The 144179-nt window shown below is 42.0% G+C and overlaps 3 protein-coding genes and 1 pseudogene across 5 annotated transcripts; 2 read left to right on the top strand and 2 right to left on the bottom strand.

The window, feature by feature from the left end:
* Positions 1-7009: 7009 nt before the first annotated feature.
* On the top strand, positions 7010-22995 carry CMBL (carboxymethylenebutenolidase homolog). 2 transcript variants are annotated; one of them, XM_066360789.1, is made up of 6 exons: positions 7010-7314; positions 14646-14879; positions 18526-18633; positions 19363-19505; positions 20922-21013; positions 22293-22995. In XM_066360789.1, the coding sequence occupies exons 2-6, from the start codon at positions 14665-14667 to the stop codon at positions 22470-22472; spliced, it is 738 nt and encodes a 245-aa protein (XP_066216886.1). In that variant the 5' UTR covers positions 7010-7314; positions 14646-14664; the 3' UTR covers positions 22473-22995. The 2 variants fall into 2 exon arrangements, with proteins under 2 accessions (XP_066216886.1, XP_066216885.1); XM_066360788.1 differs by having other exon boundaries at positions 7012-7212.
* Positions 22996-30252: 7257 nt separating this feature from the next.
* Positions 30253-46100, bottom strand: CCT5 (chaperonin containing TCP1 subunit 5). The gene is made up of 11 exons (XM_066374562.1): positions 45912-46100; positions 42854-42914; positions 40582-40746; positions 38998-39196; positions 37926-38118; positions 37665-37814; positions 34161-34280; positions 32972-33157; positions 32262-32399; positions 31212-31392; positions 30253-30530 (listed from the first exon to the last, which is right to left on the bottom strand). Exons 1-11 carry the CDS (start codon positions 46014-46016, stop codon positions 30403-30405), a joined length of 1626 nt encoding a protein of 541 aa, XP_066230659.1. The 5' UTR covers positions 46017-46100; the 3' UTR covers positions 30253-30402.
* Positions 46101-46451: 351 nt separating this feature from the next.
* On the top strand, positions 46452-75569 carry ATPSCKMT (ATP synthase c subunit lysine N-methyltransferase). 2 transcript variants are annotated; one of them, XM_066360790.1, is made up of 5 exons: positions 46452-46474; positions 61471-61760; positions 63254-63391; positions 65481-65531; positions 75033-75563. In XM_066360790.1, exons 1-5 carry the CDS (start codon positions 46459-46461, stop codon positions 75201-75203), a joined length of 666 nt encoding a protein of 221 aa, XP_066216887.1. In that variant the 5' UTR covers positions 46452-46458; the 3' UTR covers positions 75204-75563. The 2 variants fall into 2 exon arrangements, with proteins under 2 accessions (XP_066216887.1, XP_066216888.1); XM_066360791.1 differs by lacking the exon at positions 65481-65531 and having other exon boundaries at positions 75033-75569.
* A 6626-nt stretch (positions 75570-82195) lies between these two features.
* On the bottom strand, positions 82196-82827 carry LOC136388127 (small ribosomal subunit protein eS8 pseudogene; annotated as a pseudogene).
* Positions 82828-144179: the final 61352 nt, after the last annotated feature.

Genomic DNA, 144179 nt, shown 5'->3' on the forward strand with positions numbered 1-144179 from the left:
GTATTTTATACAGTTTTTGAGAGTCAGGATTCTGGGAGTGGCTTAGTCAGGCGGTTCAGGCTCAGTGTCTCTGAGGAGACAGGTCTGGCCAGAAGTGCAGTCATCTGGACCTTGACTGGGGCTGCAGGATCTGCGTCCAAGAAGGCCTGGGCACATAGCTGTTAATAAGAAGCTTCCATTCTCTGCTGACTTCGGCCAGCAGCCTCGGTTCTTCACCACATGGGCCTCTTCACCACGCTGCTGGCTTCAGCCAAAGCAAGTAATCTGAGAAAGAGAGAGGTAAGCACACTTACAGAAATAAGTTCATATCAGAAGTGACACACCATCACTTTCTCTGTGTGCTACTTGTCACGCAGACTTACTATGGTGCAATTGTGGGGGAGGGCTACACAGAGCGTGAGTACCAGGAGGTGAGCATGAATGTGAGCCACCTTACAGACTGCCACTGTCCGTCAAAGACTCAGGTCCTTCACACGTGCAAAATAAAGTCACCCTCTTCTAGGGTCCCCGAAGACTCATCCTATTATATTATAGCATCTGCTCAATGTCCAGAATCTCAACATCTAAATCAAGTCCAGGTGTAATTATATTTCCTAAAATACAGTTCTTCCAGTATGGTCTTCTTGACAAGTTATCTGCACCCATCAGTCCCTCTACGTTAGTCTGCTTGAGTTGCTATAATAAAATACCATAGACTTGAGGGCTGAAACAACAGACATTTATTTCTCACAGTGCTGGGAGGCTGAAAGTCCAAGATCAGGGTACCAGTGTGGTCAAGGTCTGGTGACGACTCTTGTACATTGACTCTGTTATTAACATTTTATTCAAGTCACTTCAGGTTTTCACTCATATTCTCAATGGAGCCCCTACCCAGTTTCAAAACCATTCCCACATTTTAGGGTTTTTGTCCAGAGCACCCCACTTGCAGGTATCTAAATGTGGATTAACTAGCCATTGCAGTGTAACAATGTAGTCCAGTGGTAGTCCCTACCGCCCACTAGTGGGTGCTCCAGCTTCCATGGTGGGTGGTAGCAGAGCAACCAAAGTATAAATAAAAAGATAAATTTAACTATAGTAAGTTGTTTTATAAAGATTTATTCTGCCAGGCTCTGGCCGGTTGGCTCAGTGGTAGAGCGTCGGCCTGGCGTGCAGAAGTCCCGGGTTTGATTCCCGACCAGGGCACACAGGAGAAGCACCCATCTGCTTCTCCACCCCTCCCCCCCTCCCCCTCTCCTTCCTCTCTGTCTCTCTCTTCCCCTCCCACAGCCAAGGCTCCATTGGAGCAAAGATGGCCCCGGGCGCTGGGGATGGCTCCAAGGCCTCTGCCTCAGGCACTACACTGGCTCTGGTCGCAACAGAGCAATGCCCCCGATGGGCAGAGCATCGCCCCCTGGTGGGCGTGCCAGGTGGATCCCGGTTGGGCGCATGCGGGAGTCTGTCTGACTGCCTCCCCATTTCCAGCTTCAGAAAAATACAAAAAAGAAGAAAAAAAAAAGATTTATTCTGCCAAACTTAGCAAAAATCCGACATAAAGTACTTGGTAAGTAATTATTATTATATGCTTTAACTTGCTGTAACACTGCTTTATAAATTTTATAAAGTAAAGTTTATAAATCACCATTATAAAGTAGTACTTCCCTACTTTATAAATCACCATTACTGTGGAACCGGTGGGCGGTTAGAAAATTTTACTACTAACAGAGATACAGAAGTGAGCGGTAGGTATAAAAAGGTTGACTACCCCTGATGTAGTCCAAAACTTAGCAGCTTAACCCAGTAGAAATTATTATCTTGCATAGTTTCTGAGGGTCGGGGATCTGAGAGTGACTCAGCCAGGTGGCTCTGGCCTGGAGTCTCTTGGGAGGTTACCACCATGGTGACAGTTCAGATGGCTGAGGTTGCAGTCATGTGAAATGTGACTGAGGCTGGAGGATCCGTGTCCATGTGGCTCAGGCACATGGCTGTGGGTCAGAGGTTCTCTTTGCCACATGTGCTTCTTTGGTGGTGCTCATAACATGGCAGCTCACTTCCCCAGAGGAAGTGATGAGAGAGAGAATGAGAAAAGAATGGAAGATGCCAGTAGCCCTTGTACGATGTGGGAAGGGTGCGGATTCCCAGAGGCAGAGAGTGTTGTGAGTCATCTTGAAGGTTGACTACCACAAAATTATTTAAGGGCAAAATGTCATGTTCTCTATAATTTACATACTTCAGCAAAAAAAAAAAAGAACTTGATGAAGCAAGACTAGCAAGCTATTAATAATAATTCTACCTAGCTCTAGGGAATAAAGGAGTCTTCTTTCTACTTCTCTATATTTTTGTAAATTTTCATAATAAAAAGAAAAAAATAAAAAAAATAAAAAAAATAAGCTAATTTGGGCTTTCTGTCTGTCTGGAGGCGATGGTTCATTGTCTCAGGAATTTTCTAGAGACCAGCTACTTTCTTTACCATCTAGCCCCTGATATACCTTCACCAGCAATACCTGCCCTGCACTCAAGACTCTGTCTTCCCTGCTGGCTGCCTGCAGCTGCATTCATGGGGTGAAGGGTTGCGTCAGCACCATCCTTCCCTGCATGGTAACAGATAAACTGGCATTCATTCTCCCTCAGGTGTTTTTGAGATGTTCTGAAACACATCAGCACTTTTTCTGATTTTGATCCAAAATTTCTTTAGAGGAGCAGCTCCATGAAATGCTTTGCCTGACCTTGTCTTCAAGATCAGTGTTAATCACAAGGTTTTAGCAGAGTCAGCAGTCTTGTTCAACTTTGCTTTTGTTCTGTTTGTTAATACAGCTTGGGCTCATTCAGTCCCTGGAATCTAGTTCCTTATTTCGTAATGAAAAATAAAACAAACTTTGGAGGAAGACCAGCTGTGACTGCTGAGTCATAGCTCATTAATTTATTAAGGAACTCCACGAAATCCTAGTGTTCACCTACATTGAGTTCTATAAGAATGTAACTTTTACTTCTTTTTTTTTCTTTTGAGCCTGGTTTAAATATTAACTCGTGTGATGACTTTTCCAGAGGAGTTTATAACTACAATTTGTGAAGCTGAAAAATGCCAGTTTGGGTGTTGCAAGCAGTTTGTGCATTTTAGGATAGAAACAAGGATTTGTTCCTGGTCCTCAGTTTGCTCTGAGTGATAAGACTTGGGTGACTTCTTTTAATTATTCAAAATTTAAAAAAAAAAAGCCTACCTGTTAAAATAACTTGGGGAAAAGTTGGAAGGCAATAAAATACTTGTTTGCAAATGTTTCGGAATGGGGTGTGAAAGGATCTGTTTGATAGTAAATCTGTGTCTCTAACAAGATAACACTCTTGCAGTGGGAAGGACTGGAGTGTACCCACCATGGTGCAATGGCTTCGTAATGCAGCCACTTGGCTTTGTTGAGCTATTCCCCAGATTTTCCTCTTTCTTGTGTATTTCCATTTTGAGCAAGCTACAAGGACTATTCCATCCTGAGAGTTACACCTACCCTCCTTCAGCTGAACCTGTAACTTAAAGTTATGGAAGGTTGGCACTGACATGACCCTTACAGATTTTCTACTTCAATTGAATGGGTCCTAAACGTGGTCTACCATGAAAGTTGTCTGGGAACCTTTTTTTTTTTTTTTTTTTTTTTTTTTCATTTTTCCGAAGTTGGAAACAGGGAGGCAGTCAGACAGACTCCCACATGTGTCCGACCGGGATCCACCTGGCATGCCCACCAGGGGGCGATGCTCTGTCCCTCTGGGGCGTAGCTCTGTTGCATCCAGAGCCACTCTAGCGCCTGAGGCAGAGGCCACAGAGCCATCCTCAGTGCCAGGGCCATCTTTGCTCCAATGAAGCCTCGGCTGCGAGAGGGGAAGAGAGAGACAGAGAGGAAGGAGAGGGGGAGGGGTGGAGAAGCAGATGGGCGCTTCTCCTGTGTGCCCTGGCCGGGAATTGAACCCGAGACTCCTGCACGCCAGGCCGATGCTCTACCGCTGAGCCAACCAGCCAGGGCCACCTTTATTTTTATTTTTTTAATATTTTATTTATTTATTTTAGAGAGAGGAGAGAGAGAAGGGGGGGGGGATGAGCAGAAAGCATCAATTCATAGTAGTTTCTTCTCATACGTGCTTTGACCAGGCAAGCCTGGGGTTTTAACCAGCACTCTCAGCGTTCCAGGTTGACAGTTTACCCACTGTGCCACCCTAGGTCAGGCTGGGAAGATTTCTGAAATACAGATTCCCCAGTGCCCCTGAGGATTCTGGTTCACTAGGTCTAAGGCCAAAACATGTGAATTTTACAAGTGCCCTAGGGGTTTTTTTGTTCTGTTTTTTTCCAAATTATAAAAGAAAGTTTATTTAGAAAGTTACAGAGGTAGTGGAAGTGAGCCAGCTGGGCTGACCAGGTTCAGGAAACAAGTTAGAGAGGGAGAAGAAGGGCTCTTGGAGCTTAAGGAGAGAAGAGTAGAGGTAACTAGCCTGGGAGGGGACTAGGAGGGGAAAAGACACGGCAGTGTGTTCCTGAGAGGAAGAGCGCCTGCCCTAAGTGGTTTTGATGCTCAACTAAGTGAATATGCTAGTCACTGTGATTCTGGTCTAGTGGCTCTGTCAGTGTAGGCCTTGGACCAGGGGCATCAGCGTCATCACCTGAAATCTTATTGGACATGTAAATTCTTGGGGTCCACCCTGGATGTCCTGAACCAGAGGCTCTGTGGTTGGGTTTAATAAGACTTCCAAGGAACTCGGATGCATGCTCAAGTTTGAGAACCAAATCTTGTCTAATCCCTCATTTTATAGTTAAGGAAACTGAATCCAAAGAGAAGGGGTTAACAAAAAATTGACAGGGCTAGGAGACATCTACCCATTGAGCTTTGGTGTTGCAAGGGGAGAATACTTATAGCTTCTGTCTTGTGAAACCTGAGACCACTATATATGTGAAAACAAGGTTCATCAACTAGAAGATGATACATGATCCTGTCGACTAAGAATGTCCAAACCCATAGATAATTATTTTCCTTTTAATTGAATTTATTGTGGTGACACTGGTTAACAAAACTATACATGTTTCAGGTACACAGTTCTATAACACATCATCCATACACTGTATTGTATGTTCATCACCCCAAGTCAAGTCCCCAACCATCACTATCTATGCCCCTTATACCCTCCTCCACTTCTCCCCACCGATTTTTTTTTTTTTTTTTTTTTTTTTTTTTTTTTTTAGAGAGAGCGATAGACAGGGACAGACAGACAGGAACGGAGAGAGATGAGAAGCATCAATCATTAGTTTTTCATTGCGCGTTGCAACACCTTAGTTGTTCATTGATTGCTTTCTCATATGTGACTTGACCACGGGCCTTCAGCAGACCAAGTAACCCCTTGCTGGAGCCAATGACCTTGGGTTCAAACTAGTGGGCTTTTTGCTCAAACCAGATGAGCCTGCACCAAGCTGGCGACCTCGGGGTCTCGAACCTGGGTCCTCTGCATCCCAGTCCGATGCTCTATCCACTGTGCCACCGCCTGGTCAGGCCCCACTGATAATTTTTATTCGTTTGTTTTTAGGCCCTGCCTGGTTAGCTCAGTTAGTTAGAGCATCGTGCCGATATACCAAAGTTATGAGTTCAGTCAGTTTTAGCCAAACTGATGATATACTCTGGGGAGCAAAATCTCAAATGCTCTGGAGAAGAACAGTTTTGCAGCTTCTTTTATGCATTTAAAATCAATGATGGGACGTGAGGACAATTACCAGGAAGTAGGAAAAAAATAGGCAGGGGCTGGATTTCTGGAGGGTTAATACCCCTTTGAGGGGTATAACTTCTGGTATTTCAAGGTGTGTTAACCTAGACACACAAGAACAATGGGCACAGCTGACTTAAAATCTTCCACTAAAGTTACAGACCTGGGGCATGACTACCAACCATAACCTACCCAGTTAAGAATTTATTATCAGATCACTCTGTGAGGTTACTTTCCAGAGAATCTCTTTTTTTTGAGAAGCTTTTTTTTTTTCATCCACAGTCCAGTGACCCAATTTACAGTACAAAATGTCAAAGGGATCTTTTTTCAGGAATGTAGATGAGGGAATACCAAAAGAGTTGTGGCACTTGTGGACAGAAAAAGGGCCACACACTAAACCTGACAAACTCAGGGGAGGCCTGTACTGCAGGCCTTAAAAACTCAGAGACCCAAAGGAACCATAGAGCATGGTCTGATCATTGATTCCTAACTAAAAGTGGGTCGTGGCAGGTAGTCCTGTTCTAGGCTTATATATAGCTTCCTTGAAAAACAGCAATCTTTACCTTAAATGAGTCTACTGTTTTCATGCGTCTAAGATAACATACCTTTGAATCCTCAGTCATTTTCTTTTCTAGACCCCCTGCAGACACAACTTCTGGCACCAGAGGAGAGGACAGAACACCACATTGTTATTTTGTTGTGGGGATACCATCTCTATGCGCTGCAAATGTTAACCAATGCTGTACCCACCAAAGTAAAGAAAAGTACGTGTCTCTCCACTTTGTTTTTTTATCCAGTCCCAGACATTTGCCGCTTTGCTTTTCTCCTGCCCCCTTAATCGACCACCAGTGGATTTTATGTAACCCTCCTTCCCTTTTCTCTTTTCACGCTAATGTATAAAATGAGCTGCAAAACGGTTATTCTCTGGAGCGTTTCCTCAATCCACTGAGATTTTGTTTTGCAACATTTTGCAGTTTGGCTCAAATAAACTCATTAAAATTCTCTACAGGTTTGGTCATTTCTTACAAGGCAGTTATCACAACCTTAGTCAGATGACCGAAGTATGGAGTAGGGCTGGGGTGGGGTAGGGCAAGTATGAATAACTTATTTTTAAGACTAGCTTAGTTTTGATTTACAACGAAGTTACAAGTTTTAGGAGCCAGCCACACTAGTAAATTTCACCGGCTGGCTGTCTTCCTTTTCCAAGCCTCCCTCCCTCCCTAGTTCCCTCCCAATCTCCCTCTTCCCTCACTCCTCCCAACTCGCCTCTCCTCCTCCTCCACCTCCCCCACCCCCTCCCGTCGCCGGCCTTCCCGGGAGGCTGAGAATCCGGGGCTGCCACTGGCTCGCGAGGATCCCGCCGCCCTCCCTCGCTGCGTCCACTTCCGCCCGGGAGGGAGGCGCCTCCTCCCTCTGGCTCGCCCCTGACTTGTGGCTCCGAGTTCGGTAGGGCTGTCGCGAGGGTCTCATCTCCTCCGCGCGGTAGACGGTCTCCAGGCGGCGGACGAGGTACGTGCGCTTCCCCGGCACACAAACGCGCCCTGAGCTGCGCTCCACTCTAACTCGATCGGGTATTGCATGTGGCAAAGAAGGTCTTTGCCATGTGCACAGGTAAAGAATGTCGAAGTCCATTTTCAAAAACCTGAATTTTATCAAAGCAGTACATTGTCATTGCAGAAAAGCAACCCCCGCCATTCCACCTTGGCATATTTCCCTGTATTGTTTAGACATACACCCCCTACCCCCATACATTTAAAAAAACATTGCAATCATACTGTATATAAACTTGTGTTTGTTTTTCCAAAGGCTCATGAGAGCCTTTCCTACGTGTCATTAAATACTCTTTGCAACTTTTTTTCCTAGAGTTAAACATTTAGGTTGTATAGCTTTTACTACTAATATAAAGCAATGGGGGAAATGAGCATATTTGCATCAAGATCATTATCCACATTTGGCAGTATTTTTTAAGGACGGATATTAAGATAAGGTGCTGGGTCTAGGAGTGTGCCGTCCTGGCTGCTGGGTGCGTGCTGCCCAGAAAGACTGCACATTACACATCCACAGTCAAGGGTTGTGAGAAGAAGTGTCACCTTGCCCAGGCCTTGTTAACATTGGGTACTGCCATTTTTGTTTCTTGCTGATGGAAAATGCCACCTGTTGCCGTCAAAGCCCATTTAAGATAAGGTGATCAGAAGTGAGCCCTACGAGTGTCTGGGGAAATCCTTGGAACGGCCCAAGGAAAGGTCAAATGCAGCTGTGTTCTCTGGCCCGCGAGTGCAGGATGTCTAACTTTCTATTTAATGCGGTCTGGACCATGTACCCTATAGAAAATACAAGCATGCTTGCTGAAAAATAAATAAGTGGAGGAGCTGACATTCACAGAATCATCTATTAAAGAGAAGTAGGGCCCTGTCTTTCCCTGCAAGGTAGAAAATGCACCCCCAGGCATGTTCCTGCACTGTTGATCCAGTCAAGGAGCCGCGCCCAGTCTTCCCGGGAGCCGCCGCCCTTCCGGTATTATCTTTCAGTGTTGCTTCTGTGGTGCTTGCAGGTGGTTTCCATTTCTAGATCTCTGAAGCTTCCAGAAAGTTATTCCTAGACTTATTCGCTTGTTCCAACCTCATGTCTGCCAGGCCCTTTTTCTCGTCAGAATCTGTTTCCTACATTTCTGGTGGACATCTTGATTGCGTTGGGAAGTATGACTTCGAGTTATTTAAATCCTTGGGGGTGTGAAAGCAGGAAAACTACACTTACTTTACCCCCTTTTTTGCCTTTCTGACTTCCGGCGAGAAAAAGAGAATGCTGTTCAATTATACTGTCAGAACATAATTTTCAGAGAAAGGTAAAGTCATGACTCTCACACAGATGCAAAAAGGAGCATATGTTAAAGCAGGGGTCCCCAAAGTACGGCCCCCTGAGGCCATTTTTCCGCCCCCCGCCGCACTTCCGGAAGGGGCACCTCTTTCACTGGTGGTCAGTGAGAGGCCCATAGTTCCCATTGAAATACTGTTCAGTTTGTTGATTTAAATTTACTTGTTCTTTATTTTAAATACTGTATTTGTCCCCGTTTTGGTTTTTTACTTTAAAATAAGATATGTGCAGTGTGCATAGGGATTTGTTCATAGTTTTTTTATAGTCTGGCCCTCCAACGGTCTGAGGGACAGTGAACTGGCCCCCTGTGTAAAAAGTTTGGGGACCCCTGTGTTAAAGGTTCTGTTTTATTTATCAAAGGAGAGAGCCAGGAAGATACTGCAACTGGTTCAAAAAAGAAGTCAAGAAGCACACATTTATACGGAGTTGAAGACTGCTTGGGGAAAGAACACCTAAGGAGAGGAATGGGGACTGGCAGTTTCTTGGGATTTGCACTTGAAACATGCACCAGTGATCTCCAGGGGCTTTGACTTGTAATTCTGTGGAGGCACTTGCTGTGTGAAACAGGGCTGGAGGCTGCTCAGGAAAACATTATTCATTCATGACACTTGTTAAAGAAGGGCAGGGCAGACTTATTCAGGACCACTGCAATGGATTTGCAGTAGGAAAGAGATAGGGCTCAACTCTGCATGTGATCTTAGCCAAAAGACCAAGAAGCAATTAAACTGAACTTGGAATGCAGCAAGGAAAAGTGGAGATTTATAGCCAGGGAACAGAGTAGGGGTCAGTGGATGGAAAATTACTAAGAGGAAGCTTCAGGGGTAGAGGAATCCAACTAAACTGACTTGACAGGATTTTGGCAGAAGAAGGTGATTAGACATCAGCTCCAGGATGCTGGAGGGTGAGGATCCAGATCAGATATGGAGGATAGGGGATTCTATGAAACTGACTTAGCAGGATTCCTACTGAAACTGGACAATGCAGAGATGAACTTGGAAGCCCAAAAGTCATGACCTAGTTAAGAAGAGGGTTCAGAGGAGTTTGGTTAAGGAGAGACTCTTTGTCAAGTGACCAGTCTATTTTTTCTTTTTGAGGGAGGGGGGACTATCAGTCTGTAGGGGTGTGGGCTTTGCAATCATACACACATAGGAGGCATCTTGTGGGAATGTTGCGGGAGAATCACGGGTATTAGTGGTGAACTTAGTCTGGCATTGCTAAAGAATGTGCCCATCAGGGTGTCCTCTGCAGGCACATGTCTTGGCCAACCCTGATACTATGAAGAGGTCTCCGACTTCCAGAGGCTTTGCCAGTGGGACTAAAGATCTGATCTTAGCGTAGCCAGGATGTGTTGCCAAGCCTACTTGGCATGATACAGAAAAGCCGTTCTGGATACACTTTTTATCAGGACCCCGCCATACATGTCAGACCCACAATCCCATCTCCTTCTAGGATGAGACCAAAACCTTACCACTGACAGTGAATGATGATTCTGTATAGGGTCGTGCCCAAAAACTGCTTCAGTGGGAAAGTATTCGTTGTTTGCAGTATACCCTTCTGGGCTGTCTTAGTCTAGCGCTGTTTATTGTATTTGAACAATTTCTGCAATTATTTGAAAGTTGTGGGTAACAAATAGATTTGTAAATTCTGTTCAGTGTGGTAGAGAAATAATTGGCTTCTGCCCATTTAGTGGAAAAATCAGTTTGTCTCAACTTGCAATTCATCTCAGTATTCCTTTATTCCATATAAGCTTGTGCTCTTTTTTTTTTTTGCCTTTGAACAAGTTATAACATCTTTCTTATTCGCTCCTGTCATATGTTCAAATAAAATCTGTAATGTGCTCACTTTTATATCTATATGAGGGTCATGGTTTTACTTTTTTTAAACAAATGTGTCATTTGGGGAAAAAGAGGCAAACTCCTGAAAGGTTTATGCATCTAGAAAGTTACCATATAGTACAGTTAATAGAGCATCAAGGGTGTGTTCCCTGAAGCATTCACCCCACTGGGGGGTATAGTCTATAGAAACTGCTCTACCCACCATGACCTTGGTCCTGGTCACACAGGCTGCTGTTCCACAGGGCCTGGCAGGAGCCCAGCCTTCCACACACAGCACACCCAGGCCTCTCCTGACCACCAGCCCTTTCTGCAGGAGAATAACTTTGCAGGATCAGTCCTGAGAGTGGGTCTCCTGGCTGTACATTCCTTTTGGAAAGTGGATATCAACTGAGGATAAAGTTAAAAGATTCAGATACAAGGTTAATTTGGAACAACCCGTATTCTCTGTGGTCTCTCTGTCCTCAGGACAGCCCAGATTAAAAAAAATTCAGCCGGAGAAATCAGTTGTCAACAACAGTGAGTGGACATAAAATTCACTGCTACAGATATGGGACTCTTCTGACTTTTCTTACTAATCATAGTTCTATGATGTAGCTAATGAACATAAAACTGTGAAGAATAAAGTTTCCTTTGATCAAATGGCTAGCTCTTAATTTCTTTCTCCTTAACATTTAGTTATGTTATTTCTAGTTATGAATATTTAGAATGTTCTGGAAAGTACACACTATACTATAGCTGCTACCCATATTCACATGACTCAGATTTTTTCATTTTTTCCTATGTACTTCAAATCAAAACCTTTTAAGGAAGTAAAATATAACAAATACAATTAAAGTCAGCAGTCTCCTTCCCACTGTCTAAATGGTGATGTTTTATTCTCTTGAGTGATATACTTTTAAAACCCGATATTTATTATTATTATTATTTTTTTTTACAGGTACAGAGAGAGAGAGAGTCAGATAGGGACAGACAGGCAGGAATGAAGAGAGATGAGAAGCATCAATCATCAGTTTTTTGTTGCGACACCTTAGTTGTTCATTGATTGCTTTCTCATATGTGCCTTGACCGTGGGCCTTCAGCAGACCGAGTAACCCCTCGCTCAAGCCAGTGACCTTGGGTCCAAGCTGGTGAGCTTTGCTCAAACCAGATGAGCCCGCACTCAAGCTGGTGACCTCGGGGTCTTGAACTTGGGTCCTCCGCATCCCAGTCCGACGCTCTATCCACTGAGCTACTGCCTGGTCAGGCTTAATAAGATGTTTTCTTTTCGGTTTTAGTATTTACTTAGAATCAAAAAAACTATTGTTGGCTCTGGCTGGGTAGCTCAGTTGATTAGAAAGTCATCCTGGCACGCCAAGGTTGCAGGTTCAATCCCCAGTCAGGGCACACACAAGAATCAACCAATGATGGCATGAATAAATGGAACAATAAATTGATGCTTCTCTCTAAAAATCAATAAATAGAGTTTTAGAAATCTATTGTCTTTTCTTAATTTTTTATATTTATTTATTGATTTTGAAGAGAGAGGAAAGGAGAGAGTGTATGTGCATTCATTGGCTGATCCTTGTATGTGCCCTGACTGGAGATAGAACCGCAACTTCGGTGTAGCAGGACGACGCTCTAACCACTTGGCACCTGGCCAGGGCTGCCGTTGTCTTTTTTATAGCATCATGTTTTTGAGATGTATCATATTGATATATATAGTTTGTCCACTGAATTGCTATGCAATATTCTTTTCATGATTTTTTTTTGTGTCCTAGGGTTGCCATACCAATTATCACAAACTGAGACTTAGGACAACAGAAATTTATTCTCTCAAAAATTTATTCAGTTTTAGAGTCCAGAAGTCCTAAATGCAGGTGTTGATAGAGCCAGGCTCTTCCTCAAACCTTTAAAGGAGAATTCTTCCCTGCCTTGTTCCTAGCTTCTGGTGATTACTGGTCATCCTTAGTGTTCCTTGATTTGTAGATGCATCGTACCAACCCCCACTCCCCCCCCTTCTGTTCTCTCTCCTGTGTGTCTGTCTCTATATCCAGATTTCCCTCTTCTGATAACGACACGTCATTAATTAGATTAGCACCCACTTGCATCCAGGATGACTTCATCTTAACTTGATTACCCTCTGAGAAGAACCCATTGCTGAATAAGGTCCCATTCACAGGTTCCACAGTTAGGACTTGACCTTATCTTTTTGGGGGAACAGAATTCAACCCACAACAATGAATGAATCACAGTTTATCCCATTCTCTACCTGATAGTCAATTAGATTGCTTCCAAATTTTGCCATCATGTCTATGCTACACTTCCATAGCCACCCACCACACGCGTGCATGGGTTCACACACATGCACTTGCACACACACATGAACTTCTAGGGAATACAAGTGGTGGGATTTCTGGGTTGCAGGGTGTATTCATCATGATAGACCTTGCCAGACATATTTCCAGAGTTTGTATCAGTTTACATTCCATGGGCGCCATCTCTTGGTGTTAACAGACTTATTTACAGCCTGCAAGATCTAAGATGGTACATCACTCATGTTCACTGATGTTCTTTGTATAATTTCCTTAAATACTAGTGACCTTGAGTATTGTTTTATATCATTCAGGTGTTCCCCTTTGTGAATTGCCCGTTCATATCTTTGGAGCCTTTTTCTACTGAGGTTGTCTTTTTCTTCTTGATTTATTTATAAGAATTCTTCATATAGAGGAAGCAACGAATAACTAGGGTGCCACAACCATGAGCTGATGCTTCTCATCTCTCTACTTTCCTGTCTGTCTGTCCGTGTCCATGTCTGTCCCCCACCCCTCGATAAAAAAAAAAAAAGAATTCTTCACATATTTTATATAGATAGGAAACCTTCTGCTTTGAGAAAAATATCTGATCCTACTCTGTATCTTGTCTTCTTGATTTGTTTATGGAGGCTTCTATCTTATCGTTTTTTAAATTTCAATAAAAATAAATTTTGTTGTTGTTGAGGAAAATCTTAAGCATATATAAAAGTAGAGAAACTAGTTCAGAGGAGGCTCCTGAACTCACTACCCAGTTCCAACACTGTGACACAGGGACACTCTCCCTCCCACCTCCATCACCCTTGAGTCTTTCTGAAGCGAAGCCAGCCATCTGGTCACTTTGTCCGTGTGGACGTCTTTGGGTTCAGCAGCTCCAGGTTTCCCTTTCTGACAGTGCCTCGCTATTTAAAAAATCAGTTTGAGAATCTCAAGTAACGAATTTAATCTACTAATATTGATTTGGATCTATTTCAGCCACATGATTTCTCCCTTTGTAGTTGATAGGTTTTACTTTCTTTTTCTTCTTCTTTCCAGCTTTCTGTTTGTTTGGTCAGTCTTGTCCTGTCCCTTCCCCATTTCTCCCCACACTGTCACTGTACTTCCTCCACATCATTGTTTATTTGTAGTGATTTATAGTGAGTTCCTTTTCAGTGGGTAGTGTTTCTGTCCTGGATTGTGCAAGTCTCTCTATAAAGTAGGTTTGCATTTGCTTCTGCTGGGTCAGCAGGGGCAATTGTTATGTTAATTTCTCAGCCCAAGTTTTTCTACTTGGAAAAAACCTTGTAAATTGGGGGGGGGGGTAGTTTTTTTTCTCTCTTCTGGCCTTCCTTATCATATTCCTAGTTCTGGTTGGCAGTTTTTCTTTCTTTGTTTTTGTTTGTTTTTTATTTCCCCCACTAACTCTGAACCTTGGATGGTTCTGACATGTCGTGGGGATGTCCCAGGGCTTCGCTGGACACCGAATCCAGGCTGCATTAGGGCTGCTTCTGGGTCAGCCCTGTCTCCAGCCTCCCTGGGCCGACCAGCACCGGCTCCAACCTGGTTTCAGTTTCCTCTCCAGTCCTGGTTGGGATGCTGTTCCCCTTTAGTTATAAGCCCACCATTTTTGTTTTTCTTTGATGGTAACATTCACTCTGGTATTTCTAGTGTTTACAGTGGGAATGGAGTCTCCCTTAGCTCCAGTCTGCGGTGTTGCCAGATCAGCAGTCATCATTGACTTATTTTTTTCTTCTTCAGAAAATAGATGTTAAAACTGTGCCTAATATAAAATTGTTTCCTATAATGTCTTCAGATGGACCAAATATCACCATTCATTTCTTGCATGAGTATACCAGGAGTAGAGTTGAAATTAATATTTTTTTGTATTTTTGATTTTATAGTTTATTTACTGTTCATAATCTGCAGATTTGCACCATTCAGAATATAAAGCGTGTTTCTCTTTCTGTAGCCTGACTTCAGTATCTCCAATGGCAAACGAAGCTCATCCTTGTCCTTGTGACATTGGCCATAAAATAGAGTATGGAGGGATGGGGCGTGAAGTGCAAGTTGAGCACATCAAGGCTTATGTCACCAGATGCCCCGTTGATGCCGGCAAAGCTGTGATTGTCATTCAAGATATATTTGGCTGGCAGTTGCCCAATACCAGATATATGGCTGACATGATTGCAGGAAACGGATACACGTGCGTATGAAGTTCTGCTCCTTTGCTTCAATCCATGTGAATGTTTGTGATCTATATATACTTTGTTCCCTGTAGGGAAAACAAAAACAAAAACAATAAACCCAACTATTTTTTAAAATTGATTTCAGAGAGGAGAGAGAGAGAGGGGTAGAGAAAGGAACATGGATTTGTTGGCCCACTTATTTATACATTCATTGTTTGATTCTTGTATGTGCTCTGACTGGGGATTGAACCCTTAACCTTGGCGTATAGGGGTGGTGCTCTAATCAATTGAGCTACTTGCTCAGGTCCTGACTATTAATTTACATTATTGACTTCCTTATCTCTTTGGGGTGCAGGTAAATGGGAAATGTCACATGAAATTTGACACCCACCTGCTGTCCAGAGGAAGCCAGCAGCTCCCAACCCAAACTCTGAGCATCAGGTCTTCCTAGGAGGGCCCTCGATGTGGGGCCCTGCTGGGCACCAGTACAGGACAGCTTGGGCAGAACCTTGCTAGCTTTGAGATGGACCCATTCCTTGGCCCTTGAAGCATGTCAGCCTCACAGGCAGGGTGCCTGTGGTCATCCTACTCTCCGCATGAACTAGCATGGCTCTGTCTGAGATAGATTGTGTTGGGCAAATAAGTTTGTGAAATCTGTATTTTGGGGGTTTTCTCACTCTTATTGTTAAAAGTGGCCACTGCTCATGTGATGATGTTCCCACGTGATACAGCTAATTACCTTCCTGCTTGGGAAGGGGCTTGGTTATGCTAATGTGTGCTGAGGGCGGGATTTTTGTGCCAAAAAGTTTTAAAAGGAGGAGTTAGGAGGCCATTATGGGAGGAGACCACGTTGTTGCAGGAGAGAGAGGCCATGTAGTGGCAGAGAGGAGGCAGCCAAGATGGAGGCATGCAGATGGGGAAGAAGAGGTGGCTGAGGCTAGTGGGGCCTTTGGTTCTAGGAAAAACCGGGAAGATTCTCCTGGTTGTGGAACAGGAGAACATGTGAGAGGGTTTTGGTGCCCGTGTGTTTGTTTTTACTTGTTGGCTGGTACGAGTCTAGAATAAAGGATGGCCCCCCAGTTTTTGGCTCTGCAGTTTCATTATGATCTATCTGAATCGAATGTGAACTTACAGGGGTCAAGCGGCTGTGATGGTGGCCGCCGCCCCTGGCCTTACAGACTGGGTTCCAGAACTGACACTTTGTCCGGACCTGTGGTGAATGCTGTCACCTGTTTGCTTTTCACCTGCCCTGGTGTTGGCCACAGCCTCGGGAAAGCACAGAGAATAGGAACCGTTCCTTCCTCTCCAGCTTCAGAAAGCACAAAACCCAGCAACGAGATTTCCTTTGTTTTCTCCAAAAGAGAAGCTGGAAAGCAAAGGGTGCATCTTCCTTGTTTTCCTGCAAAGAGAACCCTATTTTAAGGAAGTGGCCCCTGCTGTGCGATGCAAATTTCATGTTGACTAAAAAGAGGACTTTCTCTTGATTTTTCTCTTTTTCATTTTAAAGATGAGGCAACTTAACTTCCCAGGGGTAAAACCAGTATTAAGAGAAAACAAACAAACAAACAAAAACAATCGCCAGACCTACTAGGCTGTTGTTACAGTGTGGTTTCCTCAATCCTCCCACCAGCCCCTCGGGCATGAGCTGTCATTGTTCTCACTTGTGGGTTAGGAAACCGGGTGTGAAGACAGAAGCGCTGTTGCCTCAGGTCACTCCATTGCAATTTGTAGAATGAATGGGGTTGTGGCTTCTGTTGTTTTGCTTGGTTCCTTTAGCAGGAGACAGGCTGTAAAGAGTGAAGATGCCTGTGATTTAAAAGCTCCTTCACACTTTGGCATGTGGATTATTTTGAGTTGAAGGCAATCAAGACTCAGCAGACTAAATAAAAACTTTTACCTCCCTCTTAACCAACTCAAAGTTCGAGGGCCTGACCCAGAAAGAGAGCTATTACCAGAGACACCATATTTCCCCATGTAGAAGATGCACCCTTTTTCGAAAAATTTGGGGTCTGAAAACTGGGTGCATCTTCTACAGTGGTTGTAAATTTTTTTACTAGCATTTCCCGCTTCAGGAGTTGTATGAATATTATGATGAATAAAACTTTAGTTCAATAACTTTATGTAATACATTTTTTTCCCCAAATTTCGGGCCCCTAAATTAAATTCTGTCTTATACATGGGAGCGTCTTATACGTGGGGAAATACAGTAACTTTTACCTGAATGATTTAGCTGTATGGCAGGACAAACTCCTAATTACCAAACATCTGCTCTTCTTATTGTCCTGTGACTTAACCTTCCCTTTAAAAGCCCCATACCCCCATATCAGTTCTAACCTTAGGCTGACGGCTGAGCCTCAATTGCCTGACTGCCTTTGGTCTCCTTTTTTTATGGGGCTCCCGTATGTATGAAATTGTCGATGTAAGAAACAGTTCAAACCTGTCCTGACCGTATAACTTGCTTGGTTAGAGTGTTGTCCTGATACACAAAGGTTGCCGGTTCAATCTCTGGTCAGGGTACAGACACAGATGGATGTTTCTGTCTGTCCTTTCCTCTCTCTAAAAATCATTAAAATAAAAAGAAACATTCAAACTGCAGAGAATTTTTATGAGTTTATTTGAGTCAAACTGAAGACATATGCCAGGGAACAAAATCTCAGATGCTCCCTAGAATTAAAGAGTTCTGCGCTTCTTTCCTGCATTCAGAATTATGGAGGGAAGGTAAGGAAGAGTTCCTGGAGGCAGGAGAAGCAAGGTCAGGCCTGGATTACAGGAGAGTCAATGAGATGATGTGCTCTCTTGAGGGTGGTTATGCTTATTTCAAAGATGTGTTAACCTAGATGCATAGAAACAATGGACAGGGCTTGCTTAAGGCAAAGAAAACCCTTTTTTTTTAAAAAAAAAAATTACTTGCCTGAGATGTGACTACCCACCACAACTGCCTAGTTAGGAATTTATGATCGCTGAGGTTACTTTCCATAGAACCCCGTTTTTTTGTCCACAAAATTGAATTTGTTTTTCATCTGTTCGTCGACGGTCTTATGTTAATTTAATTACTAGACCAGCCAAAGAACCTAGAAGGGGAGGAGGGAAATTTTTCCCACCCCTACAATTGGCACGGCCTCAGGCGAGCTGGCTGTTCTCCCTCCGAGTCCCCCTTTAAAGCCCTCATTAGACCACACCAACCAGGCAGGAAGTTGTGCCCTGTTGGCATGCTGGGCGGAGGCAGGGAAAATTGCTTGGTCATAGTGACTGGACATGCTAACCAGGTGTGCCCTTCTGACCTGAGGGTAACGTGAAAGGCCATCTGAGAGGTTTGGGGACAGGAGGGCCCCTCGTAGCCACCTTGCTCCTGGCCCTCGCTGGCGGGGCCCCTTCTGTAATATCTCGTGGAGAGCGTGTCCGGCTGAGTCTCCTCGTCATTTTAGATGGGCTGGGCTATAAGCAGGCTGCCAGAGGCCATGCACCTTCAGTTGTGAAATCCAATATGCCCTGGCCTAGTGCCAGTTGGCCTCTTTGTTGTGATCAAAGCTGTCCCTTGTGACCATGACTTCTCTTTTTCTGTGAGCAAGAATCACCAATATGGCAAGTTTCTTAATGAATTTAAGCAAATCCCAAATCCCAACAGCAACAAAACTAAAATCAATAAATGTCCCTAATTTACAGAACCATCGTTCCAGACTTCTTTGTAGGGCAAGAGCCATGGCACCCTTCCGGGGACTGGTCCACCTTTCCGGAGTGGTTGAAAACAAGAAATGCCAGAAAGATTGATAGGTAAAGTATCAGCAGGGAGGCTGTGTTTGTGGTGCCCTCCAGGGCACAGGGAGAGCAGAGCCCGGGCCGAGAGGTGGGTCTGGCTTTACTGTTCAGACACCTACCCGTCCTCCAAGTAGCATTTGGACGGCTATGACCCTCGAATTAAGTACATTGCTTCTAGTTGAAAATGTCTTCTTGGTTGTTCCAAATAACCAATTTGCAGATGAACCGCTGGCGAAACAAGGACCACTGTTGTTGGTCTCCTCATGGTTTAAATAGTGCTGGTGGCTGAAGCTCACTCTGCTCTTTGGGTACAAGAGGAGGAGACAGATGGTGCAGAGTGGGGAGTTAGGCAGGGGTGTGCTAAGTCAGAGGGTTTGGGGAGCTGCCCAGTTGCAGCTATGCCTGTTGAAAGGAGAGAAGAGACTGGGGTGTTGGGCTGGGGGAGATCTTGAGGCCCCGTCTTAGCGCCATACTGTGGCCTGGCCTTCATGCAGAGGCTGGGGAGGCTTTCACTCAGCTTTCTGCTGGGAAGTGAGCTGGTCAGACTTGCTGGTCTTTTGGGAGGAGCCCACCTAGCAGGTGGCTGGAGGAGATAGGCTTGGCAGGGAGACTTGCCAGGAGAAGGGTCACTTCTCATTGAGGCAGGAGGCGGTGAGGGCGGAGCTCAAAAGTAAGGCTCTCAGAACCTCAAGGAACAGCTGCTTTCCAGGGCCTCACAAAGTAGCTCTTTTCTTTCTGTTCTAGAGAGGTTGATGCTATCCTGAGGTACCTGAAACAACAGTGTCATGCCCAGAAAATTGGCGTCGTGGGATTCTGCTGGGGAGGTGTGGCTGTCCATCATGTGATGATGAAATACCCAGAATTCAGGGCCGGGGTGTCCGTCTACGGTAAATCTGCCTTGTGCTGACTTCTATAGTGAAAACGGGGATTTGTGGCTGACCATAACTACGAGCCTTTTCCCAAGCTGAGGGTCCCAGGTTGTCACAAAATTGGCTTTAAAAATTTGATAGTCTAGGTGGAGGTTTGTAATGCAGTAACCAGAGGATGTCACTTGGAGTGGAGAGACCTGGGTCCCAACAGTGTTACTTTCAGAAAGTCACCTAGCTTGATGTCTCAGTTTCTTCACTTAGGATGGAGGGGATAACATCTATTTCTGTGATAATACTAATGCTAAGCGATATTTCTATAAGTACTATCTATGGAAAGATTTTCCCAAGATGCAGATAATTCTCAACAGCACGCATGTGCGCATGTGCACATGTACTCACACACACTCTATAAAAAAGGGAAGAAAAGGAAAACCTACTGTAAAATGTAAACAGCAACATAAACCTGTCAGCTCAAACAAACCAAAAGTATCAGAGCATTGATAAGAACATTGTATCTGTGAGTAAAAATGTCGTACTAAATTCACGATATAGAAGTATTCAAACCATAAAAAAATGTTTAAAGAATAAGAAAAATTGGCCTTCTTTCATAATATATATGTTATACAGTTATATGAATGATTCTTATTTAGCTTAATGGTTCCCCATTATGGTATTTTTGCTTACTTTTAGCATTAAAAAAATCCTTTTTAAGTATTTACTAACACGAAAGGAATAAATTTTCCATTTGTCACCGGGGTTGCTAGAGCATACCGTCCCTTCGTGCGAATTAGCAAAAGGTGCTCCTGAGTGGATGGCTCTCTGGCGCCACCTTCTGGCCGCCATTGCGCAGTGCATGAGCTGAGGAGCGTGGCAAGACTGCTGGTGGCAATCAAATCGCGCATCAGCCAGGTAGCGGGGCAGGGAGCCTGGCCATCTTTCCTGTGACTCCCTGCTTCCTAGAGAGGATTTATAGGTGAGGGGAGGCCTCGCTGTGCTGCCAACAGGAAATGGAAAAAAAAAGCCAGCCGTTATTTTCTCCAGCTTACTGACTAGGACTATACTTGACCAAACTTGAGTCAGGCTAGGCTCCAACCTTCACCTCTCTCCTTGGCCTACTCACTGGGTCAGTTTGGCGAGAATCCCTCACCTTCTATATCTGCGAATCCCCATTAACTTGATGTTGCTTCTTAGTTTTCCATCCACCGACCCACACCCTGCTCCTTGGCGGTAAATCCCACTAGAACAGTTTTTCTTTGAGACTAATTTCATAAGGCAGCCCACTTGTATGGAGTTGTTTTTAAAAAGAAAATAAAACCCCCAAAGCACATATTTTACTCTGAATAATCAAAGCAAACTCGTGTAGTTTTCTGCGGCATGTGTGCAGGCGTGGGTGGAAATCACACCCCTCACCCGTGCCTCTGTCCCATCCTATAGGCATCGTCAAGGATTCCGAGGACGTGTACAGTTTGAAGAACCCCACGTTGTTCATTTTTGCTGAAAATGATGCTGTGATTCCTCTTGAGCAAGTAGGTTGGCCTCTTTCCTCTTCATATTTCTATATTTAATAATAATAGGATTTGACATTTTGGGGGAACATACTAAAGGGTTCATTTATTGCTTGCTCCAAATATTTTTAGCATTAAGGTTATTTTTAATTTTTAACATTGTTTTAAAGTTGGGTTTTATTGGGGACTTAGGATGCGATTGTAACCATCCCCCTTGACAAAGTGCTCTTGGAGTGACCTGGTTACTGGGCATAGATGAGGCCTTGCCTCCTGTCCGCGCATATGGAATCCTCAAGTTGATAAGGAAAATGCAGAAGAAAATGGTGGTTCAAAAACAGTCATTTAGAAATTATTACAAATATACGGTGATGGAAAATGATTTGACTTTGGGTAATGGGCACACAACACAATCAACAGTTCACATGCTATGGAAATATTTACCTGAAACCTATGTACTCTTATTGATCAATGTCACACCATTAAATTTAATTTTCTCAATAAAATTAAAAAAAATTTTTTTTTTTCCTGTCTTTTTCTGAAGCTGGAAATGGGGAGAGACAGCCAGACAGACTCCCGCATGCCCCCGACCGGGATCCACCCAGCACGCCCACCAGGGGCTACGCTCCGCCCCTCTGGGGCCTCGCTCCGCCGCAACCAGAGCCACTCCAGCGCCTGGGGCAGAGGCTAAGGAGCCATCCCCAGCGCCCGGGCCATCTTTGCTCCAATGGAGCCTTGGCTGCGGGAGGGGAAGAGAGAGACAGAGAGGAAGGAGGGGGTGGGGGTGAAGAAGCAAATGGGCGCTTCTCCTATGTGCCCTGGCTGGGAATTGAACCCAGGTCCCCCGCATGCCAGGCCGACGCTCTACCGCTGAGCCAACTGGCCAGGGCCAATAAAATTTTAAAATTAAAAAAAAAAAATTATTATTTATAACCAATATTTGTTAGTATAAATTTTAAACATTTTATACTTGAATATATTAAATTTTATGTTAAATATATTAAATATATATATATACTTGAACAAATTAAATTATATATTGAATATTATGTTATATAGAAGATATTAATACAATTTCAAATAGTGGACATTGTATCATTTTTATATTGCCCTGAATTCTCTCCTTTGCCAGAGGTAAGGACTATGTTGGTTATAGCATTAAAAGTAAAAAATTTATTATGGTTACGGTACACAATTTAAAACATTGATGTTGAATCTCTTTTATGAGCATTCACAGAAGATTAAGAGATTGGGATATATTACTAGAGAGAATCAATTCATCATGAATATCTTTGCATACCAGGTGTCTTCGCTGACCCAGAAGTTGAAAGAACATTGCAAAGTGGAATATCAAATTAAAACATTTTCTGGGCAAACTCATGGGTTCGTGCATCGAAAGAGAGAAGACTGTTCTCCTGAAGACAAGCCCTATATTGACGAGGCAAGAAGGAATTTACTAGAATGGCTGAACAAGTATGTTTAGCAGTGGCCAGTGCAAAATTTTCTCAGGATAGCTTTGGTGCAGAAACTAGCTTTGAAGTACTTAGATTATTTAATTTCTACTTTGGATAAAATAAATCAAGGAATCCTGAAATTCATCACTTCATCTGAAACACAAATTCAGTAGGAAATGTTACTGTATGAAATAATTTAACTTTTAACATGTACCTAAATAAAATAAAAAAAATAGGTTGGTACCTGAAGAACTGGGTTGATAGAGTAATACCCTAACTATTAGTAGAAACCCGGGACTGTGCTGGACAGCGGACAGCGCAGGTGTGGCCTCCAGGTCTTTAATGGAAGACATCCTTTAAAATGACTAATGTTGCAAAGCCTTGAAAACATGGCCTGTAAACTCAGATTAAAAGCCCAATTTAATTAGATGTATTTGTTTTAATGCAAATGAATTTCATGTTTAAATATTGTGTTATGAGAAATAGAGATTAAATAGGGTTCCATTGGCTTAATTTTATCAAGCTAATAAACTTGCTTCTTGAGTTTTTGAATTTGTGGCTTTTTCTAGAAGCTGATTGAAAAATAATGGATTGGATTTACCATCCAGCTGTCCCCTAGGCATTTTTGGGTCCCAGGGACTGGGGCTGAAATAAAAAATCACTGATGCGCCTGACCTGTGGTGGCGCAGTGGATAAAGTGTCGAGCTGGAACGCTGAGGTCGCTGTTCAAAACTGCACTTGTCTGGTCAAGGCACATATGGGAGTCGATGCTTCTTGCTCCTCCCCCCTTTCTCTCTCTGTATATCTGTCTCTCTTCTCTGAAAAATGAATAAAAAAAAAATCACTGATGCATTCAATCAGAATTAATTAAAGTCAAATAAAATATCAGCTCCTCAGTAGCCTTGCCACATGCTGGGTGCTCAGTAGCCATGTGTGGCCAGTGGGAATGTGTTGGGCAGTGCTCACCTCCACTAGCAAAGGTGCTTGCATCCTCTATAGCTGCTCCTGTTGACTTTTTTTTCAATTTATTCATCTTTTTAGAGAGAGGAGACACAGAGAGAGAAAGAGACACAGAGAGGAAAGAATAGAACAGAGGGAGGAGCAGGAAGCATCAACTCCCATATGTGTCTTGACCAGGCAAGCCTGGGGTTTTGAACCGGCAACCTCAGCATTCCAGGTCGATGCTTTTACCCACTGTGCCACCACAGGCCAGGCACTTTTTGTTAATCCTGTTTATCCCCCCATGTGACAGCCCTGCAGTTGGTCTTCCCAGTTGCTGCTGAGAACTTGACTTGGCAAACTAACCTAGACCAGTGAGCTGTCCCTGCCATTGGCCCCTCTCATGTCTGCAGTCAGCAGAAGGGCTGCTTAGATCCCGGCCCACCCAGGCCTGGGCCCTCAGGAGGCTCTCTCCACTGGGTGCGGGAATGGGAAGGGCGTTTGGGCCCTGGGTGGAGGGGGGGGCTTTCATCTCCATGTGCCATTCCAACTTGGGGCCATTCCGTGTCAGCCCTGGGGTTGCCAAGTCCTTCTCTTCCATTGCTGGGTGGGTTGCCAAGTCCCAGAGGTGTGATGTTTTCCCTTCTGTCTGTGAGAGCAGCAGGAAGCAGTGACTCCAGGAATGGAAAGGAGGGATTCCAGAGCCATCGGACATGGTGAATTAAATATCTGAGGTCGGTTTAGAAATAACCTAAGACAGGGAATATAGGAAGAGGGGCACAACTGTGGAGAAAAGTTTGGTTTTGGCCCATCCTGGAATATTAGGTCGGTTTTCTTGGGTTGTAAATAATGGAAAGCCTGACTCACAATGGCTTGACTAACAGTGAAGAGAATAACATTGCAGTCTCCCACAACGCCCCTAAATGGACTGGAGTGGTTCAGGGCTTTACTGATGTCAGAACGTGGAGAGGTGCCTGCCATTCCAGACCCTCCTCATGGGCATGGCTCTAGGCCTCAGCCTGCCCGAACACCAGCCTGCAGGAAGGGTGGGAAGATATAGATCTTCCTGTAACTCTTCATTAGGGAGGGAATTCTTTCCCAGAAACCCTCTGGCTGGTTTCCCACATGTGCCTTGAAAGAGTGGGAGCAAGCACACATGTAAGTGGGGGATTCCATGGCCAGGACTGTTTGGGTCCCCAGGCAAGGAGCAGTGAAGAGTGGGGGTGTGGAGATCTGGCAGCGGCCGGCCCGTGTGGACCTTTAGCCGGGGGAGCCGTCCACCAGGTGTGGGCAGAGGGAGAAGGTGGAGGCAGCATTGGCCTAGAGGAGCTCCAAGTACCCCAGGCCTACCATGATGATTTTGGGTGTGTACCTAAATTCTATGACTTTTCTCAGTGTAAAATATCTAATGAGGAAAATGACATTACTATGCAGGTTGTTGGGGGAAGACAGTCTCATATGGGAAGTATCATCAGCGTATCTTGTATGACTTGGGTCATGGTGGGGATTTCAGAGAAGAGTGAGATGGAGGAGCCAGGGATGCATAGGGACAGCTAGAACTTCCATGAAAATCATGGAAGGAGTTTCAGAAAATATTTAAAATAAGGAAGGGGAGTGACCTATCACTGTAGAGCTCTCTGGGCCATGCAAGGATACAGGAGCAGGTGGATGTCTACGAGCCGGCTAGCGGGCCATCACCAGACACTGGATCTGCCAGTTCCTTGATCTCGGACATCCAGCCTCCAGAACTGTGAGAAATGTCTGTTGTTTAAGCCACTCAGTCTGTACCATTTTTGTTATGGGAGCCTGAACTAACAGACAGTTGTTTCATTGAAGTGACAGGCCTATTATAGTCATTTTTGAGAAAATCTGTTATATATCCAAGTCTGAGTAACCAGTTCATCAGTCACTTTTTTTTTTTATACATTTTTATTTTAATGGGGTGACATCAATAAATCAGGGTACATATATTCAAAGAAAACATTTCCAGGTTATCTTGTCATTTAGTTCTGTTGCATACCCATCACCCAAAGAGAAATCGTCCTCCGTCACCCTCTATTCCGTCCCCCCACCCCCAGTAACCACCACACTCCTGTCCATGTCTCTTAGTCTCGCCTTTATGTCCCACCAACGTATGGAATCCTTCAGTTCTTGTTTTTTTCTGATTTGCTTATTTCACTCCGCATAATGTTATCAAGGTTCCACCATTCTGCTGTAAGTGATCCTATGTCATCATTTCTTCTAGCTGAATATACCATGGTGTATATGTGCCCCATCTTCTTTATCCAGTCCTCTATTTTTTTTTACAGTGATTAAAAGCCTTTAAGCAAACTCTTGGCCAATACAGCAAGAATCCATAAAAGAGTAGTGTCCTTAACAAGTTCACCAAGTCCAAATTGGCCCCATCACCATGCCAAATCCCTGAAAAATGCAACCCAACCACAGTTCAGTCTGTTAGGAGCTGTCACAGGGAGCAGGAGTCTAGGAAAAGTCCACATCCAGGAAAAGTCCACATGGCACTGGAATTGTTGTCACCATTCTATACTTTGTGGCTCATGTCCAAGTCCCAATGACCGCTGCTTCTAGCTGGTAATGATTCAGGTAGACTGGAAAAGCCATTTGCAGCATGCGTGGATATGGAGCTTCTGTTCTCCTCTGCCTGGAGAGTTGAGACCAGGTTGCTTTTCCCTGGAGCTCTGCGACTGTGGCATGGTAAGGAGAACCTTGGGATACACTAAGCTGGGTGGCAAAGGTAAATTCATAATACAAGTTGGCAAAGGGGGGAGAGAGAGCTCTAAATTAGGAGTAGGTCCCAGCCTGAAATATGAGTGGGACATTGAGGTAGGAGGGATAAAGGAAACACTATATATTAAGCAAAGCAGCAGAAAATAGGACTATCAACACCCACAACAGAGATCTTTGAGGGAAGAATAAAAAACCTGACTATTCAGGCAAAACATAGTTAAGTGGCCCTTGTGCAAATGAGATCAGTTTACCTGCTTCTTGGAAGAAACACCCCAGGCTCATCCACAGTGTTGTAGATGGGGCCAACGGCCCTGGGCACCTTCAGCCCCCAGTGGCAAACCCCAGCTTTCTGGGCAAGGTTAGGTCATAGGTGGCTGGAACAGGGCTGGAAGAGACTGAACCCTCAGCGAAGCGAGGGGGAAGCCTACCTTCCAGTGTCCCTGTTTCCTCACAGCAGAGGCATGTAAGCCTGGCAGGCTTTAGCTCAATGACCTTCCTTTCCACTATTGAAGCAGGACCCAGATGGCATCCTATGAGACCCCTTTGGGGCATTGGAGCCTTTAAGGGCGTATCCTAAAAGCTGATCTCTACTGGGCTTTTTCTGCCTCTAGATATCTTAAAAGCCATGCTCAGAAGATCTCTTTGAGGGGTTTGAGGATCCCCATCTGCCTATATAAACCTTTTCCATATATCTGGAGCTATTTGGAAAAAGACAAAAGTGTTATTAGCTGGATCTAATAAAGAAGGTAGTAGTAGTTTGCAGGGGAAAAAGATTTGGTGTCTCCTGTTCATCAGCCTTCAAAAGAAATGTAAAAATTATTTTTTTTTAAGTAAAAAGCATGATATGGTAGACCCGTAGGAGTCATTGGCCTGGTGTGCAGGATTCCCAGGTTCGATTCCTGGCCAGAGCACACAGGAGAAGCACCCATCTACTTCTCCACCCCTCCCCCTCTCCCTCCTCTCCGTCTCTCACTTACCCTCCCACAGCCAAGGCCCCACCGGAGCAAAAGCCACCCCAGGCACTAAGGATGGCCCCATGGCCTCCGCCCCAGTCGCTAGAATGGCTCTGGTTGTAACAGAGCAACACCCCAGATGGGCAGAGCATTCCCCCCTGGTAGGCATGCCAGGTGGATCCCGGTCAGGCGCATGCGGGAGTCTGTCTGCCTCCCCATTTCCATCCTCAGAAAAATATAAAAAATAAATAAATAAAAGAAAAAATACAACCAAAAAAAAAAGGGCATTCCCTTGTGTTAAAGCTCCAGGGAGCATGGAGTGAGCTTGAGTATGTCCTATGAAACATGGAGCTCTATGTTGACATATAAGTCTTTGAAGAAGGAGGATCATCAGTCACTTTGAAGTAAAAATGGTGTTCCATAAGGGGCTAGTTCAGCTGACAACCATCGTACCTGTTACACAGAATCTGTGCACACTTATGTCAAGGGCCGAGATCTAGTGATTTAGTAATCTGTTGCTTGATCAAGGCCATCCATCAGTGAAAACTGGCATTTCTAGTGTGGTGATGAAGAATATATGACTGCTAGTATGATTTGGGGCCACTGCCCTGACACACTAACATGAAAGCAATTTTACCCACCACTGTTTTTGCACCATCAGTGTAAATGTCTACACGGTGAAAAAGGCAAGTTAGTATGTGAATACTTTTGCCCTCACTGCCTCTTGAAATGGTCCCAGGCACCAACAGCCTATGGACCACCATTTCAAAACCAGTTAGTATCTATAGAAAAATGTTTACAACAGCAATTTGGAGACATAAAATGTCTAACACACTACTGCTTTAAGGTCCTCCCCATTTCTGCTTAACCCTGCACATTTTCTAAGCAGTAGTTGTCTTCCATACCCTCTTTTCTGAGGATTTAGATGACTCTCATCTTGCAAAGCTGCTTGCAAGCTCACCTAGAATGGAAACACTTCTCCATGCTTACAAATAATTTGTTAACACTATCCCCGCCCCAATCATTTCGTGGAGCTATTTCACAGAAACAGAGAAAGGCAAAAGGATTAAAGAAATTCAGTCACATATAAGACTAGCCTCTCGGCCCTTCCAGAGGCATTAGTACTTGAGTGCTCTGTAAGGACCAGGCTATTTAACAAACAGTAAGTCCAGCCTGTGTAGGAACTGGGAGCCAACAGGAATATGGTGGGCCTGTGGAAATCTGATCTTAGGGCATGTGCTTTTAGTTGCTCTTGCCACACATCAGATGAGATGCAGGCCATTTAAAGTACAGGGCATATGGGACTTGACAACTGATTTGGAATCTGAAGATAAAATAACGCTACCTTGAAGAGGTGCTTTTAATGAAATAAAATCAACAGCCGTGAAACATCTCTACATGGCTTCCTGCTCACAGGCTATGTAGTTTCTTCTCTGGACAAAAAGCACCAGGAACATGAGGTTCCGTTTTGGAAGGAAAGACTGGAGTAGTGGCTCTTGCACACCTCAAATCCCTTCAGGCAAGAGACTCATCTCTTGCAAGCTGCTCTACGCTCTGCAGACTAGAGTCAGTCCTTGTACATATTCTCGAATAGATGCATCTTGATGCAGCACCAACAACGTAGTCACACAAATTATAATAATGTGACTTCACAATCCACTGTATGAAATATGCACTAGTTTGATGTTCAAGTGAAGTTTAAGGTTTAGTACGTTTTAGGCTTTCAACACTCGATTGTCTAGTTCCATAAACATTTTAAAACTAGTTAGACTGATATCAGCGCTTATTCCAAAATCCACAGTATACTTGTTTAGGAAAACAACCAATACATTAATGTAGAGAACATGATGACTCAATAGTTAGCATCCAGGTTCACACAAGGCAACCCTGACACTTTAATCAGGAATTACCATTTCCTAATTTTAGGAAACCTGACAAGTCCTATCAGCAAATCATCTACCCTGGGTGGCATGTTAGTGAACTTTACCATCAGGATTCTTCAACAGCCTATGGACCACCATTTCAAAACCAGTTAGTAAGAAATTCTTTTTAGAAAATGTAGACAATCATACACAAGCAAAAGAGCAGGGGAGAGGGGACCTCTGGAAATTAGACGCCGAGTTTGACCTGGCTCTACAACTTACCCGTCACGAGATGTCTGGCAAGAGATCAAATCTCACCTATAGGATTTGAATACCAAAGGTATCTCCTTCATAGGAACGACAGCTGGCTCGTGGTAACAGCAGCCAATTGTTGGTCACTATTATTTGAGTACAGAATTAATGCAGGTCAACAGCAGTCTACCTGTAAATGGCAACTGCAAGACATTCCTTCCAATTGATCCATTTATTTTCTAGAATTCCCTCTCTCCTCCCCTTGGTCTGTCCCTGGTAAGAAAAACCTCAGCTGGGTTCCAACTTGCCCTTTTAAGAATCTGCGGGTGCTGCAGGAGTCTGCCCACTCTAGCCTTCTCTGTGCTCAAGCTGGCTTGCATTCAGGGTGGGGCCAAGACCAGAGTCAAGCAGTAGGGACTATGTGAAGGTTAATCTTTCAGTGCTGGTCTCATTAGCATTGTAATAATATCCTTCTCTGGTCGGCAAACTGTGACTCGCAAGCCACATGCGAAAAGCGGCTCTTTCACAAAATACCATGTGCAGGCGCTACCTTGATAAGGAATGTACCTACCTATATAGTTTAAGTTTAAAAAATTTGGCTCTCAAAAAAAAAAAAAATGCAATTGTTGTGTACTGTTGATATTTGGCTCTGTTGACTGAGTTTGCCGACCATGATCCTAGGTTATGTCGGTGTAACCTATTGCATTTAAGATAGCCCATGATTTTGTGGAAGGAGCACTCACCTATGACACGTCTCTATAACCAAAAGATCCACCCATTTAGATAAGCGCAGCATTAACTACATTTAAAAGGATCAAGCCAATACACCTCAATTTTAAAATAAATCTCAAGAACAAAACTCAATGTTTAAGTTATTAAAATAGTTACTAGAGCTTTTTAAAAACAATGAATTTCTTAAATGAAGGCAGCATTTGATTACAGTGAATTCCTATTAAAGAGCAAAGATAAAGATGATTTTTAAAGAGATCCCTTTAATATAACGAATACAAAAGCTTGTGAGACAGTATCCCTATAATTATGTCTCTGAACAAGTGAAACCAGGGTTACCAAACAACTATTTTTATTACAGCATCTACAGTGTCTGAAAAACAACGTAATAATAAATAACTGTAGATGTACCATAAGACACGCTTTTATTTAATCACAGTAGTGGATCGTACTACTACATTTTAATCTAAATTGTTCCTTTATTCTTCAGATTCTCCAGGCTTACGGATATCATCAATCTTCAGAATCATTCTAACCATCTGTGTTGCAAGAGAGATCTGTTGCTTTTTGCCAATCAAGGTTTCTATGACATGTTGTTGCTTCATATCTGAAAAATACAAATATATCGGTTATCCTAAAACCGTGATGGCGAACCTTTTTATAAAAAAGGTCCCGCCTAGTGGGAGGGACCAGGTTGACCAGCACAGCAAAAGTGGGCGGTTTTTATAAAAAGGTTCACCATCACAGTCCTAAAACATCATATATAATATTTAATATTAAAAACCTGTTTTGATTAATGGTATCATATTAAAATTGGAACACAGTTAAATTTCCAGAGGAATAAATTTTATTCCTTCTAAGAACATTCTGGAATTTGCACCTGGTTATTACAAGCTAGGGTGTGTGTGGTGGGTGGGGGTAGGGGGTACCTCTCTTAAATCACAAGCTAAAATGCTAGATGACTCGCTAAAAGGTGAAATTTTTCAGTGACATCTCATCCTACCAAGTATCCAAAACCATATAATCTAGTAAACCTGAAATATGTAAAATCTGACTATAAGATAATTCCAAGAAAGATCTAAAAATAACCAATTTAAGTACAATCAGGCATTCAAGTTTAAAAAAACTTAAATATCTGACAAAGAATTGTTGCTGTTATAACATCCCTGGGGTTAGACACGAAGAGCAGAACACAACTACACGGTAGGCATTACATACTACATAGCCATGCAGGATGTAATTACTCAATTTAAATCAAACCACAGCCCACAGATGCACAGCTCCTCACCGTTTGTACCCTTGTGCAAACAGTCAACCCCAAGAGCAGGGTTCATCTCCTTCACTTGTCTGGCTCGGATTTCGGTCATCGTCTGGATGGGATTCATGCCACTGTTCTCAGAAAGAGCCATGGGGATGACCTCCAGGGCGTCGGCGAAGGCGCGCATGGCGTACTGCTCCAAGGTTGGGCACTAGAGGGTACAGGACCATGGTGAGGGTTGTTGGCAATTCAGAAATATAAATAAATTATATACTTTAGCAAAAAACAAAATCATAAAAATTTCTAAGCACAGGCTGTCTTTATTATTATTTTTTAAAGCCATTTTCTAGACTCATTGCTGACTAAAGACCATTCTTACTTTTATTTTATTATCATATTTTATTTATAAGTGAGAGGAGGGGAGATAGACTTCCACCTGCATCCTGTTAGGGAGCCACCGGGCAACCCCCCCGTTGGGGGCCAATGCTCAAATCAACTGATCTATCCTCAGAGCCTGAGGCTGAAGCTTGGACCAATCAAGCACTGTCTGCAGGAGGGAAGAGAGAAGGGGGAGAGGGAGTGAAGAGAAGCAAACTGCCAACTCTCCTGTGTGCCCTGACTGGGAATTGACCCTGGGACTTCCACACACCGGGCCAACACTCTTATCCACTGGGCCAGCTGGCCAGCGCCTATCTTGATTATTTTTAATCTATCAGAATATTAAACATGTTGCTGTGGAATAAGGATGGAGAAGATGTAAATGTGAGAAGTCTGAGAACTGGCTCTTACTGATTTGCTTACACTATAATGTAATTAGTTCTGAATTTCAAAAAACATTAGGTGTAGAGATCTACACAAAATAACTGTCAAGACTGGAATAACTGAAGGAGGTTGAGAAATGCTAGTTTATGGTAACCTGAATTTGACTAAAGGGACAAGAAAACTGACTGAGACTGAACACCTGGTGAACTTCTGATGTTCCAGTTCACTGTGAGCCTCGCACCCACCGTCTGCAGCACCGCACCCTGTTCACAGCCCAGAACAGCCTTAGTCCTTCGCAAGTCCTGACGTGCATTTTACCTTATCGGCTGCTTCGCTCACTGCCAAAGCACAAGAGATTTCAGCTGCGCCTCCGCCATACACCACGCGATTATCACGAATGAGGTTCCGGATGACGCACAGAGCGTCGTGAAGGGATCGCTTTGCTTCCTCGATGATCTAGGGAAAACAGTTCGGCCTAAATTAATGTGATCCCAATTGATTCATTTTAGAGTTAAATACCTGGCACCTCCTGTTTAATCTAAGTGCTTGCTGAAATTAGTCCTAACTCCCCCATTAAAACCAGCTTTGTTAAAACATGAAGAGAGCCTGACAGAATATTTGTTATCAGATGGTTTGTTAACCTCTTCTTCCTATAATGTAGAAAAAAACATGAAACAGGCGGCCAGTAACTCAGCCCAGGACATACAACCAAGGGAAGGGGTCAAACAAAACAAAACTGACAAAGAAAAACCTCACAACAAATCACTTATTACAACGTAGTAAAAATCCGTTCTAGGGAAACAGATATCTAGTCAATGGTTCTTTACATAGGTTCCCTATTTCTACCGAATCTGCCTGCAGAACCGACAAACAGAACACATTCTTCAGTGATTTTCATACCCTTATACGTCATTGTTCTTTGAGAAAAACGATCTTGTGTTACTTATAGGAACTGTCTGTTAAACACGTTATGGGCAAAGCCAAACCACAACCAAAACCAGGGGGAAAAAAAGCCACTGAATTCTCACCATCTTATTTCCTCCCCTGATGAAAATGGTTACAGCTCTGGAGTTCTTACACTGCTCGATGACCAGCATCTTGTCTTTAGTTGTCCCAAATGAGATCTCTTTTACAAGCCCAGCAAAGCCCAGCTTCTCAGCTGTGAGCTCTGAGAAGCGTGGGACGATCCGTCCTCCCGTCGCAATGGCGATCAACTGAGTGGGGTGGGGTGGGGTGGGTTAGGTAGAGAAGAAGACAATGTTGGTCAACAATGAACTTTCACAACAGGATCACAAACAAGCACAACTCTATGACCTTGTTGCCCTACTCTGGCCAACAAATTTCAAGTTTAACCCAAAAAGCCTTGATTAGTGAACAAGGTTCTGAAGAAAAGAGTGTCTTGGTTTGGCTCTGGTGCTGCCTGTCACCCTGCGCATGTCCCCATAGTTCTCAACTTCATCTCCCGACTGTGCATCTGAATCAGAGCCCTGCACAGCTGGCCATCTGCACACCGGGCTGCAGTGAGGACTGACGAGGCTGTGCGTGTCCAGGTACAGACAATGTCCACGATGCTGTTAGCATTCAGCTGACACAGAAGTGGGGAAGACCACTTTGAGAGCCAAGAAGAAGCCAAATGAGATGACACACAAAAGGATAGGTCACAGAAAACTGAAAACAGATGGCACTATTAGTAAAACAATAAAGATTCTAGCACTTTCCTCTCCCCTATCTCATTGTCCTCTACCCTCTAAAGCAGGGGTCCCCAAACTTTTTACACAGGGGGCCAGTTCACTGTCCCTCAGACCGTTGGAGGGCCCAACTATAAAAAAACTATGAACAAATCCTTATGCACACTGCACATATCTTATTTTAAAGTAAAAAAAAAAAAAAAAAAAAAAAACGGGAACAAATACAATATTTAAAATAAAGAACAAGTAAATTTAAATCAACAAACTGACCAGTATTTCAATGGGAACTATGCTCCTCTCACTGACCACGAATGAAAGAGGTGCCCCTTCCAGAAGTGCGGCGGGGGCCGGAAAAATGGCCTCAGGGGGCCGCATGCGGCCCACGGGCTGTAGTTTGGGGACCCCTGCTCTAAAGCCTTAGCACAACATGGTAGTTTAAGACAAAGGCTATGAAAATAACCCCACATAAATAAATGCCTTGTAAGCTTCACCCCTACACTCAATAGTCTCCTTCCACAAAGGTTCTTACCTCGATTTCTGGTCCTCCGACCCAGCGAACCGCAGGCAGCTTGTTCTGAAGGAGCAAATGGTTTGCTTCATCATCAAAGCCCCACTGGCAAATGGCTAGGTTAGCGCCAGTGTCTTTAATCTGGGGAAAAAAATGCCGCAGTCATGTTAATAAAATATAAGTATTGTCTGTGCTCTAATATTTGAAAAAAGGTTGACAAAAGGTGAGCTGCATATTTGGCTAAGACAGGTGCACTGAGATAAAGCACAGGAAAAGGAACAACTATCTACTTTCTGTCTAGCTCCATGTTCTAAATAATGAACATCTCCGGGAATTAACTTCATTTTCAAACTATGCTTTAAAAATCATTAATTCATGTTGAAATGAATCATCAGAGAAACAAAACAAGAGAGTAAAAAAACCTAAGCACTCTACTAGTTCCGAGAAAATTAAGGTTAACAGCTTCTGTCTTGTCATACATACCTATAAAGCAGTTTCATTCATTTGTGTATAAAAAACCATTTTATGATACACATTACTTTGTAATTTGCTTTTCTCACCTGAGTGGGCTATCTATCTTCTATGGAGCGAAGGATAGACTTAGAGACCAACAAAGACGATCCTACTTTTAACAAGAAGCACCCTTCCTTCCACCCTTTGCAAAAAGCTGATTGTCCCAAGGAGATAATTAGAGCCGACCATCTATTCCCCTCCACTGGTGATCACTGGTGATGGCTGGGCCATGGCCGAGCCACCCTTTCACTTCTGTTCTCACCCAAGACTCCCAGGTCATCCACCACATCTGCACCTCTACCTCTCCTCCTTCCCCCAACTCTCCGGAACACAGTCCATCAACAGAAAATTCCTTCTTGTAGTCTTTCCCTTATATTCTTTTTTAAATTTTTTGTATTTTTCTGAAGCTGGAAACAGGGAGGCAGTCAGACAGACTCCCGCATGCGCCCGACTGGGATCTACCTGGCATGCCCACCAGGGGGTGATGCTCTGCCCATCTGGGGCATCGCTCTGCTAACCAGAGCCATTCTAGCGCCTGAGGCAGAGGCCATGGAGCTGTCCTCAGTGCCCGGGCCAACTTTGCTCCAATGGAGCCTTGGCTGTGGGAGGAGGAGAGACAGAGAGGAAGGAATGGGGGAGGGGTGGAGAAGCAAATGGGCGCTTCTCCTGTGTGCCCTGGCCGGGAATCGAACCCGGAACTCCTGCACGCCAGGCCGACGCTCTACCGCTGAGCCAACCGGCCAGGGCCTCCCTTATATTCTTGCTGTGAACAAACCCTGGTGTCCCCTGCACTCCTACTCAAATGGCTATTTTTTCTTCATGTGCTCAAAATAAAGAGAAGGGTCCTTTTGCTCCTTACATCACCTCCAATTCTCTTGGGCCACTTCCTCTCATTCTTTAGTCCCCTCACTATTCCCATTATCATTCCTGGCAAGTCACACATGTACATGTACCAGTGCAACCCACCCAACCCCCTTGGCCTCAATTCTCATCGCTCTTCCTCTTCTGCATCTTGGCCAGCACCCCCATGGCCACCCAGGTAATGAGTGTTTACTTACACAGTCCTACCAGCATGCTCCAACCACTCAGTCCTGCTGTTCTCTGCACATGTCAACCACATCCTGCCTCAGGACCTCTGTACATGCTGTCCACTCCCATTGCCTCCGCCATGAACGCTTCTCATCACCCAGACCTGCTGCTCTCACTTTACTTAGGCCTCTGTTCACCCGCTGCCTTCTCAGAGGCCTTATGGCCAGTGTCTGTAACAGAGCCTCCTCCCACTTTCCCTTATTCGGAACCTTCAGAGCTTCGTTCACTGCTGTATCTCAGTGCCTACAACAGTGCCTGATATAAAGTAGGCACGGTGAAGTGTACCATATTTCCCATGTATAAGACACACCTATTTCCAAAAAATCTGGGGTCTAAATCTGGGTGCGTCTTATATGGTGTTGCAAATTTTTTTTTTTTTTTTTTTTTTTTACACAGAGTCAGAGAGAGGGATAGACAGGGACAGACAAACAGGAGTGGAAAGATGAGAAGCATCAATCATTAGTTTTTTCGTTGTACGTTGCGACACCTTAGTTGTTCATTGCTTGCTTTCTCATATGTGCCTTGACTGTGGGCCTTCAGCAGACCGAATAACCCCTTACTCGAGCCAGTGACCTTGGGTCCAAGCTGGTGAGCTTTGCTCAAACCAGATGAGCCTGTGCTCAAGCTGGTGATCTCAGGGTCTTGAACCTGGGTCCTCTGCATCCCAGTCCGGTCAGACTGTTGCAGATATTTTTAAACTTACATTTCCCGCTTTTTTGCACTCATTGTTGAAGCCAGAGATTCATCATCAGACACAGAGGAGGCCAAGATAATGGATGGGAGTTTTGACAGTCATGAAGTTATGAATTTTATGATGAATAAAACTTGAGTTCAGTAATTAAGGTAATACTTTTTTTTTAAATTTAGTGCCCTAAAATTAAGGTGTGTCTTATACATGGGGAAACACAGTATTGTGAAGGACTAAGTTCAATACTCTCCTAAAAACAGACATCAAACTAGCCTATAGTTTGCTTGCTATGGTAATGTCCATGTTCATTTATCTTTTGAGTTCTGCTGCTTTAAATCCCCAAGGACAGAGTCCCAGAGAACTGCTATGCCACAGCGCATGCACAGGTCAAACAGTAACAGCCAAGGGGAAGAGAGAAGGTGTTTATAAAATAGTACTGACGTATGAGCAAAGAATTGGAATTTCTATGATTGCATTGAGGTTTAAAGGTATCCAGCAACTCCTTTGACTAAGAGTTACATTTATTTAGACGTCTAAAAATCTGTGGCAAGCCATATTAAAATTGTCCAAACCTTGAACTTACTAGTTTAGATGTGTCCAGGAGAGCAAGTATGTAAAAGGAGAAGCACAGCTCTAGGTACCTGAGCCCGCTCTTTCAGGAACCCTAGCACATTATTATTCTAAGACAGAGTCAGACTTCCAATGCCCTTATGCCGTTTTGTGCCACATAATTTGTTATCATTGTGAACACTTATTATTTTTATTACTTAGAAGTGAAGAAAGCAAACCTATACTGCTAATGCAGTGGTCCCCAGATCTCGGTCCGCAGAGAAAGAATAAATAACATTATTTTCGTTTTATTTATATTCAAGTCTGAATGATGTTTTATTTTTTAAAAATGACCAGATTCCCTGTTACATCGTCAAAGACTCACTCTTGATGCTTGTCTCATAAGTTCGACAATTATATTTAAAAATACCAGTTTTTACGCCAGTTGCATAATTTTATTTTGTGCATTTATCCGTCCCACCCTAAAGGCTGGTCCATGAAAATATTTTCTGACATTAAACCGGTCCATGGCCCAAAAAAGGTTGGGGACCACTGTGCTAACGTATTATCCACAGTACATAATGAAGTACAAGAGAGTACAGGGTAGGGGCGCATATTCCCTACCACAGCTGCCTCGCTGCACCCCAAGGAGCTTACACACCACTACGAGCTATGGGGAGACTCACCTGCTGAATCATCTCTTCGAACTTTTCCTTTTCGTACTTCTGAAGTGCTTTATAGTCCTCTACTGAGGTCACATCCAGCTTATGCTTTGTCTTTGGTTTTGGCGGTTCAAATGGACACGTGAGAATCGCAATCTTAGCATCTTCTACTTGCTATGGGAAAAAATAGAAACATTTGAATTGGTGGCTGTAAGAGTTAAAAAAGCCTGAAACTAAAAAAAAAAAAAAAAAAAAAGCCTGAAACTGTGAAAGGCAATGATTTACTTTTGGCATCTGTGGATGACTGAAATCCTTGTCCACAATCACGCCCTTGATAAGTTTAGTGTCTTCCAACCTCCCGCCCACTTTGCCTTCGACTTTGATGAGCTCAAAGTCAACATCTCTGCGCTGCATATCAGCCACAGTGAGGACAGCATTCACTGCAATCTCCGCCATTTGTCGGTGACAGCTGTTAACCCTGAGAAAATATGCGAAACAAATTGTTCACATTCACTTTATGGTTACTGCAAGCAAAGCAGATTATGTAATGTAGTGTGATAACTCAAATACAGAATATAACTCAAATATATTCTATAAAACTAATGATTTTCAAAGTCGCAGAAAGGAATGCCATCACAACACAGTCTGGGACAGGGATTCTTCACCTGGGATCCAAAGGGAACCAGTAACTTGGGATGGAAGAAATTTATAACTTTATTTTCACTAACTCTAAAATTTAAATATTTCCTTCTATATGAATGTACATGAGACTACTGAAGCATGGCAAGAACAAAGATGTCCCCAAAATTCTGCTATTTTTTTGAGAATACGATTACTATTTTACAAGTCTAAAAGAGAATGGGAAAGATAGGAAACCACCCAGGAACAGCTAATCTCACCAGAGTGAGGTGTAGCACTATGAGAAGAGAACTGATGGGAGGGTCCCATCTCTGCAGAAATTTCTACTGCAACACTGGTTGCAGGTGGGGGAATATTATCTTTTTTTGAAAGCTATGAAACATTTAAATAGACTGCTCAATAAATTTACTTTTGATTCTGGTAATAACACAGGGGAAATCTAGTACTTGAAACAAGGTTTGAAATGTTATATTATTTAGAAAGATAACCATGAAACTAAAAATGATGTTAGTATTCTATGTAGGTGATTTACAATATTTTGCTTTATGTTGAATACGTCTATACCTACATTAAAAAGAAAACAAAACCAAAATAATAGAAACAGAAAGAAACTCATCAAATCAATACAAAGCCACTGAGATAATTTCCTGAGGCCTTTAGAACAAGCAAACAAACCTTGCCACCTCTGCAAATGCGACCCGTAACAATGAAAACGTACACTTTAGAGCCTAGCGTGGTTTTTGCAGTCTGAATCAGGGGCTCAGTGTCCTTTATGTCAACAAGGACACTATCGCTGATCTTGTCCAGGTGCTCAATAGCAATGCGGGCGGCTTGCTCATAGCCATCAGCGATCCTGATCGGGTGAATGCCGCGGTCCAGCAACTGTTCAGCTTCTTCCAACAAGGCGCCAGCCAGGACTGCAGACAAGATAGTGCACAACAGGTTCAGGAAAACGTTACAACGTGTACAGTCAATACAATTAGATGCTGCCCTGGAAATCTGAAGGTTCCAGACTATGCTGGAAGTTATCAGAGGCTGAGACCATCTAATCTATTTTTAAAAAGAGAGCCTCTTGTTTCAGTTCTAGCAAAGGTCTAACAGGTCTCCCATTATAAATGGATGTTCAACTGTCAGTGAGATAAAGAATGTGACTATAGAATATAAAAACATTTTTTTTTTGAGAGAGGGAGGGAGAAGACGAAGGAGAAAAAATTATCTACTCATTATTCCACTTAGTTGTGTAGCCACTGACTGCTTCTCATAGGTGCCGAGTGGGGCTTGAACTGGCACTAAAAACATTTTTATAAGGGGAAAGAGCTCTTATGTTTCCTGGACCAAGAATCTCTATTCTGTGAAATCATGCCCATGATAATCCCCCCCCCTTCAACCACCCCGTAGTGCCACAAAGATGAGTTGTTTTAATACTGCTGTACTCCAAGCACATCTAAAACAGTGTTTGGTACCCAATTAAGATTTTTTGAATAAATAAATTATAATTCCACCTGCAGAAAAAGTAATATTAAAAAATATTCATCTCTTTAACCTTCTCTAATGTTTTAAGGTTCCAGAACTTCAGAAAATATGCGATAACAGTAAAATGAACACTATTTATTAACATTCTGTCACACACATCTGTTCTGTCTATATAAGCACTCTTTTCCTATTTAACTCTTTGAGAACTGTTGCAGAAACCATGGCATGTCAGCCCTAAATATCTGAACACACAGCTCCTAGGAACCAGGGCATTTTCTCCATCAACGTAATGTACCGGTCACTCAGGAAATGTAACACTGAAAACATACTTGTGATGAATGATCACAACCACATCCCACTTAATGCCCCAAACATCCTCCACAGCTTAAATAAAAACTGACATTTGATTTGGTTTCACATATTACAGTTGGTTGTCATTTCTCTTTAGCTCCTTTAATCTAACCACCCTTCTGTTCTTCCATGATACTGAGAGTTTGAAGGGTCTGGGCCACTTGTTTTATAGGGTGACATTCTGCCTGATTTGTCTGTCTCCTCACAATGTGATTCAAAGTAAACATTTTGAGTAGACATGTTAGTTCTGTAATTTTAAATAACACTTCCTGCCCTGGCCAGGTAGCTCTGCTCTTAACAGCATCGTCCAGATTATGTCAAGGTTGTGGGTTTGATCCTGGTCAGGTCTCACACAACAATCAACAATAAATGCATAAACAAGTGGAACAATAAACTGATGCTTCTGTTTAAAAATCAATCGATAAGCAAAGTTCTAAATAATACCTCTTAAATGAGAAAAGATTTTGCCTTTTCTTACCAACCACTCCTGTGGTTCCATCTCCAATTTCATCATCCTGTGATTTGGAGAGTTCAACCATCAGCTTAGCAATCTGATGATCAACATCCATCATGCTCAAAATGGTGGCACCATCATTAGTCACAGTCACATCACCATCCTTATCCACCATCATTTTATCAAGCCCTGAAAAGACGGCAATGCTTAGAATGACTTTGAGGAAACAAACAAAAAAACCTATATGAAAATCTACAAAGAAAGTTAAAAGTGTTGACCCAGGTCCTATCTAGACATTTTTTATAAAAACTCAACATACATGAAGACATTTTAGATTGGCTAATACAAAGCAAGACACTGTAAACAATCAAAAACGGCTAAAACTTGAGAAATGGCAGAAAATGATGGAGCATCACTAAATGTAATATCACAAAGGACGACAGTTCTGATGTGGAATACCACAGGGGTGCTGACATTTTGTGGGCATTTGGAGATCGCAAGACCATGGACTCAATACCTATGGTTTGAACCCACACACTGTGCACCAGAGGCCAATGGCACACTCCCATATTTTTCCCTATTTAAAAAAAAAAATTCTCATTTTACTTTGAAAACCCTAAGAGGAGACATTCCAAAATGAAATGTACGATAGTGCGGAAAGATGAGAATCCCAGGTCGGAAAGTCCTCAGTTAATGGGAAGGGCACAGAACAATTACAGACTGCACTGTCGCAAATGACACAACTGAACCAAAGCTGAAAGGACGCCCAGCGGCTGAAGCGCGCAAATAAAAAGGAAATTACAGCGTTGCACAACACATACAACAGGGACAGGGAATGGAAGGAGCATGAATCAAAGTAAACGGGAAATTGTAAAGCAAGAAATGGAACATCTCACCATTGCAGTGCTTGGTGTCAGTGAACTAAAACGGGCTAGAATGGAGCGTTTCCAGCAGTGCTCTGCTCTGGAAATGACACATTCAGGAAAAATGGAGAGGCTTTAGTAACGAGGCAAGATGTAGCACAGGAAATTAGGGGCTACTTCGCAAGGTCTGATGGAAAAATATCAATCAGACGTCTAGGAGAGCCTACGACCACAACTGTTATTCAAGTCTATGCTCCAACAGAAGCAAAAGAAGATGAAACTGAGAGTATTTATGCAAATATTCAAGAATAAAATGATCACACACTGAAACAAAATACGTATGCTGATAATTAAAGGTGACTAAAACACAAAAGTAGGAAATACAGCAGAAATCAAAAGTCATTGGAAAATTCAGACTAAGGTCAGAAATAAAGGAGACTTGTTCAAGGATTTCTGCAAGCCAACAACTTGTCCATCACAAGCACACGATTCAGACAACTGAACAGGTGACTGTACCCATGGATATCACAGATGGTGAACACAGAAATTAGAGACCATGTAATTAGAAACAGGAGGTGGAGAAGGTGAATCATCTCCGCCAAAACAAGACCAGACCATGTTGTGGTATTGACCATTAACTGTTAATATCAAACGTTAGGGTAAATCTGAAGAACACTAGAAGAATTGTAGTGACAAAATCTAATGTATGTTCACTGATGATGAATTTAAAATTCACATAGAGAACAAGTTTGCTCTGTTACAGTTAACTGAGAGCCAGAAGAACTAGAAACTAGATGCAAAATGACAATGCCGTTAAGTAAAAAGAAAAATCAAGATGGGTGACAAAAAAATCTTAAAAATTGTTAGAGACAGGCTAAGGCAAAAGGTGAGAAAAGCAGAGTTAGAATTCTGAATGCCGTTTTTCAATGACTATTGCGTAGAGATAAAGACCACTCTCTGGCCAGGTAGCTTAGTTAGTCAGTGTCATCTAGATATGTGCCAAGGTTATGGGATCAACCGCTCCCTGATCAGAGCACATTCAACAATCAACCAGTGAATTAATAATGCTGGGAAAGTTATAAGGCAGAAGAAAAAGAAGAAGACTGAAATCCATAAAAGAAACCATAGCCATAAGTCTACAGGAGCTGAACAGGGCAGGTGAGGACAGGACATTGTGGACACAATTCAGTGTTTGCCAGGAGTAAGAGCAGACTCAATGGCATGCAACACACACACTTTTTGGAATGAAATGTTACGTGGAAATGAAAATTGTACACATTACAACTATAACCGTGTTCAGAGTATGGAATACTCCAAAAAATTGCCTGTATTGCAGAAGTAGAATGACCCCTCCAACCCCTTCTCTGTAAAGAGGTTTTATGGACTAATTTCTGATTTAAAACATTAAAAAACTCAGAATGTTAGTCCCTTACCATTTGGTCCAAGTGATGTTCTCATGGTATTTGCTACAGCCTTTGCTGCCATTATATGAGACTAAATGAAACAGGAAAAAAAAAATCAAGTTACACATCACCTTAATAGTTCAAAGCACACAGCTGATGACTGATTATAAGAGCACTCTGCAATGCTAACTTCACGGGAGAGTCTATCTGGAAACGTTTCCACACATAATTAGATCCATTTTACCTCCATGTCTTGTTTCCTTTGTTTCTACTCTTGCCATCACAGCCTAACCCAGATTCATAGCACCTTCCAGAAACCCAGGCTCTCTTATCTCACCTCTTATCCTTCAGATGCAAACTACAGCCATCTAATCCATTTTTCTGTCACTTATCAGTCTTCAAACCTTAACTGTTCCCTTCCCCCATGTGCCTCAAGAGCTTTTCAAAGGGTTCTACAACCTGAGACCTCGTAAGGATGGTCAATGCCTATCCCCCAAACATGTCCTCTTGACTCCCGGACAATAGACACACAAAACTCTCTCACTACCTGTTAAAATCCTGACCAAATTTTGGAACAGTTCAAATATTATAATTCTTAAAATATACGTTGACTGAGATGTCTGTAAATGGAACTTTTTTTGTGTGTGTGACAGAGTCAGACAGAGGGACAGATAGGGGCAGACAGCCAGGATGGAAGAGAGATGAGAAGCATCAATTCTTCGTTGCGGCACCTTAGTTGTTCATTGTTTTCTCATATGTGCCTTGACGAGGAGGGGGCACTATAGCAGACTGAGTGACTCCTTGCTGGAGCCAGCAACCTTGGACTCAGGTTGGCGAGCCTTGTTCAAACCAGATGAGCCTGTGCTCAAGCTGGAGACCTCGAGGTCTCGAACCAGGGTCTTCAGTGTCCCAGTCCGACACTCTATCCACTGCGCCACTGCCTAGTCAGGCTGTAAATGGAACTTTTAAAGGATAATAATAATCATGTGGGGGAGATTTTTCTCCTCTAGGAGACATCTGGCAATGCCTGCAGACATTTTGGGTTGTCAAAACTGGGGAGGGGCCTATTACTGGCAGTGGGTAGAGAGAGGCGAGGGATGCTAAATATCCCACAGAGGACAGCCCCCACCACAAAGAATAATCTGTTCCCACATATTAGCAGTGCCAAGGCTGAGAACCCAGGTCTAGACCACTGGCTAAGGAGTCAGAGAGAGGTGAGCTTCAATCATGGGCCTATTCTTTACTAGCTCTGTGACTGTCAGCAATTACTTAGCGGCTGTGGGCCAAGTTTCCAATTCTGTAAAATAATACCTGTCTCAGTGCGAGAATTACAGAAATAATGTACGTAGGTAACACAGTGGCCAGTACAAAACTACCTGTAGCTTCTATTGTACTGTTTTACTGGGTGTTGTTGAATGTTAATTTATCTGCTGGTCCCTTTTAGTGAAAAATGAAATTGATTATGGAATACCAGTGGCCTGAGTACCTACCTTAAGTCAAACACTGTGTTATCACTTCTCAGGTTACTCCATTTAATTCTCATTCCCAGCCTGACAGAGGTTGTGTAACTTGTACTAACTCAAAGAAAGAAGTCTGTGGAAGAACTGTACTGTTTCTTTTTTTCTTTTTTTTACAGAGACAGAGAGTGAGTCAGAGAGAGGGATAGACAGGGACAGACAGACAGGAACGGAGAGATGAGAAGCATCAATCATTAGTTTTTCATTGCTCGTTGCAACACCTTAGTTGTTCATTGATTGCTTTCTCATACGTGCCTTGACCGTGGGCCTTCAGCAGAGTAACCCCTTGCTCAAGCCAGCAACCTTGGGTCCAAGCTGGTGAGCTCTGCTCAAACCAGATGAGCCCACGCTCAAGCTGGCGACTTCGGGGTCTCGAAACTGGGTCTTCAGCATCCCAGTCCGATGCTCTATCCACTGCGCCACCGCCTGGTCAGGCCTGTATTGTTTCTTAATTTAAGTAAACCCCCAAGACATTAAGTGAACAGGGGAATCTCAGACCTAGTGACAAGATCTGTACATACTAATGTTGTAAATTACTTCACTTTATAACAAACACTAAAGTCAGTACCCTCTCAAAGCTTCCCTTCCTCTGTGCTTTCTCAATGTCTGTGCTGAGACTTTTTTTTTTTAACCTGGACTCCTGCAATTGTGTACTTAACGCCCCTGTTCTTCCTTATTCCCTTCAGTCTATCCCAAACTCTACTTCCTAATGTCCAGTTTTATTTAAGTTGTGACCCTGCTCAAAACCCCTTCCTTCCCACAGATAACATCTTGACTGTGGGGCATTCAAAGGCTTTCATCCATGAAAACTAGTATAACTTAAAGTAGACTGTGCTCTACCAAAACCAGGTTGCACTCTCCTGGTAAAACGTGTCAAGCCTTTTCCTTCCCAGGTCTTTGCCTTCGCTGTTTACCTTTTCAAACATGACCCCATCCTTAACCAAAACCCACCTGTTCCAAATGTCTGAAAGACACCCTCCCAACTTTTGTCTGCACCCCCTCTAATAACTGGTGATTCTGGCCCCAGACAGCCTTGTATTTTAGTTACTGGTGTCCATTTCTTACTGTTACAGTAGGATTTTCTTCCTTAAGGGTCTACACTTAAAACTTTTTTTACGACACTGCATCCAGGAAAACGCTATGCATAAAGAGCGTCAAAAATGAACTCCCATTTCGTTTAGGGCTGATGCAAGTACACTAGCTGAAGATTAAGCAGCAGTCTTAAATGTCTAGGTGACCTGAGAATACTTTCTCTGCATCTTACGGATGAAAACACGGGACTATTAAGGCAGTCAGGATGGAGAAACGAGCGAGACGCAGGCTCAGCGCCTGTGATTTTCAACTGCCCCACCCAGCTCTGAAGGGCGCTTGGGGCTCACCCTAACCCGAAAGGCTGACACGCCGGCCTGTCCCGGGCTCGAGGAGCGGGGTGCGGGCTGCACACGGGGGGAACTCTCTCGGCCTCCCCCCGAAGCACATGGCAGAATAGTTTCCAGGCTCGCGCAAGCGCAGAGCCACTGGGTTCGGCCGCCTCCCTTCAACCCAACGCCAGTGTGCCCTGGTCCCGTTACCTTGAGAGCCTCCAGTCCCATAAGACGAGTCTTGCGGTCCTGATCCTTGATAATGAGGAAAGGGCGCCCATATTCATCGAAGGCGAGAGTCCCCACGGACGCCATAGTGCAGCAGCAAAAGACACTTCCCCGCAACCGGCGGACGCCTCTCCGGACGCGAGAACGCACCTTCCGCTCGCGGGTGGGACTCAACAGCTAGCGCATGCGCAGTGCAACCAGCATGAGACTTATTTTTCATTTGAGACTAGTTTAACGCCAGATAGTACTTTCTGGAATCGGCGGCCTTGGGAAACTTCTATCATCTAAGAAGCTGTAGGGGGGAGTTTGAAGCCACGGACAGGAGCTTTAGAATTCACAAGCCAAGAGTAGACAGAATGTATTCAGTTAGTGAAGTTATACGATTTAGAGTTTCTTGGTAGTGGATCCCAACAAGGAACTAATTTACTTAGAACACTTTTTTTCTCTTTCCTTCTTCCCCCGACTGTAAGAAGATGGTAGAATCCGCTTCCGGTTTTTTTTTTTTTTTTCCATTGCCGGAAATCTCGCGATGGAAGGGAGAGGAGGTGAGGTCGGCAGGGCAAGGCGGGCTCCTTCGTACCGCGCTCAGTTCAGGAGTGCCGTGGGGCTCGCAGTCGGCTGGGTCTCCCCTGACTGTCCTGTCCGTGTTGGGTGCAGGCGGGAGTGGGAGCCGCTGTCACTTTCTTCACTAACTCTGTGTCTGGCGTTGGGTGCACAGTGCTTTTTCCCGCCGCGCCTCAACTCCCTCCGGGGCTTGCCTGGGTCCCTGCCTTGGGTTGTGGGCTGCAGGTGCAATTGCTGGTGCTGGTATTTAGCTGCCAGGAGCTGTTCTAGGAGCTTTACCGTGATTAAATCACGTAGTGCTTGGTGCGATCTTATGTGACGTGGGTACTGGAGTCTCAGTGGTGGATGGGTGGGAAAGAATCAGCGCTGCCATTTTATTCACTGTCTTTGGGGCAGTGACTTTAATGCTCTTTGTGCCTCAGTTTCCTTGTCTGCAAAAACGGCAATAATATTGTAGTACAGGTATCTACCTTGCACAGTGGCTGAACGATACAGGGAGAACAGTGCCTGGCTCTTAGCAAGTTCTGTTTAAGTATTTGTTAAATAAATCCCCATTTGGGACAAATGGTCCAGTAACTTGCCCAACGTTATACAGCCAAGCTAGTAAGAAGCAAAATTGCACAGGTTTGTACTGAGGGTTCCGCTCTGAATGACTTGGAAAGTTCTTTCTCGGCAACTCTAATGGTATCCAGTTCTATAAATCCTTCACACTTACACTCCTCTTTTTCTTTTTCATTTTCATTTCTTTTTTTCTTTTTTGAAAGACAGGAAGGAAGAGAGCTGAGAAGCATCAGTTCGTAGTTGCCGCGCTTTAGATGTTCATTGATTGCTTCTCATACGTGCGGGGGGGAGGGGTGGTGGTGGTGGTGGTGGTGGTGGAAGGGGCGGTGTTCAAGCTGAGCCAGTGACCCCCTTGCTCAAGCCAGCGATCGTGTGATCATGTTTGTGATCCCACACTCAAGCTGGAGAGAGCCTATGCTCAAGTCAGGGACTTTGGGGTTTCCAACCTGGGACCGCATCCCAGGCTGGGGCTCAATCCACTGCCGCCCCACCACCGGTCAGGCTGCTTTTTCTTTAGAGCACTAATCAGGACCAAATATTTTATGGCCTATTTGTTAGGATTTCCAGCCTCTCTGTACCCCACCCAACTGCCTAAGAACATGGACTTACCCCAGTTGTATTATTCCAGGTCTTTATTAGAGACTAAAATGTTGAAATGAATTCATGTATTATAACAGTTAACCTTGGTCTGAAAATCAAGAACTGGCTTTGTCATTGGAGGGTGGTTGATCATTTAATCTCTCCTAATAATGCTTGACCCACCTATTCTTAGATTGGTAATCCAAGGACATTTTAGATTTTGGAGTCAAGTCTCAATTCACTAAAACTTGGCCAGTTCGTTATTTTCTTATTCAAAGTGGTGAATTCTGCAATTTCTTTTCTTTCTTTTTTTTTTTTTTTTTTTTTTTTTTGTATTTTTCTGAAGTTGGGAATGGAGAGGCAGTCAGACAGACTCCCGCATGCGCCTGACCAGGATCCACCTGGCATGCCCACCAGGGGGCGATGCTCTGCCCATCTGGGGCGTTGCTCTGATGCAACCAGAGCCATTCTAACACCTGAGGCAGAGGCCATAGAGCCATCCTCAGTGCCCGGGCCAACCCTGCTCCAGTGGAGCCTTGGCTGTGGGAGGGGAAGAGAGAGACAGAGAGGAAGGGGAGGGGGAGGGGTGGAGAAGCAGATGGGCGCCTCTCCTGTGTGCCCTGGCTGCAAATCAAACCCGGGACTCCTGCACGCCAGGCCGACGCTCTACCACTGAGCCAACCGGCCAGGGCTGCAATTTCTTTGGCTCATTAGATTGTTGTGCAATATAGGATATGTCTAATGATGTTCTCCATGCAGTTTATTTCTTGTCAGAACATTGGGGAGGGGGTTTTCCCAGTGTCATTAGGTGCTGTATAGCGAAAAGGCATAAATGACATTAAGGCAGTACAAGAAAGACTTCTTAAGGAACCAAAAAATACGTTGAAAAGACAAAACATAGGCTGTAGTTTTTCAACTGGTATGTGAATAGAAGAACTCAGTAGGCCTTGAAGATTAAATATATGAACCCTATTAAAATATAAACCCCAATGGGCTTTGGGCTGTGTGCAGCCTATGTGTAGAAAAGAGAGGGATTGCTTGAGAGCTGGATACTGTTGTGCCTTTTCCTGGAGCTAATAAATCCACTATTCTGGGTGGTGGTGGAAGCCTAGAATACTGCTTTCAGTCTCAGCAAGAGGTTACCCAGTTTGCCATCAACATTGCTTTTGAGGCTGTAACTCGAAACTCATGTACTTTTGTTTGTGGCACTTACTCTGTTGGAAAAGAGTCTGCCTAGCCTTTGCTGATATTTTAGGTTCAAAAATGGGCATGTCCTGAGAAAAATTTAAAACATTACAGTGCCTCAATATGCCAGAAATTAATTTCCTCCATCATCACTACAAATAAATGCAATTCATTGGCTCACCTTCCAATGATGCAAATACATTTTAAGGGTTTACAGAGTCATTTGAAGAAGTATGGGAGATATGATCAGATTTGGCTTTTCAACATACAGGAATAACTTTTTTTTTTTTCTAGATGAGGGAAGGAGAGATAGACTCCTATATGTGCCTTGACTGGGATCCACCCGGCAACCCTGTCTGAGGCCGATGCTTTTACCAAATACCAAGTACCAAGTATTTTTAGTACCTGAGGCTGATGTCCTCCAGCAGAGCTATTCTCAGCACCTGGGGCCATGCTTGAAACAATAGGCCACTGGCTGTGGGAGGGGAAGAACGGGAAGGGGGAGATGAAGGAGGGGGAGAAGCTTCTCCTTTGTGCCCTGACCAGAGTCAAACCTGGGATGTCCATATACCAGGCTGATGCTGTATCCACTGAGCTACTGGCCAGGGCCAGGTTGGACACATTCTAGTAAGTTAATGAGTATAATGTGTTGTATGTATCCCACACTAATGGAAACATTTCAATATAATGAATTTCTTACAGTGAACACAGCAGCTGCCTAGAAATGAAACATTTGGTCAGTGGCTTAAGCCCCAGAAATTTGTATCTACCATGAACATTGGCACTTTGAAATCTAGGAGCACAATGGAGAAATATTTTAAAGAATGGAAATTGGAAGCTAGCTATTGATGTTACTTGAAGGACTCAGAAGTAGTAAAATAACTTGTGTAGCTTGTTAGTAATTAAATCTTTAGTAATATGAAATATACTTTCTATGAAAAACCTCACTAAGTTCACTGATATAACTTATTTTCTTAACATATTTTGATAACATGTTCATGGTGCTGAGTGGCTCTCAGCATTATCAATAACAGACTGTTTTCCCTAGTAGCCCTCCCAGTGGTCCCAATGGGAGTTGTTAAATTCTGCATCCAACCTTAACAGGAATAAAGGCAGGTGCAGGGACTAGGATTCATTATAATGAATAAATTGAAAATATATACAAATAATCATCTGTCTTTTTTTTTTTTTTTTTTTTGACAGGGTCAGAGAGAGGAACAGCTAGGGACAGACAGACAGGCAGGAAGGGACAGAGATGAGGAGCATCAATTCCTCGTTGCAGCCCCTTAGTTGTTCAGTGATTGCTTTCTCATATGTGCCTTGACTAGGGGGACTACAGCAGAGTGAGTGATCCCTTGCTCAAGCCAGTGACCTCGGGCTTCAAGCCAGCGACCTTTGGGCTCAAGCCAGTGACCATGGGATCATGTCTAGAATTCTATGCTCAAGCCATCGACCCCACACTCAAGCCGGATGAGCCTGCGCTCAAGCCAGCGACCTCGGAGTTTCAAACCTGGGTCCTCTGTGTCCCAGTACGATGTTCTATCCACTGTTTCACTGTCTGGTCAGGCTCATCTGTCTTTAATATGGGGCATATTTTTACCAGATAAAGTGACAGGTCACAATTCCAAACAGGTCTGTTTTTTTCTTTCTGACCTTTTTTCCTTATGTTTGAACTTGGATGAGAATCCGGCCTACTTTTCTGAGCACTCAGTCACTGCCTCTAGCTTTAGGTGACCCAGGTCTGTCCCTGGAAATTAGGATTTTCAACCATTATCAGAAGTCAGTAATTAGGCAAGCATGGGGACAACAGAAGGTCACCTCTGAGTCCTTTACTTTCAAGGACTGACTCGTAAGTGCTCAACAAAAAACAGTCAATGGCCATCACAGCATTTTGTTTTTTAATTTTTTTTTTTTTTCTGAAGTTGGAAATGGGGAGGCAGTCAGACAGACTCCTGCATGCGCTCGACTGGGATTCACCCGGCATGCCCACCAGGGGGCGATTCTCCGCCCATCTGGGGCGCTGCTCTATTGAAACCAGAGCCATTCTAGCGCCTGAGGCAGAGGCCATAGAGCCATCCTCAGCATGCGAGCCAACTTTGCTCCAGTGGAGCCTTGGCTGCGGGAGGGAAAGAGAGAGACAGAGGAAGGAGAGGGGGAAGGGTGGAGAAGCAGATGGGCGCCTCTCCCGTGTGCCCTGGCCGGGAATTGAACCTGGGACTCCTGCATGCCAGGCCGACGCTCCACCACTGAGCCAACCAGCCAGGGCCTGTTTTTTATTTATTTTTTAGATAATTTAATGGAGTGACATTGATCAAAAAGTACATAGGTTTCAGGTAAACATTTTTATAGCATTTGAGCTGTTGATATTACCTATCACCTAAAGTCAAACCATTTTCCGTCATCATATATTTGCACAGCTTTTATCTAATGGAATGGCTTGGTGTTCCAAAGAGCACATGTGACAGAAGTCTTTTTTATTTATATATTAGTAAACAGTCTTATGATTCTAAACACATTCCATTAAAGGATTAAAAATTTGTAGAAGCAGTCTTGATTTTAGTTTTGAATCTTCAGGGACTGGTTTTCACTGATAAAAATCAAGGCTTTTCTTATTGAATGATGGTAACGGTATAAGTCTTATGTTGGATTTACGTCGTAACTTCAGAAGCTCATACAAATTTTTATGGAGTTAATAGACTTGCAGGTATAAAAAATTCTGACAGAAAATTCAGTGATTTCATTAAGGGATACACTGCTGCGGGTGTTGTCTTTCTTAAAAACAAATATTGTTGTGACTGCTCAAAAAATCCCATCCCAGTGCACAAGAATAAAATGCACACTTAGCTCGGCATCAAAGTCTCGTCCTTGCCTTCTCGTGCTATCTATCACTCTGCTCAGCGAATGGTTTCCCCACCTTCTCTGCCTTAGTTCCAAGGCTTCCTTTTTTTCTTTCTTTTTTTTTTCTTCTTAAGTTGGAAACGGGGAGGCAGTCAGACAGACTCCCGCATGTGCCCGACCTGGATCCAGCCGGCACGCCCACCAGGGGGCGATGCTTTGCCCATCCTGGCGCTCTGTCGCAACCAGAGCCATTCTAGCGCCTGAGGCAGAGGCCACAGAGCCATCCTCAGCGCCTCAGCAAACTTTTGCTCCAATGGAGCCTTGGCTGCGGGAGGGGAAGAGAGAGACAGAGAGGAAGGAGAGGGGGAGGGGTGGAGAAGCAGATGGTCGCTTCTCCTGTGTGCCCTGGCCGGGAATCTAACCCGGGACTCCTGCACGCCAGGCTGACGCTCTGCCACTGAGCTAACCGGCCAGGGCCTTCCTTTTTTTCTAATACCTTTTATTTCCCAGCACCCTCATGCACGGCTCAATTTTTTTCTCTCAACACCTTCCTGGTTCCGATATTGGAATCAATCTCCTCCACCTCCCCATATATTTCCACTGCATTTTGTACACCATATAGCCTTGAGTATGTCTCAACTAGGTCCTGCCATGGACACAGTTAGATGGGAGGCCTGAAGAATTGAGAAGTACAAGTCTACACAGGTGAAATAGAATTTGGGTTGTCTATTTAACTGTCTACTGGCTTATGCTGACTAGAAAAACTGTCCATTAATGGACAGATGGATAAACAAAATGATTATCCATCCAATGGCATATTATTTGGCTATAAAAGGGAATAAAGTGCTGATACACGGTACAGCATAGATGAATCTTAAAAACACTATGCTAAGTGAAAGAGGCCAGTCACCGAAGACCACATACTATGTGATTTCACTCCTGTGAGAGTCTAGAATAGAAACTCCATAATGACAGAAAGTAGATTAATGCTTGCCTAGGACTAGGGAATGAGGGGGAGGATAGAAGGCTGGTAATTAAAGGTTAAGGGGTTTCTTCTTTTTATAAATTTAATGATATATATATATTTTAGATTTTATTTATTCATTTTAGAGAGGAGAGAGAGAGAAAGGGGGGGAGGAGCAGGAAGCATCAACTTCCATATGTGCCTTGACCAGGGAAACCAGTGTTTTGAACTGGCGACCTCAGAATTCCGGGTTGACGCTTTATCCACTGCGCCACCACAGGTCAGGCCTAGGTTAAGGGGTTTCTTGATGTCATGAAAATTTTCTAAAATTGACTATGACATATTTATGACTATAATAAAAACCTTTGATTTGTACACATTAAATTGTATGGTGTATGAATTACATGTCAAGAAAGTTGTTAAAAATGATTGATTCCCAACACCATGACAGTATGGAGAATAATAGCAGCTAACAGTCATCACTTACCCTTTCAGGCCTGTGCTAGGGGCTTTATGTGCATTTTTTATTTAACTGATTCAATAGCCCTGTGAGGATAGTATTTCTTTTTAAAATCACTTATTTTTAAATTTAAACAAAAATTATTTTTTTTCTTTTTATTAAGTTTATTGGACTGACACCGGTTAACAAAATTATAAAGGTTTCAGGTGCACAATTCCACAACACATCATTTGTACATCATATTGTGTGTTCACTGCCCCAAGTTAACTCCCAATATTATTTCTAAATCTTAGAGGTGAGGAAACACAGCCTTAACAACTTACCTAATGTCACACAACTAGTTAAGTTCTGAGACACCAGAATTGTGTGACTCAATCCTTTTAACCACTGTGCTGTGCAATTGGGGTGCCCACCAGATAATTTCATAGAAGGTGTGATGGATGTGCTTTGACTAAAAAATAATCAAATGCATGACTGCAATAGCATGTAAAGTCCTCCATACATTGCTGAAAATTATAACTGGAAACGTCTGTAAAACTATTGCTTTCTATTGAACACCGCCACTTTCCTAAATTTTATTTACCTACATCCCTAGCACCAGCAGTAGACTTTTGTTTTTGTTTCTGAGTTGGTTTCTACTATGAACCAGTTTTAAAATTCAGTTGGGGACTTGAGACATCAGGAGAACAAACCTGTTGTGTGGGAGGTGCCGATGGTTGGCGAGCTGCTCTGGAGCAGGGACTTATTGCTGTGAACCAGCTTTTGGTGTGTTCTGTGTTCAAATCTGTACCTCCCAAAATTGTAACAGATCACCACATTTCATGGGTATGGTAGGTGGGATAATGACACCCCCCACCCCCACACAGCTCCACATCTTCATTCCCAGGACCTGTGGATATATGTTATATGAGAGATTTTGCAGATGGGATCAAGAATTTTGAGATGGGGAGATTATCTTGGATTATCTGTGTGGGACCAATGTAGTTACAGGGGTTCCTGTAAAGGAAAGTGGCAGGAGGGTCAGAAGAGATGTTATGTTGAAAGCAGAACTTGCAGTGATGTGGGCCACTGGCCAAGGAATGTGAGCAGCCTTTAGAAGCAGGAAAAGGCAAGAAAACCTATCTCATACAGTTGATCTCCAGAACTGAATGACAATAAATGTGTATTGTTTTAACTCACTAAATTTGTGGCAACAGGAAACTAATTCAATGGGCCTTTTGAATGGTTTGCTAATTACTGAAACTGAACATTAATGCCTTTGAGAAAAAAGCAGTTGTCTTCCCTCCTTGCTCTCCCTGTTTCCTATGAATTCCTTTGTTTTGGTTTTAGCTCCTCAGCTAGACTTTTAACTGCTTCAGGGCAGGCGGGTCTTGTTCCCTGTGGAGATCAAGTGCCAGGCACTATTCGGAGTACTTTACTGCACTCACTCATTTCATCCTTACATGATCTCCACTTTACAGGTGAGAATAAGGTTCAGAGAGGTGAAAGATCACACCATTAGCAAGCTGTGTGACCAGGGTCCTAACCTGGGCAGGCTCTTGCTCTTACATGTGGTGCTGTGTTCCTCGTTAATCAATTGCAAAATTAATTTAAAATCACTTTCAATCTTAAAAACCTTGAGATCTTAATAAGAATATATTTTAAAGGCTAAAACTCAAGAGGAGGATATGTAAGGTACCCTTTATTTTTCTGTAATCAGTGATGGGAATTTTTTTGCTTTATTCCATCTTTGTGATAGCACTGAAATGATAATTTTTTTAATCTACATAATTATTTTATTTCTATATGAAATTTTTTTGTGTTGACTGGTAGCTGATAGTGTCTAATGACGGGCTAATTTTAGATGGCAAGCCATATATATATTTTTTATTACTAATTTTAATGGGGTGACATTGATAAATCAGGGTACATATGTTCAGAGAAAACATCTCCTGGTTATTTTGACATTTGATTATGTTGCATACCCATCACCCAAAGTCAAATTGTCTTCCGTCACCTTCAATCTGGTTTTCTTTGTGCCCCCCCCCCCCCAACCACCACACTCTTATCAATGTCTCTGAGTCTCATTTTTATGTCCCATCTATGTATGGAATCATATTGTTCTTAGTTTTTTCTGATTTACTTATTTCACTCAGTATAATATTATCAAGGTCCATCTATGTTGTTGTGAATGATCTGATGTCATCATTTCTTATGGCTGAGTAGTATTCCATAGTACAGTGGTCCCCAACCTTTTTTGGGCCACGGACCAGTTTAATGTCAGAAAATATTTTCATGGACTGGCCTTTAGGGTGGGATGGATAAATGCATCACGTGACCGAGACAAGCGTCAAGAGTGAGTCTTAGACGGATGTAATAGAGGGAATCTGGTCATTTTTAAAAAATAAAACATCGTTCAGACTTAAATATAAATAAAACAGAAATAATGTAAGTTTTTAATTCTTTCTCTGCGGACAGGTACCAAATGGCCCACGGACCAGTAGTGGTCTGTGGCCCGGGGGATGGGGACTACTGCCATAGTATATATGTACCAAAGCTTTTTAATCCACTTGTCCACTGACAGACACTTGGGCTATTTCAGATTTTTGCTGTTGTGAACAATGCTGCCATAAACATGGAGGTGCATTTCTCCTTTTGGAACAGTGCTATGGTGTTCTTAGAGTATATTCCTAAAAGTGGGATAGCTGGGTCAAAAGGCAGTTCAAATTTAATTTTCGAACTGTAGGAATCTCCATACTGTTTTCCACAGTGGCTGTACCAGTCAGCATTCCCACCAACAGTGTAGGAGGGTTCCCTTTTCTCCACATCCTCGCCAGCACTTATTCTGTGTTGTTTTGTTGATGAGTGCCATTCTGACTGGTGTGAGGTGATATCTCATTGTGGTTTTAATTTGCATTTCTCTGATGATTAGTGATGTTGAGCATCTGTATGTCCTCTTTGGAGAAGTGTCTCTTCATTTCTTTTTCCCATTTTTGATTGGATTGTTTGTCTTTCTGGTGTTGAGTTTTACTTGCCTGTGGAGATAAATTGGCAAATATATTGCTGCGAGAGCTGTCGGAGAGCTTATTGCCTATGTTTTCTTCTAAGATGCTTATGGTTTCACGACTTACATTTAAGTCTTTTATCCATTTTGAGTTTATTTTTGTGAATGGTGTAAGTTGGTGGTCTAGTTTCATTTTTTTGCAGGTAGATGTCCAATTTCCCAACACCATTTGTTTTTACTCCATTGTATGCTCTTACCTCCTTTGTCAAATATCAGTTGTCCATAAAGGTGTGGGTTTATTTCTGGGTTCTTTGTTCTGTTCCATTGATCTATATGCCTATTCTTATGCCAGTACCAGGCTGTTTTTTTTATTTTTTATTTATTTATTTTTTTACAGAGACAGAGAGTGAGTCAGAGAGAGGGATAGACAGGGACAGACAGACAGGAACGAAGAGAGATGAGAAGCATCAATCATCAGTATTCCATTGCGTGTTGCAACACCTTAGTTGTTCATTGATTGCTTTCCCACATGTGCCTTGACCGCGGGCCTTCAGCAGACCGAGCAACCCCTTGCTGGAGCCAGCGACCTTGGGTTCAAGCTGGTGGGCTTTTCCTCAAACCAGATGAGCCCACACTCAAGCTGGTGATCTCGGGGTCTCGAACCCGGATCCTCCGCATCCCAGTCTGACGCTCTATCCACTGTGCCACCACCTGGTCAGGCCCAGGCTGTTTTGAGTACAATGGCCTTATAGTATAACTTGATATCCGGAAGTGTGATACCTCCCACTTTATTCTTCCTTTTCAAGATTGCTGAGGCTATTCGTGTCCTTTTCTGGTTCCATATAAATTTTTGGAATATGTGTTCTATATCTTTGAACTATGTCATTGGTATTTTAATTGTTATTGCATTGAATTTATAAATTGCTTTGGGTAATATAGACATTTTAATGATGTTTATTCTTCCTAACCATGAGCATGGTATATGCTTCCACTTGTTTGTATCTTCCTTGATTTCTTTTATCAATGTTTTATAATTTTCTGAGTACAAGTCTTTAACTTCCTTGGTTAAATTTACTCCTAGGTACTTTATTTTTGGGGTTGCAATAGTGAAGTGGATTGTTTCCTTACTTTCTCTTTCTGACAGTTCATTGTTGGTGTATAAAAATGCCTCTGATTTCTAAGTATTCATTTTATATCCTGACACCTTGCTGAATTCATTTATCAGGTCCAGTAGATTTTTGACTGAGACTTCAGAGTTTTATATATACAATATCATACCATCTGCAAATAATGATAGTTTTACTTCTTCTTTTCCAATTTGGATGCCTTTTATTTCTTCTTCTTGTCTGATTGCTGTGGCTAGGACTTCCAGAACTATGTTGAATAAGAGTGGTGAAAGGGGGCACCCCTACCTTGTTGGGAATTTTTTGATAACTGTTTTGATCTCATTTGTTGTAATTGGTCTGTTTAGGTTTTCTGATTCTTCCAGATTGATTTTTGGAAGATTATATGTTTCAAGGAATTTGTCCAATTTCATCTAGGTTGTCTAGTTTTTTGGCATACAGTTCTTCATAGTATTTTCTTACAATATTTTGTATTTCTGTTGTGTCAGTTGTTATTTCTCCACTCTCATTTCTAATTTTATTTATATGAGTCCTCTCTCTTTTTTTCTTGGTGAGTTTAGTTAAAGGTTCATTGATCTTGTTTACCTTTTCAAAGAACCATCTCCTGGTTTCATTGATCCTCTGTATTGTTTCTTTGGCCTCTATGTCATTTATTTCTGCTCTGATCTTTATTATTTCCTACCTTCTACTACCCCTGGTCTTTACTTGCTGTTCTTTTTCTAGTTCTTTTAGATGCAGGGTCAAGTTGTTTATTTGAGCTTTTTCTAGCTTCTTAAGTTATGCCTGTACTGCTATGAACTTCCCTCTCAGTACTACTTTTGCTGTGTCCCATAAATGTTGAGTTGATGTATGCTCATTATCATTTGTTTCTAGGAATTATTTTATTTCTTCTTTGATCTCATTGTTAGCCCATTTGTTATTTAATAACATGCTATTTAGTTTCCAAGTGTTTGAGTATTTTTCAGTTTTTCTGTTGTGACTGATTTCTAGTTTCATGCCATTGTAATCAGAGAAAATGTTTGATATGATTTCAATCTTCTTAAATTTGTTGAGACTGCTTTTGTGCTCTAACATGTGGTCTATCCTAGAGAATGTACCATGAGCACTTGAAAAGAATGTATATTCTGCTGCTTTAGGGTGAAAGATTCTGAAGATATCTATTAAATCAAGCTGATCTAATGTGTCCTTTAAGTCTGTTGTTACTTTGTTAATTTTCTTTCTTGAGGATCTATCTAATGATGTTAGTGGGGTATTGAAATCCCCTACTATTATAGGATTGCTGTTGATCTCACCCTTTATATCCATCAAAGTCTGCTTTGTATATTTAGGTGCTCCTATATTAGGTGCGTAGGTATTTATAATGGTTATATCTTCCTGTTGGATTGCTCCCTTTATCATTATGTAGTGATCTGCTTTATCTCTTACTATAGTCTTTGTTGTAAAGTCCATTTTGTCTAAGTATTGCTACCCCAGCCTTTTTTTCTCTTCCATTTGCATGAAATATTTTTTCCATCCTTTTACCTTCAGTCTATGTGCATGTTTTGTTTTAAGGTGTGTCTCTTGTAGACAGCATTTGTAAGGGTCCTGTTTTCTTATCCACGCAACTACCCTATGTCTTTTGACCGAATCATTTAATTCATTTACATTTAAGGTTATTACTGATATGTAGTTGTTTATTGCCATTTTATTCTTTAAAGCTGTATTTCTCTTTTGCTATATTCTTTTCCCCCTTTGATCTGTTTACAACAGGCCCCTTAGCATTTCTTTTTTTTTTTTTTTGTATTTTTCTGAAGCTGGAAACGGGGAGAGACAGTCAGACAGACTCCCGCATGCGCCCGACCGGGATCCACCCGCACGCCCACCAGGGGGCGACGCTCTGCCCACCAGGGGGTGATGCTCTGCCCCTCTGGGGCGTCGCTCTGCCATGACCAGAGCCATTCTAGTGCCTGGGGCAGAGGCCAAGGAGCCATCCCCAGCGCCCGAGGCCCCTTAGCATTTCTTGCAGTGTTGGTTTGGTTGTAGTTAATTCCTTGAGATTTTTTTGTCTGGGAAGCTTTTTATTTCTTCTTTAATTTTAAATGATAGCCTTGCTGGATAAAGTAATCTTAGATGTAGGTTCTTGTTCTGCATTACTTTGAATATTTCTTGCATTCCCTTCTGGCCTTAGGTGTTTCTGTTGAAAAGTCAGATGTCTTCCTTATGGGGACTCCTTTGTAGGTGTAGCCCTTATATTCTCTAGCAGCTTTTAATATTTTCTCTTTATCACTTAGCTTTGGTATTTTAATTATGATGTGTCTTGGTGTCAATTTTGTTTGGTTTCTCTTTAATGGAGTTCTCTGTGCTTCTTGAACGTGTGAGATAGGGAAGTTTTCAGCTATGATTTAATTGAACAAAGTTTCTATCCCTTGTTCTTTCTCTTCTTCTTTAGGAACCCCTATGATGCAGATGCTATTTCTCTTCATGTTCTTACAGAGCTCTCTTACTTAGAGTTTCCTCAGACTTTTGAGTCTCTTTTCTTTTTTTCTGCTCTGCTTCCATGCCTTCGTTTATTTTATCCTCTAACTCGCTGATTCGATCCTCAGCTTCATCCATCCTGCTTTTAATTCCTTCCATTGTGGTCTTCAATTCTGATATTGTATTTGTCATTTCTGACTGATTCTTTTTTATTATTTCAATTTCTTTTTTTATATTTGCTATCTCTTTATTTAGGTGTTTGTAATGACCATCTATTGTTGTTCTAAGCTCTTTGAACATCCTAACAATCATTATTTTAAACTCTGCATCTGGTAATTTGGTTATATCTGACTCATTCAGGTCCTTCTCTGGGGATTTCTTTTGATTCATTTGTGTTGCATTTCTCTGCCTTCTCATTTTGTCTGTGTATAAGAAGGTTTTGGTCACTGGAGTCCAATGGGTGCGGACTCTGTGTTTCCTAGGTGTGGTCTCTCTGCAAGCCCACCACCCCCTCTGCCACTGCTGCCTAGGACGTTCGTATGGGCATTGCCTGTGCTGGTCTGCTATGGCTGTTGCTGCGGTTTCTGCCTCTCCTCCACGGAAGGGGCTGTGTTCACGTGCTTGGCTCTACAAGCCTCAGTCAGTCTCAGCCTTTGCCCTGCCTCTGCGGTGGGGTTGCGCACTGTGCAGGGGCCACAAGCCTGGGCACCAAGGGCAGGGGTGAGCACCTTTGCTCAGTTACTGGTCTCTGCCTGTTCCCGGGCTCCTGCCCTTCCCCTGCAGGTGGCTCATAGCCCACTGGACTGCTTTCCCCTGTCCCTTCTACCCCTGCTGGGCTAGACTGAGCTCACGCTGGGCCTCAGGCGTGGCTGGCAGGCTTCTGCCTCCTGCTGACGGAACCGCAGTTCTGTGTCCCACTGCCTCCTGTCCTCCAGCAAGCCCTCAGCAGTGTGGAATTTTTTTTCTTTTTATATCTGCTTTAAAAAGTATTAGCATACTTATTTAAGATTTTTAGCAAAACTTGATTCTTGTCTCCTCAATTGGTTCAAATTGTGTATTTGCAATTGGATTAGAGATGCCTGACCAATTTCAATATAAAATCCTTTTTTCCTATTTGAACTTGGTTAATAATTAGATATCTTCATGTTTATTTATGAGGCTTTGTTCTGAATTATAAAAATATGGAGTTAATGGTTAATATTTGTATTGATTTTATAAAATGCCAAATAGGTATGAGTACATTGTTTTCTAAGATCGACTCCTAGAGACAAAGTGTTAAAAAAGATTTTAGTCTTCCATTAGTATCAAAATAATTTTCTCTAAAACACCGTTGTTCATGGAATTTAGAACTCATTGTGGGATCCTATACTTGTAATTTGAATTTTATTCAACTAAATTATTATTTTTTAAAATAACGAGTTTGGCCCTGGACAGTTGGCTCAATGGATAGAGTGTTGACCAGGTGTGCAGGTGTCCTGGGTTCGATATCCAGTCAGGGCACACAAGACAAGCAACTCTCTGCCTCTCTTCCTTTCTCTCTCCTCCTTCTCTCTCTCTTCTTCTTTCACAACCAGTGGCTAAACTGGTTTGAGCATCGGCCCTAGGTGCTGAGGATAACTTGGTTGGTTTGAGCATAGGCCCCAGATGGTGGTTGCTTGGTGGATCCCATGAGGCACATGTGGGAGTCTGTCTCTTTATCTCCCCTCCTCTCACTTAAAAAAATGTATAAAATAACATGAGTTTACTTGTCAATAAGAATTATAGAAAAATACTATCTTAAATTTCAGATTTGGGGCTGCCTATGTATTTTCTGCTTGCTCTCAATCTAGGAACACTCCCAGAAACACTCGAAGAAGAACGTCAGTCAGGGTATGCTCTACCTACAAGTCTTGAAGCCAACGGTTTAAAGAAGAGCAGTTGGGGCTTCTTATTTACTGGGATTGTTGGGGGTACACTCGTGGCTGTGTATGCCGTGGCTACTCCGTTTATAACACCGGCACTCCGAAAAATTTGCTTGCCCTTTGTACCTGCAACTACAAAGCAGATCGAGAATGTTGTGAAAACGCTGCGAAGCAGAAGTGGACCTCTGGTGGACATTGGTAGTGGCGACGGAAGGATTGTGAGTTATGCTAGTAAGACATTTTAAGGTTTGGTACCAGTATTGCTAAAATTTCTCTTTCATGTTTCTTAAGAGGTTTATGCAGACTCGCTAAACCTGTTGAATAAAGTAGTCGTTTCATTTCGTGTTTGTTTGGCCAAACTATCAAACCCCCCAACATGAATTTCAAATGTGTTTTTCTCAGATTTAATTTTTTCTTAAAGGAGAAAGTGCTCTGAAGGTACGCCAAGTAAAAAGGAACAATGAATTGGTGATTATGAGATTTGCTGTTAAGAAACTTGGGCCAATAGAGGTGGCGTTAACTAGAAGAAACGTTAAATCATGGAGTTTCACTGGTTTACACATTTTGCATCATAAATGTTTGCTCTACATATATGTATACTTGCACATGTAGAATTCCTATGGGGTAACAGTGTTAGAGTAGGGGGCCCTGCTGGGAAGCTGTTTTACTGACTCAAGTCCACTGACTGGCAGATGAGTGTCACAGAGCATGCTCCTCCATGGACAAGGTGGCACCTAAGGCCTTCAGCTTCCATTCATGATGAGCTGAAAAGTGAGGGTAGCAGTCGTCCAGCACAGTTTTCTGGAGACATTTCGAGTGCAGACCAGCAGGCCACGATGCTTTTTACCAGCCCCTGCCCCTACACTTTTGTTATGGTGACCTGGAATAATTAGGAAGAAGTTAAAAAGTGCCTCATGTTTTTAAGAAATCAGATGTATATATTAATCAGGAGGAAGTTTTAAAATCCAGATTGAGTGCTTTGCATACTTGAATATAATCTTTATGGGTACATAGGAGAAAATGGTTCCTTCTTAAGGGGCAACATTCTAGTTCTCTGGAAACGACTGTTGGTGGGACAGCTCCTTCCGGGATGCTCCTGTGAAGAGTGGTGGCAAGACCAAGGAGCAGAGAGGCCCAGAGACCAGTCCACTCTCCCTGTCATGCAGGCAGTGGCATTCTGCAGCTGACTTTATTCTGATTGTTCCAGTTTACTTTTACCTGCTTTGAATTTTGAATGAACAATCTTAAATACAAAGGAAATATGGCTTTTATTGACAGATTATTTTTATTGCATATTATAACTATGTAGTCCGTAATACAGTCCCCTGGGTACATTCATTTCGCCCGCTGGTGTGCTGTCACTGATAGAGAGAGGCTGGGATTTTAGCAACTTTTTGTCAGACTGACCCAGAGGCTGGGCAATCCGGAATTAATTACATAATTGTCTGAAGCAGGCTTGCCCATCTGTTCTGGCACTTGAGGTGAAATTTTGACAAAAATGTGAAACTGCGTTAAAATTGGCTGGGAGTATCTTATCCACAAAGCAACATAACTTTAGAAATCTATCTTTAATGGTGTCTTGAACAAAGGAGGTGACTCTGAATTGGACATTTTATGATTATAGATCATAAATAGGAAATATTCATATTATTTCTCCTGGTAATTTGATATTTTTTCTTTTTATCCTGCATGAATCTCTGCCTCTGTGCAGGTGATAGCGGCTGCGAAGGCAGGATTCACAGCGGTTGGCTATGAATTAAACCCATGGCTGGTTTGGTACTCCAGATACCGAGCTTGGCGAGAAGGGGTACAGCACTCGGCCAAATTTCATATTGCAGATTTGTGGAAGGTATGTAAGGCAAAGTACAATTCTAGGAAACTCCAACTGAGACTTTATAATTCATAATTGGTATGATTGCAAACTGGAAAATGTATAAAAAGAAAGTAATTAAAATAAAAGTGTATATTTTAGCATAATAAAATGTAAAAACCTTTAAACGGATAGATTTGCAAATTGACCACTTAAGAGCAAGCAGTGTTTTTCAACCACCAGTCCACCAGAAATTCTGTGCGGGTCCGTAAAAGAGTTACTCATCCTGGTGTTGTATGAAGATTTAGGGTATGAGCTTAAGGTTTTTTTTTATTTTTTTATTTTTTTTATTTTTTTTATTTTTCTGAAGCTAGAAACCGGGAGAGACAGACAGACTCCCGCATGCGCCGGACCGGGATGCGCCCGACCTGGATCCACCCGGCACGCCCACCAGGGGCTGACGCTCTGCCCACCAGGGGGCGATGCTCTGCCCCTCCAGGGTGTCGCTCTGCCGCGACCAGAGCCACTCTAGCGCCTGGGGTAGAGGCCAAGGAGCCATCCCCAGCGCCCGGGCCATCTTTGCTCCAATGGAGCCTAGCTGCGGGAGGGGAAGAGAGAGACAGAGACGAAGGAGAGGGGGAGGGGTGGAGAAGCAGATGGGCGCTTCTCCTGTATGCCCTGGCCGGGAATCGAACCCGGGACTTCTACACGCCAGGCCGACGCTCTACCACTGAGCCAACCGGCCAGGGCATGAGCTTAAGGTTTATGACATGATATATCATGTGAATTATAAGAATTTGCTAAATTAGAAAAGTTCTCGTTTCATTTAATACAAAATGAGATTTAAAAAATCTCATTTGGAAATCTTGTAAGTTGTAATATAGAGATTAATTTATTAATGTTGTTCTTGGTGAATAGTAGACTTGTCTGTGTGTTGTGTGAGTTGGAGAGGCAGAGATGGGTGCGAATAAAAGAGAAAGAATCCACCAACCATGCTGCCATGGTTCCTCCTGGTCACCATAAAGTACAAGATACTTCCAAGTTTATTTGTACTCTAAAAAAACGCCCTGTAATTTTGCTTTAGGATTGCTCCATAAAATGCTTTTTCTTAAATAAGAACTTCCCATTTTAATGGTGTCATCAGTAGCTTATAAAAATTCATTTGAGTTTTGCTTGCATTTTTTATACCACATATACATAAACGATCTCTCTGTAGAGTACAGAAGACTTTTATCGGGCAATAAGAATTTTGACTGGCAAAGCACTTTCCCCCCCAGTTTTTTAACTAAAGACCATTTTATTGCGCTTTTTGCAGTAAAATGAAGAGGATGGGGACTAGAATAAGGATGGTTCAACATAAACAGGTAGTCTGAGATCCCTCGAGTTCTTGCAAAGCTACTTTGGTGCAGAGTAGAGTAGGAAGGTGCACCAGGAGCACAGAAGGTCCAGGGCCAACTGGCTCAACCACCAGCTGGTCATTGGATGAGTCAGTGGCTTTTCTGAGACACAACCCCTGGGCCAGGCTTTGCAGGGAGTCACTGTGAGGATGGAATGAGATGACTTATGGGGAAGCATTTTGCAAAGTGATGGATCGAAGTAGTAAGAATGAAAGTGTGCATGTGGTATTTTTTCTTTGTGAAATCTCAGAGGGGCCCCTCTGTGAAAACCTACTGTTTGGTACAATATAAAATTGCTACTCATTTTGAAACAAAAGTTGAGCTGGATATTTGGCTTTTAAAAATTAACCTAAGCCCTGGTTGGTTGGTTTAGTGGTAAAGCATCACCCCAGCATGTAGATGTCCCTGGTTTAATTCCCGGACAGGACACACAGGAGAAGTGACCATCTGTTTTTCCACCCAACCCCCAATTCCCCCTTCTCTCCCTCTGTTCCTTTCCAGCAGCCGTGACTCGATTGGTTGGAGTACCTCAGGTGCTTGAGGATGGCTCCTTGAAGTCTTTGCCTCAGGTGCTTAAAATAGCTCATTTGTGAGCATGGCCCCTGATGGACAGACATCAGCCCCAGATGGGGTTGCTGGGCACATGTGGGAGTCTATCCCTCTATTGCCCCTCCTCTCACTTGGAAAATAAGAAAAAAATAACCTATGAATTGTTTCCTCCTCTCCTTCAGGTTACATTTTCACAGTACTCAAACGTTGTTATTTTTGGGGTGCCCCAGATGGTAAGTATGCACTCTCCTGTCCCCTGACTCTTTGGTTTTAGGTTATGAAGGCCCTTCTGAGTAACAGAACAGCCTCTATGGCTGCTCACCCACAGGCACAGTGCCGGCCTCCCAGAGATGACAAGGGAACACTAGTTTTCAGTTTATTGATTAGAGAAACTACTTCAGGACCTTAAAAGGTTACTCATAAAAGAGTCAGTCTTATTTTTAAACTTTTGCTTCAGATAAAAATCTACATTATCTCTCTAAGCCCTAAAAATTCCAGTCTGAGAACTGCTTTATGAGCTCCCAGTGTCTAATGCAGTTGGAGATTTTCATGGTCGCCCACTCCATCCAGCGGAAATCACTTGGGAAAGTTAATGGGATGTTCCCTTTGAGTTGATCATTCCTGTGATTTTGCAGTAAGATAGTTTTCAGTGCAGATGAGTACTGGCTAGTTTCAATTGACCTCAGATGACTGATTTCTACTGAACTTTGATTATGTACTTTCAAAAGTGGAAATACCGCAGCATTGCACTGAAAATGGTCCTAAATTTAGCCTTTGGGAAGATGACCAGGATGGGATGCTTTTGTTGTAATTGTTGGGTTACAGACCATGGAAAGAAATCCCTTTTCACTTTGCAAAGTCTGTAATTGTAGCCATAATAAACTTGTTGAAATTGGATGTTTGCTGAAATGCCACTATAAAACTGATATGGTTTTCTACTTTAAAAAAAGGGAATTTTACTTTTTTATTGTTTTGTTTTCTTATTCATATCTTAATTTTTGTATAAGAAATTTTAATGCATGAGAAATTCATTCTTACCATTAGAGCCTTCAGTGTAATGCCATTTTCTTTCATATTTTTGAAGTCTAGTTAGAAGTGTTTTGTTACATATTCTTGAAAGTGTCAGGATTCTGTACGTTTGTAATTTTTAGTAACCCTAAACGTAAGATGAGATCTGGCTGTCTACACTTTTGTAAGAGAAATAAGATGATGTAGAGGAGAGTGATCATTGGCCATTAAACACAAAATGAAGCAAAACAAAACTATGAGGATCATAGACTTGCTGTGGAATTTAATGGGTATTTACTAGTTATGCTGTGTGGGCCTTCCTTCAGAATAATTAGCATTTGGGGGAAAATCACTTTAATTTGAAATCCATGTTTTATAAAAATAGAAAGTTGATGTTTATTGGGACTTCCATGCAGTGCTGGGAGGCTGGATGATGGCTCAAGATGTGGGCTTATGAAGCCACGGCAGCTGTGTCCCTGCGGGGGGCAGCAGTGGCCTTTGGTTGTCACAGTCACCACGTAACAGGTGGCCTCCAAGTCCTTGTACTTCTCTTATCATGTTTGAAGTATAGTTAGTTTTTGGGACTGTTCACTCAAGGGAAATAGTGGTCCTATTATTTTGATGAATGCTTTTGCAGTTATTGTTTATTCTTCTGTACATAGAGAAGTTTTTAAATAAGGGACTTGTAGTATTTTACTATTCCTAATAAAAAGAGGAGCAGCTGAAACGTAGGAAGCATCTATATTCCCTGGAATGACAGGGATTCAGCCACCGTGCAGTTTTCCACGCAGGTGGATCGACCACAGGTGCAGAGGGACCAGGTGGCATCTGTTGGTCTGGAGGCCCAATTTCAAGTGTCAGGGGCCACACTTCCTGCCCTCATCAAGCTTTGCCTACTTGGAGGATGTCAGCAGGAGGGAGAGCAGTGGCCAGGATCCAGGGGCTGGGTCTTCCCTCAGTGAGATGAGTGGTGTATGCCCTGAAAACTCCTTGTATCTGTCCAGGTCTCATCATTCACTCTTCTATTAAAATGCATTTCCCTTCCCTGAGCATGGGCCAGTATTCCAGTCATGCCGAGGTGGCTCAGCAAAGCCAGTATGGCATGAACTGTTTTCTAGGGCAGCTGAAGCACACATAGGTTGAGAGAGCCAGAAGGACCCTTAGGGAACTGCAGAGGTAGAAACCCTAGTGCTCTAAGTCCTCATCCTGCTTTTGATAGTCGTGGCTAAAAATCACAAGTACCCTAACATTTCAATATTGATGTGTATCTAATATATAGAAATGAGGAATCCCATTGGACCTGGTAAATCCTGTAGTAGGATTATAAATACTCACATTTAAGACAAGCTTATCCACCAAGAGCATCTTTTGAAAATGTGGAACAGATTGTTTGTGGTCTTGTTTAAAACCCTTTTGTGGCTTCTTGCTTCTTAAAAGCAGTGAGAATAAGGCCTACACCCTCCGCATGGCCTTGAGGCCTGGCATGGGGTGGCCCTGGCTTCCCTCAGCTGCCTGTGCACCAGCCCCCATTTTTCTCTTGGTTCCTGGGCTCCAGTGTGTGTGGGGCCATGTCCTTCCTCTGATTTCAGTCCCCCAGCTCTGGGCCTAGTTGGTGAACACCTGTTGACCACTCATGGTCCAATGTCTTTTCCTCACAGAGTGGTCCCTGATCCCCCAATGGGATGAGCTCTAGTGCACCCTATTTTTCACTCTTACGGTGCCTGTTTCTCCTTGTGTGAGTTATTGCACATTTCCTGTGTGATGGCTTTGGTGGTGTTTGCTGTGGGCACTGGACCACTAGCTTGAGAGTAAAGGCTGGCCTGTGTTCTTCGCTGCCAGGCCTCCAGCATGGCAGCATCTGGCAGAGAGTCATCACGCAGAAAATATTTGTTAAGTGAATGAATAAATGTGGTATAAACATACACATTAAGTACACTTTTCCCAGTGGGCTATTATATTTTGTAACTTCAAAGAATGACTAATTTTAGTTGTGACTCCTGTTTTAAATTGATGAATGAAAATATTATTAGCATGTTCTGATAAAGAAAAATCATTCGTGATTGGATTATTTAGTCTTCATTCATTTGACCAGTATTTATGCAGAGCCTACTTAGAATAATGTAGTGAATAAAAGAGAAAAACATCCCTGCCCTGGGTGCTTAAGCTAGTAGGGAGAGCAGATATTAAATGAGAGGCCTATATGAAATACATTGAGCAAGAAAAGGGGTAAGTGTTATGAGGCAAACTAAAGCCAGAAAAGGATGGGGCAGAGGCATGTGCTCTGTGTCGGGAAGAGGGGAAAGCATTTCAGCGGCAGGAGCGGCCACTTTGAAGGCGCTGTGGTGCGTGAGCCTGCTCGGTTCCAGGAGCCGCAAGGGGGTGGTGGCAGGGGCAGGGTGAGTTTGGGGAGCAGGGGAGAGTGAGGTCAGAGAGGAAATAGGGCTGGGACTCAGACTCTAAGGATCATAAGGCAGAAATGATCCCGGGCTTGAGCAAAGGAGTGGAGCAAGAGACCGGTGAAAAGGATCACAGGCTGCCCTGCGCAGAGAAAGGCGGGCGTCCAGGGTGACTCTCAGGTTTTTGGCCTGAGCAACTGGAAGCTTGGCGTTGCCATGGTGAGCTGGGAAAGGTGCTGGTAGAGAGGTTTGGGAGATGGGGATTTTGGGTGGCATGTGACCTTTGAGATGTGTGTGGGGAATGTCGTCAGGTGGGTAGTGGTGGATGGAGGGCTCTGAGGCTCAGGAGGGAGGGCTGCTCAGGTTTGGAGGCATCAGCACCCAGGAGTTGAAGCAGAGGGGTGGCTTAGATCACTCAGAGAGAGGGAGAGCCATCCAAGTCCTGAGCCTTGGCCTCTGACAGATGAGGGGCACTCAGCAAAGGGCTGGAGGGGAGGAATTGGGGAGGCTGAAGGTGAGGGTGGGGGTGTTACCTAGAAGGCAAGTGAAGCCCCTGCCTTAGGGAACAGGGTGTGGGGAAGGGGTTCTGAACTGCAATGGCCCTGGCTAATTTGTCTTCTCTGCCTTTGAGATGCTTTCACCTTATGTTTAAAGTTTTAAAGATGTAATTAGAATATGATGAGTTTGTGTCACTTTGAAACCTATAATTGTATGAATACGTTTGAATTTCATTAGACATACATGACATATCACTGCTTCTCTTTGTGTGTGATATCAAGACCCAGATTTGTTGCATATTTATGTGTAAATTAGTTAATTTCTTATGATTGAAATAGCTCCTTTTCATTTTTAAGTTTATCTTGACTTAGCATATGACAGTCATTTGCAAATAAAAGAAACTGTAAAAGAGAAAAGAATAATGGTAATATGAATGCATTTACAATTATTCCTTTTATGAACAAAATTACCATAAGAAACCCCTGGTATTTTGAAAAAATACTTATTGTCTCATTCTTTGCTTATTTAATTTTTTCCCTAAGGAACAAAACTTTTTTTTTAAAGTAATCTTTTCCTGGTTACTAAAAGAATGGAAATATTCCATCCTTAATGGAATTGATTTTTTTTTTTTTTTTTTTAAATATAGAGAGGGACAGGTAGGGACAGACAGGAAGGGAGAGAGATGAGAAGCGTCAGTTCTTCATTGTGGCATCTTAGTTGTTCATTGATTGCTTTCTCATATGTGCCTTGATCGGGGGGCTACAGCAGACCGAGTGACCCCTTGCTTGAGCCAGCGACCTTGGGTTCAAGCTGGTGAGCCGTGCTCAAACCAGATGAGCCTACTCTCAAGCCAGTGACCTCGGGGTTTCGAACCTGGGTCCTCTGCGTCCCAGTCCCATGCTCTATCCACTGTGCCACCACCTGGTCAGGCTATAATTGATTCTTTGTTATTTTGGTACTGAGGCTAACGAATCAATCCTAGCTCACTGTAATCGTAAGTCATATTGAGGAGTTTTTCCAAGCCACTTTTTAAAGGTATAAAACCTTCATAGAAGTACTGTCAATTTGTCTTGATTTACTTTGGTACTTGTAAAGGGAGTAGTTTTTGCTTAGATCTTTTTTTTTTTAATTTTTAAAATTGATTTTAGAGAGACAGGAAGGGAGAGAGAGACAGAAACATTGATTGGTTTCTGTATGTGCCCTGACTGGGATCAAGCCCACGATCTTTGCATGTGGGGTTGCTGCTCTAACTAACTGGGCTATCCCTCTAGGGCAGATTTTGGTTTCTAAATACCTTTTCCCACTGAGAGGAACGAGGAACCTTTGACAGCTCATCCCAGGGCTGAGGAAGGGAAGATACAAAAGCCTGTAACATTTTGTTGAGTCTGAATATAAGGAAGTGCTTAAAATATTTGATAGGGGTATGTTCAAAGGTAAGAAAAGCCCACTTGAAGAGGCTCCCAGTGTGGTAAGGTACCTAAAAACTGAAAAATTAATATTGATATTTTAAGAGGAAAGGTCAGGCTTCCTGTCCCATCATCCCTTTGGGGAAGGAAGGGAGAAGAAATGTGGAAGGTTCCTGGCTTGCAGAAATGTACTGTGTAGGAGGCTCCCTTCTACTGGGAAGCTTAAAGAGCATTTTGTTAATTTGGGCAAGGTGTGCAGAGGGATTTTGTAGATATGATTTTTTTATGCTTGTGTGATTTGCACCAAACCAGGATGGCTGATAGCATTGTATTGTAAATGAACAGAGGAAGGAGAATTTAGATTTCCTCCCTTCCCCCCACACCTGCAAGGAAGCAGGTAAATAGCTAGCCAGGTGCAGGAAGAGAGAGATTGAAAAAAAACCCTTTTCTTATTTGATGAGCCATTTGCAGGCATTTATCCCTTAGCACCATGGAAACTACCCCATCCCTTCCTGAAAGTGTGTAATTAATGTATATATCTCTAAACAAAGGAATGGCAAATGAATACTAGAAAATTTAGGAATATTTTTTAATATATAGAATAACATTTTTGCTATTGTGTTACCTTATAAGTTTTGATGTGTAAAATTGTTTTTTATGAATCATTTAGACAAATGTGGTAAGCTTGCTAATGAATTGTGTCCCATCCCCCTCCTCCTTTTCCCGCCAACCTGTGTGTATGTGAGAGCAAAGGTATTAACGTGCCGCAGGGGCTGTGCCCGACACACACGATTTGCGTCTGCAAATGCCCCGTGTCAGCCATATGCGGCTGGCATAGTTAATCTCCTCCTTTAATAAAACCCTGCAAAACTCATCTGGACTTGGTGTCTCTACGTAAACCCGCAGAAGTGGGTTTGGTACTTTTCAGCATCTGGGGTACGGTACTTTACAACACCAGGGGCCAGACTTGGACAATTTGAGCTTTAGAATAAAAGAGACAAAGTGGATTATCACTCACTAAGTGAAATAATTCAGGTGTTCATCCTACAGTGAAGCTAGCTGGGTAGTTAGAAGGGAAAGCCGTTTCTTGTGGTAGAAAGCAGAATTCCACCTAGAAGAAATGATGGGATTAGCAAAGCCACACTGCAAAACAAATTGATTGATTTAGGCCTCAATAATCAGTGAATCCTAGTAGGGATAGGATATGTAACAGGATATGTACATCCTATCAAGATATTTTCTCACAAATTATTCATTATAAAGGAAAAATAGTGACCATACTGAGGAGATACCAGATCCCACTTCAACCAAGTGGTGACTGTCACCCTCAAAGCAAGAGGACTCCGTGGATGTCTGACCAAGATGTTCACAGCCCCACTTATAGGATCATTGCCAAGGACTCACGTGCTAGGTCATGAACTTCAATGAACTTCAGAGGAACCCTTTTTAGGGCTGTTCAAAAAAATAACTGGCCCATATTCTAAAGCAGGGGTCCCCAAACTATGGCCCGCGGGCTGCATGCGGCCCTCTGAGGACATTTATCCGGCCCCCGCCGCACTTCCGGAAGGGGCACCTCTTTCAGTGGTGGTCAGTGAGAGGAGCATAGTTCCCATTGAAATACTGGTCAGTTTGTTGATTTAAATTTACTTGTTCTTTATTTTAAATATTGTATTTGTTCCCCCTTTTTTTTTTTTTTTTTCTTTTTCTTTTTCTGAAGTTGGAAACGGGGAGAGACAGTCAGACAGACTCCCGCATGCGCCCGACCAGGATCCACCTGGCAAGCCCACCAGGGACGATGCTCTGCCCACCAGGGGGCGATGCTCTGCCCCTCTGGGGCGTTGCTCTGCTGCGACCAGAGCCACTCTAGTGCCTGGGGCAGAGGCCAAGGAGCCATCCCCAGCACCCGGGCCATCTTTGCTCCAATGGAGCCTTGGCTGCGGGAGGGGAAGAGAGAGACAGAGAGGAAGGAGGGGAGGGGGGTGGAGAAGCAAATGGGCGCTTCTCCTATGTGCCCTGGCCAGGAATTGAACCCGGGTTCCCCGCACGCCAGGCCGACGCTCTACCGCTGAGCCAACCGGCCAGGGCCGCCCTTTTTTTTTTACTTTAAAATAAGATATGTGCAGTGTGCATAGGGGTTTTTCATGGTTTTTTTATAGTCCGGCCCTCCAACGGTCTGAGGGACAGTGAACTGGCCCCCTGTGTAAAAAGTTTGGGGACCCCTGTTCTAAAGGATGTTATTGACACAAGAGGAGAAGAAAGATAGAGGAATTGTTCTAGATTAAAAGAGACCAAGGAGCCTGGCCTGTGGAGGTGCAGTGGATAGATTGTTGACCTGGAATGCTGAGGTCATTGGTTTGAAACCCTGGGTTTGCCCAGTCAAGGCACATACAACAAGCAACCAGAGAGCTAAAGGGAAGCAACTATGAGTTGATACTTCTCCCTGCCACGCCCATAAAATTAATAAATAAAATCTTATTTATTAATAAAAAAAGAGTGAGACTAGAATCATTACATCTAAATGTAATATGGAATCCTAGATGGGGGAAAATGTTGTAAAGGACATTAATTGTTGAGACATATGACAAAATTGGAATGTTACTATTGGAATTGTTTTATTGGAATATTATGCTAAATTTCCTGAATGTAATACCTGTGCTAGGGCTATTTCTTAGAAAGCACAGAATTATCAAGAAATAAAGAAGCATGTTGCATGCAACCAATTCTCCAGTTAAAAAAATGTTTTAAAAAAAATGTTCAGAGCGGAAGAGGGCAAACAGGGTAAAGCAAATATGAAAAAGCTTTATTGTAGCATTTCTGTAAGTTTGAAATTGTTTCAAAAGAAATTAAAAGGAAAGATTGGAAAAAATATTCTTAGGAGGTGAAGGTGGTAATATATTTTTAGGAATTGAAAATAAATTTTAAGTGATTGTTAATTTGCGGATACAATTATAATGTCAGTACTTTTAGCAAGCAATAACATACTTTCTCCACAGGTAGATTGGTAATAGAATGACACAGTGATTTTACTGTTTATATGTTGTGTTGACTATCAAGAAATCAATGATCAGTATATTGTTGATACACTTTTTAAGAAGTATGAAATATTTATATTTCAAGTTGGTAGAATGTGTATATTTTTTATAGTCTATATTTAGTCTATATTTCATTGAATCTAGAGGCCATTGATTTTAAGATGCACCTTTGCTATTGAGAAAGAAAAAAATGCTAATTATAAGTCCAAGACAATGTCAGTGGTAAGATTTCAGAAATATTAAAACTATGGAGAAATATGTTAAATAGTTGAGACAGAGTAGATGGAAGTGTTTAGGTTGGTAAATAATTTAAATCTATTTCTTTTTTTTTTTTGTATTTTTCTGAAGTTGGAAACGGGGAGGCAGTCAGACAGACTCCCGCATGTGCCCGACCGGGATCCGCCTGGCACGCCCACCAGGGGGCGATGCTCTGCCCTTCCGGGGCGTCGCTCTGCCGGGACCAGAGCCACTCTAGTGCCTGGGGCAGAGGCCAAGGAGCCATCCCCAGTGCCCGGGCCATCTTTGCTCCAATGGAGCCTTGGCTGCGGGAGGGGAAGAGAGAGACAGAGAGGAAGGAGGGGGGGGGTGGAGAAGCAAATGGGCGCTTCTCCTATGTACCCTGGCCGGGAATCGAACCCGGGTCCCCCACATACCAGGCCAACGCTCTACCGCTGAGCCAACTGGCCAGGGCCCTATTTCTTATTTTAATTATTGCCACATCATGACTTTAGTTTGAAAACCAGGTATCTGTGATACACATTTGCTAAAAATGGCGTATTTCATAACTGAACTAGAAGTGTTCTTTTTTTGTGTGTGTGACAGAGAGAGACAGAGAAAGGGACAGACAGGGACAGACAGGCAGAAAGGGAGAGAGATGAGAAGCATCAGTTCTTCATTGTGGCTTCTTAGTTGTTCATTGATTGCTGTCTCATATGTGCCTTGACTGGGGGCTGCAGCAGTGCGAGTGACCCCTTGCTCAAGCCAGAGACCTTAGGCTCCAGGCAGCGACCATAGGGTCATGTCTATGAATCTATGCTCAAGCCAGCGACCCTGCACTCAAGCTGGTGACCCCATGCTCAAGCTGAATGAGCCCACCCTCAAGCTGAATGAGCCCACCCTCAAGCTGGCAACCTCGGGTTTCAAACCTCTGTGTCCCAGTCTGATGCTCTATCCACTGCGCCACCGCCTAGTCAGGCAGAAGATGTTCTTATAACTGTTGTCAGTGTGACTTGTGTATTTTGATGGATTGTCTGATAATGTAAGTCTGCCCTGAGGTGATCTTTGTTACAATTAGCAATTTTTTCACAGGTATTTTCAGGGACTCAAATACAGAGGACATTTGGGAATCATTTCCTGTTACTCACTGCTAAAATAGTTACTGTCTTTCTCCACAGATGCCACAATTGCAGAAGAAACTTGAGCTTGAACTTGAGGGTGATGCTAGAGTTATCGCTTGCCGGTTCCCTTTCCCCAACTGGACCCCGGACCAGGTCACCGGAGAGGGGATAGACACTGTGTGGGCTTATGACAGGAGCACTTTTAGAGGGAGTGGAAAGAGGCCCTGAAGGTTGATGCATTTCCACTTGATCATTCAAATACAGAATTTATTGAGACTCTTTTTTCTGTAGTGTCAATGGTCTTTGATTTCACAGAGACTTAAAGCTGTGTGTTTAGCAAAGAGTATATTTTTGTTGGGCATGGCATGAGAATTTACTGTTACTTTCCTTAACTTTTGGAGAAAACAAAACAAATTAAGAACAGTAGGTAGATTTAAAGTCCCCTTTCATAGTGTATCCTAAAAAAATGTGCTTACAGCTTTTCTTGCACTTGGATGTATGAAAATACAAGTAAGTGATGGATGTTGATGGTTGGGAACGATGTTGGCAGCTCTTTACATTATAAAGACTATGATTTAATGCCACAGATGAGAAGAAACAAGATGAGAAGAAACCATTTTAAAGAGGTATGTATTAGTAAATATTTGGTTTTTTCTAACTTGATTCATACTTAAGATTTATCTCTTTCTTCTCTATATGTTTTGACAAAATTAATTTTCTCAGGGATTTAGAGAGGCGTTTATATTTTATAACATTTATTAGGAATAATTTTTTTCTAGGATCATAGATTACTGTATTTTATTGAATCTAAGATGTGAGTGTGTATATACATATATATATTTCTTTTCTTTTTTGTACTTTTCTGAAGCTGGAAACGGGGAGGCAGTCAGACAGACTCCCGCATGCACCCTACTGGGATCCACCAGGGGGCGATGCTCTGCCCATCTTAGGGCGTTGCTCTGCCGCAATCAGAGCCATTCCAGCGCCTGAGGCAGAGGCCATAGAGCCATCCCCAGCGTCCGGGCAAACCCTGCTCCAGTGGAGCCTTGGTTGCGGGAGGGGAAGAGAGAGACAGAGAGGAAGGAGAGGGGAAGGGGTGGAGAAGCAGATGGGCGCCTCTCCTGTGTGTCCTGGCTGGGAATCAAACCCGGGACCCCCACACGCCAGGCCGACGCTCCACCACTGAGCCAACCAGCCAGGGCCTGTATATACATATTTTAACATTTCTGAAACTGTGAGTTCCTTCCAACTGATGGTATTTTATAGCTGTGATGGCAGCATTGTACATAATCAGATACCATTAATAGAATCTTGGATTTCACCAAACAGGGTGTTCAGAGAAGATACATGGTGTAGTGGAGCGGTTGGCAATGATTTAATAATAAAATAAGTGATCGTGAGCGTCAGTGTAACCTGGACCTGGGTTCAGATTCCTGCTGGGCCCTCAGCAGGCCTCGGACAGTGGCTTACCCTCTCAGAAGCTTGGTTTCTTGAGTGTCCCTGTCTTTGGAATAATGATGTACTGAACAGGGGGACCGATTTGCAAAACTCATGGCATATAGTTTTTAATCTGTAAATAGCAATTATTATTACTTTAGTTGCTATTGAAAAACTTATTCACAGAAGTTGCAGATTATTTCTGCTGGTCACTTCTTGATTTTATGAGAGCTACCCTTTATTTAATACTTCTCATTTATGAGAAGAGACTTGACTGATTTAGATAAAGACAAGTTAAGGAAAACCTTTGAATTTGAGTAGACAGGCTTCATATATCTGAAAAATTAATATTGAATGGTGGCTCAACTAATCTCTGCTTATCACAGAAAAGAATTGAACTGCTAGCCATACACCTAAATACCAAACTGTCTTAGAAATCTGATAAAGTGAGATGGTTTGCATCTCTTACTAAACTGATTAAAATGCGATCAATTTGATAATTTTTATTTAAATGAGAAGCAACTGGGGACTTCTTAATTCATTCAGCAAATACTTATGGAGTGTCTTCTGTGTAATGAGCTTTTCTGATTCAGTGGTGAATGAACAGGCAAGGCCCCTCCCTAATTTATATTCAGCAAGTGTAGGGACAAAGACATAGGTGAGCAAATGTTGGTGTGAAGTTCTTGGAAAGAACTAACAGTGTGACAGTAGAAAGAACAACTGTGTGTGTTCTGGGTGACAGGATGGTGTGTTGTGGACATTTGTCAGGTTTTTGGCTACTACCATCTCTCCCTTTCCCTAGGCCCTGATTTCCTGATGGAGAATGAATTCTCTGCCATGGTGTGCAGCTTTTTTGTCTGCCCCTCACTGTCACGTCCGCTCCCCATAACTTGGCTGGGCAGGCTTGGAGAGGGGCCCGTGTAGCTCATTGCCAGGATGGTGTGGTGGGCAGAGGCAGATGTGTTCCTGGTGACAGAACAAGAGGCATCAGGTTATATGCAGAGTCATGCATAATTTGCCACTTTGGGGGTTTCTCCTTTAGCTTCCCAAGAATAGATGATACTTGATCCTGCAACCTCAATAAAACAGACTGTTTTGTAGAAGTATTAAGATTCATGGAATCTGCAAGATCTTTAACTGCTTCTTAAAATTGTGCCTTTAGCCTGACCAGGCGGTGACGCAGTGGATAGAGCGTTGGACTGGGATGCGGAAGGACCCAGGTTCGAGACCCTGAGGTCACCAGCTTGAGCGTGGGCTCATCTGGTTTGAGCAAAGCTCTCCAGCTTGAACCCAAGGTCGCTGGCTTGAGCAAGGGGTTACTTGGTCTGCTGTAGCACCCCGGTCAAGGCACATATGAGAAAGCAATCAATGAACAACTAAGGTGCCGCAACGAAAAACTGATGATTGATGCTTCTCATCTCTCTCCGTTCCTGTCTGTCTGCCCCTATCTATCCCGCTCTCTGTCTCTGTAAAAAAAAAAAAAAATTTTCCTTTAAGTAAGACCTATTCAGTAAGTTTTTTCCAGTAGAGGTTATTGTGGCTCCCCTGACAGGCTGGTTGGAATTTTTATCAGTTACTCAGGGAAGGACATTGATCAAATTTGCACATGACGCAAGGTAGGGAATAACACCTGGTATGTTTGATGTCAAAAACAGAGTTCAAAAATGTCTTTGCAGGTCGAAATCAGGAATAAGTGCTAATATGGTAAAATTTAAAGTCAAGATAAATAAATAGAAATATAGCTTAGGGGTGATGCACCTAACGGGAGCCACTGTGAAGAAAGACCTGCCGGGTCCAACATGCAAGTACATGATTTGAGCTCGTTACCACCTGAATGTCTTTCTCCAAAAGCATGGCCCCAGGATTGCAACCTAGGTATGCTGAAGGGGGTTCTCGTGAGACCCTCAGTCAGTTGCTCAGTTCCTTGAAATGCTGAGCTCCACATATGCACGTGCAACCAAGTTTAAAAGATTTAAGAAATGAGACTGTCTTCTACATTCTCTATGTTTATCATCGCTGGCTGATTGGTGACAAGTTATAACCAACCATAATAGAAAAAATGCAAGATCCCTGACATTTAAATGACACATCTATATTCTACCCCTTTGCCAAAGTAGTTCCCTGGTGGCCAAGTATTGAAAGACCTGCTATAAAGAAATCAATGTTCTCAAGTCCAGGCGTCTTCTAAGCTTGTGCCATGACATGAGTTTCCCAGCTTAGGCCTGTCTTAGTGCATCCCAGGGAAGACTTCTAAGCCATTGCAGTGTATACTGCAGGAGTCTACTTAAGTCTCAACAGACAAACAAGAAGCACAGAGCTCGGCCGCATGGTGTATCTTTCACCTGTAAGAGCCACAGTGTCCCTAGTTCTTCATGCAGATGTTGAAGTCAGCTGGACCAGGCGGCAGAGTCTGTAGGCCTCTGACCACTCTGGAGCAGGGGAAGCCAGCGGGTCTGCCAGAGATGTGCAGACACTGCTCCCTCTGCCCAGCCATCATGGCCCCTCTTCCTTAGGAACAGAATCCCCAGTTTTTCAGGTGTCAGGCAGTGATGTGTTCAGAGACAATGGGCCCGGCCAGTTGTTTGGTCCCATCTCTTGGGCATCAGAGTGGGTGGTGGGCAGAATCCAGTTTCTGCCAGTGAGGTTTGAGGGACATGTTGCTGGGAGCTTCCGGAAAGGTTTTCTTGCTGTTAGAAGGAGATACTTGAGGTGTAAGCATCCTGTCTTTGGACAGGCTGCATACAGTGGTAACACCTGAAGTTTTAGCAGCCACTTTGCAACCCCTGGGGAAACTGAAGAGGAAAGCCAAGGTGCTGAGGCTGGTGGAGCAGAAAAGCAGAACAACTCAGGGTCTTTGATGCCACTGAGTTGTTGAACTGACCTGGAGCCTACAACTTCAACATATCTTGTTAAGAGGAATAATAAACACATGTTTTTAAGCTGCTCTGACTTGGGTGTTGTGTTATTCACCTGTGCCACAACCTGACAGTGCTGGGAGGGTATGAGGCTGAATTGGAGTGAGGGGAGCCCAATACTGCCTCCCTGGGAGCCCACTTTCCCTGCCCGAGAATACTTGAGGGACAGCACTGGCTGGCCAGGTCAGAAGGTGCCTCTGGAGTGCCAGAGGGGTGGAGACTCTGGGGCGGGGGATCCTTCTCCGAGTAGCTTCCAGAGTGGTGTTTGGGGAATTGCACCGAGTCAAGAGGGCTGTGAACACAGACCCGGCCTTCACAACTGACAAGTCACCTCAGAAGAGCATCCTGTGCTTGAAGATGTGGGCAGAGGTGAGGAACAGCAGAGCCTTAGCTGTATCCCTGCACCCAGGGAGTTTTATAGGGGGAGGGCTGATTTCTCATGATTAGTAAGGAATTAGGAAAAGGAAGGGAAGAAGTTACCTTCAGGCTGTCCTTGGCACGTAGCGTTGCCAAGTAGGGAGGCTGTGTTGTGGACTGCGTGTTTCTATCCTGAAAATGGGTTGAAATCCTAACCTTCAGTGTGATGGTATTAGGAGGTGGGGCCTTTGGGTAATAGGTCATGAGAGGAAACCCCTTATCAGTGGGATTAGTGCCCTCAAAAAGAGACCTCAGAGAGCTCCTTCACCCCTTCTGTCACAGGGAGGACACAGGAAGAAACCAGTCATTTATGAACCAGGAAGCAGTTGTTATCACACACTGAACCAGCTGGCGCCTTGATCTTGGACTTCTTAGCCCCAAATATGAGAAATAAATGCTTGTTGTTTATGTTCCCCAGTCTGTGGTGTAGCTGGTGACTGAGGAGCCACACCCAGCACTCCCCGGACTTGTCCGGCCTCCAGTCAGCACTTCCTTAGCCTGCACGAGGAAAGGCAGTGGGCAGGGAGCCGAGCTCCATGAGGATTCTCCCAGGTGCTGGCTGGGCAGGGTGGGTGCTGTCCCCCTCATGTGATGGTTGGCTGAGTTGGGGGTGCAGTTTGCACCATGCGCACAAGGAAAGGCCTTCCTGGGAGAGGTCTCTGTGCCACCCCCTCCTGGCTCACAAGGCGCGTGTTTTGACACTGTACCTAAACTAACACGGATAATATAAAAAAGTAGAAATAAATGAATGAACGAAGCCATGGTGAAAAGCCAAAATGGATTCTAGATGGTGAAAGGTCTTGAAAACATACCCCGAGAGAGCCAGTTATGAGGTTGTGGGTGTTTTCCTGGATGAGAGAATGCTTGAAGAAATCAGGACACATGTTTTCCAATAGTTGAAAGGTTGCCAAGCGGAGGAAGGGAAAGTGATCATGAACATGACCATGTTCCCCTGTTCCCATCCTCAAGGAGGACACACTGTCTTCATTTTTTTTTTTAAACCAAGGAGAGTTGTCACCTTGCTTGGTCTCATCAACACAGGAGCACAGGGTCTTCCCTGCAATTAGACCTGCTCTGACTGACTCTAGATATACACTCTGTCATTGAGTAAATGTTAAAGAGATGTGAAGGTTAAGCTCAGTCTGAAGTGTGGTCTAAAATCATTTAAAGTTAGAATGGATTGCTTCTGGACATGGTGAGCTCCTTGCCACTGGAGATACTGGAACGGAGGCTGGGCAGCCACTTGGTGGGGATGTTGTAGAAGGGATCCATCTGCAAGCAGGCGCGGAGTGCTAACAGGTCCTGAAATGCCGGTAAGCTTTCCGGCCCAGCAGGGCCGCCTGCCGGCATCATTCTGGCTGATCTCTGGGTCTGAGGCATCAGAGTTGTCTTCAGTAGTGAAGTGTTCAACTCCAACAGAACTTAGCATCCCCGAGCATGAGGGGGCTGCGGCAACTTTGGACTCTGATATTGAAAAACAAAGTACAGGCATATCTTGTTTTATTGCCCTTTAATTTACTGTGCTTCACAGATGTGTTTTTTACAATTTGAAGGCAAGACACTCTACCAACAAAAAGATTATGGCTCACTTCATTGCGGTTATCTGGAGCTGATCCCACAGCTCCAAGGTGTGCCTGTTGTTGGGAACATTGGAGAAGCTGATAAATGAAAACAGTCTGTATCTAAACTCCAGTGAAGAAGGGTGGGTGCTAGGAGAAGAAAGCGGGAGTTCGTTAAGCCCCAGAGGGCTTTGTGAGAGAGAACAGCTGTGCCCCCAGCACTGATTAGAACCAGGGACTGTTCTTGAAGCCCTGGGAGAAACATGTCCCTAATGATGCCTCACCCTCTTCTAAGTGACACTGCCCCACCCCAAACTTTGTCAAAGGAGCAGCCTTATGAGGACCCAGACCCCTCTTCAATGGATGGGCCCAGAGTGGGCATCTGAGCCAAAGGCAGGCCATAGAGATGAGATGAAGAGTCCATGTTGCGAATTTATGTTGGAGAACACAAAGATTGGGGACATCTAGGTGGAAGTTAAGGCCAGGAAGCTGAGGTCAGAGGAACTTGGAGGGCTGTGAGAGACAAGAGAATAACAGAGTTTTTTCTGGGTCGAGGCTTCAGTCCAGAGAGCAGGCCAGTCCTGAGGGGTAGGAGGACCCTGGCAGGGGCCCGCCTCCAGCCACTGCCAGCAGGGCCAGAGGACCAGGGCAGCAGGAGCAGAGTGGCACTGTCCCTGAATGTCTCAGCTCATCTCCACATCGCATTTGGTTGAATGTCACGTTCCTACAAGGACTCCATTTAAGAAATAGGTTATTTTATGATGAATGAAATACTACTTGTCCTAATAGGTATTAAACGCAAGGAACTTATTATCCCCAAAGATGGTGTGGGCTGTATGTTTAAATGGAAAAATGAATTATTTTTTCAGGATAAACACCTTTATTACATGAGCTAAGATAGGAGGGAGGAGGATTTATTGCCTTTCTGGGCCTTCCTTTCCCTCAGCTGGAACCCCAGCCCCTCGCCTGCTAGCACAGAGCCATCTGCTCGGCCACCCAGGCCTGGTCCTGAAGCGATGCGTGCAAGAAGCTCGCTCTGCTGAGACCGCTCCTCTGGAAGAATGCCGATTTTGGCATGCTTTGTCCTTTCATCATCTTTCTTCTGAATTTTCTCTGATAATTTTTTGTTTAAAATCTCTTCCTCCTCAGGACTCAGCTCCCTTCTTGCAGCCCAGGGGCAGGCTGTAGCGGGACCACTGTTGGTACTATGTGCTGTCAGCAGGCACGATGCAGTTCTCTACTAGGTCTTGGTATGAACCGGTTTGTTGTTGGACGTGTTGTAGACAACATCGATAACCCTTGTTTCGCATGTACAACACTCCGAGCCCCAGAGGAAGCTGCCCACGACCAGCCTGAAGGCCCGGCAGTTCTTGCTGCCTCCCTGCACAGGGACTGTGGGTGTGACATGGACCAATCTTAGTGTTGGCGACAGGCCTCCCAGCTCATATTTTCACTTCTTGTGTAGGGCTCTCTCTTGCCCCCGATCTTGGGGCCCTTATATCTGTTGTCCAGAGAGATGCCCATGGCTTGGCACTGGCTGAAAAGAGAAAACACAAAGGGAAAAATGGATATGTATATAAATGTAGGGACAACTCTATCTAAAGAACACAATAAAGTTTCTGTGCTCAAACAGAAAGCTGAGATTCTCTTAGGCAGAACACCTTCCTTCAGAGCAAAGTGTTCCTGTAATAATGACATAGTTATATTGGAATGGGCACACTTGTGACCTAATGGACTGATGCAAATTGAAAAGGAACAAAACATCTCGTAACTTTTATAGGTGAGGAGAATTTGATGTCTTTTTCTAATTTAATATAGTGTGAATGGTATCCAAGAAGGATTGAAAAAAACAATAGCTTGATTATTAGATTTAATTCAAGGATGGGAGGGAGGAATCAAGTTAGTTTTCCTCTCTGTGATATTGTAGGTTAAAAAATTGGGCAGCAAAATTAAATTATTATAAGAATGACCCTGCCCAGGCTGTTCAGTGGATAGAGCATCGTCCCAGTGTGCTGAGGTTGTGGGTTCAATCCCTGGTCAGGGCATGTGCAAGAAGCAACCAATGAATGCACAACTAAAGGGAGCAACTAAGGGGAGCAATGAGTTGATGCTTCTCTCTGTCTCTCTGTCCCTGTCTCTCTCTCAAATCAATGGAAAAATGAAAAAAAAAAAATCTTAGTGTCAGAATAATTTAACAAAACTTTATGTATAGCCCCCAAATGGTGGATACATTTGAGTGGGAAGGACATGCAGGGTTTGCTGTAAAGACAGCTTTGCAGTGTTCATGGGGGGCATGACAGCTAAAGAAGAGACTGTGTCGTAGGCGTCAGGCTGAATGCTGGTGGAGCAGAGTGGGTGGGCAGTAAGTTGTAAGGCCGGTGGACTTCCGACAGTTTCGGTGATCTTCCCTTTGTATTCCTCCACGCCTACCTGTCCCAGGCACTTAGCTTTCATCATTTGATCACATGGCCTTTTCCCCACATGTCCACTCATCTTTGATTTGTGTTACATTACGTTTTGCCAATTTCAAGGGCATTTGAATTTTGTTAAGGAATGCTTTAGTATGGATTTGAGTTTTAGTGAGCCTGAAAGAGATGGATGCGTAATGGAGAAATGCCAGATTGCTTGTTTCCACCTGGCCCTTACCCCAGTCCAGCCTGCCCAACCTGCATGTCTGTGACAGCTCAGAAAGGCACATTGTGATCACCATAGTGTCTCCTGATCTGGAAGTGTTACTTCTGAATGGAAACTCATAGTTCAGTAACTGTTATAACAAAGCTAATTCTCATGTTGAGACTGTCTGTCATGTTGAGGTCTTTTACATACATCATTTTTAGTGCTTATTTTAGCTCTGCATTGTAGATATGATATTTCTAAGTTGGATAAACAGGCATTTAGAGAGTATTTTGGTAAGTCTCATGTACTAACTAACAAGAAGTGGAGCTGGTGTTCAAACCCAGGCCTGCCTAATGTGAGAACTGGTATGATTTCCCATTTTTCTCTACCTGGTCAGGGCATGGGTAGACTCTCCTGCTCAGCAATTGATCCCATCTGTCCAGTTAGAGTAGCTATTAACAACATCTGAATAATTCTGAAGCTTGAGTTCCTTGCCTCTTTGAATCAGAATAATTCTTTTGTAGGCACAGCACCCTGTGCAAGAAGCATTAGCCTGAGAGAAGGGTAAAGCAGCAGAGTTTCCAGAATTTTGTTCTGCTTGCCCAGTAGTAGGTAGATGAAATAGAGTCTGGTAAAGCAGAATTGAATCAGCACCTGCCTTTAGTTTACCCTACATAAGGGTAAGGTAGTGCAAAAATAACATCTGTGTTGAAAAATAAGCAGTTTGTAGCCCTGGCCAGTTGCGTCAGTGGTAGAGCGTCTGCCCAGTGTGTGGAAGTCCTGGGTTTGATTCCTGGCCAAGGCACACAGGAGAAGCGCCCATCTGCTTCTCCCCCCTCTCCCTTCTCCCTTCTTTCTATGTCTCTCTTTCCCTCCCTCAGTCAAGGCTCCATTGTAGCAAAGTTGGCCCGGGCGCTGAGGATGGCTCCATGGCCTCCACCTCAGGTGCTAGAATGGCTCTGGTTGTAATAGAGCAATGCCCCAGATGGGCAGAGCATCGCCCCCTGGTGGGCATGTAGGGTGGATCTTGGTCAGGTGCATGCGGGAGTCTGTCTTTTTGCCTACCCTCTTCTCACTTCAGAAAAATACAAAAAAAAAAAAAAAAAAAAAAAAAAAAAAAAAAAAAAAAAAAGAAGAAAAATAAGCAGTTTGTGAAAGTGCACATCTGTATTATTTTGTTCACACTGCCATAGAAAAATACTACAGATTGTGTGGCTTAAACTACAGGAATTTATGTCTCCTGGGCTGAAGACTGAAGTCCAAGATCAAGGTGTCAGCAGGTGTGATTTCTCCTGAGGCCTCTCTCCTTGACTTGCAGATGGCTGCCTCCTCCCTTTGTCCTCACATGGCCTTTCCTCTCTGTGTGTCTGTGCCCTAATCTCTCTTTTTATAAGAACACCAGTCCTGTTGGATTAGGGTCCACCCATATGACCTCATTTGACTTTAATCACCTCTTTAAAGGCTCTGTTTCCACATACAGTCACATTCTGAGATACTGGGGGTTAAGGCTTCAGCATATGAATTTTGAGAGGACTATTTAGTCCATAATAACATGTTACAGCATTGTCTTTAAAAGTAAAATGTTGGGCCCAGACTCAGTGTGCATCAGTGGAGAATAAGCACATTTTGGTGAATCTGTGTGAAACTGCTGTGAAAAAGATGGCAGAGTGACTCGTGTCAATACACATGTGATTTCCACATAAATGCTCCTCTATTGTAACACATTCTGCAAGAATGCACATTAAACATAACGGCTTTATGGAAAAAGGAGGGTTAATAAGAGACTACTCAGAATGGGTGCAACCTTGAAACCGTAGCATTAATGGGAACAGGTATTGGTACCTGGAGATTACCTGGACAGTGCAGACAGGCAGCTCTGTAGTGCTGCAGACTGCCCCAGGGGATAGTAATAAAATAAATAGTGTGGGAAGGCTGCTTTGGGGGATCAACAGAAAGCAGATGAGCATGGGAGGCCTTCTGCCCTGTTGCAAGCCCAGGACTGTGCAAGGAGCGCGTGACATTTCCTGCCAGAAATAACCTATGAATATATGAGAAACTGGTAATAGCTTTTGCCTCTCGGGAGGGAAGGTGGGAATTGGGATGTGACGTGAGAGGAAGACATCTTTCATTATGTATTTTAAAATATTTTTTTGCACTTTTTTACTGTGTATTTTACTTTTTAATGAAAAGTTAATGTTTTATAGTTCACATGTACAGATAGCTTCTATTCACAGAGGAGATGCCAATTTTTAAAGCACACAGGGATGTGGGGTTGTGACAAGCTGAGCTGTTGGGACTGTGGACACCTGTAAACAAGACTGGAAAATCGGAGAGCTGGGACATTTCAGGGCAAATCTGTCAGCACTTAGAGCTTCTATAAAGATGGAGAACTGAATTTTACTGATTTGTGTTGGTTAAATGTTGTTAGTTCTTGATTTTTCTTTCTACCTCTAAGTCTTTCCCCCTACACCCCAGGTATATATTTATCATAAAATGGAAAGAGAGAAACATGTGATTTGTGAGATCTAGGTCAGCAGCTTAAAGAACCCAAAGTTAGAAGGGCACTGAGACAGGAGGTGGAGGGTGGGGCATGGCCGTGGACTTTGCATGGAGGGGTGAGAGGAGCAGGTCTGGGAGAGCGCCTCTTCCCTGGTGAAGCCTTCCTCTCCGCCCTTCTCCCTCCCCACCCACTCTGGGTCACGTTCATCCTTCTCTCCCTGGCCTTCTCCCTCGTCATTTCTTGCCTTCTCTGAGAGTTTGCCATTAACTTTTAGGACTAGTTATGCCCAACACTACATTTTGACAGCAAGTTAAAAGCCATTATGCTTTCTATTTTGCTTCTTATATTGTCTAAAAAAGGACATGTTGGGTAGAGTGGCAAGTGACATACACAAACAGTGCTGAATAGAACCTTTAAGGACTTCAACCTTTCCTAACCTCACTTCCAGTGGGAAACGCTTCCTTTGTGGTTATGGAGCCCTGTGTGAATACTTCAGGGAGTTACGTTTCACTCCCAATTCTTAATGCAGCCGGTTTTACCCGGGTGCACCCCCATTGGAAATGCCTTCTATATACCTGGCTGAAACCTGGCTCCCTAGCACTTCCCACCCACTGGCTCTAATTTTACCCCTGGTGCCATCCTTAACTTAATGCTTCCTCTGTGGGGTAGAACTGCAAAGATTTGAAGTTCGTTGTCCCCAGAGACTCTTCCATTCTCATAGTTCATCATATAATCCGACACTCCCTAGGCTGCTGACTCTCCCCTTAGCAGTTAGGTTTTAAATGATCTTTCTTAAGTGTAAACACAGCCCCCAGGTATAGTCTGACCAGTGACCAGTGCAGACAACCATCTTTCTGGCTCTTGAACTTGCCTTCAAATTAGACTGATATAGCCATTGTTTGACTCACATGGGATTTTTACTTATATATCTATATGTATCTAAATCATCTGTCACATTCCACAGTCTAATACAAACGACATCAGTGGAGTAATTCTTTTTTTTTTTTTGTATTTTTCTGAAGTGAGAAGCGGGGAGGCAGAGAGACGGACTCTCACATGCGCCCGACTAGGATCCACCCAGCATGCCCACCAGGGGGCGATGCTCTGCTCATCTGGGGTGTTGCTCTGTTGCAACTGGAGCCATTCTAGTGCCTGAGGCGGAGGCCATGGAGCCGTTCTCAATGCCCAGGCCAAGCTTTCTCTTATGGAGCCTTGGCTGTGGGAGGGTGAGAGAGAGAGAGAGAGAGAGAGAGAGAGAGAGAAAGAGAGAGAGAAAGGAGAGGGGAAGGAGTGGAGAAGCAGATGGGTGCCTTTCCTGTGTGCTCTGGCCAGGAATTGAACCCAGGACTTCCACATGCTGGGCCGACTCACTACCACTGAGCCAACTGGCCACAGCCTGGAATTATTATCCTTTGACCCTTGTTAGTTTTAAGGTTTTGAAGCAAGTGAAGAACCTTAAATATATTCCTTTATAAATTCTATCATGTTAGATTTTTCCTACTGCTATGGGTTTTCAAGGGACTCTAGGACCTAACTGGTTGTCCCTGTGGACTTTATGCCACACAGAATTTTAATAATCATGCTATCAGTGTCCTCATACACATTGTTTGAAAGAAATAGCCATGGACTTTGAATGAGACAGAGACCATACACGCATACCATTTGATGAATTTGAACATAGCATACCTCTGTGAAACCATCACCACAATCAAGGTCGTAAACATATCCAACACCTCCAAAAGTTTCCTCCTGCTTTTGCTTGTTGTTATTGTTTTGTGTTGGAAAGAAAACATAACATAAAATCTACCCTCTCCACACATTTTGAAGTTTACAGTAAGTATTGAACTATGAACTCTAGGTGCTCAGTTGTTTAGCAGATCTCTACAACTTATTCATCCTGCATAACTGAGACTTCATACCTATTGAAGAGCAACTCCCTGTTTCTCCTGCCCCAGCCCCTGGCACCCGCCACTCTACTGTGTGTTTCTACAAGTCTGATTATTTTAGATTCCTCACATACGGGAGATTGTGCAGTGTTTCCTCTGTGACTGGTGCACTTCACTCAGCAGAGTGTCCCCTGGTTCACCCATGTCGTCACATACTGCTGCAGCCTCCGCTTCCTTTTTGCAGGCTTGCAGAAACCGTCCAGGCCAGTCTCTCCCCCGAGGTAACATCACGCTTTCTAGCCTGTGTTTTTCAGAACTGATCGTTCTCACCTCTTCATGACTTACACTAATATTTGCATACCACTGTAGATCTCTGGCACCTCTCCTGCTCTACACACTATCTGCAGTATTCCCTGTAAAAATGTGGCTGTAGCATTTTATCCTCACATGCTTGGAGACTGGATTTATTTAGAGTAGTTAGCTGACATAGCTGTCTCTCAGTAAATTGAAAAAACCCAAGTTAGGATACATTTTGTTCTCTGTTCCATTAAAAAAAACACTTTCTTTTGCTTTTTGTTGGTCAAATAAGTTTGTAAATATATATGTATGTTTGCTCGCTTATAGTTTGCATTGGGTGTGGGGAACAGGCTGTAAGCAGGCAGGGTCGTTATAGCCTAAGCCTTAGTTTTAAGACTAAGCTTTTCCCAACACCCTTGACTGATTGCATGATGTGGGCTGGTACACTCTTATGAGGAATCCCATTATGCCTCAGATAAGTGACTTTGTATCAGAGACTTCCTTGTTTGTATATTGGATTAAAGGTTTTGATTTCTATACTATAAAATGGGGCAGAGGAGCCCATGCTGGAGGAGAGCAGAGAAAGGCCACATGGAGGAGAGGAGAAGCAGCCAAGATGGCGGAGTGCTGAAGGAGAAGCCAGCTTGTGCAGAGTTTGTGCAGAGAGAAGGAGATGGGGAACAGAGGTGAATGAGGCTGGTGAGGTAGAAAACTGATTCTAGGAAACTCGAATAAGTCAGTGGCTTATTCTATTTAGTGGCTTTGGGAGCCCTAAATAGAAAAGGAAGTGTTTTCCCACTATGTGTATTTCTTGCCCGCCGGGTGCAAGCTAGAATTAAAGCTAATGGCCCACCAGTTCTTGGCTACGTTGTTTCATTACCATCTGTCTGAATCAAATGTGAACCTGCACGGGCCAGGCGGCTGTGATGGTGGCCGCGGCTACTGGCTTTACACTTTTTATGGCTATAAAATTCTCACAGTGCTGTTTTTTTCCTGAGTTAATGAGTCTAAGTTTGTAATTTTTAATGAAAGAATTTCCTCTTAGCATAATCACCCATTTAGAGAAAACTTCTCTTTACTAATAATTTTCACATTTATAATGTCAAAAAGTAAGGTTTTTTGGAATTTCAAATATAGAACAATGAATTGCACGTTTATCAATGCATTTCACATTTATTACATTTATCACTATTAAGTGCAATTTTTTTCTTCATCTATCAGTTCAGCTGCACTGACTTCTTTTCTGTTCTCCTGACATTCACCTTCATGTTTTTTGCGGTCCTGACTTTCTTGGATTGTAGGCCTGTAGGTCCTGACTTGCGCCATGTGCTCTGTCTTTAATGGAGACTTAGGCCGTTCCCTTCCACATTTTAATTTTTTTGAATACAATTTTCAGTTGCAAAATTCATGCCCTAATAAAACCTCTTGTTGTTTTTTGTTCACATGTAAGTAGGTGTCATTTTATTCTTTTATGTTTTATTTTGTAACCTATCTGCTGATGCAGCATCACTTTTGTTTCCAGTAAATGTAAGTAAAACATTTCCACCCACTTAGCAGTTAGGCAAAGAGAAGGAAAAAAGTTGGAGTGCTCAGCAATTCTCTGAGATGAGATAAGTTCGTGATGGATTTACATTTATTCTGCTTCATGGTTTGGTTCACGTGTCAGCATTTTGTATCTTCAGTAGTTTGATGATTGTTTGGGTTTTTATTCAGTGTTTTTAAGAGATGAATTCTGATTCTATATAAAGAGAACTTTTATTAAAACAAGTTCCTAATTTTATTTTCAGTCATAAAGAATTACATTGTTACAAAACACAATGGATTATGTTAAGACTGAGATGAGCAAACAAATATTTCAAATTGTCCATATGACTATTGGTCAAGGCCTGCAAACCGCTAGCAAACAGGAAAATAATTCAGACTGATCATGATGAATTCTTTCCCAGAATCAAATGAATTATTGCTGAAATTAAAACGAGAACGAGAACTTTACAGTTCAGTTTGTATGTGGAGAGAATGATGAAGGACAGTGATTTGCTATTTGCATTTTTTCCCCACAGTAGCAGAATGTTTCAAAGTTTCAAAGTGGGCGTGATATATTATTCTCTCAGTTTTCAATCCTTTGTTCAGAAAAACCGATATTCTGGCCCAAGAAAAGAGAAATATCTTCCATGTGTAGGCTGAAAATGATAACATATATAAATACTATACAGAAATGTTTTACGGTATTGGTTTTAAGGCGTTAAAGGTAGAGTATGAAAGCTATACACTTGGAAAATTTGAGGTATAATTTACATACAGAAAAATTCACTCTTTTTTAGATTACAGTGCTATTTTAACAATGCAGTCAGCCACATATTTACCATACAATCAAGATATAGAATAGTCCCATTACCCACAAAATTCCCTTCTAGTCTGCCCCTTGCCTCACCCTGCTCCCTGGCAACCACGGATCTTTTTCTTTCCTCCCAGCTTTGCTTTTTCCAGTGTCATATCGATGGAATAATGTAGAACGTAACCATTGTAGTTGGCTTCTCTCACTTAGTGTCATGCATTTGAGATTCTTTCAGGAGGCTGCGTATTTCTGTTACTGTTCATTGCTGAGTAGGCCTGTGTGAATGTACCTATCATCCATCAGAAGAACACCATTTGGATTTTCCCCAGTTTTTGATGATTATGAATAAAGCCACTATAAACATTTTATACAAGCTTTCTTTTGTGAGCATAAATTTTTGTTGTTTTGGTGAATACCTAGGAGTAGGATTGCTGGCTTGTGTGTTAACGTCAGAGGGAGCTGCCAGACTGTGTCTGCCACTGGCATCCCCAGCGGCAGTGTGTGAGAGTTCAGTGGCTCTGTGTCCTCTTCAGCACCTGGTTTTCTCAGTCTTTTCCTCTTTCATTTTAATAGGTTTGTATTGATTTCTTATTAGGGTATCATTCTGCATTTTGTGGAGCATCTTTTTAAACCTTATTTGCTACCCATATATCTTCTTTGGTGAAGGATGTACCTGTTTGAAAAACAGAACTGTTTTTTAAAATCGTTACTGAATTTATTGGGGTGACATTGGTTAATAAAATTAAATAGGTTGTAATTGTACAATTCTATAATACATCACCTGTATATTGTATTGTGTGTTGACCACCCCAAGTCAAGACTCCTCATCATTTATCCCCTTTTACCTTCCACCTCGCCCCCTCCCCCTTTCTCTCTTGCAATCACCATATTGTTGTCTGTGTCTAAGTTACTTTTTTTTGTTTTATTTCTTCACCTTTTTCACCCAGATCCTTAAACTCCTTCCCCCTGACAGCTGTCAGTCTGTTTTCTGTATCTATGTGTCTGTTTTTATTTTGTTTGTTTGTTTAATCTGTTCATTTGATTCCATATATAAGTGAAATCATATAGTACTTTTCTTTCCCTGACTGGCTTATTTTATGTAGCATAATAATCTCCAGGTTCATTCATGCTGTTGCAAATGGTAGGATCTCCTTATTTTTAATAGCTGAGTAGTATTCCATTAATACCTTTTTATCCACTCATTTACTGATGGATACTTGGGCTGCTTCCAAACCTTGGCTAATTTATTTTTATTTTTTATTTTATTTATCGTGTTTAAATAGATTCTAGGGTTGCCCTGAATGTATCCCCCCCTCCCCCATATTCCCCTCAACATCTCTCTTGCCCACTTCCCAACATTGCCCTCCCCTATTCCCTTCAGGTTTATCCTATCCTATCATCCCCTTTCCCTCTGTCCTCTTTTCCTCTGGTCCCTTTGATCCCTCTTCTGTCTCAATTCCATTCCTCAGTTCTTATTGTTCCTTGGATTCCTCAAATGAGTGAGGTCATATGATATTTTTCTTTCTCTGCCTGGCTTATTTCACTTAACATAATAGTTTCCAGGTCCATCCATGTTGTTGCAAAAGGTAATATTTCCTTCTTTTACATGGCCCCATAGTATTTCATTGTATATATCATATGTACCACAGCTTTTTAATCCACTTGTCCACTGATGGACACTTGGGCTGTTTCCAGATCTTCGCTATTGTGAACAATGCTGCCATAAACATGGGGGTGCATTTCTGCAAATAATGATAGTTTTACTTCTTCTTTTCTAATTTGGATGACTGTTATTTCTTCTTCCTGTCTGATTGCTGTGGCTAGGACTTCCAGAACTATGTTGAATAAGAGTGGTGAAAGGGGGCACCCCTGCCTTGTTCCTGATCTTAAGGGGATTGCTTTTAATTTTTGCCCATTGAGTATGATGTTGGCTGTGGATTTGTCATAGATGGCCTTTATCATGTTGAGGTATGTTCTCTGTATTCCCACTTTGCTGAGAGTTTTGATTATAAATGGGTGCTGGATTTTATCAAATGCTTTTTCTGTATCTATTGAAATTATCATGTGGTTTTTCTCCTTCCTTTAGATTATGTGATGAATCACATTGATTGATTTATGAATATTGTACCAGCCTTGCCTCCCCAGAATAAATCCCACTTGATCCTGGTGTATGATTTATTTTCATGTATTGCTGGATTTGGTTTGCTAATATTTTGTTGAGGATTTTAGCATCTAAATTCATCAGGGATATTGGCCTATAATTTTTTTTCTTTGTGTTATCTTTGCCTGGTTTTGGAATTGGAATTATGCTCACCTCATAAAAGGAGCTTGAGCTTGGAAGTCTTCCTTTTTCTTGGATTTTTTGAAATAGCTTGAGAAGAATAGGAGTTAGTTCTTCTTTGAATATTTGGTAGAATTCACCTGTGAAGCCATCTGGCCCAGGGCTTTTGTTTTTTGGGAGTTTTTTGATAACTGTTTGAATCTTATTTGTTGTAATCGGTCTGTTTAGGTTTTCTGATTCTTCCAGATTGATTTTTGAAAGATTATGTGTTTCAAGGAATTTGTCCATTTCACCTTGGTTGTCTAATTTTTTGGCATACAGTTCTTCATAGTATTTTCTTACAATATTTTGAATTTCTGTTGTGTTAGTTGTTATTTCTCCACTCTCATTTCTAATTTTATTTATTTGAGTCCTCTCTCTTTTTTTCTTGGTGAGTCTGGTTAAAGGTTCATCAATCTTGTTTACCCTTTCAAAGAACCAGCTCTTGGTTTCATTGATCCTCTGTATTGTTTCTTTAGCCTCTATGTCATTTATTTCTGCTCTGATCTTTATTATTTCCTTCGTTCTACTACCTTTTGGCTTTACTTGCTGTTTTTATTCTAGTTCTTTCAGTTGCTGGGTTAAGTTTTTATTTGAGCTTTATCTAGCTTCATGAAGTATGCCTGTAGTGCTATGAACTTCCCTCTCAGTACTGCTTTTGCTCTGTCCCATAATTTTGAGTTGTTGTATGCTCATTATCATTCATTTCTAGGAATATTTTTATTTCTTCTTTGATCTCATTGTTAACCCATTTGGTATTTAATAAAATACTATTTAGTTTCCAAGTGTTTGAGTATTTTTTAGTTTTTCTGTTGTGGTTGTTTTCTAGTTTTATGCCATTGTGATCAGATAATGTGCTTGATATGATTTCAATCTTTTTAAATTTGTTGAGATCGCTTTTGTGCCCTAAGATGTGGTCTATCCTAGAGAATGTACTATGAGCACTTGAAAAGAATGTATATTCTGCTGCTTTAGGGTGAAAGGTTCTGAAGACATCTATTAAATCCAGTTGATCTAGTGTGTTAAGTCTGCCATTTCTTTGTTAATTTTCTTTCTTGTTGATCTATGCAGTGATATTAGTGGGGTATTGAAATCCCCTACTATCATAGTATTACTGTTGATCTTGCCCTTTATATCCATCAAAGTCTGCTTTATATATTTAGATGCTCCTATATTAGGTGTGTATATATTTATAATGGTTATATCTTCCTGTTGGATTGCTCCCTTTATTATTATGTAGTGACCTTCTTTATCTCTTACTATATAGCCTTTGTCTTAAAGTCCATTTTGTCTGATATAAGTATTGCTACCCCAGCTGTTTTTTCATTTCCATTTGCATGAAATATTTTTTTCATCCTTTTACCTTCTGTGTATGTGTATATTTTGTTTTGAAGTGTGTCTCTTATAGACAGCATATGTAAGGGTCTTGTTTTCTTATCCACCCAGCTACCCTATGTCTTTTGATTGGATCATTTAATCCATTTACATTTAAGGTTATTATTGATATATAGTTGTTTTTTTGCCATTTTATTCTTTAAAGCTATATTTCTCTTTTATTATATTCTTTTCCCTTTTTGTTCTGCTTACAACAGTCCCCTTAACATTTCTTGCAGCATTGGTTTGGTTGTAATGAATTTCTTGAGTTTTTTTTTGTCTGGGAAACTTTTTATTTCTCCTTCAATTTTAAACAATAGTTTTGCTGGATAAAGAAGTCTTGGTTGTAGACTCTTGTTCTGCATTACTTTGAATATTTCTTGTCATTCTCTTCTGCCCTCAAGTATTTCTGTTGAGAAGTCAGATGTCATTCATATGGGGGCTCCTTTGTAGGTGATAGCCTTTTTTTTCTCTAGCAGCTTTTAATATTTTTTCTTTATCTCTTAGCTTTGGTATTTTAATTATGATGTCTTGGTGTAGATTTCTTTGGGTTTCTTTTTAATGGAGTTCTCTGTACTTCTTGAACTTGTGTGACTTTTCCCTGCATCAATTTAGGGAAGTTTTCAGCTATGATTTGATTGAACAAGGTCTCTATCCCTTGTTCTTTCTCTTCTTCTTATTGAACCCCTATGATGAGAATGTTGTTTCTCTTTAGGTTGTTACAGAGCTCTCTTAGAGTTTCCTCAGATTTTTTTAGCCTCTTTTTTCTGCTCTGCTTCCATGTTTTCATTTATCTTGTCTTCTAATTCACTGATTCAATCCTCTGCTTCATCCAACCTGCTTTTAATTGCTTCTAGTTAGTCTTTATTTCTGATATTGTATTTGTCATTTCTGACTGGTTCTTCTTTATTATTTCAGTGTCCTTTTTGATGTTTGCTATCTCTTTATTTATATGCTCATTGTGTCCATCCATTGTTGTTCTAAGATTTTTCAGCATTCTAATAATCATTATTTTAAACTCTGCATTCGGTAGTTTGCTTATTTTCATCTCATTCAGTTCATTTTCTGTTTTTTGTTGTTGTTGTAGATTCATTTGGATTGCACTTCTCTGTCTTCTCATTTTGTCTGTGTATATCCTCCTCATTTGGGTGTGTTGTTTGTAGAGCTGGTTAAGTCTAGGGTTGGTGTTGTCTGCCTCCAGTTTTCAGTTGTGTTATTTCTAGGTCTTCTTGGGTTGGCATCAGCTGTTGTTTCTTGGCTATTTTAAATAATGCTTCAATGAACATTGAAGTGCATATATTCTTTGGAATTAGTGTTTCCAGTTTCTTTGAAAATAGAGACAACTTGTACATAGAGAGCAAGCTTATAGCTATTGGGGAGGTTCTCAGGTAAGGAGTTGGATGGACTGAGTAAAAAAAGAACAAAAAATACTCATGGACATGGACAATAATGTGGTGATTGTGGGAGGGATGGGGGAGGATACAGGAGTGATGGATGGAGACTTGACTTGGGGACGATGTGAACATACAATATTATGGTTTACAGAGATGTGTTGTAGAATTGGGCACCTAAAACCTGTATAGTTATGCTAACTGTTGTCATCACAATAAATTCAATTAAAAATATTCCTAGTAGTGGAATCTCTGGGTCATCAGGCAGTTCCATTTTTAATTTTTTTTAGGTAACTTCATACTGCTTACATCACCAATCATTAGATAAGTGCAAATTAAAACCACAATGAGTTATTGCCTCACACCTATCAGAATGGCTATTATTAATAAATCAACAGACAACAAGTGTTGGCAAGGATGTGGAGAAAAGGGAACTCTCTTGAACTGTTGGTGGGAGTGCAGACAGGTACAGACACTGTGTAAACACTGATTTTTGAATGTTGAACTAGCTTTGTGTTCCCAAAATAAATGACACTTGGTCATGGTGTATTATCCTTCTTTTAAATTGCTTTATTCAATTTGCTAATGTTTTAACAATGATCTTTGTGTCCTATATTCATAAGAGTTATTGATATTTAGTTTCTTTTCTTGCAATGTCTTTGTCTGGTTTAGGTATCAGGATAATGCTGGCCTTATAAAGTGAGCTTGTAAATGTTCTTCTATCATCTCTTTTCTGGAAGAGTTTGTGTAGAATTAAACACAAGTTGTATTATTCTTTCCTTAAATAGTTACTAGAATTCACCAGTGAAGCCATTTGTACTTGAAATTTTTAATAAGAGTATTGAATAAAGGCAGGAAAACAACTGAGAATTTGAAAATGAGATAAGACAGGAGTAAAAGAATTCAGATAGAAAGTGGTTGAATTAGAAGAGAAGTGCAGTAGATCTAACACATGCCTAATTGAAGAAAAGGGTAAGGTAAAGAAGAAAAGAATGAAGAAAGAGGAAGGAGAAGAGAAAAAGGAAAAGGAGAAGGAGAAGAAATGGAAGAGGAGGAAATGAAGAAGGAGGAAGAAAGAGAATAAAGGGGAAGGGATAGAATGAGAGAAAAAAAGGGGGATAGGAGGAGAAGGGAAAGACCCATTATCACTAGTATATCAAGACTAATATTTAAACAATATTTCAAGAAAAAGAAGTAAATGAAACCATATTTGATGAAGAAAAACAAAACAATGGGACAGAACTAATACTTAAAACTATAGTCTAAGAAAACTTTCTCGAAATCTAAATATTGAAATGGTCCATAGTATGCCTGGGATAATAAATGGTAATAATTAACTCTGGACTATAATATTTTAATAAAACTGATAGGTTTTAAAGATAAAATAGTCTTCAGGGTCTTTAGGCAAAAAGACAATATTATTAATAAAGGTAAGAAAATTAGGTTGGCATTAGATTTCTCAAGAGCCACATAAAAAAACCAAATTAACAGTGAAGTACTATCTTTAAGAAACTCAAGGAAAGAAAGTGCAAGCAAGAATTTTATATCCAGTTCAGCTGTTCTTTAAGAATCAAGGCAGTAGCCTGGCCTGTGTTGGCACAGTGGATAGAATTTCAACCTGGAACAATGAGACCACTGGTTCAAAACCCTGGGCTTACTGGGTCAAGGCACATATAACAAGCAACAAGAAAGCAGTGGATAACTAAAGTGAAGCAACTGTGAGTTGATATTTCTTGCTCTTCCCTGCCCCTCTACTCTCTCTGTAAAATCAATAAATAAAATCTTAAAAAAAAAAAAAGAATTAAGGCTGTATGAAAATTGTTCTGAAAGTACAAGGACTAAGGAAACTTTCCTGAGGTACTACTAGAGGAGAAGCTTTATCAAACCAACAGAGAACTGGGGGAATTTTGGCGAAAGCACTGATGTTGGCAATTTGATAGATTTAATTATAAACTTAGGACAAAAACAAGAGTAAAAATGTTTGCAGAAAAAAATATGTAAAAGTCTTATCTTCTGAAAAAGTTGAAATAAAATGTTACCAACACATAGGAAAGAAGAGAGAGAAAGAGGGAAAATGGTACAAAATCATTGTTGTATATTTAATAGGTGAGAGTCAAAGGTTACCATTTAAAACTGAAGAACATGATAGTAAAATGTCAAGTAAGAGAAAAGGAGCTACTGCATTGAATCTGAAGACTGATTTGTGGAATATTGTCATCTTAACAATATTAGGTTTTTTGCTCCTTGAAAATGGGATCTTGTTTTATTTAGATCTTTAATTTCTTTCAACAGTGTTTCATAGTTTTTTTTATATTCAAACTTGTACAGTTTTTGTTGTGTATTCCTAAATATTTTATTTTTTCTATGCTATTGTAAGTGGAATTGTTTTCTTAATTTTTTTTCCAGATTGTTCATTGCTAGTGTATAGAAATGCAATTTACTCTTGTTTATTGACTTCGTACTTGTCTATTGACTTTGACTTTCTGAACTTGTCTATTAGCTCTAATAATATATTTGTGGATCCCTTAGGATTTTCTATGCACAAGATTATATCATCTAACTGGGTAATATATTTATTTCTTTTTCTTGTCTAATTGTCTTGGCTAGAACATCTAGTACAATGTTGAATGGAAGTGGTGAGACTGGACATCTGTATCTTATTCCTGGTCTTGGGAGGAAAATTTTCAGTCTTTCAGCATTTAGTATAATGTTCTCTGTGGGGTTCTTGTAGATAACTTTTGTCAGGATGACAAAGTTTCCTCCTATTCTGAGTTTATTGCATTGTGATGATGAAAGAGTGTTAGATTTTGTCAGATATCTTCTCTATGTATATTGATATGATAATGTGGTTTTTGTTATGGTGTTTCACAATGATTGACTTTCACATTTTGAAACAACCTTGCCTTTCTTATAATAAACCTTATAAAATGAACTTATAAAATCAACCTTATAAAAATATATTTCTTATGTTACTGTATTTGTTTTGCTAGTATATTGTTGAGAATCTTTGTGTTTGTAGTCCTAAGTAATATTGGTCTGTAGTTATCTTGTGATATCTTTGTCTGCTTTTGATATGAGTAAAATTATATTTATAGAATAAGTTGGGAGAATGTTTCCTCCTCTTCTATTTTTTGGTAGAGTTTGTGAAGAATTGAGATTAATTCTTTCTTAAACATTTGGTGAAATTCAACAGTGTAGCCATTAGATTACCTGCTGCTTTTGAAAAAAATAATTTAAAAGTATGTATGTATTTTTACATACATCAAGGATCAATGTATTAATAGTTTGTGTCATAGTTTGGTTATCACCTTAATAGTTTGCCTTTTTAAAGATCTTTAGAAATAACTTATCTCTCAAATAAATTGTTAAAAAATCAGATCCATCAATAACTGGCTAGTTGCAAAGTTTAGTCAGACCAAGGAGTTATGGTTGATAGACTCAGTTCTCTTTTAACTGATTAAAACCATTAATTGAACAAACCTATTCATTCAGTAGACAATTATTGCACATCTATCTTGTGTTAGATTTCGGAGAGAACTTTCGACATGAGGATAATGTTCTAATTTGCTGCTGCCGGAGAGACTTTACATGTCATGTACATAATAAACTGTGCACTGCTAAAAATGCACAGAAACTCTGATCACCAAAAATAATTGTTCATTTGATAATAAATTTTTTAAATTATGATTTTAATTTGCCCTACTCTTTGTCTTATTGAGTATTTAATTACTTATTCCTTTAAAAAAACCTGGCCACTGATTTCCACTTGATAGTCTCATTGTTTGCCAAAATATAAAATATTATTTAAAATTTTTGTTCTTTCTGAGCTTGTTATATCTGACATTTTGTTCTTTAAATAATTAATTATGATTTAACAAAGGTGAGTTAAACTGAGGACTTTAATTAGTAGACATTTTAAAAAGAATTGCTACCACCATGGATCAAAGAGAATAAACATGAAAATAGGACTCTAAGAAAACTTTCTAATTGCTAATTTGATAATCTCTTGTAGTTCATTTTATTGTTGTCTCTCCTTTAAACAAAGCAACCATAGAGTATTCTTCAGTGAATAAAAACATGTCTTTCAGATACTTTTTAAAATAGTTTAACTTTAATAATCCCAGTTCAGAGAATTGCTAAGTATTCCTCAATGTGAATGATATTCTTAGAGGTGGAAAGAAAGGAAATTGTGCTACAGAGAAGCAAATGAAAGTCTCAGTGAAAAATCTGTAGCAAGATGAATCGTCAATCACTCTTCAAGGTCTAATTCTTCCTACTGCATTCTCTTCTTTTGGCTTGGTGACACATTCAGTGAAGGATCATGATTTTATACAATTAATTTCATGACTATAAGTGCTGAAAAAAGAGAGGTTATTAAAACTCGGGAGACTTCAGAGTTCTAGTAAAACCATTAAGAAGGAACTAATGTGATAATAAAATGAAAAGCAATTCAAAACTTATCAGCCTAATAAAGATTATTACCAAATATCTTTCCATAATAAAAATCTTTGAAAATGAAACAAAAGGAAAAAAAAAACCACTAGCTCAGATTAAAAAAATCTGTTTTGATGGGTTCGGCCTTCATTAAATCAGCCATGATATCTCAAAGAGGATATCTAATTAACAGGTAATGTGTAACTAGATTCGTGGGAGAGTTATAGAGGAATTGTAAGCATTCGACATCAACACCACACACACAAAGTCTAGCCACAAACATTGTCTATCCTTTGATGCTCACCTGGCTTTTCCGGTGATTCAGTTACAAGCAATCCTTCCTCTGCAAGGAAGTGAGTTACATGTCCATTGCATTGAAATAACACCACCATTCTGCCAAGAAGCACAAAGTATTTCATCTATATGAAGGCAGTTTGATGTCAAGAAATGCTTTGTGTCAGATGGCAATATGTACAGGTCTCCCTCCCACCCTCCATTTTTACAGTCCTGAAGGGAGAAGAGGATTAAGTGTTCAATCTTGGACTCTAATTCTCCTGAGTGGACTTGTGCTCATCCTATCTTGTTTCCACACAGGATGATAGGGCACAAAACCACCAGAAAGCATAAGATGAACCACTGAGAAAAATTCAAATAATCAGAATCACAGAAACACCAGGTGCTCTGTCCTGCTTGGCACGTCTGCTCTCTCTTAGCCTCCCTTACAAATACCATCTTTGCACTCTTCCATTCCCAGTTTGTCTCCTTCCCCCTCATCTCCTTTTCCCAAGGCTCTCCTCCCAGTACCCTCAAGTTATTCCTGAATGTCCAACAACATCTTAGAAATCTCACTGTTTTGGATTCCTCTCCCCATAAAACCATGCTTGTAAAAGTTGAGCTTTCCCATAATAATCTTCAGTAATTATAAAATTAGAATGGGCTTTAAGGAAATTTAATCCAACTCCTTCATGTTAGATGAGGTAACTGAGAAGTGATGTGCCCCAGGCCACACAAAAAGTAGCTGGACTGCAGTGGGAATGCAGGTGTCTTGGACCTTGCTAAATAGACCCCTGGTAAGTTAATTCATACTAGGCTGGTAAAAGCCAATGCTGGCACATTGTCATGTCTCTGAAATGTTTTGCAGAAGTGTATAAGGCCATTGGATGAATTAACGTGGTACCTCTTCTTAGAGCATCAGTTCGACTACAACTATCATTGGAAAGTAAGTACTGTGCTGATTAAGTTGTCTCTCAGCTCCCCTTACCGTTCCACGTTCAGTGTGGTGGTGTTGGGCTGCTTGGTCAGCTGCTCTCTTCTAGTCTCTGCCATCAAGTAGTGCTAGCTGCAAGGCTTGGGAAGGAAGGCGGGACCTACTTCCGTTTGTTTTCTGTCACGGACAGCATCAGATTTCCCAGTAGGAATGATTGCTTTCAGGTTTCAGTTTTTCCACGTGCCCAGAACCAGTCTCACTGGTCTCCTTGGAAGCACCCACACTGGCCGTTTGTGTCCCTTCCTCAGTTACCTTCATCCTCTATGGGGCTCCTCTGTCTGCTTCTAGAGTTTAATAATCCCCACCTCTTCCCTTTTTCCCCATTCCTGGTTTGCTAATTGTTTTATGCATTATTATCTCTGTGAACCTCAGTGTCTGTCCCCTATTTGCAATTTTTAGGTCACCAATGCTTGGTTATCAACTTTTTATGTTCAATTCTCTGTTAAAATAATGGGGCTGATTTCTGTTTCCTGAGCAGACCCTGACTGATACAAGTACTTCAGTCAGTATTTACTGTTATGTTAAAATAATTATAAAAATCTCTGGAGTAGAACACAAAGCTTATTTACATTTAAAAGATGAAGCAGAAACTTCTTCAAAGGAATTTCACATCGCTTCAGAAATTCCTTCTGTATCCCCTTCTGGACATCTTCATTGTTTTCTATTAGTGGGGAAGTTTGAGAAGCACAGACTTAATGAGTTTATTCCCAAGGGCATTTTAATGCCAGGTTAGGGGAGTTCCAAGACTAATGCCTTCACTTAAAGAGACAGAGATGGTAGTTTGGTTGAGAGGATAGCTTTTAGCAGCTCTCCACAGATTTTAATTATGAGCAAGTCAGATTGTGTCCTCAGAGACTAAAAGTGTGTGGTTTTGAATGATGCTATTCAGTCAGTGATCAGAAAATGGCAGTGGGTTGGTTTTAGAAGTACTGTTTCCTGAGCCCTATAAAACTCAGATAGAAAGTTTCAGCTCAGGCTGAGTTGTCTACCCCATATGGACTGAATAGCTCATGCATGAATCAGAGCTGTAACCAGCCTTTGGAGATGGCATAAGTCATAGCTTCTGATTCGAGCCAGAACTAACTAGCAGCTGTGGTTTGTTCTGTTCACTGATCAGTGAAGCTTCTGTTTCGCATTGGAATACTCATGCATATGTTTGGCAGGCTGATGGAGTCTTGTTTGTAACTCCCAGAGAAGACATAACCACAGAGCGTTATCTTTCTTGAGTAGGCTGCCAATGTTCTTCTCGAAGTAAATAAGAAAAGAGAGCAAGAAGAGAAGACACTCATTCTTGAGAATGTATCAGAATAAATTGTTCATAGTGCAGTTTAGGATCAGGAGAAAATTTGTATTGCATTTTAAAAGTCATAAACACAGCAGGAACTGGATATAAATGGGTACATAGCCTCCTTGTATCCCAAAGAAAAAAAAGCATGGAAATTATACTTTGGCCAAAAGTAAAGAAATCTCCAGTTATAGTTGGATAAGATATGTGGAATAGGTCAGGATCAATGAGATTACACAGGTGAGTTTGGGTTAGTCCCATGGAGGTTATGGTGTAGCTTTCTTCTATTGTTAAATAAATAAAGTTAAATTAATCTGAACTCATAAAAGGGCAACCTGAGTGTTGTGTAGAGGAAGAACACCTTCATACCTTTGCCTGATTTAGTGGTTAGAGGTTGAGAGCAGAGAGGATCTGTGATAGGAGAATTATCTATACAGAATGTCAAGTCTTTTCCACATGAGCTGTCAGATGCCTCCCTAAGTCATAGAAGTGGAGGATATGAAACTCTGGCATGCTAGTGCTGGTTCCCTTACATAGAGATACCCTTCTTTAATTCCAGGTAATTCTTTGGACTCCATGGCTCATATTTTCTAAAATAACCATGCCTAGAGTTAATTCACCCGAGAAACAAAAATTTAGACACAGCACAGAATAAATCCACTTATGGAATTCTATTTTTAGAAATAACAGCCATTTATTTCAAGGTACACAAGTTCCATAAGATGCTCCTGAGAAGTTCTGCAGTGAAGAAACCTGTTAATCTTTTTATCCATTTTTTTTTCAATTTTATTGAGACACATAATTTTTTTCCCCACATAGCATCTCTTAAAATCCAGTGAACCTACATTTTGAAGATGAGTCTGGAAAAGGTCTTAAGGTGTTCTCATTCATATAGAAACACAAACAAAAATTGGTTTCTTCTTTTTGGGTGTGATCCTTTGGGAAGTTCATTGGAGCTTATTCTTAGATTTTTCAATCCAAAAAAAAAAAAAAATGAGTGTGATAGTCATAAGAACTGTTTACTATCATTTTGGATTCTTCTTTCCATGCACACGGGAGGACTGGACTTCCCTAAACCCTTGAAGTTAGGCATGGCCATGTGACTTGATTTGGTCAATAAAGTGTGGGAGGAAGTCTCTAAGATCTAGTTCATCAATCACTCCATTCACTTCTTCCTGCCATAAGAGTTCATGATGGTAGAGTCGTTGTCAGACTATATTTCTTAGTGAAATGACATGGAGCAGATCCTACTCTTTGCCTCCTCACCAGCTGACTCATAGTGTACATGTCACACAAGAGAGAAAGAGGTATTTATTTTTTCTAGCCATGACATTGTGGGGTTGTTTCCTACTGTAGTGTAATTTAGCTTATTCTGACTGGTACAGAATCTGCTACTAGGATCGAGGTGCTAACAGAGCAGGAAAATTATAATTTGTTATTGGCATGAAGAACAAGTTTAGGCAGAGAAAAAATTGTTATAAAATCTGGAAAGATGACAATTCATGTTATGCAGTGGCAAAAAATTTGGTTAAACTGTTGCCTATAGTGACTTGGAAGGCCTAATGAAGTTCTAGCTCTAGAGAAAGAGACAGGAAAACAGAATGTTAGTAACGTGTGGTGGTTTCTGTTGGCTGCAATTTAGTAAGGTATTATGAGACAAGATAAGAAGAGAATTAGCTGGACTCCTAGTAGGCATTAATGGGAAATTTGAGGTTTTGAAATATTGGAAAGGCTGACTGATTTTAGAGTCTAAAAGGCAGAAAATAAATTGAGAGAACCTTATGGTGTTAAAGAAATGTTCAGTCTGAGTCTCGCAGCAAAGGACATGATCTCTCTGCCTACTGTTAAAAACCATTCAACTGATTATATTTCCTTGGCTATCACACCATTATAACCTCTGCAAGGACTAAGATGCCATCAAGTAAAGATTCAAATAAGATGTCCTAAAAATATCTGCAGCTTTGACTGTGGCAGATAGAGTTCTGGAATCAAAGAGATAAGAGACTAAGTTGTTAAAACAGGTGTATATCCAAAAGAATCACTAGGTTGAACTAAAAGAAACTGTAAATATTAAAGACTTAAAATGACTCTTGGGTCCCTGAGATTTATGGCAGGAAGCTGTGAAGCCCTCAAACAAAACATATTTCCTAATGCCTACATCAGTCAAAGAGTATAAGGTAAATAGAAGACAGGGGCCATGGACAGTTATGGAGAATGAGCCTTCTCACAGAGACCATATTTAGGGACCAATATCCCCCACCTCCAGGATGGACATCATGGTATTTGTCTAGGGGATTTCAGAATTGCAAAGGCCAGTGTCTGCTGTTTATCTTCTGTGTTTTTTTGTGGGGTTTTTTTTCTGTATTTTTCTGAAGCCGGAAATGGGGAGAGACAGTCAGACAGACTCCCGCATGCGCCTGACCGGGATCCACCCGGCACGCCCACCAGGAGGCGACACTCTGCCCACCAGGGGGCGATGCTCTGCCCCTCCGGGGCATCGCTCTGTTGCGACCAGAGCCACTCTAGCACCTGGGGCAGAGGCTGAGGAGCCATCCCCAGCGCCCAGGCCATCTTTGCTCCAGTGGAGCCTTGGCTGCGGGAGGGGAAGAGAGAGACAGAGAGGAAGGAGAGGGGGAGGGGTGGAGAAGCAGATGGATGCTTCTCCTGTGTGCCCTGGCTGGGAATCGAACCTGGGACTTCTGCATGCCAGGCCGATGCTCTACCACTGAGCCAACCGGCCAGGGCCTGTGGTGTTTTTTTTTGAAGAAAGAGAAGCATCAACTCACTCCACACAGTTGTGCACCCATTGATTGCCCCTCATACATGCCCTGATCAGGGCTTGAATGAGCAACCTCAGGGTCAAGTCAGCACCCTTGGGATTAAGCCAATGACCCCAGACTCAAATCAGTGACCTCAGCACTTGGGGATGACACTCTATGCACTGCACCACTGGCCAGAGCTGTATAACTCCTATTTTCCTTCATCCTCATAAATTGGCTGTTTGTGGGGTAGATAACTTGTCTTATTAGTTTATAAGTTTCCAGAACAAAAGGAGCCACATCTAAGCCCTAATTAGTCACTTTATCACCTCCTGCTATGGACTAATTGTGTCCCCTAAAATTCAAATGTTGAAGCCTTAACTTCCAATGAGACTATACTTGGAGATAGGGCCTTTAAAGAGAGGATTAACGCTCAATGATGTCATAAGAGTGGGACCCTCATCCAATAGGGTTGGTGATGTTATAGAAAGAGGAATAAACACCAGGAATGCACACAGAGTAAAGTCCATGTGAGACTACAGTAAGAAGGTAGCATCTACAAGCCAAGGAGAGAGACCTCAGGAGAAACCAATTCTGCCAACACCTTGATCTTGGACATCCAGCCTCCAGAACTGTATGAAATAAATTTCTGTTGTTTAAGCCACCCAGTCTGTGTAATGTTTTTATGCCAGCCTGAGCAGATTTGTGCACCTCTTGATGAAGGGACTACTCCATATCACCCAGAGGTGACCTGATCCATGACTAGAGGGAACTTTTGAATTATCTCTTTTAGGGAGGAAGTTAAGTAAATTTTGTTTGAGGGAAGAAGACTAAGCTGAGTGTTCAGAAACTAGAGAGAGTTGGATTCTAGTTATTATTTGGACTCTAGCTATTCACCAATATTCTAGCATGGTAGTATTGTACATCCATGACTCCTTGAAGATAGGTATGGCCATGTTACTCACTTGACCAATGAAATGTGAATAGGAGTGACATATCTTTCTTGTAGGCAGAATCCCTTAAAGCTAATGAACAATTGGCTATCTCTCCTTTTCTCTGCCACAGCATCTGTGATGTTTCAGATGGTAGAGTATCTGTAAAACTGTGTCCCTGAATGCAGATGACATGGAGCAGGGTCCCAGCCAATTAACAATGATCATGAGCATGGGTGAGAAATAGTTTTCAGACACTGAGATTTTGGGGACTATTATTGTGGCATAACTTAGTTTATCTTGACTGATCTAATCAATGATAAGGTAAGGGAAGGAAAAATTTCCAAAATTCTCGTAGAGTTTGATTGTGTAATATGATCAATTAATTAAGTATATTGGAATTTGTCCTTTATTAGGTGAAGTAGAGCTGACATCAGAGGTTGCTTATTAATCACTGAGCTGTCCTTTGTATTCAAAGGTGACACTCTTGAATCACTGTCCAAAGAACATGTTGAAAGTCAATTTGTCTGAAGTAGTAAAGGATTCTCTGAAAACCATTCATACTTCTCCACTCAGCTGCCTCTAGTAAGGCAAGAGTCTCATGTAATCATCGATTAGAACAAGCCTGGACCTCAAACCCAGGTCAGTTCTGTTCACTGGGTGCTGCAACAAATGGGCATGAACAGTTGACAGCAAGAAGGTAGAATCATCAATGAATCTTCAGATCATGTTTAGCTTCAAAGTGAACCACCAACCAGGAAAAGGGATGGACAAGGCACAGATTGTAAATGTTTGTAAAAGCAAGATACAGTAAATCCTCAACATCGTTGATAGGCTGTTGGAACTGCAGTAAAATAATGTATGTGAAACCAGTTTTACCATAGGTTGATTGATAAAAACAAGAGTTAAGTTTCCACAGAATCTCATCAATGTTATATTGAAATGATGTTGAATGAACAATATTATTTAAGAGCCAGCTGTATAGTGACCTGAGGAATACCTGTTGCGTGCTTTTTTGAATAATGAGATTTCCAAGGAACTATTATCACATGCAGTTCCAATAACTTACTGATAAACTCTAAGAGTTGTCTGGTGCATTGTTATAATAGGGAGTTAAGACTAGCTTAAACTATTCTATAGAATAGAATGAATTGCTGTTTGTTGTATGGTTGAGTGTTTGTTCTCTCACAGTACTTCAGAAAGCAGAGATCCTCAAGGGTGTACAAAAGAGAGAGAGATTACCTACACCAAACAAACAAAAATGAGAGAGAGAGAGAAATCTTGGAAAGAATTGAAATGAGGGAGAAGGTGGAATTTTAGTATAAATCAAAGCATCGTCCCTTCTGGAAGCTGTATTCAGCCACAATTGCTTAATCAGTCATCTGTGCAGTGTGACCCTTCCTCCTCTGTCCACAACTGATTGCTGCAAGAGGCTCTTGACCCAACTAGCCCTTCCCCTGGATTTTTGACTGAGGGCCTAGAGAGCTTACTTAGCCAGTCATTCTCAGGTGGCAGAAGTTGTAAGAAACAAAGCTGGGAGTTGCTGACAGAGTGGTCTTGTCCCTCTGCAACATCTGTAGTGAGAGAAGGAAGGATAAAGCAGGTGTGGAGAGCGGAAAAGATGGACACGAAGAAAGAACCCTGACAGTGTTCAGTGGCCTGCCTTCATGTGGTCCTGTCCTTAAGGATGTGTGTATTGGTGTCCTGTGGCTGCCATAACAAAGTTCCACAGACTGCGTGGCTTAAAACAGCAGAAATTTATGCTTTCAAAGTTCTGAAGGCCACAAGTTCAAGATCAAGGAGTTGTCAGAATTGAGTCTTTCTGAGGGCTCTGAGAGAGGGGATCTGTTCCATGCTTCTCACCCTGCTTCTGGGGATGGTGGTGATTCCTTGACTTGATGCAATGCATAAGTTCAGTTTCTGCCTCTCTGATTACATGGCATTCTCCCGGTGTCTTTTCTTCTGTGTCTCTTTTGTTATAAGGACAGCAGTCATATAGGATTAGGGTTCCCACTAATGACATCATCTTAACTTGATCACATCTGCAAAGACCCTGTTTCCAAATAGGGTCACATTCACGGATGCTGGGGACATAATTTGACCCAGTAATACGTCTTTTTCCTTAAGCTTCTTGGAAGTAATTTCTGTCTCTCGCAATTTCACTTGGGTAATCAGGGAAGGCACCTGAGGCAGAACTTGGCCTGAAGGCAGATGAGTGTGAGGGAAGGGGCGCTGAAGGGAGTTACAGAAGGATTAATCAGTGTCAGGAGGAAGTGCTTGATTAGGATCTGAGTTAGGAGAATGGCTCAAAGGAGAGGTGAGTGCAGCTGCTTGTGCTATTGGCTCCACAGTAAGATGAGATTAGCACTGTTGGGACTCTTTCAGAGCTTCGGAAGGCAGAGAAACCCAGCACAAAACTGCTTAAGTAAAGAGAGGGAGGTGGAATTACTGACACATAACCAGGAAGATAGGAGACATTATATATAAAGCAGAATAAAGCAAAACCATTGGTCTTTATGTGGAAATGTCAGAAAGTACCAGGAAATTTCTTTTTATCACTGTCTAGAAATTAATAACAGAAATAATATTTTAAAAAAGGGCTCTTAAATATATTTGAACATATTGGTGAATGGTCAATTTTTATACTGAAAAGACACTAAAATAATTACTGAAATTACACATAATATATATTACAGAGGTCTAATAAAAGAAGAAGGAAATTTTTGCTGGAATAATTAGAAAAAGTTTCATAGAAGAGTTAAAGGAGCAACAACATTTGGTGAATCATTATTGGAACCTGGAATTTTGGGGGCTAATTATATCAAACCCCAGTTTCAGTAGTGTTATTGGAATTCAAATAGTCACCCTTCAATGGAGGGCATCCATTTGGACTTCCAATTTCTAGACAAGGAGGAGAATGGTGGCAAGCTTAAAGAATGTGGATTTTATTTACAAGTAGTCAAGTTACTTCTTCTCTCCCTTCCTTCCTTCCTTCCTTCCTTCCTTCCTTCCTTCCTTCCTTCCTTCCTTCCTTCCTTCCTTCCTTCCTTCCTTCCTTCCTTCCTTCCTTCCTTCTTTTTTGTGACAGACAGAGGGCCAGACTGAAAGGGAGAGAGATGAGAGGCATCAATTCTTTGTTGCAGGACTGTAGTTCATTGGTTGCTTTCTCATATCTGCCTTGACGGGGGGGGGGGGGGGGAGCACAACAGACTGAGTGACCTTTTGCTCAAGCCAGTGAACTTGGGCTCAAGCTGGTGAACCTTGCTTAAACCAGATGAGCCCGTGCTCAAGCTGGCAATCTCGGGGTTTTGAACCTGGGTCCTCCGTGTCCCAGTCCAATGCTCTATTCACTGTGCCACCACCTGGTCAGGCCTCCCTTTTTCATTAGAGTGAAGATCAGAGAACAGTCAAGTCATTCTCTAGAATTATCAATCAAAAGACAGTAGTTACTTGATCAGGTGGTGACACATTGGTAGAGCATTGACCTGGGACACTGAGGACCCCGGTTTGAAACCCAGAGGTCGCCAGCTTTTGTGTGGGCTCATATGTCTTGAGCACAGGCTCACCAGCTTAAGCACGGGGTTGCCAGCTTGAGTGTGGGATCATAGACATAACCCCATGGTTGCTGGCTTGAGACCAAGGTCTCTGACTTGAGTAAGGGGTCACTGGCTCATCTGGAGCCCCCTGGTCAAGGCACATATGAGAAAGCAATCAATGAACAACTAAAGTGCCTCAATTACAAGTTAATGCTTCTCATCTTTCTCGCTTCCTGTCTGTCCCTGTCTGTCTGTCTCTCCTACACACACTAGTCATTTGAGTTCAATAAGATAAGGTGCATGGATTTGAAATTTGAGTAATCCCATATTAGAATAACCCAAGGAAACTTGAAAATCTCAATCTTGTCTCTGTAATATTTTGTGGTATAAGGAGAGAACTTTAGATTCTATATAGATATAGATGGATATAGGAAATTAATCTCCAAAAAGGCAAAATAGACATTATTCCAGAGTATAGTAATAAAAAGGTCTAATTTGTTTTAAATTTCAGGAAGAAATAAAAAATAGAAAGAGAGGAAAAGGGAAGAAAGCAGTGTCATGTTTGTTGAAGACTGTCTGGCATTTCATAATAATTACAGTATCATATTAACTAATTAGTAGTTTCTTTTAGAAATATATGTACATGATAGAATATTTAAGAATAAAAAGGGTATTTGGATGGATACACAATGCAATCAATAGTTGAATTTCTGTAGAAATGTCTACCTGAAACCTATGTATTCTTATTGACCAATGTCACCCCATTAGATTGAATTTGTAAATATAAAAAAGGGTAATATAAAATTTGGGGTAATGTAGCTCTACCTCCCATTCCAGATTCCCTAATTTTTCCTCAGTGGTACCCATGGTCACTAGTTTCTTATGTATACACCTGGTGATATACTGTGCTTTTCTTTATTATTCAAATGGTAGCATACAATATAAATTAATTTGAAATGTTTTCACCTTGAAGATTAGTCCATATGGATCCATGAAGCGCTGTGCATTTTTTAATGGGAAATGGACCTCGACCATATGCATGTGTCATGGGGTTTTTAATCATCCACCATTGATATACTTTTAAGTTGTTTTCAACCTTTTGCTATTAGAAACAGTGAATTTGGGGGGCATATATATGATTTCACACGTGTATGAGTATATCTATAAGATAAGTTCCTCAAGGATAAATGTGTCAGACAGGTCAGCCAGAAGAAGAGAAGCCATCTATGTAGTTCTGGTGGTAAAGATTTTCATAAAGGGAGTGAGGGCTTAACCATCCTTGGCAGGTCTGGAGCCATGCAGATCAGGGAAGAAGTAAATGGAATCTCAAGCAGAAGCACCTGAGAGGGTGGGTCTTACAAGCTCACCGGGAAACCGCCATAGTTTCCAGGACTCTCAAAGCTCTCACCACGGCTATGTGTGCAGGGCAATGTGGGTGGCTCTCAAGAGCTTGCCAGGAGCCTCGATCCGCCTCTCACCTTCCAATGTGTCTGGCTCCAACTGGATATAGAAAAGAACGGGGGCTCCTCTCTGCCTCTTGCCTGCAAGGGCTTCTCCTTGGAGGAGTAACTCGGAGTCACCTGGCCGGGGGTTTCTGGGGCGCGGAGCTCCTCACTTTTCCTCTATGCTGCAGAGATTTTGAAGGAGGTGGTGGCGATGAAGAGTTGACAACAGACAATCCAGTGCAAGTGATGTGCAGAGAAGTGCTGGGTCAGTGGGTATGTGAACTTTAAACTTTAATTGACTACTGCTTAATTGCAGCTCCAAGAGTTTGTACCAATCTATATCTTCAGCCAAGAGGATAAAAGAGTATTCATAAGCACGCCTCTTTCCTTACACTCTTGCCAACACAATGGATTACACAAAAATTTTATCTTTGCTAAACTAATGATGAAAAATAATATTCAATTGTAGTTTGTACTTTGTATTTTTAAGTGATAAAGTTGGGCATTTTTCATGGTTTTAAAAGCCACCCCCCTCCATGACCTGTCTATTTTATATCCTTTGCCCATTTTGTATTTAGTGGCTGTTTTTTCCTATTGATTTATAGGAGCCCTTTGTCATAGTGCTACAAGCATATATCAATACTGCTATTTTTTTCATGAAAAAAATTTTAATACTCTTTATTCAGATGTATAAAGTCTTTTATTTATAGCTTTTGAATTTTGAGTCATGCATAAAAAGTCCTTCTTTGAGAAAATAAGGGAATTTGTCCATGTTTTCTTTGATAATATTTATAGATTTAAAAATTTTTAATCTTTGGTCTATATGTAATTTACTTTGTTATGACGAGTGTGTGAGGCATCCAACTTAATCTTTTCCACATGAATTAAAGGAGAGCAGAGGGCTCTAGATTAAATTACATTCTTTCTAATGAGTTCTAGAAGTCACAGTTCCCAAATGTCTGATAGGTTCGAGCAGTCCCAGGTCTGGATGGGCAGGCAGAGGACCAGGAAAGACTTTCCCAGTAGGGGCCATGCCGGAGGCAGGAGCTCGCTCGCTATTTCGTAGCAGGGAGTATGACTAGCCTGTTGAGGGGAGGCTGAGGGTGTGGAGTAGAGGAAGAAATAAGGTTGGCTCACCAGGGGTGAGTCATGCTATGGAAGCTCCTCAACACCAGGCCACGGCGATGAGGAACAGGGCTGGGACTGGATCTCCGCAGTCTTTGTGTTTTGGGAGGTTTGGCCTGGCAGAGGCTTGGCGAGCGCAGATGACAGCAGGGCAGCCTGAGCAGAGGTGGCTGTCGTAGCTCCAGCCTGAGCCCAGCGCCTGCGGGGCATTATTTGGGGCTGGGTGGGAGGCTGAGGACCAGGGCAGGTTCAAGTCGGGACTCTCAGTAGCGTCCCTGGAGCCAGAACAGAGTGTCCCCAGGGCCCTGGACACCTGGTGTTTCGCTTCTGTTCCTGTGTCGACCCCTGAGAACTTGACATGAGAAGGAGTGTCCTCATGAGTGGTTTACGATGTGCTGGGCTGTGGGTACGTGTCATATGTACCATCTTTTTTAATCCTCACTTGCCATTATCCCCATTTTATAGATTGGGAAAATGAGGCTTAATGAAACCCACCAACTCGCTCAGGTCCCAGGTGTTGAAAATGGTAGAACTGGGCTGGAGAAGAGTCCAGAACCAGAGTTCTTAGCCACTCTGAAGTTATACCACTGTGACAGCATCAACAAAAAATTTCTCTGCTATTGGTTATGAGCAAAGGGCAATGATTAGTGTTCATATATAAACTGCACCATTAGAGTTAAAAATGTATCTAGGCATTGAGATGTACAAAGAAGTAATTGTGAATTATTGACCTTCATTCTACTCAGCTAACTGCCTACATGGATTTTAGAACTTTGGGGAAAATAACTGTCTGCCTCCTGGAATACCGCTCCGTTTCTCACGGATGCCTGGCATTCCTTTAGGGAGACAATGTCCTTTGTGAGAGAGAAGGTTTATTACTAAAGGCTGGGGCTACAGTTTATTCTTTTTTTTCCCCTGCATGTTCTCTGCAGGGCACATGAAGCAGAGATCTGATTATTTTTCTGGAATATGGGAGGAGAAAAGATGGCTTCTTTTAGTAATGTTTATGCTTCACATTCACTTGCTATTTTGGTGCAATTATTTGGTAAGAAAACCAAAGTTCTAGGATTGGCTATGCTTATATAAAGGGAGGGAACTCAGGACTAGGCCCTTTCCTAGCAGACTATTACTCTCCCCTTCGCTAGCAGTGGTCTTCCCGTGGTCTGGAATGAGGGCTGGCTACAGGGCCATGCTACCTGGGCCATGGTACAGGGTCCCGCAATTTGAAGGAGGCTCTTTGGTTAATGCTCTGCTCTCGCTGTCTTAAAATTAATAGTGTTTGAACAAGGAAACTTGCATTTCCACTTTGCACTGGGTCTTACAGATCAAGTAGTTGTTCCTGCCTGAAATTATGTAGCGACGGATACTTGCAGATAACTGGGAGAGAATACTTTATTGACCTCCAGTTCAGTGCTTGTATCATAAGGGTGGGTGATGAAGTATCGGAAGCCCAGGCGCAAGGAATAAATTTGGATGAGGTTGTGTATAGATTGCCACCCTCCACCTCTCTACAGGCACCTCTCTAACCTTTCTGCTCTCTTTCTTGCTATAACCATCCACAACCTGTAATTAAAGGGGCAGAGCTGTTATTGAGAGAAATGAGAGAGCCAAGCATGCAACTGGGATCTTTGCTCCAGATTTGTAGTTGCTTATCTTCTGAGAATTCATCAGTTCTGTCTCCTTGAGGCTCTTGGTATCTTGTAATGTAGTGCACCTGTCCATGAACATTGGAGGAGTTCCTGAGGGGATCATGTCTTGTCTGACAACCTGGCACCAACATAGCACTTGGGTGTGTGGGTTTTGAACTTAGTTCATATTAAATCAGTTGCAGAAGTCCAGGAGACAAACTATAAAATAAACCCACACTTGTGGAAGCAGAGATGCCTCAACTGCTATGACTGCTCATCCCTTTTTCCTACCCAGCCTCTCTCCTTCCTCCAGGGTCCCGTAGAGCAAAGTTAAAGCTCCTGGCTGGGATCCATGTATGGTCTTCCTAGTGTTTGTTAAAATCAAAGCTTACTTAAATCCGAAGAATCCCAGCTCAAAGCAGTTACAAAAATCACAAGAGTGTGAACAGTTCTCTAAAAGGTATTGCAGAGTATCACAGTAGTTCAGAAGCACGATTCAATGCATTTTTCCCCTTTTTATTAGCGATGACTTTTTTCTTCTCCCTTTTGTCTTTCTTTACCTCTCTGACATTATCTTTCCACACTCTCAACCAGTTTTTTTATTCCAACACTCCCTCTCAGATGTTTGTTCTGGCAAACAACTGAGATTTTGTAGGTTTCCCCCCTAGTTTTATTGAGATATCATTAACATAAAACATTGTATAAGATTAAGGTATATGATGTGATGAGTTGATACACTATATGTTGCAAAATGATTATCACCATAGGGTTAATTAGCACCCCATCACCTCACATAATTACTTTTGTTGATGGTGAGAACATTTATGATGTATTCTTTTATCAGCTATCAAGTATATAATATCAACTGTAGTTAAGTATAGTCACCATTCTGCGTAAATTTTGGTTAGGAATAACTACTTGATCTGTGAGACCCAGTGCAAAGTGGAAATGCAAGTTTCTTTGTTCAAACACTATTAATTTTAAGACAGCGAGAGCAGAGCATTAACCAAGGGCTTTTTTAGATTACAAATATAAGTGAAATCATAGGGTATTTGACTTTCTGTGTCTGACTTACTTCTTTTAGCATAATGCCTTCAAGGCCCAAACATTCTTCCATCTACCATGTTGTTGGAAATGGCAGGATCTTCTTTTTTATGGCTAACATTCCATTATATATAGTGTATATAATATATATTTATGTTAACTAATACAGCAAAAAAAACCACTTTCAAGCCTGTATTTACTGTATATATGTGTGTGTGTGTTAAGTTGCTTCTATATTTTGGCTAGTGTAAAGAATGATGCAATAAACATGGGGGTGCAGATATCTCTTCTAAATACTAATTTTGTTTCCTTCAGGTATAGACCCAGAAGTGGGATTGCTGGATCAGATAATAGTTCTATCTTTAATTTTTTGAGGAACCTCTATACCGTTTTGCATAATGCCTATACTAATTTACATTCTGACCAACAATGCGCAAGGGTTCTTATTTTCTCCACACTCTCACCAATACTTTTATCTCTTATCTTTTTGATAATAGCCATCTTAACGGGTCTGAGGTGATATGTTATTGTGGTTTGGATTTTCATTCCCTGGTGATTAGTGATATTAAGCATCTATTCACATACCTGTTGACTATTTGTATGTCTTCATTTGAAATATACTGCTCACAAAAATTAGGGGATATTTTATAGCTTCGTATTCATTTTGAAATATCCCCATATTTTTGTGAGCAGTATATATCAATTCAAGTCCTCTGTCCATTTTTAAACTGAATTGTGTGTTTTTGCTATTGAGTTGTATGAGTTCCTTATATATTTTGGATCTTAACCCCTTATCAAATAGATGGTTTGCAAATATTTTCTCCTGTTCCATAGGTTGCCTTTTAATATTTTTTTTTTCTTTTGAAGCTGGAAACGGGGAGAGACAGTCAGACAGACTCCCGCATGCGCCCGACCGGGATCCACCCGGCACGCCCACCAGGGGCGATGCTCTGCCCACCAGGGGGCGATGCTCTGCCCCTCCGGGGGGGTCGCTCTGCCGTGACCAGAGCCACTCTAGCGCCTGGGGCAGAGGCCAAGGAGCCATCCCCAGCGCCCGGGCCATCTTTGCTCCAATGGAGCCTTGGCTGCGGGAAGAGAGAGACAGAGAGGAAGGAGGGGGGGGGGGGGGCGGAGAAGCAAATGGGCGCTTCTCCTATGTGCCCTGGCCGGAAATCGAACCCAGGTCCCCCGCACGCCAGGCCGACGCTCTACCACTGAGCCAACCGGCCAGGGCCGCCTTTTAATTTTTTAAAAAATTGTTTCTTTTGCTGTGCAGAAGCCTTTTAGTTTGATTTGGTCTCATTTATTTATATTTTCATTTGTTGCTTGTGCTTTTGGCGTCATATTAAAACATTATTGTCAAGACCCATATCACAGAGATTTTCCCCTATGGTTTCTTCTAGGAGTTTTACAGTTTTAGATCTTAGGTCTAAATATTCAAATCATTTTGAGTTAATTTTTGTGAGTGAGATAAGATAGGGCCTGATTTCATTCTTCTGCATAGGAATACCAGTTTTCTCAACATTATTTATTGAAGAGACTATTCTCTCCTTATTGAGTATTATTGGCTCCCTTGTCACAATTTAGTTCACTGTATATGTGTGGATTTATTTAGGGGCTGTTGATTCTGTTCCATTGGTGTGTGTGTGTGTGTGTGTGTGTGTGTGTGTGTGTGTGTATATATATATATATATATATATATATATATATATATTTTTTTTTTTTTTTTTTTTTTTTTTTTTTTTGCTGGAACTGTACTGTTTTGATTACTATGCTTTGTAATAAAGTTTGAAATCAGAAAGTGTGATGCCTCCAGCTTTGTTATTCTTTCTCAAGATTGCTTTGACCATTTGGGTCTTTTGTAGTTCCACATGAATTTTAGGATTGTTTTCTTCTATTTCTATAAAAAATGCCATTGGAATTTTATAGGGATTGCATTGACTCTGGATAGCTTTGGGTAGTATGGATATTTTAACAATTTGATTCTTTCAATTTATTAATACAGGATATCTTTCCATCTATCTGTATCTTCTTCAGTTTCTTTCATCAAAATCTCACAGTTTTCAGTGTACAAATCTTCAACTCCTTAAGTTGTTTTTTTTTTTTTTTTTTTTTTTACAAGGACAGAGAGAGTCAGAGAAAGGATAGATAGGGACAGACAGACAGGAACGAAGAGAGATGAGAATCATCAATCATCAGTTTTTCATTGCGACACCTTAGTTGTTCATTGATTGCTTTCTCATATGCGCCTTGACTGCGGGCCTTCAGCAGACAGAGTAACCCCTTGCTCAAGCCAGCGACCTTGGGTTCAAGCTGGTGAGCTTTTTTGGTCAAGCCAGATGAGCCCGCACTCAAGCTAGCGACCTTAGGGTCTCGAACCTGGGTCTTCTGCATCCCAGTCCGATGCTCTATCCACTGCGCCGCCACCTGGTCAGGCTCCTTAAGTTTTTTTAAAAAGGTATTTTATTTATTGATTTTACAAAGAGAGGAGGGAGCAGAGAGTGAGAAGTATCAACTCAGTTTCACTTTAATTGTTCATTGCTTGCTTGTTGCTTAGCATGTGTGCCTTGACCGGGCAAGCCCAAGGTTTTGAACCAGTGACCTCAGCATTCCAGGTCAACATTCTATTCACTATGCCACCACAGGCCAGGCCTTCCTCAACTGAGCTTATTCCTAGGTATTCCACTGTTATCGATCCTGTTGTAAATGAGATTGGTGTTTTATTCTTTTTCAGATATTTTGTTGTTAGTGTATAGAAATGCACCTGATTTCTGTAAGTTGATTTTGTATCTTGCAACTTTACTGAATTTGTTTATTAATTCTAAACAATTTTGGTGGAGTTTTTAGACTCATCTATGTTTAAGATCATACCATCTGCAAACAGAGGCAATTTTGCTTCTTCCTTTCTGATTTGGATGCCTTTTATTTCTTTTTCTTGTCTAATTTTCACTCTTCAGATTTTGTAGTTATTTGTTCCATGCATCTGAGTCTTTTCTCATGTCTGGAGATCTTTGGCTGGTGGTTCATTTTTAAGCATGGGACACTAAAAAATTGATCGAGACTCTGTGCATCCATGGGGTTTGTTCACTGTCTGGTGAACATGCTGGAATGTGGCCATTCACTGGGAGACTTCACATCTCAGTGTTTGTAGATATTGCTCTTGTGCTGGCACTTTTCCTGGGATGTCCCTATCTTTTTCCTGGAGCTCATGAACCTTACTTCCAGCAATCTGATGCATGTCTTCTTATTGTATTCTCTCATGGCACCAATCTCTCATGACCAAATCACTTCCCAAAGGCCCCACCTGCTAACACCATCCCATTGGCGGTTAGGATTTCAACATATGGTTGTTTTTTTTGGGGGGGGAGGGGAACAAATATTCAGTTTATAATACACTGTAAGAAAAAGAGTCAGATAAAAACAAGTTTGAACCCCAACAGCACTGATTTCCCTCATGCCTGACCTGATCAGGAGCTGCCTCTCATAGGCAGGAGCAGAAATCCCCGCTGGGGAGGGAGGGGAGGTGATGGCAGCCCCTCCCCAGACTGCAGGTGTTGTAACTGCTACAGCCCTACCAGACCTGAGGAGGTAGAGAGACCCCAGCTTGGAATACCCAAGTTTGAATTTCGATGCTTACATGACAATGGAGATTTAAAATGTACAATTGAGCTTTTGTGATTTAGGCCTTTAACACTTTTTTAATCTAACAGTAACCAGAAAATTTATGGCCCTGAGCTTTCTCTAACAGTAGAAGAGGAACTTGTCCACTAGCTGTTTTAAAGTAAAAATGAGAAGAAAGTAAATTTTAGTAAACTTTATTTGCTTTCTGATTACATCTCACAATTTGGATAGTTTATTTTATTATTATTTTTTATTTTTTTAAAAATTGAATTCTAGTTAACATATACTATTTTTTTTAACCTTTTATTTATTTATTTTAGAGAGGAGAAAAAAGAAAGCAAGAGAAGGGGTGGGAGAAGAGCAGGAAGCATCAACTTCCATATGTGCCTTGACCAGGCAAACCCAGGATTTTTTTTTTTTTTTTGTATTTTTCTGAAGCTGGAAACGGGGAGAGACAGACTCCCGCATGCGCCCGACCGGGATCCACCCAGCAAGCCCACCAGGGGCTACGCTCTGCCCTCCAGGGGCCTATGCTCTGCCCCTCCTGGGGGTCACTCTGCCGCGACCAGAACCACTCTAGCGCCTGGGGCAGAGGCCAAGGAGCCATCCCCAGCGCCCGGGCCATCTTTGCTCCAATGGAGCCTTGGCTGCGGGAGGGGAAGAGAGAGACAGAGAGGAAGGAGGGGGTATGGAGAAGCAAATGGGTGCTTCTCCTATGTGCCCTGGCTGGGAATCAAACCCGGGTCCCCTGCACACCAGGCCGACACTCTACCGCTGAGCCAACTGGCCAGGGCCTCCTTTTTTTTTCTTTTCTGAAGTTGGAAACGGGGAGGCAGTCAGACAGACTCCCGCATGCGCCCGAATGGGGGGCGAGGCTCTGCGCATCTGGGGCATCGCTCTGCCGCAACCAGAGCCATTCTAGCGCCTGAGGCAGAGGCCACAGAGCCCGGGCAAACTTTGCTCCAAGGGAGCCTCGGCTGCGGGAGGGGAAGAGAGAGAGAGAAAGGAGAGGGGAAGGGGTGGAGAAGCAGATGGGCGCTTCTCCTGTGTGCCCTGGCCGGAAATCGAACCCGGGACTCCCGCACACCAGGCCGATGCTCTACCACTGAGCTAACTGGCCAGGGCCAAACCCAGGGTTTTGAACTGGCAACCTCAGTGTTTCAGGTCTATTCTTTATCCACTGTGCCACCACAGGTCAGGCTTGGATAGTTTATTATAAAGATTACATTTATCTGAGAATATTTTTATTTTGTTCTTACCTTGAGGTGACAAAATTCTAGGCCATTATTATTATTATTATTATTTTAATAACTTCAATTATATTATTCCACTGTTTTCTGACATCTAATGCTGTTGAAAAGAAGTTTGTGTCACTATAATTGTCATCTGCGTTTCTGAATGCCTTGCAAAGGAGGCACTGACAGCCACTGTCCTGGACTGTCATTTTAAGGATATTTGTAGAGCAAAGAGCCTTCATGGTTAAAGATGGTGTTTCCTTCTGGAGCAAGTGGTAGCTTTGTTCAGCACCTTGGAAGTTGGGATTATGTCTTCCTCAGGGTTTCCAGCTGTCCCCAGGGTATTGAGAGTTTTTCTCCTGTTTGTGGTGGGAGATGTTTTGAGCCGAGCTTTGTCTTTTTTTTGGGCCTAGAACAGAGAGATTACCATTTAGACAGGCAGTATACAAATTTAAGTAAAGAATCTCTCTATGAAGTTTTCTTGAGTATTTAATCACTTTTTTATTTGTGGTGATGTGAATAGTCCTGAAGGTGCAATTATCACAGCAATTGACTATTGATAATTCCCATTTAACAGCTCTAATTTTAATTTTAGCAGACACTGTCTATGATTTTTCTCTTCACTAGTTATTTCAGAGTACTTACTCTATTGCTTTTTTTTTTTAAACTCATCTCATCCAGCTTTCTGTTCTGGTCCAATCTTTTGGGACTTTCAGATCAGAGGTGTTGCTGTTCCTAAAAGTTTAGAAGGACATCGGCCTCACTTACTGCACTTACTGCCCCCCCCCCCCCAAGCTAGATGTGTTACATTTTTCCACTTTATGACTTTTCACTCCTACAAACTGCCCTCTATTGCCTAAAGTTCCACATTATAATTTGAAAAGAAGAACACTAAAATCTCCATTTCTGAGTGATCTACTAACTATGGGGCTGTAATTGTATTCAAAGTTGATAGTTCAGCTAAAACTTTAACTATTTTATTCATCCTGAGAGGTGTTTTTGTAACTGATTAGTCCCTTTTGTGCCTTAACCTAGAGCTTTTATTTCATAGTTATATTTTGTACCATGTTAGATACTTTCCCATCTATTTGCACAAAGCTAGATAAAAATGTTAAAGACGTAAATGTCAGCCCTGGCTGGTGGCTTGGTGGATAGAGTGTGGGGCTAGCATATGGATTTCCCATGTTCTATTCCCAGTCAGGGCACAAAGAAGAAGTGAACATCTGCTTCTCTCCCCCACTCCCAATCTCCCCCTTCTCTCCCTCTTCTCTTCCCACAGCCAAGTGGCTTGATTCGTTCAAGTGTAGCCCTGAGTGGTGAGGATGGCTTGGTTGTTCTGAGCATGTCAACCTCAGGTGTTAAAAATAGCTTAGTATTTGAGCATTGGCCCCAGATGGGGTTGCTGGGTAGATTCTGGTTGGACCACATGTTGGAGTCTGCCTCATTATCCACTCTCCTCTCAATTAAAAAAAATATAAATGTCATAAGTTAAACCAGGAGTGGTATGGAATCAAAAATGATATACTGCATCATTTTACTTTTATTTTTTTTTATAGAGATTTATTGCTATTGGAAAGATTCAACCCAGAATACCATGGCTAATACAGTTATACCAAAATTTCAAACACCTTAAATTATGTAGTAAAAAATTCTTTTATATGCTGACTGGAAATGAAAAGGAAAATATGTTCAGATGAATGACCAGAAGTAGAAAAATAAATACCAACCACACAGATGAAAGCTGTCGTGCTTGTTCTGTGTCACATCGGGTGTTACCTTGCTGAGAGTGGTTTCATCGTTTTGGTCCCTCTTCCCTCAATGATTTTCCAAGTACACTTTGACCCAAGAAGTTAGGAAACTATGTGCAGAGGAGGGGGAATTTTGCTCCAGGTGGAAGTAGGTAGAAAATAAAAGAAAAGAAAAAAACAAAAAGAAAAAACGGGAAATATCAGAAACCAGAACAGTATTATAAAAAATTGACCCACCCTTAAATGTATAGTAATAATATGCATTTTCAGTGGATTATAAGCCCATATTACTGCTGCAACATTAAGGCATAATGGTAGCTTGACTACATGATTGATTAGAAAAGTTATATATTTGTATAGATATGGAAAGCTCTATAAGATTTACATTCACTTATTATATAAGGTTGTTTTTTTTTGTGGGGACAGATTTTGAAAGCTTTTCATTTTCTACTTCACTCACTTTTTACTTAACTTTTAAAATTCATAATGAATATGTGTTATTTCCTATTATCAGAAAAGAATTCAAAAATATAAAGCACAGATTAGGGAGGTAAGATTTGCTTTCTATCCCTGGAGCTCACCTGGGGGGGGGGGGTTGCTGTCAGAATCCTCTGTGGAGTGTTTCAACACAGGCGTTCCTGTCTCCCTGCACCCCCTGCCCCAGTTCTACGGCTTGAGTAGCTCAGGGCATGGCCAGAGTTAAACCTGGTTATGTCAGCACTTGGTAAGAGGCACTGTGGAGAAGGCCTCACCCACTCTAAACGCCCAGTGCCTCATTGAAATTGTACATTCATTGGAGAAGTCAGACAGCTTGCTGGACCTTGTAGCCATCTCCTTCCCATCTCTGATAGGTGGGCTCATTGGAGACCTCACCAGGGAAGATGCTGATGGTAGAAGAAGCCAGAAAGACCAAATCATCCTTCTCTTTGATATCCCTCTAAGATGGAACATCAGGAACACACAGGATATCTTGCTCTTGGGCATGTAACCTAATCTCAGGAATGTCTTTTGCACTGTTTGCTGTCTCAGTATATTGAAGTGGACTGAATTAATGCTTTAAATTATAGTCAGTCTTAATAAACTGGCTAGACTTTGTGGTCTGGCCTTGTTCCCAAAATCATACCCAAATCAATCTCCATGACTAGTGGAATAGAATAATCTATTTGACTTTGGCCAGTTAGGCACAAACCTTGAATGGGGATGGGGCAGAGCTGAGTGATGGAAGGGAGGTTTGTAAAGATTTCTGAAATTTTGTACCTCGAAGAAAGAGAAATCATACTGAGGGAAGACATTGCTACTGTCTCCTTCATATGTGGATATGTTCTAGTTTGTGTGTACCATACAGATGGCCAAACCAGATACTTGCAGACTTCAGTGCTTTCATTTTTTAATGACCTTTTTTCTTCATAATAAAGAGTATATGTTTTGTTTTTCTAGAACTGGCAGCAGTTCTGGATAGCTCTGCTTCACAAGTATGGATGTTGTATTTAGATTATTTGATTAAGAACGCAGCTATGCTCTTTTGTAGGTACTGGGGATACGAAGATGGATAAGTCTGTACTAGTTACGGTAACACTAGCTGCTGTAACAAAGAGACCTCGGACTAAAGAAGCTGCACATATCAGAGTTTTGTATCATTTCTCAGAGGAGTCCTTCAGGTTGGTAGTGGCTCTGCTCCATGTGGTCATTCAGGGATTTTGGCTGACAATGTCTCTGCAGTTTCCAACATGTGGCTTTCAAGGCCACCCTAATCTTGTCTCTCAAGACAACAGTAGGGGGTGGGAAAGAATGTGGGGAACACATGTAAGGTTTCAGGGGTCAAGCCTGGCAGTGATACTCATTGCTTCTGCTCACCTCCCTTTCTTCCACAAAGCTTTTGTGCTCTCAGGACATGCTCAGTTTGACTGGGTAAGATCAGCATATGAACCAAAGGCAGAAGAGGAACAGTTCTTTTTTAATTAAAAAAATTTTTTTTAAAAAAATTAAGTGAGAGGCAGGGAGGCAGAGGGATAGACTACTGCATGCACCACAACTGGGATCTACCCAGCAAGCCCCCTAATAGGCAATGCTCTGCCCATCTGGGGCTGCTGCTCCATTGCTTGGCAACTGAGCTATTTTAGCACCTGAGATGAGGCCATGAAGCCATCCTCGGTGCCCAGGGCCAACTTGCTCGAAAAATTTGAGCCATGGCTGCAGGAGAGAGAGAGAGAGAGAGAGAGAGAGAGAGAGAAGGAGGAGGGTTGCTTCTCCTGTGTGCCCTGACTGGGAACCCAACCCAAGAAGCCCACATGCCAGGCAGATGCTCTACAGCTGAGCCAACCAGCCAGGGCCAGAAATATTCTTAGGCAATAGTTTTTCTGCCTTATATCCCACATTGTACAATTTCAAATTGCCCCAACTAAGAACTACTCAAAGGAAAAGAGCTCTAAGCTGGAAACACAATGTTTCCTGCTACATGAAACAAAACCATATTTACAAATTTTTATTTCCCCTTTATATCTGTTTTTAGTAAGCTATTTCTAGTTATTAGTGATGCTGTTAAATTTTATTAACCTCATTGCAGTTCCCAGTCATTCCCAATCTCTATTCCTTGGAGAAAAACAAATAAATGCAAACCTTTATCAAAGACTTATAATGTGCCAGGTTTATATTTCCATCCTCTTGCTAATGGAATTGCGACACACCTGTAAAGAGGGCCTATTGGTGTCATTTTACAGATACAGGCACGGAGGCTCAGAGAACTAGGAAATGTCATTAAGATTGTGTATTAATAGAGACAGAGCTGCATGTTCACTGGGGTCACACCAGTGGCTGAATAAGTACACCTATAAACATCAGGGCCGAACACACAGACTTTTGCTTCTCACTCATGGGACAGACCAGCTGGGGGTTCCTAGTTGGTGGGTGATTTTTGTCCCCAGGGTTCTTCCATCTTGTGGGTCTGCTGTTCTCGAGGCCCTTGGAACATTCAGTTGGCTTTTACCTAAACTTGTGCCGTTTCATCCTTCTGGAACCCTGCCTTTTTCTCTGAAGGTGCACAGATGTGCTCACATGTGGTGACTTTTATAGTTTTGTATTGCTTTGGCATACTATGCTATTAACCGCATTTAAAAAATAAAGTTTGGAAAACTTAATGTTGGGAATTTTTGTCTCCTGAAGTTCTACTTCAAAAACAACAACTATAAAATGAAACAGAAGCAGTATCTTTTTTAGACTCTCACATATTAGCTTTATATTATTCTTTAGCTTTTTTTTTTTCAGTAAACCTGCATTTTCCAGTAGTGTCTGTGTTTTTGCACTGCTCCCCGTCTCGTTTCCCACCTTCAGAGTTGGTGTCTGTAGTGTTTTGACAGATGTCTGGCTCAGATAGGCTCCCGCAGAGACTGGCTGTTCCTTCGCTCTCCTCCTGTCAGTTCCTTCGAGGGATGCACCAAGACTCAAGTCACCACTGGCCTTTTCAAGTTTGCTGCCTGCTGGTGATGATGATGTTTCTAGTATTTCCTAAGGCTTTCTGAACCTTTTTCCATATTCAGCTGCTTATCATGGAAATCCTAGATTGGTTAGAAAACATATTCCATCTAGTCCTAGGATCAAGACTTTGAAAAGAAGAGTGTGTAATTCATTGTTATCAATCTTTCTTAGTGAGCCCCTTTGGGGCCCAAGATGCGGGGCTTGAGAGTAAACAGCCATGAAGGATGAGTGAACAAGAGGATGAAGGGCTGAAGGTAATCCCAGCATGTCACGAGTGGTTCCCACGCATTAGCTCTATCCCAGGACCAGGTCACCATCATATTTGTTCTCCGGGTACCTGCTCTCTCAGTAGCATTGTTAGTTACTGCTTTCAGGAAATATGCTATTGTCCTGGATGTTCATGGAGCTCGGCTGCTGAACTTTGTGTAGTATGGGAGGGGTGCTGGGACAAACACTAGCCTTCACTGATCTACCTCCCTACCCTCCTGGCCCCATCAGAAGCAGAAGTCAACGATTCCTGGCCACATCTTTCTTGGACACTGGCTGAGCTCAGGGGTTTGACTCCACCCCTTTGTCTCAGCTTGGTCTTTGTTCCCTAAGACTGACAGGCTGGCTGCTCTTGCCTGGGAGAGCTTGGCCAGGGGCCTGACCTGCAGGGACTTAAGGTAAAGTTGGTCTCACAAAAGGGTGATTGCTCTGGGGGTTCAAAAAGCTGAACCTCCAGGTTGCTGAGATTCGAACAAAAGCTGTTTGATGACATGGAAATGTGTGTGAAGCCATGCTTAGCCTCTCAGCTTCATGTTTCTAGTTGTCCTATAGAATAAGTTTTAAGTCATGGATTCTAAGGTATCATTAATTGTAAAACACACTATCAGTTTAATACGAGTATTTGTGTGAGGAAGAAAACAAAGTACTACCGTTTAAAATGTTCAATTTAACTGCAAAACGCATTCCACATTTTAGAAATGATAAAATGTGATGAAACAGTAAAACGCTTTAGCTGAAGGAAACATGTTAGAAAAGGGGATTTTCTGCTGTATGTGAGAGCCAGACCAGCTCCTTGGGTAGCTGGAGAAACACTGTTTTTTCAGGATGCTTATCCCTGTGCCGGCAGTGGTTTTGGGCCTGCAATTATAGAAGCAGGCAGGAGCCAGTGGCTCATGCAGGGCGATCTGTGGCTGTAATTTCTTGCTGTTGTCTATTCTACCGCCCACCTTGCTAGCACTGAAACCTGCTGTGAGCTGGAGGACCCCGAGGGAATGAATTTGCAGGAAGATGAATTCCCTTGTCCCTGCCTACATTTAAATGCTATTGTGGAAACTGAATAGAATACAGATCACCCCCAAATTGAATTCTGTGTACCTGCTCTGCTAAGTAGAAAATTGTGTATCAGCTAACAGTTCCTAGACTCAGCTCTGTCTAGACACAAAACTTGCCCACCGTTTTTAATGTTGCTGGTCGTTCAGGCATATGAAACTCATTTGCCCCAATCATTTCAGGATCTCAGGCACTTTGTGGGGAGGTTTTCACTGCCTGCTGTTAACTCCTCTCCTTGGCAATGTGGCATTTACCTCTGTAACCGCAGACGGCGCCCTGAATTGGAACTGCTTGGTTGAATGGATTGGGTCTCACCTTAGTATTGTTGTAAAGTAGCATTCCACTGGGTTTACATAGAGACACCAATTCCAAATGAATTTTTAGGAGTTTTATTAATAGGAGGAGATTTATTAATAAGCGGCTGCATATGACAAACACAGGGTGTAGCTGACTCAAATTGTGCAGTGTCCAATATAGTTCTGAGGCTGGTTATATTCACTTGATCACATACAGGTTGGCGGGAAAAGGAGGAGGAGAGGAGCGTGACATAATTATCAACATTGGTCTATAGGATTTATAAAAAACATTCTTATATATGAAAACTTATAAGGTAACACAATAGCAAAAAATGTTTTACATATTAAAAGACATTTCTTAATCTTTTAGTGTTTATTTGCCATCCCTTTGTTTTAGAGGTACATACATCAATCACACGATTTCAGGATGGGGGGCTTACATGATATCAGGATAATCGTTTGTAAATTTTCCATTAAGGAGAAAGAAAGGGGAAAAGGAAAAGGCTGCTTAATCTTTCTCCCCCCCCCCCCTGCACCTGGCTAGCTGTTTACCTTTTTCCTTACAGGTGGGGAGGGGAGGGGGTCCAAGTTTCCTTCCTACTTTCTTTCAAAACCCAGCACAAAAACTCTCCATTTACAACACAATGCTGTCGTCTGTCCTGAGCTGGTGTAAATCACACACAAGTATAAAAATCATATTTACAAAATCTCTCTGAATGCTTGGCCTAAATTAAAAAAATACCTTTTAAGCCTCTTACTAAAAAGGGGTATCTTATCTCAGTACATAGTATATCCAAAAAACTCCCATATTCCTCTCCCTTCATTCTCTACCGAAAGGAGGGGGCAAAAACCCTGATTCTTCCTCCTAAAATATTAATCTTTGCAATTCTTTGGTACCTTACTACAGTATAAGTGTTTAGCATTAGTAGCAGCACACCCTTGGTCTCAGTAAATGTATGTTGAATGCATGAGTGTAGAGAGCACTGCCTGGCATAGGAACCTCTAGAGATCCTCCTTATGTGGCCCTAGCTCTGGAAAGGAGCCCGTTAAACCACTCGTTATGTGAAGGCATGTGGTTAAGATGTTAAGTAAAGTCCGATTGGCGTTTTAACTATTATTTTCTCCTTGGCATAACTCCTGGTTAGATCCTTTGTCCCTGTGTCCTCTAAACACTAGTAAGTGCGGTGGGCTATGGGAGCTGGGAGAGGCTGGTGGTGCCACTGTAGCTGTGGCAGTTCTGTTCAGCCTCCAGGCAGCTGCACAATTCAGCAAAGCAGGAATAAAGATGCCAATCACAGAGTGAAGATGCACAGACATTAGCATTCAATCCAGGATCAATGCCAATTGTTGGCAGAATGGGCGTCTTCAGGCACAGGATTATTTGGGGATAGTCAGGAAAACCAAAGATGGTTCCTTTACTGGTACAACAGCATACCAGTTCTCACCAGTAGTACTTCATTCCATTGAGGCAGAAGACTTTTGCTTCCAAGAATCTTAACTAACATAAAACTCCATTTCAGAGATGTGTGTAGGGAGAGCATAAATTGAGTGGCAAAGAAATCAATACACAAAATCTCAAAATCTAAATTTTGTCCTAAGATGGGTTTACCAAGAAGAATCTTTTATTTATTTATTTATTTATTTATTTATTCATTCATTCATTTATTGTTTCTTTTTTTTCTTTTTTCTTTTGGTTTGGAAACTTCTGGCAAGAGTCTGGGATGTGGGGTTGGCTAAGGATGGAACTCCAAATAAGAGGCACCACCCTTTGATTTTCTCTCTGGGTCTCATGGTTTAGCTGAGCAATTCTCACTGCTTCTTCCAGGGTGGTTTCCCAGGGGGTGCTACATAATGGATTGAAGGGGGCTTCCTTGGTTGTATGTGCCCTAAATTCTCCAGGAAGATAGCCACTATGTAAGTAATTTTGCTTGGGACTTTGCTGAGAGTTGGAAAGTTACTTATGGTGGTTGACTTACCTGTGTAGGCTACTTCTGTCTATCTGCCTCTGTGGCTTATATGTTTTTCTAGGGACAGCAGTAAGTATCTGATTACTGCATCCACCCTCTATGTCAGTGGTCCCCAACCTTTTTGGGCTATGGATCGGTTTAATGTCAAAAAATGTTTTCACAGACTGACCTTTAGGGTGGGACAGATAAATGTATCATGTGACCAAGACAAGCATCAAGAGTGAGTCTTAGACGGATGTAACAGAGGGAATCTGGTCATTATTAAAAAATAAAACATCATTCAGACTTAAATATAAATAAAATGGATATAATGTAAGTTATTTATTCTTTCTCTGCGGACCGGTACCAAATGGCCCACGGACCGGTACCGGTCTGCGGCCCGGAGGTTGGGGACCACTGCTCTAGTGCATTCTCTGAGCAGTTCTGTGTTGAAATATATGTATGTTTTATTACAAATTTATTTTACCCCTTTTACTATAATTAGGGCATTGTGTTGATTATTCTTTAATTTATGTTTGTGCCTGACCTGTGGTGGTGTAGTGGATAAAGCATCAACCTGGAACATTGAGGTCACTGGTTTGAGACTCTGGGCTTGCCTGATCAAGGCACGTATGGAAGTTGATACTTCATGCTCCTCCCCCTTCTCTCTCTCCCCTCTCTAAAATGAATAAAAAAAATAAAAAAAATATGTTTATGTAAAGATATATATCTATATATTTTTTTCTTTTTACCACCTTAACCATTTTAAAGTACACAATAAGTAGTATTAAGTGTATATTCACATTGCAGTGAAACAGATCTCTAGAACTTTCTTATCTTACAAATCTGAAACTCTATACCCATTAAACAGCGACCCATTCCTACTTTGCCTCAGTCCCTGGCACCAGCATTCTACTTTCTGTTTCTATAACTTCATACAGGTGGAATTGTAGGGTTATCCGAGTTGTAGCATATGACAGGATTTCTTTCTCTTTTAAGGTGGAATAATATTCATTGCATGTATAGACTAAATTTTGTTTATCCATTCATCTATTGATGGACACTTGGGTTGTTCCCACCTCTTGGCTATTGTAAATAATACTGTGATGAACATGGCGATGCAGCTGTCTTTGAGAGTCCCTGCTTTCAGTCCCTTTGGATATACAACCAGAAGAGGAATTGCTGGATCATATGGTAGTTCCATTCTTAATTTTTTTTTTTTTTATAGAGACAGAGAGAGAGTCAGAGAGAGGGATAGATAGGGACAGACAGACAGGAATGGAGAGGGATGAGAAACATCAATCATTAGTTTTTCGTTGCAACACCTTAGTTGTTCATTGATTGCTTTCTCATATGTGCCTTGACTCTGGGGCTACAGCAGACTGAGTAACCCCTTGCTCAAGCCAGCGACCTTGGGTCCAAGCTGGTGAGCTTTGCTCAAACCAGATGAGCCCGTGCTCAAGCTGACGACCTTGGGGGTCTCGAACCTGGGTCCTCCACATCCCAGTCTGATGCTCTATCCACTGTGCCACCGCCTGGTTAGGCCATTTTTAATTTTTTGAGGAATCTTTAAACTGTTTTCCATAGTGGCCACACCATTTACATTCCCATAAACAGTGCACAGGGGTTCTAATTTCTCCACATCCACACTTGTTATTTTCTATTTTTTTTTAATAGTAGCCATTCTGTGGGTGTTGTTTTAAGTTATATTTTGTATGAATTCTGTTTCAAGTTAGTAAAGGGGTAGTTATAAAATATTTGTTATCAAAAAGGGTTGAAAACAACTATTCTAGTGTCTGTTTTACTGGTCTCAACAATGGTCGTATCAATCTGCTATCTTTTCTTTAAAAAAAAAAGGATTTTATTTATTGATTTTAGAGAGAGGAAAGAGAGAGATGGGGGGAGAAGCGGGAAGCATCAACTTATAGTAGTTTCTTCCTGTATGTGCCTTGACCGGGCAAGCCGGGGTTTTGAACCAGAGACCTCAGTGTTCCAGGTTGACTCTTTATCCACTGTGTCACCACTGGTCAGGCTTCTTTGATATACTATCTTTAAATATTTGTTAGAGAACAACCTCTTCCTTCTTTCTCTCTAGCAACCCTCTGCTTCTCCCACAGCTGATATGTGGGCCAGTTCTACCCATTGCGGCCTCTATTGTTTTCCTTTGCTCTGTGAGGAATTAGGTATTTTTCAGTATGATTTTTCCCTCTGCAGTGATAAGTGATCTCTTTGTATTAAATAGGAGAACAGAATAGCTATTTTGGCACTGAGTACATGAACATTACATGCAATGAGCATTAATTAGTAATATTCCATGGCAGAGCAACAGTGGATTTCCAGGTGGACATACATCTCACAGACACAGTGGAATAATTCTGGACCCCTCGAAACCATGGGTGGGGTTTAGGAGCGTTTAGCTATTGTGGACTTGTTGGCCATATGACAACACAAATTCATGTCATCATGTGGTATGTTCAAAAGGTAGACCGTTATGAGATGATAGTGGAGAGTGACAGGACTTTCTGTTGACAGATGTAGAAGCGAGCCTGGTTGACACATGTGCCCCAGGACTTCAGTGTCGGGGCACACTCAGTGAAGCCCCTCTTTGCATTAACCCTGGGCTCATTCAGAAGCTTCCCCACTTCACCTGTGGATGTCTTCCCTGTTCTCTCACATGGAAACCCATTATAGGAGTTGACCTGGGATGCATTCTGTAGGTGATGTTTCCTTGATAACATTCAGTACAGGTCCCCAGAAGAAATATATTTTTTTCAATATGTCATGGTCCAAATTCATATATAAAAAGAAATCATTGCAGTTGTCACTTGAGATTACTGTTCAGATAATGACAAGCCCTCCCCCTCCTTTTGTGGTATTTATGGCTATTCAATTAAATAGCCACCAAGTGACAATAAACCCACCGCCATTTCCAAATGCAGTATCATGGTGTCTGTATCTCACCTTATGTTTGAAGTATGACATAAACCTTATGGAACATATTCAATTTGTTGCTTCCCAACTTCAACAGAAGCAGTTAAGTCTGTCTCCTTTTAGACAAATTGTTAATGAAAAGGTAGCTGAATAATCATTTTCTTGTAATATGCAATTCCGTCTCCTTAAATACAGGAATCTGACAGAGCCATTCAGCAGTTAGTACTTTCTCTATACAACTGAACTCTCTCTGACCCTCTGCAACTAACAACTGGAATAAAGAGAGAGAAAGGGGGGAAAGTTAGCTAAAAATAAATACTCACCTGTAATACATATATACTCTCAAAAGGTGAGTAGAATGTATATTTTACCTTATTGTTTTCAGGTTATGTATGAACAATAATTTTCTGCTGCCAGATCCATTTTTATGGATTTTAAAGTATTTCATGATGTTGGTACAGGTTTGGAAAATGGTAGGACTGTCTGAAAAGTTCAGAATTTAGAGTACTGAGCTTTCTTCTCTTTTAGCAATGAGTCAATGCTGCTAATTATGGCACAGATGCACAATGGATCTCTTCTTCCCAGAGAGCCACAGAGGGGAAAACAGAGTGGGCCAGCTGGCCAAGAAAACATGTGCTTTAATTTTAATTTAATTTAATTTTATTTACTTTTCAACAATTTCCCCAAGAATTTCTTGTCTAGAATCAAACAAAGACAGCCTTACATCTTACTTTAAATACAAATAAAATATTCTAACAATGTCTTCAGGACACAGTATGAATAGTAATGGTTAGTATTGAATGTTTGCTCAGTGCCATTCTATTTCCTGGTTATCTGTGTACCTCACCAGTGAAGCGTGAATGGTCCATAATGGTCATCCCCATTGGACAGATGCAGAAATGTGGGCCAGAGATGTTAACTAACTTGCCTAAGCTCACCCAGAAATTTTGATACATATGATAGAGCCAGCTTGTACACTCAAGAAGACAAACTCTGGAGTGGAGACACTTCACTCCTATACGATGCTGCACAATAGCTGAAGATTGCTTTATAGTAAAACCTCACCAATTCAGAATAATTTGGCCCTGGCCAGTTGGCTCAGTGGTAGAGCGTCGGCCTGGCGTGCAGAAGTCCCAAGTTTGATTTCTGGCCCGGGCACACAGGAGAGGCGCCCATCTGCTTCTCCACCCCTCCCCCTCTCCTTCCTCTCTGTCTCTCTCTTCCCCTCCTGCAGCCTAGGCTCCATTGGAGCAAAAGATGGCCCGGGCGCTGGGGATGGCTCCGTGGACTCTGCCCCAGGCGCTAGAGTGGCTCTGGTCGTGACAGAGTGACGCCCCGGATGGGCAGAGCATCGCCCCCTGGTGGGCGTGCCGGGTGGATCCCAGTCGGGCGCATGCGGGAGTCTGTCTGACTGCCTCCCTGTTTCCAGCTTCAGAAAAATACAAAAAATACAAAAAAAAAAAAAGAAAAAAAAAGAATAATTTAGGGATCTGGGGAGGGTACAGTCTGAATGACAGGATGTTTGAAAATAAATGTTATCTATATCCAAAAAAAAGCAGGCGTAGCAATACTCATATCTGATATTGCTGACTACAAGACAGCAAAAGTACTCAGAGACAAAAATGGCCATTTCAGAATGGCTAAGGGGACACTGAATCAAGAAGACATAACAATTCTTAATATATATGCACCAAACCAAGGAGCACCGAAATATATAAGACAGCTACTTATTGACCTTAAAACAAAAACCGACAAAAATACAATCATACTTGGAGACCTCAATACACCACTGACGGCTCTAAATCGGTCATCCAAACAGAGAATCAACAAAGATATAGTGGCCTTAAACAAAACACTAGAGCACCTGGATATGATAGACATCTACAGGACATTTCATCCCAAAGTGACTGAGTATACTTTTTTCTCCAGTGTACATAGATCATTCTCAAGAATTGACCATATGTTGGGCCACAAAAACAACATCAGCAAATTCAGAAAAATCGAAGTTGTACCAAGCATATTTTCTGATCATAAAGCCTTGAAACTAGAATTCAACTGCAAAAAAGAGGAAAAAAATCCCACAAAAATGTGGAAACTAAACAACAGACTTTTAAAAAATGAATGGGTCAAAGAAGAAATAAGTGCAGAGATCAAAAGATATATACAGACAAATGAAAATGACAATACGGCATATCAGAATCTATGGCAGGGGTCCCCAAACTTTTTACACAGGGGGCCAGTTCTCTGTCCCTCAGACCGTTGGAGGGCCAGACTATAAAAAAGAAACTATGAACAAATCCCTATGCACACTGCACATATCTTATTTTAAAGTAAAAAACAAAACGGGAACAAATACAATATTTAAAATAAAGAACAAGTAAATTTAAATCAACAAACTGACCAGTATTTCAATGGGAACTATGCTCCTCTCACTGACCACCAATGAAAGAGGTGCCCCTTGGCCCTGGCCGGTTTGCTCAGTGATAGAGCATCGGCCTGGTTTGTGGAAGTCCCCGGTTCGATTCCCGGCCAGGGCACACAGGAGAAGCGCCCATCTGCTTCTCCACCCCTCCCCCTCTCCTTCCTCTCTGTCTCTCTCTTCCCCTCCCGCAGCCAAGGCTCCATTGGAGCAAAAGATAGCCCGGGCGCTGAGGATGGCTCCATGGCCTCCGCCTCAGGCGCTAGAATGGCTCTGGTCGCGACAACAGAGCGACGCCCCAGATGGGCAGAGCATCATCCCCTAGTGGGCATGCCGGGTGGATCTAGGTCGGGCACATGTGGGAGTCTGTCTGACTGCCTCCCCGTTTCCAGCTTCAGAAAAATGCAGAAAAGGAAAAAAAAAAAGAGGTGCCCCTTCCGGAAGTGCAGCGAGGGCCGGATAAATGGCCTCAGGGGGCCGCATGCGGCCCACGGGCCATAGTTTGGGGACCCCTGATCTATAGGATGCAGCAAAAGCAGTGATAAGAGGGAAGTTCATATCACTTCAGGCATATATGAACAAACAAGAGAGAGCCCAAGTGAACCACTTAACTTCACACCTTAAGGAACTAGAAAAAGAAGAACAAAGAAAACCCAAAACCAGCCGAAGAAAGGAGATAATAAAAATCAGAGCAGAAATAAATGAAATAGAGAACAGAAAAACTATAGAAAAAATTAATAGAACAAGGAGCTGGTTCTTTGAAAAGATCAACAAAATTGACAAACCCTTGTCAAGACTTACCAAGGAAAAAAGAGAAAGAATTCATATAAACAAAATCCAAAATGAAAGAGGAGAAATCACCACGACACCGTAGATATGCAAAGAATTATTGTAGAATACTATGAAAAACTTTATGCCACTAAATTCAACAACCTAGAAGAAATGGATAAATTCCTAGAACAATACAACCTTCCTAGACTGAGTCAAGAAGAAGCAGAAAGCCTAAACAGACCTATTAGTAGAGAAGAAATAGAAAAAACCATTAAAAACCTCCCCAAAAATAAAAGTCCAGGCCCTGACGGCTATACCAGCGAATTTTATCAAACATTCAAAGAAGACTTGGTTCCTATGCTACTCAAAGTCTTCCAAAAAATTGAAGAAGAAGCAATACTTCCAAACACATTTTATGAGGCCAACATAACCCTCATACCAAAACCAGGCAAGGATGGCATAAAAAAAGAAAACTACAGACCAATATCTCTAATGAATACAGATGCTAAAATACTCAACAAAATACTAGCAAATCGAATACAACAACATATTAAAAAGATAATACATCATGATCAAGTGGGATTCATCCCAGAATCTCAAGGATGGTTCAACATACGTAAAATGGTTAACGTAATACACCATATCAACAAAACAAAGAACAAAAACCACATGATCTTATCAATAGATGCAGAAAGGGCTTTTGATAAAATACAACACAATTTTATGTTTAAGACTCTCAACAAAATGGGTATAGAAGGCAGCTAACATCCTATTAAATGGCACTAAACTAAAGGCTTTCCCCCTTAAATCAGGAACAAGACAGGGTTGTCCACTCTCTCCACTCTTATTTAATGTGGTACTAGAGGTTCTAGCCAGAGCAATCAGACAAGACAAAGAAATAAAAGGCATCCATATCAGAAAAGAAGAAGTAAAGGTATCACTTTTTGCAGATGATATGATCCTATACATCGAAAACCCCAAAGAATCCACAAAAAGACTACTAGAAACAATAAGCCAATACAGTAAGGTCACAGGATACAAAATTAACATACAGAAGTCAATAGCCTTTCTATATGCCAACAATGAAACAATTGAGAACGAACTCAAAAGAATAAATATAGTCAAGATGGCCATATTACCCAAAGCAATATACAAATTTAATGCAATTCCCATAAAAATTCCAATGACATTTTTTAAAGAAATAGAGCAAAAAATCATCAGATTTATATGGAACTATAAAAAACCCTGAATAGCCAAAGCAATCCTAAAGGAAAAGAATGAAGCTGGGGCATTACAATACCTGACTTCAAACTATATTATAGGGCCACAACAATCAAAACAGCATGGTATTGGCAGAAAAATAGACACTCAGACCAATGGAACAGAATAGAAAGCCCAGAAATAAAACCACATATATATAGTCAAATAATTTTTGATAAAGGGGCCAAGAACACACAATGGAGAAAAGAAAGCCTCTTTAATAAATGGTGCTGGGAAAACTGGAAAGCCACATGCCAAAGAATGAAACTGGACTATAGTTTGTCCCCCTGTACTAAAATGAACTCAAAATGGATCAAAGATCTAAACATAAGACCTGAAACAATTAAGTACATAGAAGAAGACATAGGTACTCAACTCATGGACCTGAGTTTTAAAGAGCATTTTATGAATTTGACTTCACAGGCAAGAGAAGTGAAGGCAAAAATTAATGAATGGGACTACATCAGACTAAGAAGTTTTTGCTCAGCAAGAGAAACTGATAACAAAATAAACAGAAAGCCAACTAAATGGGAAATGATATTTTCAAACAACAGCTCAGATAAGGGCCTAATATCCAAAATATACAAAGAACTCATAAAACTCAACAACAAACAAACAAACAATCCAGTAAAAAAATGGGAAGAGGATATGAACAGACACTTCTCCCAGGAAGAAATACAAATGGCCAACAAATATATGAAAAGATGCTCATCTTCTTTAGCTATTAGAGAAATGCAAATCAAAACTGCAATGAGATACCACCTCACACCTGTTAGATTAGCTATTATTACCAAGACAGGTAATAGCAAATGTTGGAGAGGCTGTGGAGAAAAAGGAACCCTCATACACTGTTGGTGGGAATGTAAAGTAGTACAACCATTATGGAAGAGAGTATGGTGGTCCCTCAAAAAACTGAAAATAGAACTACCTTATGACCCAGCAATCCCTCTACTGGGTATATACCCCCAAAACTCAGAAACATTGATACGTAAAGACACATGTAGCCCCATGTTCATTGCAGCATTATTCACAGTGGCCAGGACATGGAAACAACCAAAAAGCCCGTCAATAGATGACTGAATAAAGAAGATGTGGCACATATACACTATGGAATACTACTCAGCCATAAGAAATGATGACATCGGATCATTTACAGCAAAATGGTGGGATCTTGATAACATGGTACGAAGTGAAATAAGTAAATCAGAAAAAACCAGGAACTGCATTGTTCCATACGTAGGTGAGACATAAAAGTGAAACTAAGAGACATCGATAAGAGTGTGGTGGTTACGGGGGGAGGGGGATGAGGGAGAGGGAGAGGGGGAGGGGGAGGGGCACAAAGAAAACTAGATAGAAGGTGACAGAGGACAATCTGACTTTGGGTGATGTGTATGCAACATAATTGAAAAACAAGATAACCTGGACTTGTTATCTTTGAATATATGTATCCTGATTTATTGATGTCGCCCCATTAAAAAAATAAAATTATTAAAAAAAAAAAAGAAAATAAATGTTATCTTACATCTCCAAGAGAATATGCATAGAATAAATTAAATAAGGGTTTTAAAAATAAGGAAGGAATATTGAAGATCTCATTTTACTATAAAGGAAAATGTCTAGTTTTGATAATAAATTTTAAGGTCTTGCTTTCATGATTCTAATCTATGTTTTCTCATAGTACATATTGATTAAGAAACATTTGCAGTGCAGACCATGTAAGTGTCTTGGAGAGGCAGAACCTTTGAGAGTGTAAACTCCAGACATAGGACTGGGTAAAAAGGCTTGCACTATTGATTGACAGCTATTTGGCATTGAATAAATTTATTTATTCCTCAAACCTGCTTTCCTATCTGTATAAGGGGACTGATGATGGTACCAACTTCCTAGTGTTGAGTACTAGATGCACTAGATGAGGATTAGATGGATACGTAGGTATATAGACCTTAATGCAGTATCTGGAGCAGAGAAGGTGCCCAACTGATGTGAACTGTCATCACTAGTGCACAGAAATGAGGACTCGGGGCTTACAGAGAGAGCAGGAGACAAAGTTGCAATAACTATCTCCTGTAATGAATCAAATGTATATGATAACGCTGAAGGAGGTGAGTCTGGAAAGATGGGATCCCAGACGGCCTCATGAGAGCATTTGAGCTCTGCTCTGTTGGTATTAGAGAACACAGAAGATCTTTGAGACTGGGAATGAGAGGGTAGAGTTTAGGGCAGGGGTCCCCAAACTACGGCCGGCCGTGGGCCACATGCGGCCCCCTGAGGCCATTTATCCGGCCCTCGCAGCACTTCTGGAAGGGGCATCTCTTTCATTGGTGGTCAGTGAGAGGAGCATAGTTCCCATTGAAATACTGGTCAGTTTGTTGATTTAAATTTACTTGTTCTTTATTTTAAATATTGTATTTGTTCCCGTTTTGTTTTTTACTTTAAAATAAGATATGTGCAGTGTGCATGGGGATTTGCTCATAGTTTTTTTTACAGTCCGGCCCTCCAACGGTCTGAGGGACAGTGAACTGGCCGCCTGTGTAAAAAGTTTGGGGACCTCTGGTTTAGGGAGTGTGGTATGGTGGAGAGAGAACAGAGACTTCATCAGGAGGGAACAAAGGGGAAGGAGATAGCAAGAAAAATGCTCACTGTGCCTCATCAGGTATGCCTAGGTGGGAGGGCAAGGTGGCAGTGACTTGGAGGCTGTGGCACACCAGACCACCAGCCTGTTCCACTACCCAGGCGAGCACATAGCTCATGGGGTGGTTCCCTGCTTATCAGGGAACCTCTACCCAGTTTACTCCTGGAAAGAATGCAACAATCACTCTAAACAAGAGGTATAAGCCACTTAACAATTGTTTTTCTCATTGTGAATTCATTGGTAAGTCTGGATCTAGTTTTACACATCATTGCTTTGTTAGCATTAGTCAGCATCCCAGGCCCACACCCTCTGACATGCTGCACTGATGAAGCTCCTGGGCTGTCCAGCCAGAGGCCAGCCCCAGACCTTGGAGAAATCACCGAGGTTAATAGCACCCCTGGGCCGTCCTGTGGCTAAGCTGCTTTTACTTGAGACACCTCACTGTATTCAGCATGCCTGTTTTCAATTACTATGCCAACTGCTAAAGTCATCCCTACTTCTCTGACTTTTTTCCTGAACCCCAGACTCAGGTTTCACTTGTCCTTCAGGTAATCATCTGGTTGATACATCTTTGGTTGAGCTCATCCCACCCATGCCTAGTTGACAAAACCAACCTCAGGTTCTTCATTTTCACTTGTGACTGGTGCTAGCACCTCCTCTCTTCACTTGTGACCTTGTTTTTATCCTCTTTGAGGGAAGCTCAGTTCTGTTAAGGCCCATGACCCCTGATGATTTCTTCTGGGCTCAGCCCTTGGCCGACAGCACTTGACTTTCATGGGCTTTACCTTTAGGCATTCCTTAAGGTCTTTAACCCAGTTTTCCCCTCTGGGGTGGAGGTACGTCTCAACTTTGGTTTACTTTGGCAAATCATTTCCCCACTGTCATGTCCTCACCATCCCTTTCTGGGTCCCATAAAAATTCTACACCTAAGCGTAGTTTTCTTTAGTTTGACTTTGAAACTCTCTGTGTCAATGTCCAAAAGTCATGTCAAAAGTAAAAAATAATCTGATCTCTTCCCAGTCTGGTTTTTCTTTGACATTTCTGAATTTTTAAAAATGGCACAAGTTTTTGTGTATTTGCTTAAGGTAGAAACCTTGTCGCCATTTGTCACTCTCTTCTTCCTCACATCCATTTGGACACCAAACCCTTGGTGAATCCTTCTGTTAACTATCACTCAAAGCTGTCCATTGATCTCTGCCCTCCCTGCCATTGCCTTCACTCTGAGCTGGGCATTTGTGCCCAAGTACAGCTACAGCCCTTTTAGCAAATCTCCTTGCCTGTTGGCTCTCTTTTCTACCCTATCACAATCATCCTCCACACTGCATCTCTATAAAAATAAAGTTATTATCTCTTCCTGATATGCAAAGAAACAATAAGGACAGCAACAACCAACCAAGCAACAAAACAAATGCAACCTCTTTGGTGGCCCTCAGTTGCCTGTAGGATGACGTTAAAAGATGTTTATTATCTGTCCTTCACTTTTCAGCCCCTTCCCCTGTCTTGCAGGTCAGCCACATCACCTGCCCCATGCCCCTATTTCCTGAGAAAGTTGTGCATTTGTGTTTGATTTGTTTTTAAATGTACCTCTGCTTTTACACCTATTGGGGATGCCACTTCTTGCCATTGCTTTGCTTGTTGAACTCATATTCACAGAAGCTTGGTTTGCATGGGCAGTGACAGATGTTCCTTTCTCTGTGTTTTCATGGCAACCAGAACACATGGATATTCACATTGTGTTGCATTTGTTTGTCTTGTTGGCGTAAGGAGACTCTGAGCTACTGGCAAGCAGGGCCTATGTAGGACTGTGTTTGTTCTGGTTCTTGGAGCTGTACACGGCCCTGCACTCCTTTATAAATACAAGGGCAAGGTCGGGGCTGGAAGGAAGGGACAGAGTCAAGGCTTGGGGAATTGAATAAGTAGTAGTATTGCATAGATGGTGACATTAAGAAACTTAAAGAACAACCACAATCAGTGAGATGTAATAGCTCAGAACTTTGTGATTGACTTATGTGCTGTAGAACTTTGCCTTGTTGCCAACAATTTTTGGAAAAGCCATAGCCCTAATGCTTAAGGACATTACTGTAATTCGACTCTCCATAAAGTGGTCTTTAAATTGTGTTTTGAGGCCGGGACTGGCACATCAGTGACATGTTTAACTGTACAGCCGCAGCAAAACAGGAATCTAGACCTATCTGTATGCAAATACGATGCTTCAAGTTCATTATTGTTATTAGGAAATGGAAAAACAGCTAGAGCAGAAATAGCAGTATATTTCTCTCTGCCTATGCTGTATTTTTGTCAATGGGGCTTCTGAAGTACTATGCATTTACTCACCCATTAGAATGAGCAATTTTATATTCTAATGTAAAATTAAAGAAATTTAAGGATCTGCGGAGGTGATACACTTGTTTAAACCCATATTAATGTTTCTCTTGGTTATGTTGGCTACGTTAGTGGAGTATTATTGGAAAAGAAAACATACCAGCCATGTGTATACTTTCTAAATCTCAATGTACTTATTTTCTGATGGTGATGGAACTGCTTTTCTTCTCTCCTACCCAGAATCTAGGACGTAGGGATGACATAACTATTCTGAAATGCAAAGTGTACCATCAACTTTTTTATTTTTTTACTATCTCTTTCCTATTACCTTTTTTTTTTTTTTTGTATTTTTCCGAAGCTGGAAATGGGGAGAGACAGTCAGACAGACTCCCGCATGCGCCTGACCGGGATCCACGGCACGCCCACCAGGGGCAATGCTCTGCCCACCAGGGGGCGATGCTCTGCCCCTCCAGGGCATCGCTCTGCCGTGACCAGAGCCACTCCAGCGCCTGGGGCAGAGGCAGAGGAGCCATCCCCAGCGCCCGGGCCATCTTTGCTCCAATGGAGCCTTGGCTGCGGGAGGGGAAGAGAGAGACAGAGAGGAAGGAGGGGGTGGGGGTGGAGAAGCAAATGGGTGCTTCTCCTATGTGCCCTGGCCGGGAATCGAACTCGGGTCCCCCGCATGCCAGGCCGACACTCTACCGCTGAGCCAACGGGCCAGGACCTCTTTCCTATTATCTTGTTCTCCCCTTTCCTTCTGATGTATACTCTTGGCTTCTCCCAGTCCTCATGTTTCAGCCATCAGTTTCCTTTCCTATCCTCCTCAGGCAGTATTTACTACCGTGGTACTTACCAGGGCCTCCCCTAGGTTGTGCAGGACAGTGGGTAAATATTCTTTTGTGAAGCCCCCGTCTATATTAGCAAGTTGATTGAAAAATTTGTTATAGAATGTATGGATCCACTGAGACATATTGATTTATCAATGAAGAGCTAGAATGATATGGGTGCTGAAGAGACAATCATGTACTTGTTTATCCTCCAATCAATGCGGGTGAGGTTCTCCTTCTCTTCCTGTTCAGGTTCAGGAACCATCTCTTCATCATCTTTATTGCTAAAGACATCATTCCCCGCTAATTCCACATCTTCCCACCTGGCTACTCAGAACACCATGGCTTTTTGGAACCTGCTTGTACTAAGCAATACTGCTCACTCGCCTCTGCAGTTCCCTAGACTGTTTACTGAAGGCTGGTGATACCTTTATTTATGACAATGCAGCATCCATCCATCCACACTGGCTTCCAGAGTCTCTCAAAGGTGGCTGCTGGGCTTCCTCATTAATGACCACAAATACAAGTCTGACCCAGAGAATGCAGTACAATGTGAGTGATCATACGTTTCTGGTCATGTTGAATGTCCTGATTTTATAGCATACATGGAGAAGAGCATGCTTTCCAACCATTTCTTGAACTCTGTAGGTACTCATCATCGTATTCTTAGGATATGAACTCTCTCAACGCTGATCATGCTTGTGCACATCATAGCCCAGAGCTGGGGTGACAGGAGTGGTCCGTTGGTGCAGGGAGTATCCATTCGTCATTCTGCAGGGTGTTTACGTTGGACCCAGGAAAACACACCTATAAACTATTTTCACTGTATTTACTGTTACTTCTGTCAAAATGTCCATCTGTAGGTTTGCAGACAGCCTCCTTAGTTATTCCATAAACAATCCTTTAGGTATTCTCAGATAACTGGGAACCTGGACAACTTCTGAGCTGTCTAAAGGTCCTCTTCTCTGTAGCCCTTAATCATCCCCATCCCCAACGGCAGAGGCTCGGGCGTACCCGGTCTCTGGGGAGGGATGCTGCATTCCAACCCAACACTTCCTGTGGCTGGTTTTTTAAATCACCTTACAGGATTTTCCTCCCAGCAGTTCTGAAGTTGTGGATGCCCAGTGACCTATTTACAGATGTGGAAACTGCTTAATAATGTGATTTACAAACCCAGGCCTGAGGGTATGTTCTGAGGAGTGCAAGGCGAGGGTGTCTTTCTGTCTGGTTTATGGCTTCCCTGGCCCAGCGGTGCTGCCTCTGCCCTTGGCCTTGCTGAGATTTCATAACCAGCACTTGTTCTGGGTCAGGCAGGGCCCCCTTCAGAGTCATCACAGAAAGGAAGGCAGCCCTGCTTTCTGGGTGTGTTGGATCTTTTTCTGCTTGCCTGGATATAACAGTTATAAGCAAGACTCCAGTAAAAAAGAAAAAAAAAGTTTAGTTCTTTCTGAAATTGCCTATGCTGGAATTTGTGCCTTTAAAAAAAAAAGAATAATGACTGGGACAGAGCATTCTTTTATTTGAACCCAGATGATTGTAACTCCGATAGTAGACATGTGAGAAAGCCCAGCTAAGTGTATTCTCTGGGTTATAAATTCCTTTTCTCTCTAATGTCTCTGCCGTATCTGGAGATCCTCTTGGCCGAGCTCTCTTCTTTCATTTCTGTCTTCTTTATTCACTGTGTTCCCTCTTTTCTTGGGTTTTACTAGCTCAGCAGCTGCAGCTGAATTGAGCCAAGAATACTTGCTCTGGGTGGTGGAGCAGCGCACAAACTTTGCCTCCGTGGTCCTGCTCTCTATCAGCACACTGGTCCCCTTATGTAACTCTGTCCTTTTCAGAAGCAATTCTTCCACAGCTTGGCTAAAAAACAAACAAACAAAACAAAAAAAAACAACAGTGGATGATA

Source organism: Saccopteryx leptura, chromosome 1 (genome assembly GCF_036850995.1).
Source record: "Saccopteryx leptura isolate mSacLep1 chromosome 1, mSacLep1_pri_phased_curated, whole genome shotgun sequence".
In the NCBI taxonomy this organism is placed as follows: Eukaryota; Metazoa; Chordata; class Mammalia; order Chiroptera; family Emballonuridae; genus Saccopteryx; species Saccopteryx leptura.

What these genes read in the sequence shown, in the direction of transcription:
- ATPSCKMT (XM_066360790.1), top strand. An exon ending in GTAGTGGCGACGGAAGGATT is followed by an intron (nt 61,761 to 63,253) that starts GTGAGTTATGCT and finishes GCCTCTGTGCAG; the next exon opens with GTGATAGCGGCTGCGAAGGC. An exon ending in TTTTTGGGGTGCCCCAGATG is followed by an intron (nt 65,532 to 75,032) that starts GTAAGTATGCAC and finishes CTTTCTCCACAG; the next exon opens with ATGCCACAATTGCAGAAGAA.
- CCT5 (XM_066374562.1), bottom strand. Translation starts at nt 46,016, where the DNA reads ATGGCGTCCGTGGGGACTCTCGCCTTCGATGAATATGGGCGCCCTTTC. An exon ending in ACCACGCTAGGCTCTAAAGT is followed by an intron (nt 38,119 to 38,997) that starts GTACGTTTTCAT and finishes ATATTTTCTCAG; the next exon opens with GGTTAACAGCTGTCACCGAC. An exon ending in TCGGAGGACCAGAAATCGAG is followed by an intron (nt 33,158 to 34,160) that starts GTAAGAACCTTT and finishes CACCCCACTCAG; the next exon opens with TTGATCGCCATTGCGACGGG.
- CMBL (XM_066360789.1), top strand. Translation starts at nt 14,665, where the DNA reads ATGGCAAACGAAGCTCATCCTTGTCCTTGTGACATTGGCCATAAAATA. An exon ending in ATTGCAGGAAACGGATACAC is followed by an intron (nt 14,880 to 18,525) that starts GTGCGTATGAAG and finishes CCTAATTTACAG; the next exon opens with AACCATCGTTCCAGACTTCT. An exon ending in GGCCGGGGTGTCCGTCTACG is followed by an intron (nt 19,506 to 20,921) that starts GTAAATCTGCCT and finishes CCCATCCTATAG; the next exon opens with GCATCGTCAAGGATTCCGAG.